At 41.9% G+C, this 109,446-nt stretch overlaps 4 protein-coding genes across 6 annotated transcripts; 1 reads left to right on the top strand and 3 right to left on the bottom strand.

The window, feature by feature from the left end:
* The first annotated feature begins 3,893 nt into the window (after window positions 1-3,893).
* Window positions 3,894-51,387, top strand: OGDHL (oxoglutarate dehydrogenase L). Of its 3 annotated transcripts, XM_063406003.1 has the most exons (24): window positions 3,894-4,019; window positions 7,611-7,808; window positions 8,332-8,566; window positions 15,048-15,224; window positions 18,367-18,469; window positions 21,697-21,812; window positions 23,335-23,489; window positions 25,965-26,111; window positions 26,700-26,790; window positions 27,284-27,463; window positions 27,845-27,973; window positions 28,340-28,519; window positions 28,787-28,939; window positions 30,300-30,402; window positions 30,992-31,120; window positions 33,125-33,275; window positions 35,341-35,468; window positions 41,716-41,894; window positions 45,541-45,612; window positions 46,423-46,548; window positions 47,161-47,233; window positions 49,596-49,759; window positions 50,301-50,455; window positions 51,141-51,387. In XM_063406003.1, exons 3-24 carry the CDS (start codon window positions 8,360-8,362, stop codon window positions 51,262-51,264), a joined length of 3,042 nt encoding a protein of 1,013 aa, XP_063262073.1. In that variant the 5' UTR covers window positions 3,894-4,019; window positions 7,611-7,808; window positions 8,332-8,359; the 3' UTR covers window positions 51,265-51,387. The 3 variants fall into 3 exon arrangements, with proteins under 3 accessions (XP_063262073.1, XP_063262071.1, XP_063262072.1); XM_063406001.1 differs by lacking the exon at window positions 7,611-7,808; XM_063406002.1 differs by lacking the exons at window positions 3,894-4,019; window positions 7,611-7,808 and adding an exon at window positions 4,059-4,398.
* An 11,825-nt stretch (window positions 51,388-63,212) lies between these two features.
* Window positions 63,213-65,084, bottom strand: C9H10orf53 (chromosome 9 C10orf53 homolog). The gene is made up of 3 exons (XM_063406507.1): window positions 65,057-65,084; window positions 63,750-63,872; window positions 63,213-63,271 (listed from the first exon to the last, which is right to left on the bottom strand). Exons 1-3 carry the CDS (start codon window positions 65,082-65,084, stop codon window positions 63,213-63,215), a joined length of 210 nt encoding a protein of 69 aa, XP_063262577.1.
* A 5,187-nt stretch (window positions 65,085-70,271) lies between these two features.
* On the bottom strand, window positions 70,272-96,917 carry CHAT (choline O-acetyltransferase). The gene is made up of 14 exons (XM_063406506.1): window positions 96,782-96,917; window positions 94,698-94,889; window positions 92,499-92,617; window positions 91,034-91,087; window positions 89,338-89,518; window positions 88,160-88,337; window positions 83,689-83,858; window positions 81,800-81,900; window positions 81,474-81,602; window positions 80,146-80,268; window positions 78,558-78,699; window positions 75,382-75,444; window positions 72,203-72,340; window positions 70,272-70,541 (listed from the first exon to the last, which is right to left on the bottom strand). The coding sequence occupies exons 1-14, from the start codon at window positions 96,842-96,844 to the stop codon at window positions 70,272-70,274; spliced, it is 1,923 nt and encodes a 640-aa protein (XP_063262576.1). The 5' UTR covers window positions 96,845-96,917.
* A 4,656-nt stretch (window positions 96,918-101,573) lies between these two features.
* On the bottom strand, window positions 101,574-103,684 carry SLC18A3 (solute carrier family 18 member A3). Its single transcript, XM_063406488.1, has one exon. It carries the CDS (start codon window positions 103,603-103,605, stop codon window positions 102,019-102,021), a length of 1,587 nt encoding a protein of 528 aa, XP_063262558.1. The 5' UTR covers window positions 103,606-103,684; the 3' UTR covers window positions 101,574-102,018.
* Window positions 103,685-109,446: the final 5,762 nt, after the last annotated feature.

Below are 109,446 nucleotides of genomic sequence, written 5' to 3'. Positions count from 1 at the left end.
GAAGTTTATTCAGGGATATTACAGAAGCTTATAGCACACAGAGCCAAGGTTTCAGAAAGCAAAGGGAACAGAAGTAACCCATGTGAAATTCCTCATGTGAACTTTTCTGCAGGAGGTGTCAGATGTAGTTAAAATACTTCTTTTATGTAGGGCTGGAGAGGGAGAAAAGCTTGATAAATTATTTGTTGACAAAAAAAGGGGATTTAAAAAAGGTTTTAGCATGTATTTGAAATGTCTACCTAGGAAAACCCGCAAAGCCACTCCTTTGAAACCTGACTGAATCATTTGTTGCAGCTGTTTGGTCTGGAATCTAAGGTTTTTAGGTCTCAAATTTAAATGTTAGACACACATAATGACCAGAGTCCTGTGTGACATCCATGTTAGGGTCAAAGTGGGAGCAGATTTTAGTTTTACAGTTTCCAAATTGCCTTGCTTTGAGAAGAGATAGTGCTTTAGATTTGAACCTCTGTTAGTTTGTAGTCTGTGTGTGTAATAAACACATTGGGAAATAAAGGCAAATGGAGTTTCTGCCTTGGCTTAAAGAGAACTTAGGTCAACATTGTCTCTAGTGGAATTACATTACCAACAATGAAGAGTTGCCTAAAATACATAAATGTATCTATCTCAGGAGGGGAAGCTATTAATGAGATTGTCCTCTATGAGTAATCCTGTACCCAGACCACCTCCTATGAGATTACCCTTTGAAAAAACAAGCCCACTGAGACGTCGTGCTGTGTTGCAGAGAGAGTTGTGTGGAGCAATTAACCGCGGGAGCTCACTGCTGATTGCAAGTGGCTCCTGATCCGCCAAGGAAAGCCCTCGTACCAGACCCAAGCAAAGACTGGGGCAAAGCATTAAAGGGGTGTGCAGCACCATACCCTGGAACAAGCACATTGTGCCCTCAGTGGGCAGCACACTGAGTTTCCAAAACCAGCTGGGGTCTAGTTTTGTTAAAACAATGCTTTGGATTGTTTAAACAGATTGGATCTAGTTTTGTTAACTCATGCCTGAGATAAGACAGAGATGAGGCAGAAATAAGTAAGCAAACCTTTTAGATTCACACTGGTCTGCTACAGGACATAAATATAAAAATAAATAATGGTGAGGCAGTGTGCCTTTCAGCACAGCAGGCAGTTTCACCTCTCACAGCACAGGGGTGCTGTTGTGACTATCCTGTGCTGCACATTTTATTCAGTACAAAACTTTTCTAACACATAATGCTTCCTCACTGTGGAGCTGGCACGAGAACCATGTGAAGCAAGCTGGCACACCTGACTCTGTGTGTGCTAGGAATTGCAGTTTTTTTCCAAGTTTCCATTCTGCTGATGGATTTCCATTCCAGCCAATTTCAAAGTATGATGGTTTCGCAGGAAGCAAAGCCGTGTGTGTATCTCCCTTTGGCTGGCCAGAGGGAGAGGTAAGTACACAAGTGGACACATAAATGGGCAGGTAAATGTGAGTTGTTATTGGAAATTGTAAGAATTGAAACAGGAATTGTGAGCAAATTGTCCATCATGGGCTCACTGGAGAGCAAATGGATGAGTGGCGAGCAGGTGCCGCTCAGGGGTGCAGACTGGTGACAAAGTGACACCAGAAGCCAGCAGCAGTAAGGCAATAGCTCAGTACACCAAAAGCTGCTGGGGCAGCCTGGTGGGACAATCAAGTCACAAAAAATATTGGAGAATTTGGGAGCTGCTCCAAATCCCAATAAACCACAATCTTGCTGTTTCGAGCACACAAATTCCCATTGTGTGAAGCATTGAAAAAAAAGAAAATAAATATAACACAAATGTGAAACTGGGCAAAGGCTTTTGGGAACACCATAAGCACTTGAAACATACTGTAATATCTTAGTATCTATCCAAGGATATTTAATTTATCCTGTTCACTGCAATGGTATTCACAGTCAGATTTGACGTGTGGGTTTCCCTCTAAAGTGGAGGGGAGGTCTGCTTGTCTTCACTATGATTTTTAATTGAATTTATGTTCAGTCAGCATAACACGATTGCTCTAAAGATGGCTTCTGTCTGCCTGTAATAAGGTTAAGACTCGATTAGTAGTTATAACATCTAACAATGTTTCACCACTTGCCAGAAGGCTCAAGCAGCATCTGGCCAGCTGCAGGTACCAGTTCAGCACCCATTTCCCTTTGCAGGGGTGCTGGGCCACCCTCCCCGGGAGCACTGAGCGAGGGATGGGCTGTCCTGGGGGCTCCCTGTGCCCCATCCCTGCTCCGTCTGTTCCCTGTGCTGAACACTGTAGCACAAAACCATGAACACATCATTCACACCCTGGCTCTGCAGTCCCCTGAAGGTGCACAGCTGCTAGGAAAACTGCTGAGATGATAATAAGGTTGTTTGATGTATTTATGTGAGGATTAAGGGGTTTTTCATCTTGAAGGAATTAATTTTACTCTAATCAACAATTGTATCAACCAGTAAGCCTCAAGAAAATCTGAGTGGCCGTTAGGTGACAAAACCCCAGATGAAGCCTGTTGTGCTCCTTCCTAAGGTTTTTCCATTTCTGCCCACCTGACTCTGATAAACTCTTTTTTGCACTATATCTTTAGCACAAAGCAGATTATAGTTCTTTCTCTCTTCTTCCCTTTTAAGGTGTGTCCATTTCCCCCATCAATCTTATCTTATTACTTACCCAGAAAGTTACCAAGCATTGGAATGTATGTGATGGTGTCAATAGTTATCTGAAATACCAATTTTACCATATATATATATAGCCATTTGATCTTGGTTATAACTTGATTGAGAGCAGGTGAATAAAAAATATTTAATTTCTGATTTGGGAGAGAAAATGAACAGACATGTAATTTGAAGGCAACCAGGAGAAAACACAAAAGATGTAAATAAGAATTCTACCAGCAAAGGAACACTTGAAATTGTATTGTCTTGCAATTTAGATTTGGTCATATAAGTCAGATACTACATTTTTTTAAGGTCTACTATGTGCAGTCTATGCACAAATTTTGGAGAGCAAACGTGTTTGCCCAATAGCATAGTTGTATTCCCATCCTCTTCCCGTCCAACTCGTGCACAGGAGCTGTGCTAGGAACTTGTCCATGGGATGGGCTTCCTTAGGGTTCCCTGTCGCAGGTGCTCTCTCCTGTATTTACACGATTGGTGAGAGCTGAGGGGCGGCAGCACCGAAACGCCTGCAGTGCTGCCCACCCGCCACGGCACCGGGCCGGGGCTGTGAGGGGCCGGGGTCGTGGGCATGTCCCGGGGCGTGTCCCGAGGGGCGGGGGCGTTCCCCAGGGCTGGGGACCTGTCCCGGGGTGTGTCCCGGGTGTGTCCTGTGTCCCGGGTGTGTCCTAGGGTGTGTCCCGTGTCCCCGGGCGGTGATGCCGGGTGTGTCCCGGGTGTGTCCCGGGTGTGTCCCGGGTGTGTCCCGGGTGTGTCTCATGTCCCCGGGCGGTGATGCCGGGTGTGTCCCGGGTGTGTCCCGTGTCCCCGGGCGGTGATGCCGGGTGTGTCCCGGGTGTGTCCCGGGTGTGTCCCGTGTCCCCGGGCGGTGATGCCGGGTGTGTCCCGGGTGTGTCCCGTGTCCCCGGGCGGTGATGCCGGGTGTGTCCCGGGTGTGTCCCGGGTGTGTCCCGTGGCCCCGGGCGGTGATGCCGGCTGTGTCCCGGGTGTGTCCCATGTCCCCGGGCGGTGATGCCGGGTGTGTCCCGGCTGTGTCCCGGGTGTGTCCCGTGTCCCCGGGCGGTGATGCCGGGTGTGTCCCGGGTGTGTCCCGGGTGTGTCCCGTGTCCCCGGGCGGTGATGCCGGGTGTGTCCCGGGTGTGTCCCGTGTCCCCGGGCAGTGATGCCGGTGCAGCGGCCCCGGCCCCGCCCCGCCGTGACCTCAGCGCGCGCGCCTCACGTGATGCAGGTGCGGCCCCCGCCCCGGCGCTCCCGGCGCTCCCTCCCTTGCCTCTCTCCCTTCCCTCCCTTGCCTCTCTCCCTTCCCTCCGCGCCCTCCCTGCCGCGCCCCGCGGATGCGCTGGAGCCTCCGCGCCCCCGCAGGTCTGTCCGCGCCGGTGAGGGGCGGGGGGCGGCGGAGCCAGGCCGGGCCCGGCCGCGGTGCAGGGCCCGTCCCCGCGCAGGCCCCCGGCGCGGCGGGGCCTCTCGCCGTGCGCCCCAGGGGGGTCGCGCCGCAGGCCGGGCCGGGCCCCGGAGCGCGGGGAGAGCGGGGCGGCCCGGCCCGGGCTCCGGTGATGCCTCAGCCCTGACAGCCCGGCAGGCTCCGGCCCCCGGTAGCCAGGGTGACCGGGACACCGCGTCCTGGCGTTACGGGGAGGGGCCGGAGAACAAACCCGACCCTCCCACATCCTCCCTCTGCTCTGCTGGTAGCTGGAGTCTGTGGTGGTGTTACCCCTCTGGTTCCCTCTGGTACCCGCTGAAGGTGGGTTTTTCCAGGGTAGGGCAGTAAACCCGTTAGGTTTTATTGCTCCGAGACGCCTCCATTGCCCAGGACTCGCACTGTGCACCTTGAGGTGAATGCGCCGCTGGGAAACCTCCTGTAGGTCAACTTCTGTGAGGAGAATCAGGATTCTCTGTACAGCATGGCATAGCTGTGCTGGGGGAAAAGAAACATCTAGTGCATGGAGGTATCCCTGAAGTAGCCTTATTTAATAAGGATATTCCCTATATCTCTAATTTAAATTATCTGTGATAATCTTTTGGAGAAACTTTATCATGTTCATCCATTTTTTTTTCACTGTCAGCCTTGTGTTATTTGAATTACTCAGTCTTAAAAAGAACTTTAAGTGTAAGCTGTGCGAATATTGGGGGAAATTACCATGATAGTGGATGAAAAACTATTTTTATGAAATATGGACCAGACTTTTTAACCACTTCTGCAGAGCATAAAGAACATTTGTGAACATTGGCAGCAGGGCCTCATATCTGTTAAGAAACGCAATAAGGTCACTGGCAATTCCAGGAGGATATTGATTCATATATGCCGTGTGTTTATACTGAAAGTGATCTTAAAAAGAGCTGCATAAAGACTTTGCTGTCAGAAGTGTCTGCTGTCTGTTTTCCACATGCTTCTGTGACCCTCTAGAAACCTGGGTAGAATAATTCCCAAGACTGCCTGTGACATTAGGGCACTTCTAGAGGTGGAAGTGGCCAGGTGAAAGCTAGGGTGTTGTTTGAGACAGAACAGCTGCAGGAATTTTCATCTGCTTAGGGCTTTCATTTACTTCCACCATTTTGAGGGTGCTGTGGTGCATTAAATATCAGGTTGTTCTTGTGGTTCACTGCTTCTTTCTTATTTTTGACCTCCGGTGGAGATTTAATTAATGCCATTCCTTAGGTTGCTCTTAGCTCAGCTTGATCCCTTTCCAATCACTGTTTCCATTTCAGGGTTGGTTTGGGAAGCATATTGAAGTGAAACAGTTCTAACTCTGCCTGACTCCTGTTTGCTGTCTTGGGTGCCGGTTTGTGACTGACAGTCTCAAGGCTGAGTGGGCTGGGATGCTCTGTGATCACGCTGGTGGTCTCTGGTTTGTTTAGCTGCTGACAGCTGACATCTGTGCTGAAGAGCAAGGTGTGCAGAGGGAAAAACTAGGAAGAAGTCGGGTTTTGAGTCATATTAATCTGTAACTGGAATCTGGCTGGAATGGCATAGCTCCTATATGCTTTTATAGATTGCATATTCAGTAGTTACTGCTTGAAGTATGGCTCTGACCCCATTTTGAAATTTAAATAGAACTGCAGGGAAGTGACTGGTACCACTTAAAAGCTCTTTGTTTCTGTTATATATTATATCATTTGCACCCATTTTCCAATCTCCCTGCCAATTTTTTCTTATTCTGTTATGTGTTCTTTACTAACTTCTAGAAGAAAGAGCTACACATTCTTCAGGCAGACATATTTTGAAGAAAAAGTGTAAAATTACCTGTGCTTAAGAATCTTGCTGCTGCAGTACGATAAACTGAGAAAAACGTTCCTCTCTTTCCCTTCTCTCTCAAGTCTTTACAAAGCACTTTAAGTGAGAGCAGGTGATCCCTTAGGAATGAGTGTGTGTGTGCAAAGGTTTTGTGGCAGAGGGTGAGATTTGCATGCAGTAAGGTAGGTGCAATAATGATTCCTGTGAGAATGGGCACAGACAAAGTTGTGCCATGGTGACCTCTCTGTTCTTACTGTTCTAACATGTTGAAGTCTCACCCAGTTTTGCAGAATGACATCATGTATACCTGCCGTTAAATCTTACAGAGAATTATGTATGTAGACAGTGTATGAGCTCTGTCATGCTCTTGGAGTCACTGAGCTCTTGCAGGACTTAATCTGCTCCCAAAATGGTGCTGATGGTGTTCATGTTCCTCCAGCTGCCTGGGAGCCCTGGTCAGAGATGGGTGTTGCCACAGGCATTCTAATAAACTTTGAATCTGTGAAGTGGGAAATGACAAGGGAGTATGAGCAGGTGGAAATAACACCCATGAGTAGGGGTTCAGCTTACCAGCAGCCCAACTGCTGCCAACTTACTGCAAATGCTGGGTGGAGAGACAAGAGTGTGTGGTTTTGAGGAGCTCACAGGTTTAAATGAGGACTGGGTGCGAATTTCAGTGATGCTGCCGTGGAAGAACACTTTCCACGTGTCTGGGCACTTGGAGAATGTGGACAAATGCTTGTTTAGAGCATCCAGCAAGTGGATGATGGCCTCTGCCCTTAGGAGCTCCAGCTCAGGTCTGCTGTAGATGAGAATGAAAAGGCTGCAGAAGTCTTGAAAGAGTAGACAAGGGGATCTGGTACCATCAAGGGCAGTTCACTGCTGGGATGATACAGTTAAAGGTAGTGACTCAGAAAAGAAGAAAAGGATCTAGTCATCAGGTTTTAAAATAGATATTGAGCTAAAAATGTGATGCCAGAGAAGATCAAGCAGTAACACTGTTTTATTTAGTAGGAGCCCTTTTTCTTTCTTTTTTTTAAGGATCAGTGTTAACTTTTAAATTGGGTGATGAAAAATATAACTATTCATATCCCTTAGAAAATTAGGCATTTTATAACCATGTATTTTGTTTTTCGAAAGGACACTGTAAGAGGAAAAATGGTGAGAAAATAATTTAATGGGATTTATATACAGAAAATGTTTATGAAATTTTAAATGGTATCTTTTAATGGTATTTTTGAATTAGAGAGAAAGGAATCTTAACATGTAATAGGTAACATTAATTTTTTTTCTATGATTCAAAGTAAAAGTGTCGTTTTTAAAAAAACCTTCAACATTCATTTGGTAACTCAGTACTTTTGTACTTTGTACTTTTGTACTTTGTACTTTTGTGCTTTTTACTTTTGTTGTTAGCAATTGTTCAGTCACACCAAGCAACAAAAGACCTTGGGTTTTACCTTGGGCCAAATAAATTATTTCTCCAGATGGACAGCTAAACAAATGAGAGGCGCTTTGGAGTTAAATCTGAATTATAATTCTTCTAAATTAATACTGTATTGTTCATGTTATTTTAGCTTTCTAAATACTTTTTAAATGAAAACAAAATGAATCATTTCTTTTGACATTATTGCTCTTTCTGTGCAGTTTTAGCAAATTCAGCATTAAGATTATATTATTTAGGGACTAATTCTAAGATGCACTTGTTCTTTTTTATTTTGAAGGTGAGCTCTGAGTCCCTTTGCTAGCACTGGAGCTGATGTTCAGCATTCAGAAGATTCAACCCATATTGGGGGAAATTGAATTGGAAAATTGAATTTCTCAATTCTAAATTTTATGGAATCTGCTATCCTTGTTAGAAAGCTCATAGGAGATCATTGGAAGCACAAGATCAATGTTGCCAGTTAGGAAAACAAATTAAAGTGAGCCTTTTCTCAGTGTTTCACTGTTTGGTTGAAGGCTAATGTCAATATGAACGCTTAGCTAACACTTGTAATTATTTAGTCAGCTCTGTTAGTGGCACAGATTTGCGGCAGCAGCGTTTTGTTTTCCACAGCACCTGTGGCTGACACTGTTTGCTGACCTCACCTCAGTGTGAGTGGGTAAAAGGCCGGGCCTTTCCAAACACACAGAGCGCAGCCGGGGTTGCCAGGAGCTCCAGGGAGGTCAGGGATTAGCAGCCCCATTTGTTGCAGGGCCCGGGGCAGGCGGCACAAGTGGTGATTGCTGCAGGGAGCAGGGTGGTTGCCATTGCAGGAGCTGCCTGATGGGGGATGGCCAGCAGCAGCCACTCCACTGCTGTGGCTGCAACTCTAAGGGAGCCTAGGCCTGAGCTTTGTCCTGGAGCACTGTAGCCAGAAACCTCAGTTTTTGCAGTGAGGCTGAAGTGTGTCTGCAATTAATTGGCTCTTCTTCTGATTGAGTTTGGTTTTATTTTATTAATAGACCTGGATCGTCTGGCTAATAAACAAACATGAGTCATCTGAAGTTGTTTGCAGCTGTGCTGAAGACGCATGGCTTTAAACTTCTGGAAAAGCAGGATATAGCCAGAAGGGCATTTGTACATGGCCAACGCTATGTTTCATCAGGAACCTCAGAGCCATTCCTGAGTGGGAGTAATTCCAATTACGTGGAGGAAATGTACTATGCGTGGCTTGAAAACCCTAAAAGCGTACATAAGGTAAGTCTAAAACTTGACTGTAATCTGGGTTAAGCGTGGAATAGGTTTTGCTTTTTCACTTGCTTCTTAATAAAAACTTCAGAAAAAGATCTTGTGTGAAATGAAAAACGTGAAATTAATTTCCCACCTATTGATTGGTGTAAGATGTGATATTGCAACTATGAAAGTACAGAGGAGGCACAGGCATGGTGAGCAGAGCAGAAAGAATGAGAAGTCCAGACCAGAAATAGAAAGCTGCTCTGAAACTTTATTCCTCTGTGGAAATGCTGGTCAAGCAGTCAGTTAAGTAATTCATTACATCTAGAAGAAGATTCAAAAATAAAGTATATTTAATTTTTTGGTTTATAGTAAGACTATCAGGGAATATGTTACATTTAAATATGTTATATTTAAATAATATGTGTTGAAGTTGCTGCTTCTAAACTGTCTGAAGAAGATGGATGTTCAGTTGCCTTTGGATTAAACTGTGGAAGTTGTAACCTTAAAACTGAATCTGAAATTGTCAGAATATTCTTCTGAAGTATCTTGAAAAGTATTTTGTTTTGTGTCTCTCCTTGTCTGTCCAGGCAATAGACATTTGTTTGCTTTTCTAAAAGCTCTATTACCCAAATCCTTTCTTGTGGACAAAATACATAGGCTTATTTTTTAACAAGCTTTCTGCTGCCAAAGAGGGCTCTGTTATGGTGATACATGTATAGTAACTTAAGAAGCCGATGAGAAGTCTGATCAATTCTCAGTCAGACAGGTCATTTTCCAGGAAGTAATGTGAATTGTGCCCAAAATGTTTACCAAATTGGTTGTCTGTTCCCTTCTTCTCGAGGCACGTATATCAAAATGTCACTTAGAAGTTGTTGTTCCAAGTCTGATAATCTGTCTAGAGCGTGAGGAAGTGACGCATGCCGAGGGCAGAAACAAAAAAGGAAACCAAGAAGGGTGGTCTTGTAGCTGTTTATTTTTTTCTTTGGATGTTGTGTATGAACTTAGCCTTGTTAAAAGGTGACATGTGCAGTGCCAGCTCTGAAGACTGACTGTTATTCACACAGCAGATTGATCCTAGCTCTTCTATGTTACACCTAAACTTGGGATGGAGAAACCTTCTCCAGGAGTGGCTCTTGCTCATCTGACTTTGAGCCATGTCCTGTAGCTGCCAGCTGAGCTCCACCACTGTGGGGTGGGGTAGCACATTATGTGGGTGCACTGAATTTCTGCCAAGTCCTCGTGATGTGTCGATATAGATCGATATCAACCCTTTTATACTGGGGTTGCTGAAGGGATGAACTCATGCATAAGGAGTGTGTGGTGACATCAAGGTGACAGCTTGTTTTTCATTGTATTTACATTATATTGGCTTCTGGCTAACTTCTTTTAGCGGAATGAAGTGCTGATTTGTCCCGTTGGCAGCGGAGTGCCTTTTGCAGCGGGAAGCGCTGCAGGGAGTCTGTGGGTGCGAGGTTCCCCTGGGTGCGGCTGGGAGTGCGGAGCCCGCGGCAGCGCGGGCCCGGAGCTGGCCAGGGTGCTGAACCACGGCTCCGCGAGATGCACTCCTGAGCCTTGCGGACTGGTGCTCCGGGCAGGCAGCAGTGCTAAAAATCCTGCCCAAAGGCCATTCAGATCATCGGGCACGTCAGGCGCAGTCTGGTCATGCATCCTGTTGAGGTGATGCAGGCTGTGGGTTGAACAGCAAGCAATAAATCGGCACAAGTGAGTTGACAGAGAAATGTAGGGTGTGGCCTAGGGAGTGGATCCCAGGTGATTCAAGATGCATTTTTGTCGTGGTTTAACCCCACCTGGCAACCACACAGCCACTTGTGCTTTCTCTCTCACGCACATGCATGAACGGGGGAAAGAATCAGCAGGGTAGAAGTGAGAACACTTGTGGATGGAGACAAAGGCAGTTTAATAGGGAAAGCAAAAGCTGCATGCACAAGCAAAGCGAAACAAAACAAGGAATTCATTCACCAATTCCCATGGGCAGACAGGTGTTCAGCCATCCCTAGGACAGCAGGGCTCCAGCATATTTAAAGGTGACTTGGGAAGACAAATGCTATCACTCTGAATGTCCCCCCTTCCTTCTGCTTTCCCCACGCTGAGCATGATGTGGTTTGGAATGTCCCTTTGGTCAGCTGGGCTCAGCTGTCCTGGCTCTGTCCCTCCCAACTCCTTGTGCACCCCCAGCCTGCTCACTGATGGGGTGAGGAGCAGAAAGGCCTTAACAGTGTGTAAGCTCTGCTCAGCAATAACAACAACATCTCTGTATTGCCAACCACCTTTTGAAATCCAAACCAGCTGCTGTGCAATTAACTACCCCAGACAAACCAGCACGATTATAAAACTGTGTGAATTTTTTTTCTGGGTTAACTGTGTTTAATAAATTTGCAACAGTAACAAACTGAAGTAAATTCTCCGTGTCCCTGATTTATGAGGCTTTAAAGAATATGATGAATGGAAATAATGGATTACAGCTATTCTTGCCTAAATTATTAGGTTTTTTTACAGCCTATGAAAAAACTGGAGGGAGAGAAGAATGCCAATTAATTCTACTTTGTTTCATCAACAAAATTAATTTTTGGTTTCTTGAAAACTATTTCATTTCATTGGCTGAAAGCTGCAAATACCATCCCAAGATTTTTGTTGGCAGAATTTATTCAATTTGAGCTTTCATAAAACAAATAAAAAATGTTAAGGGTTGAAATCACCCTGTTTTCTTAAAAATACAGAAAAAAATTGCGCTGTGATTTTGACTGTAAAGTTGTGCATTTGTCATTCAGGTATGGAAAGGAGAAGAATTGTTGGAAAATAATGTCAAGAGATACCACATGGTGTTGATCATGGTTTTGTTAATGGCTCTCTGCAGGCCACTCGTTTTCATTGTTCTATTCAGTATGTCCAGCATGGTTTAGAGAACCAGCTTGTGCATGTACACATTGCATTCTCTTTCCTCATTTTCCTTTTTATACTCTATTTCTCCCCATGTTTCTTAGATAACCCTTTTTCAGAGGGGTTGTGCCTCCTCATTGACTAGATGGAAAAGCTTGATTTTTCCTGGGCTTTAAAAGTCATACTCTATTCACTTGTACTTAGAATCTCCAATTAATCAGGGCTCCTGAACCGATTTCCCTCTCAGAAGATTTGACTGGACATGTCTTCCCACATATGCTTATTTACAGCTGTCTGAAATATGGCTGTCACATTCCAGTGAGCATATGTTGTGTTTCTAAGAATTTCTCCTTTCATATCAAGGAATATGCATGTGTATATATATTTATATATACAAGAGCTTTTGTCCTTTGTACAAATCCATTGTGGAGGATTTCCTGCTTTTCCTCGCCTTTTGAATTTCCTGTCATAGAGCAGCCAAAACAACAATCAGAATAAAATGACGTGGGCTCTGAAAAAGGCATCATTATTTCTCCTTGAAGCTTGGTGTCAGGGCCATAGATCATAAGAGAGAAGCTTGACAAGGCTCAGTTATTACTATCACAAGATTAATTACAAAACTACATGGTTGGCTGTGGAGTACATAATGCCTGCCATGTTATCCTGTGTGCAGCCGCTCTGCTGCGAGGGTGTAATCACCTCCTTGGTTTGTGGACTAGGAAACAAATGTGGGGGAGTGTTTTGCTTTGACTTCATTTTATTAATTTTCTTTTTTTAATGATATAGAGGTGCTCAGTGTGTGTCTTCTAAGGCTTCACTGTCCTCACTGCAATTGATGAATATCGTGATGGCACTGGGAAAAAACCCCAAACTATTAAGATAAAGCATATGTTACTTGTTATTATAATTGCAACAGTGATTGTTGCCACTGAATCACTTATTTGTGTTATATTACTTGAGAAAATAATGGTTAACTACAATATAGATTTGCTGGCAGAAGGAAAGAAAAGGTATCATCTATCACTACGGTGGTGTTTTTTTTTTTTTTTTTGGTGAATATATTTTTGTATTATAAATCTCCTCTACCATTTTCTTGAAGAACTTTATACTGATTTAGTTGAGAAGCTGAAGGTTTGCTATGGGATTAAGCTGGTCCTGTATCTGTTCAGTCACGTGGCAAATGCTGTTGCCCAAGACTGACATTGATACACAGAACTTGAAGACTATGATCTGGTATCAATCTTGAAAGACACTATAGAAATTTGTAAAGGCTTTGATGGATGTGTATCTAGTAAAAACTAATTTTCTGTAGCCAAATGATGTATTTTCCCTCCCCTCTGATTAAATGTCAAGCCTGTCCAACAAATCAATAAGTTCAAAAATGTGATAGGAAAAAACAACCTGGGTCTATTCTGTCTCAGCTGGCTGGATCTTCAGATGGAAACCTTTTCTTTATATTTGTGAGTTTGCATGAAGGAAGAGCCCTATACTGACTCTCCTTAACCAGATCACCTGTTGGGAAAGTCTGTTTGGAGTTTGTTAACAACTCTCTCAGCAGAGCACTTATCTAAAAACACATTCAGTTGTTTGTGGAACTGTGCTGTGATAACTTTTACATTTAAATGAAGGGTTTTACTCACCAAAGGAATAGTTATATTATTATCATTATTATATGTGTATCATGGCATTAGAAAAAGTAAGGAAAAAACCTTAACGTAAGCAAAGCAAATTCTTTATTAAAACTTAGAATGTGAGAGATGTCATGGATCCAAATGTGTGTTTGGAATTTCTTAATTTAATGCTTAATGAAAATTTATAACTGTGTATTGCCCAAATAATTTCTCCAGTCTAAGTACCTTTGGTAGGTAAAAGAGGGATTATGATTGTTTTTCACAGTCAGGGGTCTCCAGACTCTCAGACTGGGTGCTGTGCAGGCATGGAATAACAATTCTCCTCTTAACACAGACCAAGAAGGTGCATAGAGAGATTTCCAGCTGAAATACAGTCACACTAATAGGCACTTGTAGACCACTTATAGGATGTAAATTCAGACTTCTAATCTCAGTGTGGCTGCCAAGATGTCAAGGTAAGAAGAATAAAGGAAATGGGCATAAACAAGAGAAGAGAGGAGGAATGAATTCTTCATCAGTGTGTTTGGAACTGGCCACCACACATGATCTGTCTGCCTTAATTTGTCAGGCCATATAAAAGTCAGGCTATGTTTAGATAAGCCTGTGTAAGAGCAGGGTGATAAATTAGGTTTACTGTGTTTGTATCGATGCAGCTTTGTATGACTAAGGAAGTAAGAGGGGTGCATTAAAGCAGTGTTTCTGGGGCAGTGGCCTCATGCTAGTGATGAGAATCCTACCCACAGGTTCAGTGAATCCCCCCAGATTCTGTTTAGCTCCTTTATGCTGCCCCTCTCATGGTGTTTCTGAACACCTTAGAGCCTTTAGAAATTTCAGTATGAGGCCTTTTTGTTAATGGAAACAAAAAGGATTTTGTAAATACTTTTCTGTCACACCATGCTTGTATTACATGATTTTAATTATTTTGTGGGTTCTGTAATGCATATATTAAGTAATCTTTTAAAAAGAATTGCTTTGGATTACTTTTTCTTTTTTCTGGCACTCAGTTCTTTGACATGTAATGGAAATCTGCAAGGCTTGCATCCTTGCATTGATTTCTCCCTTGCAGTTCTTCTATTCCAGTCACAAAGATATGTAAATTTTTAAGTGGCTTCCTTTTTGTTTTCTGAAGTTAGTCGACTGAGGGAAGTGTTTTACACAGACCTCCTTCTTTGCTGGGTGTGTCTCACGTTTTGTCCCATTCTGCTGCTCTCTGTTAGCGTTCATACATCTGATACCATTCTCACTTGGCACAGTGACCACCTCATCAGAATGAAAATAGTTCAGGAAAACAAGATTTGGGCATATGTGAGTGAAGTAGCTTGTGTAAAAGAACAGAAGGAATAAAAGGATCTTTTGTTTGTTGTGATTCAGTTTCTAAAATTATGACTTGCACCTGAAACCAGGCCCATAATTTCTTTCATGGTAAGGTAATCTAAGCTGGTGAGGAAAAGATCTTAGAACACAAGTCTCATGGAAAAAGCTTTAATTGCTTTTCAAGTTTCTTCAAGAAAAGCTCTTAAGAACTGATTTTGATTTAACATAATCAGTGAGTGTCTTGAAGTACCATAAATTCTATAAGTATCATTAAAGGAATGGATTCATTTAGTTTATTAAGATTCTTTGTTTTATAGGCTTGATAGCTCTTTACCAGCAGCATGATATTGTATGCATTCTTGGCTACCTGAATAAACAGCACAATTCAAAAGAGCTGTGTGAATTGATAATATATGAAGATGCTCTACAGTCCTGTGTGCTGAGGAAGCTTGGTGTAAGAAATGAGAGAAGTGTTCTATGTAAATAAAGCACACAGTTGCTACTGAGACTGGGACATGTCAGTGCTCTTTTTTTTGTTGTCTGTAGTGGTGTTTAACACTGTAATGCAGTGAGCTTCCATTTGCAGCTTGAAAGAGCTGCTTTGGGTTAGACTTTTGTTTGAAATAATAAATATTTCTCTTCTGTGCCCACGTGTGCAGTCCTGGGATGTGTTTTTCCGGAGCGCTAACGCTGGCCAAGCAGCCCATCTGCCAGCTCAGGTGGAAGGCAAGGGCTCATTCCTGCAGAGCCACGGCCTGGCCCCAACACCACCGGGGAAGGCTGAGAAGGTTGTTGAAGACCACCTTGCTGTGCAGTCCTTGATAAGAGCGTACCAGGTAAGGGCATCTTGGGGCTCTTCTGTGCAAACAACCTCCTTCCTTTTTATGTTCTCATTTGTATACTGGTCTGAACTGTTGTCTTGCTTCTGATCCAAAATGCCTTGAACCAGACAGCTTTTCTTTCAGCTCAGTGTCTAAGCATGGAAGTGCTGGATTCAGACTGGGATGATCCTCTGGTTTAGCAAACTCATAATTCAGATTACCCACAGACCTGGTGTTGATCATCTGATTTGGCCTGGAAGGACTTTATGCAGATAGTGGTTTGTTAAAGTCTGCCTTCACCTCTTAGAATGTTTGTACTACAGTTCTAAGTGTTACTGCCATTCTTTAAGGAAAGATGGAATGTACTTGCCTGCTCATACCTCTAAGGTGAATCTCAACATTCCTGATTTGAGCAGGATTATAGGTAAAAAGAGAGGAGAAATAATGAATTAACCAGAAACTGAATTTGGGGAGGCTGATGTTACTGAGTTTGGGTTAACTTTGATGGATTCTTTTAGAGAGCTGTTCATCAAAATTGATTTTGTGTCACAGTTGGATTTTTAACCCTTTTCTTACGTTAAGAAATTAGGTCTAATTTCATTATTTTTTCCACTGAAAATAGGACAGTGGGTTTTGTTAGATGTTTTCCAAATGAAAAACAAGTTAAAATATTTTTGTTTAGACTTGTATTAGTATCTTAGTTTCAGTAAAAGGCTTAAAATGATGTAAAAAAAAAATCCCTCAAAACAACCAACCCATAAAACTGTTTTTAACAAAGTATTCCATAAGTATCTTTTAAATTAGTAACTTCCCAAGAAGTTTCCACAGTTTGATTTGAGGAATCTGTTCCTCCTTGCCCTAAGTATTTTAAATCCTGTTTGGTGTTGTGAGAAGAATAAAAGAGGAACTTCTTAAAAAGCCTTTTCTGGTACACATTGCATTGTCATTGAGTTGGAGATTTGTTGCAAAAGAGTAGAATTGTTTGAGAATATAAAGAATATGTGAAATTTTCTTAGAACTAGATATAGAAAATAACCAATTTTGCAGTAAAAATTTGGTGAAATATTAGAGAAAACTGGAGAATGTTGGGCTGCTTTGACACAGTTCAGGGATTGCCATTTTGCTCCCTGTATTTGTCAAGTGATGGAACAGAAATGTCTGTAGAAATGGCAGGCACCCATGTGTCTGCAACAAACAGTCACAGAGGATTGCCTAAGGCAACTGTCTGCTTTTTAAAAGCTATTTAGTACCCTCTAAATTCAGTGTTGAAGGGGTATGATAATTTGTGACCTTCCTTTGCCTGATAATGAAATGAAATGGAGAAGGATACAGAGTTTTCATTTCTCCAACCTGTCAGTGTTTTATGGTTTTTGTGGTAAACTGCCTTGTGCTCTGTTGAGCTGGACTTTGAGAAGGCAGTTAATCTACTGCTTGTTCTAACAGAGAGCACTGGGCACACTGAAAGAAGGATTTGCAGTAGAATGTGTGTGCTTAAGGAAAGGAGGCCAGAGAAATCAAGGTCCAGTTTCTGGTAGTCTGTGCATTTAGTCATACAGCATGTCAATATATATGTGAAAAGTTTCTATGTATGTATTTTCACAAGGTCGATCCCTGATTTTTGCAGATGTCACTATTTTCTGTATTCAGTGAAAGTAGTAGGACTTACTAAAAAATACCTTGATATTGAGGAAAACACTGTTTTTAGTTAAAGACCAAACTGCTCCTGGAATAATATGGCACAACATTTACTGATCTTTCTGGGTTTTGGCATTCCTGCTGATCTTCTTCCTCTTCCTATTAATACTGAAGAGCAGATGTAACTTAGGGAGCTGAATTCTTTCCTGTTGATAATGTTTGAGACAGAATTGTTTGCTTTGTTCCAGTCAGATAAACTTAGAGCTGCTATAAACAGTCAGATGGCACAGATGTTGCTGTGGGCATCATTTGGCCTGTCAGAGTTTCATTACTGGTGATTCATGAGATGCAAAGAATCACAGAAGTCAGGCTGAGTTTACAGGGCTGGTAGTTCCAAAAAAGATGCTGTATTTCTAGTTTCTTATGACTGGAAACCATTTTGTTATAAACTCTCCTACAAATATACAATAGCTGAACAGTGTTTTTACAGGTCACTTCTTGATGAACCAGACTGTAATCATATTCTATTACTGTGTGATGCACTTCACTGTTAAAATTGCACTTTATATATAAATTTTGATTTTTTTTTTCAGGGACAATTAAGATACTAGTAATGTAAATGAAATTCAACCAAGGGATGAAAATTGGTTCTTAAAAAGAAGAATTATAAGGAGAAATTGTTAATATATTTGTCTATACAAAGATTTTAATGGGTTAATTTTGTATATGAGAGTCACGCATAAGAAGCATATTAAAAATGTTTTATATTTGTGACTCTCTGGGATCAATTAGTTATTTCTTCTGTAGCAATGTTATATAAGAATTCACTAGTTTATAGCAACTTGTGGCATGCATTAACACCAGTCCCACTGATCATTGAAAGCTGGCTAAATTCCTCACTCAGTTTGTGTTCCTCAGCGTCTTGAATATCAGTTCTATCAGATCAAATTTCTGAAATTTCCTGTATGAAAATAAATGCTGTCAGATGCTATCTGATGTGGAGCAGAGCTCAGGAAGAGTGATCCCTTCACTGTCAATATAAACTACTTCAGCACCAATCTGTTTTAAGTCAGCAATTCTGTATTTTAATATATGGGAGATGCAGAAAGGAGGGTTCAGGCAAAAATACAAAATGAATGAATTGGCAAATGGTAAGATCTACAGGCTCATCATACTTTCTTAATTTTACCCAGAGACTGAGAGTATACTCTCTCTAGTAGCCTTCACTAAAACTCCAGTGTTATCCCAGTTAAATTGTGTGTCAGACATAATGAAGATTATGTTGTAATATGTAATTTTTGATAGAGGTATACTTATACCAGTGATATATCAGTGATATAATGCTTATTTTTTGTTCTTATAGGAAAACTTGGGGAATATGTAACCCTGTCATCACATTGGTGGTGTTTGCTTGTTCAGCTTAGTGGCTGATATACAAACTATGGAGAGATATCACTGACTTTTTCCCTTTGTCTGACTTTTAGTGGGATTTCATTTTGCTGTTACTTTCCTCCTTTTTCAGATCCGTGGCCATCATGTGGCTCAGCTGGACCCCCTTGGAATTCTGGATGCAGATTTGGATTCGTTTATTCCATCTGACCTTATCACCACAATTGATAAACTTGGTGTGTAATCCGAGTGCCTTCTTATTTGCAATGCTCATTTGTGTTTCACTGGACAGAGGTGATGTAATAACACATTGCACAAATTCATAGACAGGCTTGGGTTGGAAGAGACCTTAAAGATCACCTAGTTCCAACTCCCCTCTATTGGCAGGGATGCCACATTTCAGGGGTGCTTCTACCTTTTCTGCTTTCTGATATCATGATATAGAGCCTTTGAGCATCTGTAAAGAGGCTAAAATTTCAGGACAATGGAATTTCTGCCCTAGATCACAGGTGAGACTCCTGTGAATTTATCTTCTAATGAATGATTGTTATACTCTATAAACCCCCTAAATATTTTATTTTGAACCACACCAGAAATAAATACTAATCAATACATTCTGATAATCTAAATTACTCTTACAGCATTACAATTCATACTTGTTTGAACTGGGCACATCTGAAGGCTAGTCAATAAGGAAGTCAAGCAATAAAGAAAGCACTGGACAGAGGAATTTAGGATAAATTTCATACCAAATTTGGAATCTAATGTCTGATACTTATTCCTTGTATGTATCTTGAAAAAGTCTCTTTGAAGCTGTCAGAAGAAAACATGGAAGGCATAGAATTCTCTACCTGTGATTTAATCCAGTGGTGATTATATCTTCTGTTATAAACTTCAGATTACTGCTGAAAGAGTGTAGTGCACTAGGGTCTGCTTTTGCAAAAGTTGTTCTCATTGTTAGGAGGGTTTGTGTCTGAGAAATTGGCATGGATCAATGTCTTTGCCTCTCTCTACTTGAATAAAAAAACACCTGATTGATTTTTCTCTGCTCTTCAATCTACCTGGTTGGTTTAAAATGTGGTTTTCTACTCGATGAAGACACTGGATCAATTTTCCTTTGATGTGTAGGGAAGCTGTTTCGATCAGACACATAGTGCAGGAAGTAAATAAAACACTCTCTGCTTAATTTTACTGTAAGCATATCTGCTGCCTCTTTGCTGCTCTGCTTTCTATTTCTGGTGTAGGAAAGAACCAGTTCTGATTGTTTAAAGCAAGAGATGCCTAAGACTAAAGAGAGAGGTGCTTACACAAATTGTGTCTTCTCTATGAAGTTTGTCAGCTTTAATTAAAGAAAAGTACCTACTAGAAAACATATGAGACATTTACTGAGCAAATATAATTAATTTGGAGCATGGGTGACTACTAGCACGTCACTACACATTTCTTTAGACTTGACAGATAATTTAGTACAGGGTGTTGTGACTGGTCAGAAGGCATCCACTGAAAGCCTCATGCTCATAGGAAAAATATGCCAGACCTCTGAATGAGATGGGGGCGATGTGTTTGAGATTCCATTTTGTGAGGAGAAACAAAATTTCTAACCCAGTCTTGGCCCAGCAAAAATAAAGAAATATCTCAAATGCCTATCCTTGAATGTTCCGGGCAGGAAACTTATGAAAAGTCTTGGGCAGGACAGAAAATATTTTAATATTTGATTTTTCTCTGCATTTTCTTTATCCCATCTTCTGGTTTCTTTTTGAGAAACCTTGTGGTAGGAAATTTCTTCTGAGAGTTGCTTCTAAAATTGCAGGTAGTTACAGATGCACCTACTGCATAAGCACAGTATGGAATTGCTTTCAGGGTTTCAGTAAGGTTGTATCTCTTTAAACACGAGGTGATGCTTCAGTAAATACGTGGTGCTATGGTACAAAGCACAGATGTTCTGTGTGTGCCCAAATCACTCCTGTACGTGTTCTGGTTTATGCATGAGAGGACATCAAGAGCCTTTGAAGTCAGAGGGAAAGTCAGCAAAATCGAAGAAGTAAATGCTTTGTTTCAAACGACACTAAAGGCCCTGTCACCCCCCGTGTCACTCTCCCCTCCTGCTGGGAGAAAACCTCTTATGATACCAAAAAGAAGTAGTGTTACCTATGCTTTTTTTGGCTACTTCAGGTTTGAAAATGTAATATATTATTAAAATTTTTATTATAACCAAAATTAACATTTTAACATGTGTTATTTTTAAAGCAAAAAATGTGTTATTTACTGACAGTGCTGTATAGTAAAAGTGGTAGGAATGCAGTCCTATGGCCTATCTTTAACTCTTAAATGCTCTTATTATTTAATCCTTAATTTGCTGCTTTGCTTTTATTTTCAGAAATGTCACTTAACATTTATGCACCTTATTGATTCAAGAGTTATGTGCACGCTGTCAAATTGGTGTTAAAGTGGGTGTCTATAGCTTATCTGGAAGCATGATAAAGAGTTCAAAATTAAAAATGGAGAAAGCTATTTTTAATTTTTCAAACATTTTTACATGTGTAGGAACATATGTAGTTTTAATGTATAAATAAGGTTCTGTAACTGTGGTAATGTGCATTATAAGTGTTGTACCTTTGCTTCTTAAAATGATAAGAAACTGTTTTTCCTTTCTTCATTTAACAGTTAAACTTGTTTCATACAAGGCCTTTAACTTGCATTGATACCAGTCTTTCAGTCTTGTCTGTTGTGTACTTTGGCTTTTGAAACTGCATAATAGTTAGGTTAAATATTTTCTTAAATAATATTCTCAGCCAGAACAAGTTTAGATATGTCCAAATCAAGATAGGTCAATGTGGTTAAACAAAGTTTAGACTGAAGTGTGGAAATTTGTGTGTATTTTGTAAGGGGTCACTACCTGGGAACTAGAGCTTTACAGGTCATTACATGGCTATTCAAACCGATTTCCCTAAAAAGAGAAAGGGGATGAATAGAAATACCTTGAAAGTTCTCCAGAGTGCTTGCACAGCCTTTTATTGAACCTGTTGTGCATTCTCTTCGTCTATCTATTAATGTAAAATGCTTCCACCAACTGGTTCTTTTGGTGAGAAGGGATTCTTTTTGTGTGTGTTGCTCATGGTAGAGTTGGGTATTTTATTAAACAGTGAGCTGCACAAAGTAGTGTGGGAAATTGATGACATGTCTTAATATGGTAAAATATAAAAAAGGCTTGGATGATTCTAATTTCAGTTGTTTCATCTGAGCATTTAAGAAAGAATCAAATAATGACTGTTTAATTCAAACACTTTTTAAAGTCCATTTTATTAATGAATACCTTCAAAATAGTCACACTTTCAATTTTTAATCTGGTATCTTCTTTCTTAATACTGCATTATTAAATATAATTGCCATGGCTTGAAAAACAATGCTGGTTTCCTTTCTGTGTCCTGTTCTACTTTGCCAATCACTAACATACCTTTTGCAGGGTTTTATGGTTTGCATGAATCAGATTTGGACAAAGTCTTCCAGCTGCCAACAACCACCTTCATCGGAGGAAATGAGAACAGTCTTTCTCTGCGGGAGATCATCAAACGCCTGGAGGTCAGTGGGACGTGTTTCCATTCAGACCACAGTGAACTTTTTCCAGGTGTCAGTCACAAAACCCCCTTATCACTGGCCAGTTATTAGTAGAGCATGTAAAGGATTCCAACAACATTAAAAATAACCTTTGTACTATTTCTAGAGGTAGAAGCACCACTGGTGCAATTAGCTGGATATTGGAAATATGTAAATTAAGGATGAGTATAAAAGAGGTGAATAGGGTAGAATATTAATGCCAGCCCTTGTTCATGAAAGCTCAGCTGCAGCTTGTAGACTGTCTAGGTCCTTCTTTTCCATCCCCAGTCTTTTTCCTAGAGTTTCATTATCTGACAGGTGACATGGTTTATGGCACAGGAAGTCATCAAAGCTAAAATAATTCAAAGAAAAACCAATTTGAAGGAACAAATATCATTAGAGGTGAACTCCAAATAACAAAGCAGCAAGTAGGAGTGGTAATGAATTTGTAGACTGCCGAGTGAGTCATTGTTGGATATTCCCAGTTGCTTGACTTTTACACTGGCTTAGCTGAGGCATGGTAAATTGTTAAACCACATTATCTTTGTTGTGCATTTGAGCTCTATATTTGATTGGGGGGGTTGTTTGTTTTTGCATTTCTAGCTTATCTGTGTAGCAATAATCTTTAAAATCATAATCTGCAAATAAAAGGACAAAATCAATTGCAAAATCTAAAAGCCTTAAGGAACTGATTTGTGTTAATGAAAGATAACCCTCTGCTTTCCTCTTCTCTCTAGAACTTTGGATTTTTTTTTAATAGAGGTTAACATTCAACTCCGTAAAGGCAGTAGAGAGCACACACTATGTTGAGAGTAGTCTTGTCTCAAACTCTCAGCAGGTCTTACTTCTGTTGAATTGTGTTTTGGACATATTTTTTCTAATGAAATACTCTTTTTAAGGTAGGAAAAAGAAAATTTAAAAATGAACCAGGAGAGAAAATTTCTGCTGTGTCTTGGCATTTCTCCCTGTCCTTTCTTTGCTCTCAGCTGCTTGGATTTTCTTTTTTTTACATTTCCAGGTTTCTGAAACTTGACAGTTATCTGATAACTTGCATTAGACTTCATAGCTATCTTCTCACTGTTTTTATTTCTTGGTTTAAAATGACATTTAAAAAAGATGTGATAAAAGACACAAATTTTGATAAATTACTTGAAATCTTTGCTGGTGCATCAAAAGAGGAGTGTACTATGCCTGTAAGAACAGCACGGAGTTAGGTGACATGCAAGTCAGTGTAAGGCAGATTTGTTGCCTACCTTGAGTGTAGCACCAGATGAGAATCTTCCAGTTGAAAAATTTTGAAATGTTACATTGTAGAGAAAGCTTTGTGATACAAAACTAGATTCAGGAAAACAATTTATTCATTTATAGACTTACTTTGGGAGAGATATTGTGGAAGAGAAAGGCAAGATAGCTTTCAGGAGAGTAACAGAGAATATAATTTAAAAATTATATTAGTTTCTTTGTGGCCCACTAGCTCCTCAAGCTTCTCTGTGTTTTCACTTGCTAGCATACCTACTGCCAACACATTGGCCTGGAGTTTATGTTCATCAACGATGTGGAGCAGTGCCAGTGGATCCGTCAGAAGTTTGAGACGCCGGGAATTATGAAGTTCACGAACGAGGATAAAAGGACTTTGCTGGCGAGGCTGGTGCGCTCCATGAGGTACACTGGGCTGGGCTGGGCTGGGCCACTGCTCTGTGCCCGCTGCCCTGAGTGGCATGCCTGGGGGTGTTTTCATTGGCTTGAGGAAGTAAACCAGAAAAAAGTTGTTTCAGCACACTAGTGATACACATTTGTGTTGAAGATTGGTAGCCTGTTTCAGAAAGTACGTGTCAGAACAATGTTGGTGTGTGATTTCAAGTCCTGGTTCTGCCCTTTTCATTTCGAGATGTGCCAAGATGTGTTGTGCTGTTGCATGACCCAGCAGCAGCAGTTTTAGTATCTACAATAAAAGAAAGCACATTTGGAAATAGCTTATTGACTGCTCCCATTGTGGCTATCTGTGTGGAAATACTGTGATCGCAGAGATCGAATGACCCTCTTACCCCTGGAACAAGGCTTCTCAGACACAAGATTGGTTTCAGTCCCTACAATCTGAAACAGTGTCTATGTCCTTTGTTAAACACAAGAGTCAGAGATTTGTAAAGCCACACTTTTTGGTTAGGATTCTATGTTCAAAGACCTAAAAATGAAGTGCTCATTGGAGATGTCAAAAGATATTTTTGCCAGGTGTTTTGTTTGCCAATGGTATAATGTCTCATTAAAAGTTTCATTTAAACAGAAACAAAAAATGACACTTAATGGTCAAGTGAATATTACACTTGAGTAAATTTGTTTAACAGGCCCTCAGTATGAAGCATCTCCATTTATCCCAAGACAAGAATTTGTGCTTTATTCCTGCCTAAGCTGTGGAAAGATCTGGGGTTTCTAGTGGCATGAAGGAGCCTAATATTCATCTTCTGCCAAATGAATTGTCTGCTGAATGGGGAAGAAAAAAGTTTTACAAAAATTTCTATCCAGCTATCTTTAGAGTGCTTTTTATTTTATTGTTTGAAATAACCTAGGAAAAAAGTCTGGTTTTGTGGACAATTGGTTGTCCTCTTGAGATTTGTGGCTTTGTAAAGCAGGTTTTCATTGTTTCTCTCAAGACTGTTTAAAAAATGTTCATTCCAATAACTACAGAGTTCAGGTACTTGAAACTGAATTTTAAAGTTGGGTCTATCATCCCTTGTGGTTTTCACTGATAGGTTATTGAACAAAGGGTCATTTTAAATTCTTCCTTATGTAAAATACTCGTTGTATATTTCTGAGCTACTTTGTAATGCATTAGTAAACATGTTAGACCTCTATGTGGAGCCTGGGCAGAGTCAAGCATTTCCACATCAATCCCTTCTGAGAGCAACCAGCTTTCACCAGATGTTTTCCTCTCTAGGTGCAGAATGCATGCAGTGACAGAGGCGGGGGCTCTGTGTCTCCCAGTGGCCAGTGGGGGACTGGCAAGGTGTGACTGTGAAATCCTGTACCTCTGCACAGTTAGTGGCAGTTTGCCTCAAGTAATGAACTTGCTGCTTGTCCAGTATTGGCTTAACTTGCTGCTGCAAAGAGGAGGAAATCAGCTTGTGCACTGCTTTCCTTCGCCCTGTGGGACCTGCTATTCTCATGGCACACTGCTTTCCCTTTATATAAAAACTGGCATAGCCCCACAGACTTCCCTGAGGAATTCTGGAAGAATAGCTCAGTTGAGGGTCTGGTTTATGGCTTAGATGGCTGGATTGTAAGGTATTGATGGGTGAGCTAGGAGAGACTTTTGGCAACAATTCATATCACTGCCTTCAGGACTTCAGTCTAAAGAGGTAAATGTCAGGATTCTAAGTGAGGATTAAGTTGAGTATTAATGGATTATGGCAGTGTTATGAGCAAGGACTGCACAGATGATATAACCAATACAGTTACTTTCATGAAGATGTATTTTCTTAGCCTTTCCTATCTGCAAGCTTGACAATGTATAATCCTTTCAATGTTTGTTAAAAGGTGCTTTTTAACCACTCACATTGCCTCTGGCCCAAACGCATTAAAGAATGAAAGAACTTAGAGCTGTCAGGGATTGACATCATTCTGCTGCTGAATGAGATGAGGCAGAGATGCCAGTGTCCTGCTTCTTGGCCCATTCCTAAGTGTTACATCACACAGTCTGTGGAGCCCTGCTATTGAATGAGACCTATGGAATTGGTGTTTTCTACTCTGCTTTTTACAAGTATTAGAAAATACAGGTTGTTATATTTTCCTCAATTCACAGAAGAGACTTCTTTGCTGTCACTCTGCCTTCCCAGTGGTCAGATTTATGTACATGAAAACAGAGTGTAACTTGGGAAGTGAGTTTCGTCTGAGGTGGGGCCTCTTAATTGTTTCAAAGTCCTAGTAAATAGTTTTCAGATGGGGGAGGAAGAAGACTGAATTCTCTCCTGTGTTTCCCTCCCCATGTGTGACTTAATTCCAGAGGTGTATAACTTGTATTTACAGATGTTTTAAAACATTTAATGTAACTTTATTTGCTATAAGATGGTAAAAAATAAAGATTTGCTACATTACCTTAGTATAAATAATTTCTCTTGGTTTTTTTGTTTCTTTTTGGCACAGATTTGAAGATTTCCTTGCTCGCAAGTGGTCTTCTGAAAAGAGATTTGGTTTGGAAGGATGTGAAGTAATGATTCCAGCACTTAAGACCATTATTGATAAATCCAGTGAAATGGGAATTGAATACGTTATAATGGGAATGCCTCATAGGTAATGCCAATGGAAACACCTCAACAAATGGGCTTACTGTGTTGGGACAAGTTTTGGGTTCTAGAATTTTATTTAGAAAGTTGGTATTAGAGAAGCTGAGGCAGGAACAGTCAGTCATAACAAGTAATGGAAACACAGAACTGCAGTGAATGCCTGTCAGTAAGAGGCTACAGGCTTCAAAAGTAAATGGTAGAGAAACTCTCCTCAGTGGACTTCAAAGCTGCAAGCAAATGTGGCAGCAGCCATGGTGTCTCTGCCATTGCAGAGTCTCTAGAACGGGGAAAGCTTGGTGAGGTAGTTTTGAACATACTTTTGCAGTGTGCCTTAACTGATTTGTAATGTGATTATTTAAAGACTGCTAGATAGCTACAAAATTCACTTGGATAACAAGGTGTTCAAAAATGTCTGAGTGAATGCATTGGAGGAAGTTTGTAATGGGAAGAAGGGTTGAGTAAAGAGTTTCAGAGTCAAAAGTTAGAAGAGAACAGTTGCAAATTTCTGACAGTGGCTTGTAGATTTTGTAAGTTTTATACTGTTGACTCTGTTAGTACTATTTTTGAGATATAACTGTGTTTGGAATTTTCTTAGAGGTCGGCTGAATGTATTGGCTAATGTAATCCGAAAAGAGCTGGAGCAGATCTTCTGTCAGTTTGATCCCAAACTTGAAGCAGCTGATGAGGTAAGATGCTTTTTCTTTAGCTCTGTATAGAGAGGTTAACATTCAAGATAGTTGTTTTAGTTAGGGTTACTATGAAAACAGCATTATCAGCTGCAACTCTGTCTTTTCTAGTTTGAGGAACATGATTTGGTGAATTTTCTTAACAAATTTAAAAATTATATTATACTTGTAACATGCAGAAGGTCTCTCAGGAGTGACTGTAGATAAATAAGTTCCATCTGACAGACTTCATAACCTCTAAGCATCTCTTTTTTTTATATGAATGAACAGAGTATTGATATGCTGTAAGTATGTAACATTTGATGACAGTAGTAAGATAATAGAATAGGAACAGTGTCCCAGTCTGAAATTACTGTGTCAAACCCATAGTGCACACTGATGTTCAGGTAACCAGATGCATTTTTCAGGCTGAAGCACAAATTTTGGACCTAGTGAATCAGATGGAGCAGGTCTGAGTGACATTTCTGAATTGTGATTATGTTGTTCTTGTTAGGGATCTGGGGATGTAAAATACCACCTGGGAATGTACCATGAGAGGATCAACCGCAAAACAAACAAGAAAATCACTCTGTCCCTGATGGCTAACCCTTCTCACTTGGAAGCAGTTGATCCTGTTGTGCAAGGCAAAACAAAAGCTGAACAGTTTTATCGAGGGGATACAGCAGGGAAAAAGGTAAAGATTGTTTATTATAGTAACTTTTGATGGTAGTTTTTTGTGGTATTTCCAATAAAAATCATTTGCCAGTAATTTCATATCATAAAATCTTCCTCTTTTCCTTGTTCACAAAAGAGATATTTCACCTGTTGAACTAGGTAAGGTTTCTGACATGAGACCTCAAGGGTAACTTCAGGAAGTAGGCTTAAAGCTTTATTCCCTTTGCAAACTGAAAAAAGTCAGCAGAATGCTGAGAAATTTATGGTTTATTAAAAAATTACAGTTTAATTTTATAAGCACTACAGAAATGTGGAGCCATGAAATCCTGCTGAGAAGCTCAAATTGCAGTTTTCCTTTCTAATATATGTGTGGATATGTGTGTACAATTCTCCCTCTTAGGTTATGTCCATATTATTACATGGGGATGCTGCCTTTGCAGGACAAGGAGTGGTTTATGAGACGTTTCATCTTAGTGACCTCCCATCCTACACCACAAATGGCACTATTCATGTTGTGGTCAACAACCAGGTAACAAGTACAGACTTTTCCAATCAACTTCTCTGCTGAATATTTGCCCATCTGTCTCTTTATTGTTTGTTATTAACTGGGTTCCTTGCCCCCTGTGATTATTAGAATGGTTGAGATGTTTCTGAAGATGATGCTAGTATCAAGCAACTCTTGAGTGGATAATATTTTATCACCTAAGTGTATTCCATTCAATTTGTATTACTTAACTGAATTAGGCTTGCTTTGGTTTTTAAGGGAGCAAAAAGAAGCTAGCTAGCCAAAGTGAAAAGCTGATGCTGTTGCTGTGTGAATGGCTTAAATGCCAACTTCAAATCAGAGTAGAGGGAGGTGCCCAAATTATTTTAATAAATTTAATGTAATTTTTAGATTGGCTTCACCACAGACCCGCGTATGGCCCGTTCGTCTCCGTATCCCACGGATGTTGCTCGTGTGGTCAACGCTCCCATTTTCCACGTGAATGCTGATGACCCTGAAGCAGTGATGTACGTGTGCAACGTAGCTGCAGAGTGGAGAAACACTTTCAATAAGGATGTGGTCGTTGACTTGGTGAGTCTTGGTTTTCTTAACTTTTCATTCTGTGCATTATATACTACTCTTATTTTTTTGTGGCTTAGGAGGTCCAGTCAAGGAACATATTTGATTTTAAAGGCCTTTAGTTTCCTCATTTTAAAAAACCAAGCAACTAACAGGCCCACAAGAAGCCATGAATGCTTTTATACAATCAACCTCTTAAAAATCTCTGTAAAACTCTGAAATGGAAATATTTCATTTTACATTTTTCCTTATCAACAGAAGCAATCTTTCCCTTTGTAGGTTTGTTACCGCAGGAGAGGGCACAATGAAATGGATGAGCCCATGTTCACCCAGCCTCTGATGTACAAGCAGATCCACAAGCAGGTGCCAGTGCTGAAGAAATACGCTGACAAACTGATTGCAGATGGGACTGTGACACTGCAGGAGTTCGAGGTACACCAGCAGAGTGAGAGGGAATCTAGGGAGTTGTAAGGAGAAAGACCCAACTGTCACTGTATGCTGCCTGCTTGAAAACTCTGATAAGTCTTTACCCTTTGACAGTTTGTGGTTCCACTTGGCTTGGATTTTCATGTAAAATACTATTGTTGTAACAAAACAACTGGAAGTGCTCTGAAGTAATTAATATATATTGCACATAAAAATTGCTCCAGTTCTGAGGGAGAAGGTGATTAAATGAGAACATTGGAAAATAGATGCATTTGTCAGCTGTTCTTCATCTCTGGAACCTTGATTCAGCAGCCAGACAATATTTGAACACTCTTGTTGATAGCTTCATATTGATAAAGTTGGCAGGTTTGTGTCCAGCAATGATGAAATAGAATCAATTTAACCTTTTAGTTTTCCTGCAAGAATTCAACCAAGTTCAGAGATCATTTGATGTATTCCAGAAAGATGAAGTGTAGAGTCTGGTGTCTGTATTAAACTGGTGAGGTCTTTACCTTAATTTTTTTGAGAATGGGTATTTAGAATGCTGATGAAACCTTCTGAGGAGCCTTGAAACCTTCAAGGACCTTCTGAGAAGGTGTAGTGACATGATACTGCAGATCAAGAAATAAACAATATCAAGTTTGGATAGGTGCATTCTGTTATCTGTAAGAGGGATCGCAACTCATGCAGAAGTAGCTTTCCTGAATCATTTATTGAAAGAGTGTGCCAGTAGTGGGACCATGGGATTTGGTGACTGGATCTAGGATCCTGGATGGATGTTTGGCTGTACAGACTGAGCTCAACATTGCTGTTAATTCCTTTCAAGATTAGCTAGCGCAATAACTTGAGTGTAATTCTGGATTGAAACACAGATACTGCAGAAGCATTCTGGTGCTACGGAATACGGCATTCAATCTGTTGCCATTGAGAGGTGTGGCCAGCAGATTCTTTCCTAGACACTCCCAGACAAACTTTTTGGAAACTTCTTTTCCAGGCTTTAGTGGCTTTCGTAGCCTGAGTATAAGAGCTGGATGTTTTTGATCTTAGAAGTATGACTGTAAATTATATTTGGTATTTCAGTTTTGTCTCATTCTAGAGCAATGCTTGCATCTTCAGCTCTTGGTGCACTCCTCTGTAACACCTGTCCAATGAATGAAATGATTTATTTAGTGATGTGTGTAAGCATGTTTCTAGAAAGCAGTTTGATCTCAGATAAAACTAATGTTGTTTTATTTTATTTGCATTATTGTAACTAAATTTTTCTCATGGAGTTAAGCAGTTGGTTTTATCGTGCTGAATGAGAGGTGTCATCTGTAAGACATGAGGGTGTTATGTTTATCGATTTTAAAACCTTTTTGTTCTACAGGAAGAAATTGCAAAGTATGACAGAATATGTGAAGAAGCATATACTAGATCTAAGGATAAGAAGATCCTTCATATCAAGCACTGGCTGGATTCACCTTGGCCTGGTAAGGAGTGTCATTTCACTCATCCTAGTGTTACCTGAACATGCTTTTGAGTCCAAAATGTAGGATTTAAATAGATTTTATCAGACAGCATTCCTTTAAAATGGAATATGTGACCTTTGATTTGCCCCTCTTAATAGTAAATATAGCATTCTGCCAGATCAACTTGAAATAAATGCTTTTGTTAAAAAATGTGCAAAGTAAGCTGTGACTTTGAAAAAAGACAGTTTAGCAGAGAAGTGGTTTTCCCATACTGTTGGCTGTCAGAAAGAAGGAGTATGTCTCATGTTATTCATTCATTCATTTATTTATTTTTGAGGGATTGAGGTGCTATATGCCTTTTATTGGCTGCTTCTGCCCACATAGTTGGACTTCACAGGGAGTGAAGCAGGAGCAAAATAGATCATTGTGTGCCTGTAAGATCAGCTTCTGTTGTCATGGAGACAATCAAAAGTATTGTTTCCAAGCAGAAGGGGAAGAACTAGGCTTGGTCTGCTGCTTAGAATGACACTTGAGTTGTTGAATAAATTGCAGGTAATATAGATATCTCCTGAACAGTCCTTGAACATCTCACCAAATCCTCTCCTCCCAGGCTTCTTTAACGGGGATGGAGAGCCCAAGAGCATGTCTTGTCCTCCGACGGGCATTTCGGAGGAGATGCTGGCTCACATCGGCAATGTCGCTAGCTCAGTGCCAGTCGAAGACTTCAAAATACACTCAGGTCAGCTGAAGGCTTTGTGTCTCCTACCAGCTTGGTGTCTTGCTCCATCTCTCTATTTCTGCACAGAAGTTATTCTTGGGCCATTTCTCAAAGAGGAAAATGCCTGTGACTTCTTTTACTTTGACTTTTCCACTCTATGGGTGAGGACAACGTGACATTTAAGTTCCTCCTGCTTGTTCTCAGTGTAATATTCTTTCAGCATCGCATCACTCCTGTTTCATACCTCATTAAAATAGATTTTCCTCTGAGGGAGGTAAAAGTCTCTTTGCAGCCTTATGTTAATAACTCCTTTCATTCTTGCATTTTTTTTCCAAAAAGTCTTATCTTTTGTTCTGAAAAGATTCAGTCCTCACTTTGGCATCTATTACAGTAAGTGCTTGTCTCACTGGGGAGCACCAACACTGTGTCAGAGATCTGAGACAGTTTTATTTCCTGGGCAGGCTGAAATCTAGCAACGATTGGGAGGAATAAGCTGCTCATTCCATGGGAAAACATGGAGACCCTCTGTTTAGGGATCTTTTTTCTTGTCCATACTAAGGGTACATACTAAGGATAAGGAATAAGGAGCTTTTTTCCTCTTTAAAATCTCTAAAGAGAGAAAGCTAATCCTCTCTAGAGTCATCCATCAAGGAATAAAGTTTGTCTTCTGTAAATATTCTATGTGTTTGTGTTCCCTTGGGAAATGAAGCACAAGTAATGATGGGAGGACATTCCCAGTTACTAATTGCAGGCTTGTTGAACAGATACAATTAATGGATAAATTTAACACATTCTACACATTTGTGCACTTTGTTGTGACACTGATAAATTAAAAATCATAGTTGCCCAATAAAATGTAGTATTACACATTCTAATTAAGAAGGGAAATTGGTCTCTTGTTAGTAAGTTGATTAACCATTGACACTAGGGAACACTTGCCAGTATATAAGGCAGGTTTATGGTTCAAATCAATTAGGGTATGTTAGATTTTTTAAAGCAGTTTAAAAGGCTGTGAGAGAGAATTTGTGGAAAAATAGAAGGGGAGAGAAATAGAAATTTGAAGTACTTTGTCCTTTCACTAGAATGAAATAGCTTAATATAATATAGTCTTGCAACAAACAACAGGAAGATTTTTTTATCAAATGTTTACTATATTCTAAAGGGAAAATTGTCAAGATTTTTTTTTTTAATTTAAAATGAGGTAATTTCAATGACAGTGTTATGTGGAAAGAAAATGGGGTGTTTTTCTGTAAAATTGTGGAAAGTAAAGAAAGGGAAATATGGGAAAATAGCATATGGATTTATGTTATTTTATGGGACTCAGCTTACCAAAATCAACAGTGCAGGTGTGAAAATAAGATGCTGTCAGTTGACAGTGACTACACGAGACCTGTGGCCTCAAAGCGGAAAGCACCTGTGTGCAGCTGTGAAATTTTGTTCCCTTTGAAAGTTACAGTGTTGTAACTTGTGTTTCGGCTCACAGGTTTTTAAATCTTCACTGAAAAATCAGCTGCTGGTTACCAACTGAAAGTCCTTTGGCAGCTGCTAGTTTTTCTATTTATATGGTATTCATAGTATTGATCAATGCAGCCTGTTTTCACTGTATAACATCTGCAGAAGTGCAATAAGACAAATGCCAAGAGAAAATGAGAAAAGAAAGGAAGACAAAAATTCAGAAACCACATTGCTATTTTCAGTCTCTTATGAAACAGTACTTGGTGCTAGAGATGTGAAAATAAATCTTGAGGAAGAAGAACTTTGCCATGGATCATTTTAATTGTCCACAGTAGTTTCTGACACAGTCAGCCTTACTTGCTTTTTCAAAAACAAGGTATGAATATTGTTTGCTTGGGAAGCAAGTTGGTTTATTTTGCCAGCAGTTCAGTTCTAGAAGTTCTAGTTTGTAGGCTTGGTTTGATATCTGTGTTTAGCTTAGCCGCTGAGGAAGGAGAATGGTGAATGTAACGTGTACAGAGAATTTCTTTGAAACAGATCCATTCATTTCTGATCTTTGTTCCAATGTAGGACTCTCCCGGATTCTGAGAGCCCGCTCAGAAATGACCAAGAACAGGTTTGTTGACTGGGCCTTAGCAGAATACATGGCTTTTGGCTCTGTTCTCAAAGAGGGGATCCATGTCCGACTGAGTGGGCAGGATGTGGAGAGAGGCACCTTCAGGTCAGTACTGAGATAACTGTTAAATGTTGTTAAAACTGTTCAAGCACCACCCTTAAAGAAACAGCTTGGCATTTGTTTAAAAAAATACAGTCTTCTGCAGGGAGGGGGAAGATGGGGCTGTTTCTTCAGCATTAATCTAAATGTTACAAGTTCTAGCAGAAAGTAATAATCCAATTTCCTGTGTATCTGTAAGCAGCATTTTAAAGTATAATATTAAAGCCAGAACAACCGTTTTTAGACACTTTCTACCTTATCTTGCTGAAAAGGAGAAATGATATCCTTACCCCTGCTTTCTAACAAAAAATACAGTTGCATTCCATCTAATTACTGAGAAGAGAGGATACTTGCTGCAGGAGATCCTGAGTCTTTTAAATACCATGCCAGTGGTGGCTGCTTGGAGCTTGTGTACCCTGTGAACAAACATGTTGCCATTTGGTGAGGCTTTTAAAGTCAAATAAGATCCTTTGTACTGAGACTTTTAATGCCTATGGGGCATGTATGAAGGCAGGATTTCATCACTTGGTAAAACAGATACAATTTGCTGCCTTACCTGATTCTCTGTGGAGTAAAATGTTAATGATGTATTTAACTGAAACCTTTGATGTGATGCCAATTCCTGGGGTGGATGCTGCACTGTGCTCTATTGTGAATGCTTGCAGAAAAAAGAAATAAATTTTGCTGCCTGTCTTCTCTGGTACAGTATTGGCTAGAATTTGGGAAGAACTGAGTATACCATGTTGCCATAATAAAACAACACAATGGGGTGCTTTCACTATTTTGGAGCTTCTAAAGTGATGTGTAGAAAATAATTATTTCTTTCAATATTCCATGTGATGGTTTCTTTTCTTCCTGTTTCAGTCCTCCACACTGTCAATAGATATAAGCTGGATAAAACTGCAGACAGAAGCACCAGCCCCCTTCTCCTCTTGGAGATAAACTCTTGAGGACAGAGGGTATCAACAGCCTTAGTTCTGTACTGGTTTGATGTCAGTAAATCTGACAATTGCACACATGCAAATTATATGTCTGTATATTTCTGGCTGGCCATATATGCTCATCTTAATCACCTTTTACTAGAGAAACAGAAAAATTGGTACTCAAGAAGCTTAACACTTAGCTAGGTCTTCTGTCTTGGCTTAATGACACAATCAAAATTAGAGTGGCAAGAATGAGTTCTGCCAAACAGGTGTCTGGTGTGTGAATTTCCCCCTTTCTCTCTACTTCTCTCTCTGCTACTCTTCAAAGGATGGCTCTTTTTCTGGCTTTACATTGTTGAGTTCTAGATAAATTTCAGAGCTCTTCTGCTGGCGTTCATTATAGCAAAGAGAAGTGCACAAAGATTCAGACTTGAGTGCTGGCAGCTCTACAACACACAGTATTGTTACCAGTACAATAACTGGCCTTATGTTAGCAGTTGTAAAGCTGGACATATTGCTGTGATTCTCTCAGTCTGCTCAGACAGTTAATGGATTGCAGTAATTACTTCAGTCATCTCTGTTTTGGTAGTATTCCTTGGTGCCCCATTCTAATGCTGATTAATGGTGTTCTAGAGAACTGTAAATGGGGCATGTGAGTGGAAATAGCAGGAAAGAGGATACAACTCCTTCAGGTTTCAGTGCTGAAATCAGATTAGATTACATTTTTTTCCACTAAAGACAAATAATTGTTTCAAGGAAAATACTAGAATTTGTGAGGAAGGCAGAACAAAATGTTTTTAGTAACAATTTTGTTCTGCTGAATTTCTTTACTTTAATAATTCTATTTTATAGCAACAACTTCTCCATCCTTTTCTCTTTCTCCCCAGTTCTACTAGCAGTGAGGTATTTTCAGTTTCTGTGAATGCTTGAGAAGTCAGTGAAAGTCATTACAGGGTAGCAGTTGTATTTAGACATGTGGTTGTATTTCTCATGGTTTCAACCAGACCTGGGTGTTGTGTGTAGCAGAGATAACCATGGTGCTTGCTTGCTTTCCAGAACACAACTTTGATACTTTAGCTTTGAAAATAGCTCTATTAAAGCCCAAAATGATTCTTGGCTAATAAACCTCTTTCAACAACTCTTTGCAGCCATCGTCACCATGTGCTCCATGATCAAGAAGTTGACAAGAGGACCTGTGTTCCCATGAATCACCTCTGGGAGCAGCAGGCGCCCTACACCGTGTGCAACAGCTCCCTCTCCGAGTACGGGGTCCTGGGTACGTCTGATCTGCCAGGGTTTGGTGGGGCTGCTAGGCAAGCAGCAGAGCTCAGCAAGGAGAATAAAGCTGTAAAATGGTCATGTATGAAACAGGTATCAAAGCTCTTCCTCTCCGGTTCTGGCATCCCCACATTTTACAATTATGGGATTCAGTTAAAATCTGCTATTGTTGATCTTGGCAGTGCTGGAATGGGCACCTGATGCTTTCTTAAAAGGGGAAGAACTGACAAGAAAACCAGAGACAGTTTGTCATAGAGATGTAAAAAATACATCCTGGCCTTATCTGAACTGCTGTTCTGAATGAGCTATTTCAAGAAAACAAATTCTTTTTAGTGATAGCATTAATCATAGTGAATTATTTTACCTTCAGCCACAGAGAATGGATAACCTTACTCTGACATGATGAGGGTGGCAAGAGGAATGTGGAGCATGAAACAAATACATCTAATAATTTATCAAAAGCATTACTGATTCTATGGATAATAAAATATTGTGTGAAGGAAAAACTTGAAACATAGTACTAGATAAAGGTGGTGGTTGATAGCTGCTTGCTTCAAAGTTCCAGAAATATTTGGTTACTTAGTCATTTTTGCAATACTACGTATTACCTATTGCTCATAATACTAAAATTAAAGTGGTATAAAATTGTACAGTCGAAGAATGGGCTGAAAGCCAGATTTTTTAGGTATTTTTGTTAACTCTGTGCCAGAATTGGTGTGAACAGAATCATGTTTTTTGTATCGCTAACATATAAAGGTAAACTCTAAATAGGAGAGTGCAAGTAAAGATGTGTATAAACAGGAGAAAAATAATTGGCATAGATAAAAGTCAAGAATTTAATTTCATAGAGTGATTGTTTCCAATTTCCTGTTCTTTCTCCCAGTGTGTTCTGGGGTATCTTAATTTGAGCCCTTTTACAGTGTTGCTGCCAAACTTGTGCGTAAGTGAGTCATAGGTTTCTGACTTTGGCTTTTTGCATTCCAAAAGAAGCGAAAAATATCTGGATATGGTTGAAACCTGCTTTTGCTTCAAAAACAACAGGCCAGTAGGAGGCCTAGTGTTGATATGGCATGAAGGCAATTATAACTGTCACAATTCCATTCTTTAAAATACGAACCGAGTGGGGTCTCTTTCTTTCTCTTTCTTGATCTCATCCTGCTCACTATTGCCCTCCCACCTTACCCAGCAAAAGATAGATGAGAGTTGATTTAATAAAATTCATTGAATACAAGCAATAGGGTAAAATAGGGTTTTGTTTGTGTGCTGAAAACAAGAATACCATTTCTGTGCACTTGTGCTTCAGCAGATGGGATGACAGGTTCTTCAAAACTAATAATATTGATAATTTTACTTTTCAAGAACTTTAAATCCCTTATGTCTGAGATGTTTTCTAACAATAAAGGAGATTAAATTGATACAAATAGTTGATAAGTGATGTGGCTTTTTGTGTGTTTGTTGGGTTGGGTTTTTTTAAACAAAAAATGCCATGTTCTGTGTTGAAGTGATTTTATAATGTTTTCTCTTTCCTGTTGGCTTTTATATATTGACCTTTTCCAACATGTTTACTCTTGTGTATTGCCCCCATAGAGAGACAGTTTTGGGATAAGCAGCAGTTTGTAAACATGTCTCTCCTAGTTAAAGCTCTGAGTCAAAGAAGAGCTATCAGAATTGATATGTATTTGGCTGGTAACATCACTGGGTCTCCTTTTTAATACATGGAAGAATAAGTGAAGCCTTGCAGTTCATGGAGTTGGTTCTTCAGGAGAACCAAAACCCCCTGAACACTTTATTTTCTCTAACTGCTGTTTCTACTATCTATCTCTATTAAAACAAACAGTTTAGAATGAGCACACTGAAGTGTTTGGTGGTTGTAGGGAGAGTTGTGAGATAATGTTAAGGGGAAAAAAAAGGTGGGAAAGTGTTAGGAATTTATTTTATGACCATGTTAACGTGCAGTATCTCAGAAGCATTTTGGGAATTCCCTTAGTTTCTGTGAGGGAGAACTAAGTAAAAGTGGGTTAAACAGCCCAGCATGATATAACTACAGATGATTTCCTTGGCAGGTGCATAAGACAAGAGCTAGTATCTGTTCAGAGCTGTGAGCTTTGCACCAAGTTATAGTTCAGATAGTCAGGAACACCTGGGGAACCATTGCTCCAGTAAAATGATGCTCTGGCAGGATTAATTTCACTTAGAAAGAAAACAAAGGCAGTTTCATTCAATTGTAGTTCAGACAACTGCTTATGTTTTTTCTACAGGAAGCTCTGGAGTGGGTGTAACTTGGGCATTAAATCAGAGTACTTCACAATCTCTGATAATTTAGAGTATTTGACAACCTCTGATAAGTTTGTTTGACATCTTATGTCTGCTATTTTTAGTTATACCTAGATTATCATAACTTAGTTGTGCATCCACTTGCTTTGCTATAATTTCCTTGTACTGAACCCAAGCATCTGGAAGTTTAAGTGATGCCCATGAGAAGTTGTTTAAGCACAAGATGTTTATCTGAACTTATTTGCTGATTAGGATAGAAGAGAAAAACCAAAGTAACTTACAGATGCTCCATTCTGCCTCTTCAGTGTTTTTTAAATACTTGAAAGGATTTCCTGACTTCCTTTACAGCCTTCAGAGTGACTGGTGTAGAGTTGAGTCTCTATCCAAGAGGTGAGGGTCTTTGTCAGATTCAGTTACTGGGAGCTTTCAAGGAATATCAGGCAAGATAGACTTGGAACTAGTATGCAGTTCAGGAAGTTCCTGAACCATGAGACTTGGAGTGTAGTTTTTTCAAGGGGAAAAGTCAAGTTTAAAGCAAAAGATGAAAGGAAGAAGATGAGTATTAATGTAAAATTATTTCTTGCGATACACACCTAGAATGAAATACTGGAATGAAATTACTGCTCAGTCAGAACAATATATTTTTCATGTTGGGGGCAACAAATAGAAATACCTGTCAGAAACTGTATTAGGAACTAGGACAGACTGTAGTCATCAATTGCATCTGCATGGAGTTTTGAGAAGGCATCAGTCAGCCACCAGATGAGTATTAACTTCACTTTGTCCTGAGCTGTGTTTGGGTTTGTGAAAGGATGCATATCCCTCTGTAGTCACTGTGCTTAGAATTTCTGTTGAAGATAACAAAAATCTGTCTTTGAACCTTTCTTCATTCTGACAGAAGATCCTTGTACTGATAAGCCCTTTTAAGCATTAGTTAACATTCATGCCCTAAGTCACTTCAAAATCATATTGAATTAAGTTATGGCTGTAGCCTTACGTACATTAATTGAAAAACAGCTACTCTTATGACAATCATGAAAATGCTGTGGGGAAAACCACAGCACAGTATGCTGTGTAAGCTGCCACTTTGCTTGACAACACTTCTTTCTGTGCCAGAGTGACAGAAGAGCAGTGAGGGAGCACAGCAGGCACTGGACTAATGGAAACAAGCATTTCTGCTAGGTCTGTCATCTAGGGACCATAATGAACTCCAGCACTTGAAACATTAGTTTTGCAGCCTTAATCAAGTGCTGTGTGCTTTTCTTCCCTCTGTCTCCTCAGTTTGCCAAACTGCTGTGCTGGCTCCTGGTTCCTGTGCCCTGGTGTGCTCTGAGCCCTGAGCAGCTGCCTGCTGTTTGGAGTTGGCTGGTTGCTCTCCAACACCCTTTGGGTGTGCAGATTCCTTACCTGACGTTCTTTGAAAGTTGTCTTGCTGCCTGGTTGCCTTGGATTTCCTCAACCTGTTCTCTGTTTCGAGCTGTGTAAGAGTTAGTCCTGTAAATCCACAAAATTTGCACAGGATTTAAAAAAATGTTCAGTTCTTGTTTCTGCAGATGCAAACAATAAAGTTTGCAAGGTCTCTGCTGTAGGTTTTTTTTTCTTTTTCTTTCTTTTTTTTTTTTTTCCTTTTTCTTTTTCTTTTTTCTTTTTTTTCTTTTTTTTAAAATTATTTTTTCCGGTCTGAGGTTGAGCCCTCATGAGGGACCTGGATAGGAACCTGCTCCCCTGGAGTTCATGTCCCATCTCTAGAACGGTGGAGACTTTCTAGTTCAGGTCACCTTCCCTGATTTTGGCTCTGGTGCACCAACAGTTCCCTTTTTCAAGAGAACACCTCATCCTCTCCTGGGCTGTTTACCTTGTGTCTGTCTGGATCTCTCTCCACCAGGAGTTTTTGGGGTTTTTTTATTTAGCAGTTCAGATCTTGATCTTTAAGCGATTTTCTCCCGTGAAGGTAGTAGTAGTAATTCTTCATGGACTTTTTAGTCTGTCAAGAGTTAAAGCTATTCCACTGCTATAATCACAATTGGAATAGTTTTAATTTAGTAACTCTCACTGCCATTTCCCTGGTAGAAAATTGAGTTCTGGTATAGCAAAGGTGTGTACCACAGACACATGTGCCATGAATTAGAAGTCTCAGCAATATCATTCTCAAAATTCTAATCAGAATATATAAATGACATTAGGATATATTTTCCCAGACATTTATATAGTTGTCAGAAAGGTTGCAAATGGTATCTGTGTTAAGATCACATTTTTCTATGCAGCTTCACCTAGAGCATTGTTACCCTGTAGAGATTAGCATGACGCTGTCAACAAGATAGGAAATGAGAAATTAGACTCTTTTTTCCACATGAATTTTAGGGATGATCTTCCATATATGAAGCAGAATTATGTGTGTGCTGTGACCAGATGCTAAGTATGCACTGAGCTCCATACTCTTTAAAAAGCACTGTTTGATTATTGATAACTGTGAGTGGTCAAGACCTCAGTTTGTGCTTCTCTAAAGGCTAGATCACCCCACCCTTACAGAGAGCAGCATATGCACAAATAAGTCTTGAACATATTGCATATTTTCTCAACCATGTCACCCAATCAGCAGAAATGGTCTCTTAATGCTTGTGTAAAATTAGAATGGGATTCAAGCCTATCTAGGGAAATCTATTTTTCAGATACCTTTGGGAATATGATTGAAGGAGTTGTGTAAATTTTTCCACTGTTTTCATTGTGTTGAGAACAATGGAATTACACAAACAAGGAGGCCAGAGATGGAGGAAAGGCTGAAGGAAAGGCTGTTCAGGCAGTCAGGGCAAAGGCAAGGCCAGCAAAAGTCATCCTCTCTGGTAATGACCTCTCTTGGGGCTCACAGAGGAAGGGTTGCCTGTCTGACTTCACAGTCTTCTTTTGGCCTCTAATGTATCAGCTGTCTTTTGGTGGGACCATGAGCATCTGCTGGAGTCAGGGATGGACTGTTCAGGGATCAGTAGTCCAAAAGCCAAGTGACTCAAAGATTTCTTGCCATGGTGGATGGTAAGTGAAAAGCTGGGCTGGAATTACCAAGGAGTAGACTATGAGGACCCAAAGGTTAATTGGTCGGCTGGGGTAAGCATCAATGAGAATATTCCCATACTGAAGTTCTGTATTTGAAACCAGATCATTATACTCTGTGTAGAGATTCAAGATGAAATGTACCTATCAATTAAATATTTATTCTCTGTGTGTATTGAACCAGTTTTACATCAGCCAGAACCTCTGAGCACTGCTATACACCTCTGCTTTTTACTGACAGCTTTAACCTTTTTGGCTATAATCACTCCAAACTAGAGGTGGAGAATCTGAGTACAGGTATTCATTCAGCATTTCAGGCTCTGCTTTATGAAAGAGTCAAAGGAAAATATGAACAAATACTTTAACACTGAAGCAGAAACCCAAAGGGTCCTTAGCTCTGGCTGAGAAAGGTTGTTTATCCAAGTCCCAGATATGTTTGCCATGCAGCTGTTATATTCAAGTTTTTTGGAAGATCTGAAGACTAGCATCATGTCTGTAGACTGAAAATTGATGTCACCAGTAATCATCATCTGTGTATGAGAGGAGGAAAGAAATATGATGTTGTGAAGGGCTGTGGAAATATTAAAATGAATAAATAACTCTTTTACTGGGCTGTAAGGCCATTTTTACAGGAGAAGATAGTAGTGAGCTCTTACAGAAACATTTTACTAAAGTTGGAGAGAGTGAGGGAATTTAGTTTGTTTAAAAACTCCTATGATATTGAAGTGTTTGAGGAAAAGTTTGAAGGATTGAGGTGAGGCTTGGAAATGGTATTATTAAAAACTGCATGACTTACAACAAGGCTCCAAAAATCCAGTCCATGCTCTAATTTTGGGTTTGTTTTATTTTTAACTTTTAACAAGGAATGAACAGAATTTTCAGGAAATCTGTTTATTTTCTAACTCTCCTGCTTGTTCGCTTGTCAGGTTTTGAGCTTGGCTTTGCAATGGCGAGTCCCAACGCCCTGGTGTGCTGGGAAGCCCAGTTTGGGGACTTCCACAACACGGCTCAGTGTATAATAGACCAGTTCATCAGCTCCGGGCAGACCAAGTGGGTTCGGCACAACGGCATCGTCCTGCTGCTGCCCCACGGCATGGAAGGAATGGTGAGCGCTGCTGGCTGCCAATGTGGGAGGGGAGTGCTGCCTGCAGTGCCTTCTCTGCAGCTGGAAAAGACAGAGGGGTTTGGGGATCCAGTGGTGACAGGAACCCAGGGGAGGAAGGCACTTGTTAAACGTGTGGGGCTGCCTCAGTGTTAGAGAGAAGAATGTACATAGATCAGTGAAAACAAAAAAACTCTGAGAAATATGTCTGAGCTCTTAGCTTTGTGTCCTTCTTAGTGGCATGTACCACTTCCCCACAGTTTTTTCCCTTTTTTCCCCTCTCTTTTTTGATATCTTTCCCCAAGACCCTGTCTTGTTTCCCTAGAAAGCTGCATTCTCAGTGTACAATAAGAAATCATGTCTGAGTGCTTGTTTGGTTTGATTTTGCATAAAGTATGTCTGTGTAACTCTGCACTAAATTCTATTGCCATGAAATGATATAAAACAACTTTAAAACTTCTTCAAAAATCATTGAAGATTTTTGATATAATAAGAAATCTCCCTCTTTCTGGAAAGGAAAATGTTTCTACTAGCTGTTGACCATCTTTTCTTTCGTTGCTAGTAGGAGGAACTAGACAATGTCTTAGAGGGAAAGGGCATGGGCACACCCTATGTGTAAAGTTACATGAAGTTCACATCAGCAGTGGAATTGTTCTTCAAACATTTTAAATTCTTTTTAAGATTACATGAACATCATGTCAGGCAAGGTTAATTTTCTCCTTTTCAAATACATTCACCTTCATGAATTGTTGCATGTATGCTCCTAGTTTTCTATTTAAAAAAGCATAGTATGTGCCACAGTGGCAATCTCCTTCTGTATAAATGCCTTAGACCTTTTCACCACAAACCGTGTCATTTCTATTCTCACAAACAATTTAGTTTATTTCCATTCAATTATGATCCTGTCCTGATACGCTGGGGTGCATTCATATCTTATGAATGGCTTTCCACATCCATTGTGCTTAAATAAAGGGTCTGATGCTGTTCACAAGGGTTTTGATAAATTAATTTTTTTAACTGTATCCTGAGGGGACAGCCTGAATGAACCCTCAGCAGGAGGTGTGGTCCTCTGCAGGGAAGCACTTGGCTTAAGGGGCTGGTTCTCTGCAGTTACAATAATTTTAATCTTTCTTTTCCCATAGCCTTCACTTGGCAGCAAAGATTTGCACAGGTCTTCTGAAACATGCTTATTTTGCTACTAGTGTCAGCTGCTTTTGGAATATTTAAGAATCCCACCAGACTGTTGAAATCTTTTATCTTCCCAGAGGACCTTTTCATTACAGGAGGACTAGTCTTTCTCTAACTACAGTGCTGGGGACAAGATGATTTGGGGAAGGATTCTTAATGGCATATGGATCCCTTCACCTCTAGGTCATGCATTCAGCGGCAAGTTGGCTGTGATTGAAAGACTGCAACCTAATGGCTCCTTGGGGACTCATCGGAAAGTAGCAAATGGATTCAGTATAGGTCTCACTGGAGAGGTGGTCACAGTAGAAATAAGCCCTACCCCATCCCACGCAGCAGTTGCTGGCAGTCTGATTGGTGGTGTCAGCACAGAGACCGAAGATGGATGTGAACAGCCTCAATAGGCTCTGGACTGAGGTTGTTGCTGGGGCAGTGTGTGAGTGATGGGGAAGCCTCACCTGCCTGTCCTGTAATTGTTTGCTGGTAACATCTCTGTTCCCAGTGTGCTGACTGCAGTGTGCTTGTGAAGCACTGGGTTTGTGCTGTGTATGCCATGCTTAGAGCAGGATTTGATTTACAGCAAAGACATGTGAACAGCAGAGGTGCTACAATAAACTGGGCTGCTACTGTGCAGCTACTGTAGTTTTGTGCAGCTTTGCTCCTTGCTCTCAAGTCCTTACCTGTCAGTGACCAGATTGTTTGGCACCTCAAAAGTGGAGGCAGAATTCAAAGGAGCAGTGATACAAGGCACAGTTCTAGGCTGTTTTGTTACACCTTTGTTGCCAACAGAGTGTTTTTTTCCAGTGAATTCCCTTAGTCCACGAGGCAGACTGAATCACAGATTCATAGAATGTTTTTTGTTGAAAAGGACTGTAAAGACCGGCTAGTTCAAACCCACTCACCATGGCAGGGAGCCTTTCACTAGACCAGGGGCTGCTCAAAGCAGGAGTTTTGAGATGGCTGCTCCCATCCAGGAGTTTCAGGGACAGGGCATCTACAACTGCTCTGAGCAACCTGTGCCGGTGCCTCACCACCCTCACAGCAAAGATTTTCTTCCTTGTATCAAACCTATACTTGCTCTCATGCACCCTAAAGCCATTTCCCCTTGTCCTATTGCTACCTGACCTTTTAAAAAGTCACCCTGCAGCTTTCTTGCAGGTCCCCTTTAGCTACTAGAAGGTGCTGTGAAATATTTCCCTGGAATCATCTCTTCCCCAGGCTGAACCATCCTGACTCTCTCAGCCTGTCTTCATGGGAAAGCTGCTCCAGTCCTCTGATCATCTTTGTGTCCCTCCTATGGATCTGGAATCTGCACTTGGGAGTAGAAAGATGATGTATTCAATCAAGGTGGACTACTAGTTGTCAGAATAATGACTGATTTTGGAGATCATGTGTTAAGATTTCAACAGATGCAGCTACGATGAGAGATAGCCATATAAAGAAAAAATCTCTTTATGTTAGCTTTAGAGACATGCAGAGAGTTGAGAGGTGTAATAGTTTGTCTTTGGGTTAAAATACTTTATAGCTGTGTGGGAAATGAAAGTCCTTCCGAAGAGTACCTGTCACTTGAACAAGCCAGGGCTGTCAGCAATAGCAATACATAGAAAAGCACATTGCATTCTTACACTCCTCACAGTTTCCTCTGATCCTTTATAAACAGGGACATGAAAAGGAAAAATAACAAATTCTGCTACATTCCTTATTCCTGATAATTTCTGTGGCCAGCATGCATGTTTTGCTAATGTAAAATGGAGCTAAAGGCATTTGTGCAATTCAAGTAATTGCCATGGGTACTGCTAGTGAGACAGTGGATGGGAGTGTTCAGTAATGACAGAACATAAAATATCTCCTGAGGAGGCAGAAATTAATCATAGGTTACTCTGGCAGATAATGTGTGTGTGTATTTTGTTCCATTTTAGCTAAAGCATTTATCTAGGTATTTGGTCCTGTACTGAGCAGTGAAAAATAGTAGGAGAGATCCTGTGCCTGCATTTGTTGCTAATACAGCGAAAGCAGTCAGCAGTTAACTTTGTGTTTGCTCCTGTTCAGCATGCATGCAGTGTGAATCACTGCTGTACTCTGGGGCACCAGTGTTTCTCTTCCTGCCATTCCTCGTGCTCCTGGTTGCTGGGCATTAGCAAGGTTATTGTTGTGCCCACGTGGACACTGCCTTTCCACGGGTCTTCATTGTGCAGCTAGACTGAGGGTAGAAACCACTTCTAGCTAGTAGAAACATTGGAAATACATGTGAAACCCAGTCTCCTATGAAAACAGAAGATGAAGAATTCCTGTCCTGTGGTGTGTCCTCTCTCTCACTGCTGTTGTTGATGTCTTTGTCTGGCAGGGGGGCAGATGTGCAGCTGGTGCAGAGGGGACAGGATGTGCTCATGCAGTGAGTGATGTAGACTGATGTCTAATTGCTCATTTGGCTCTTTAACATTGTTTTAAACGATACCTTTACCAGGGTCCAGAGCATTCATCAGCCAGGCCTGAGAGGTTTCTGCAGATGAGCAATGATGATTCTGATGCCTATCCAGTAAGTAGTTTTGTCCTTTTCTTGTTTTTCACATCCCAGAGATTTTTTGCTAGTAGCATCCTTTTAGCTAGGTATAGCGGGTTAAGATTCAGCTTCAAGTCTTGGTGTAACATTAACTTGAACCCAGTAAAAGTAATGGAAGTATGCAGCTTTGCTGCTCATTACAAAACTGAGGTCACATACAATTAATCTCTGGCAGCATGATCTTTTAATGGCTATTCCTCAGGGCCAGTGATCCTGCTTGTTTATGTTGCTGTGTGTACTGCAAATAGGTGTCTCTAGCCAATTTCTAAAGGAGGTCAAGTGAGACTACCCTGGCTCTTTGCAGTGGGGCTAAATTGTACTGCTAGGAGCACAAAAATAAGCAACTTCTAATTTTGATTGGGCTAAGACTTTCATAGTTTGGTAATTCACTTCTACAGATAAAGTATATACGTCTACAGGATGGGAGAGAGAATGAAAGCTAACTGTACACTCAAAAATTAAAATAGTTTAATGTTCTTTCAGAGCAGTTCTATTTTGTTCTTTCCATCTGCTGATGTCCTAGTCCTCCTCAGTCTTCCTCGACTTCCCATCTTTTCTCAATTATGGACACCTTTTGTGTTTATTTGCATAAATTTTTAGAAAGAAGTAGAAACAGAAAGAAAAGATTTCTAGGAATGCTTCCCTAGCTAATAAAACGATCTCAGCTGAGAGCTGATAAATTTTTTGAGGAAGGGAGTTGCTGAGAGTGAGAAATAGAAGGATGGCTTTCAAGCTTTTTTCCTGATCTTGTAGACATTTTCCTAATGCCTTTAATGTTTCTCTCAGGAATTCACTGAGCAGTTTGAAGTTTCCCAGCTGTATGAATGTAACTGGATTGTGGTGAATTGTTCAACTCCAGCCAATTACTTCCATGTCCTCCGAAGGCAGATCTTGCTGCCATTCAGAAAGCCGGTAAGGTTACCTTAATGGACGTCATTATTCCAGGTAAAATAGCCCTCAAACCAGGAGTGGCCTTTGCATTGACACACTGCTGAAAAGAATAAGGATTGCTGGTGAAAAACCTCACCTGAACACAGGTTGAAGTTGCCAGTCTGATGGAAAGAAGCTCAGCTCTGATTTACTATGGCTCTAAAACTTGATTGTCAGCTTTGCTTCCATCTGGCTGTGCAGATCTTCAGATGAGCTTGTCAAGGTATTTGTGATGTAGGTAACAGGTTGCAGAACTGTCATCTGCATGTCTAATTGCTGGAATTTAGAAGACCCTAGAAACTATTGAATGTTTTACTGGTTCATAGCCTGTGATTTGATTTTGTTGTCAAAAAGAAGCATAAGCAGTGGGTTTTGAGAACCTGTAAAAGGAGTAGGCTACCTAAATCTTCTGAATAATTTTGAAATTTCGTGGCTTTCAAAACAGGAAAAAATAACTTATTGTGTTTGCTATTCATATTAATTTATTCTATATCATATTCAGTTTGTGGTCTTTGTGTGCACAGTGTTAAAAATGTTGCATTTGTAATGGAGATAAAGCAGCTCCCAACTGTTGGAAAAAATTCTGTCTTACAGCTGATTGTTTTGACACCCAAGTCACTGCTGAGGCATCCAGAAGCTAAATCCAGTTTTGATGAAATGGTGTCTGGTAGGTCACCTCAAAGTATTGTGGAGAAATAATTAGCTATACCAAGTTGCATGTCAGACTGTGAAGAACAGAATCTGCTCTGCAGAATTTGTCTTCTCTTTCAGCATAATTTCTGTGGAGCTGTCATAGTGAGATCTAGCAGGGACTTCTGCTGATAAATTTGCCTTCATGTGTAGATTCTTAATTTTTACAGGTTTATCTTGCAACCAGCCATTAATCTTAATGGAAAGTGCATTCCCATCTCTGCAAGGAGTTTCCCCTCTATGTCCCTCTGCTCTTTTTCTCTACATATAAAAATTTAGTTGTTCTTTGTACTGCCCATGCCTCCCGACTCCAAGACTGTGGGATAGGTTGTAATGACACTGGGCCCTTTTGGGAGAATAATGTGCCCAGTTCTTGTTACAGTGCTCGGTTTGGGGCTGCTGTGTCACACCAGCGATCTAAAGTGAGATCAGTGAGTTCAGGGTTGTTGTTGGCATGCCATCAGCACCAACACAGTGACTGCAAGGGGAACACCAAACACTGCAGTGGTTTTGTCCTGCCCTGCACTGCTCACACCATGTTGGAGTGGCATCAGGAAATGCAGTGATATGTAATGAGTGAGGGATTAAAGTCACTGTTCAGAGTGAGAATGTGGGCAGAGGTGTGCTGGTCTATCTCCAGTTCCAGTGAGGGTCTTGACTGCTGTCAGAAGAGAGTAACTGCTCAGTTTTTAAAAAGCAACTTACACTGTGTAAGTGTGCTTAAATATTGCATTATCTTATTTTTGTAAGCGTATAAAATCTGCTTCTGAAGCAAAGGCATTTGCTGTTTTTGTTACTGTTTAAAAGCTTTGTAGAATGGGTCAGATTAGAAATTCCGTAGGCTTTGTGATGTCACTATGCCTCCAGAGTCCCATCTACTTCAGGAGAATCTCAGTAGTGGCCAAACTCCAAAATCCCGCCCCCCACCGCTCCCCAGTATGCACCCCCTGCTCCTCCCTGAACCCCAGCCCCACCCCAATCCCCAAATCCCACCTACTGCTCCTCCCCAAACCCTGCCCCCAGCCATTCCCCCATCCCCAAATCCCACCCCATGCTCCTCCCTGAACCCTGCCCCTAACCCCGCCTCTGGCCCCTTCTCCAAACCCACCCCGAGCCCCTCCCCTAACCCCAACGGCACCCCAAGGTGACACCATCAGGGTGACACCATCAGGGTAGGGATTACCTCATTGGGGTTACACCGTTAGGGTTAGAGTTATCCTTAGGGTTGAATTTTGGCATTCCTTCATGTTTCTGCTGAAGAGGACAGCAGGTAATAAAGTGTTTCTGACTGTCAGCTAACCCTTTTTACTCTGCTTTTAACAGAAAGCTGAGAGAGAAGGACTGACTCCAGCTGACCCAATGAAGCACAGATTCAGTCTTTTTTAATGATGAATTCTGCTGTTCAGTGGGACAGGATAATTCTGACATAAATCAGTTCTTCTTTGATATGTTTGTGCTGTTGCTTTTCTTCCCCAAGATAAATGGTTCAAACAGGAGCTTATTCTTGTGTAAGTGGGTGTGCTGATTCAGAATAGGGGGTCGAGCTGCTGTCTGCTACCCTGCAGTTGTTTAATGTGGAAATAGTTCCACTCAATCATATATGAGAGCAAAGAAAAGGATCTGTTAGACCATCAAGTCCCTCTTCCAGTTTCATATATCCCAAAGGAAATTACAGTCCTGGGAGGTGGTAGTAGTGAAGATATGCATCTGAAATTGTACTTGTACATTAGCATTTATACATATGGCTCAGCTCTCTGCTAATTCTTGCTTTTTGACTATTGCTGTTTTAGCTCTCAAACAGAGGTTTAAATCAAATATACAGCAATAATGTGTGTGCTTGGGTAAATATTTCTGCAGTTGCCAGATACAGTTGCATTACAGATATGTGTTTTGTTTTTACAGAATATTCTGAAATTTGTAAAGCTCTATTAATGTTACCTGGTTGAGATAATCTTGGAAAGAGGAAAAAGTATTTCAGGTGATTCTCTGAAAAAAAACCCCCAAGCTAGAAGCAGAGTTAGCTATCCCATCAAATGAAAAGTAAAGATGTAATACACAACACAAAGCTGAAAAACAGTCTAGTATTTATATGATTCTGTCTATTAAGTGTGGTAAAAGACTGGATTATTGACAATCTTCTAACTTCTTCAAATGGAAGTGCTGAAAGTCACTTTAGCCAAGGTACGAGTCTGAAAAGTAGGATCAGAGAGGCAGGAGGACCCTTTGATCACTGCAACCTGCTGCTTGCTCAGTAAAGGACTAAAGGACTGTTTCTTGGGCTGCTTTATTGAAATGCCAGCTCCACTGAGAGCACTTTTTCTAATTTGTGCTCCACCTAGGTACCACTTTCCAGCGTGTGATTCCTGAGAATGGACCGGCAGCTCAGGCACCGCATGAGGTCAAGCGAGTGATTTTCTGCACAGGAAAAGTCTACTATGACCTTGTGAAGGAGAGAAAGAACCAGGACCTGGAGAAACAAGTAGCTATAACCAGACTTGAACAGGTGAGCTCCCTGATCTTCAGGAGACAGGGTCATGGGGGTTCCTGCACTTTTAAATAGACACCCCTCCTAAAATGGATGGTGATAGCGTTTTTCTAGCACTTAGCATCTTACAAGACATATTCTAATCCTTCATGGCCATACAGAGAAGGAACACATCAATAGCATACTGGACACTGAGATCCGGAAAGCTTGATGACTTTTTCGGAACAACATAACAAAGTGAAGATTACAATATGATAGCACTTTAAATTTGTATATGCAGTCTGCTGGTTTAAATGTTGTGAATAGTACACTTGGAAGCTGTATTGTCATTCACTGATTAAGGACATAGTACAGCTACTACACTAAAAAAGCTGTAGGAGTGCAGGTGATCTGGACTACGACCTGTTCATACTAATACAACTATAAAATACTTGTGTATTAATTTCTGAACTTTAAATCAATTAGAGAAACATGAGTCATTCTCCATGGAAAAGTAATGACTCACCATGGGCTAATATCACATAAGAGAGCCTTGACAATTATTACCCTCTTTTTCCAGATCTCACCATTCCCCTTTGACTTGCTTAAAGAAGAACTTGATAAGTATCCAACTGCTGATCTAGTCTGGTGTCAGGAGGAGCACAAAAACAGTGGATATTATGATTATGTCAGACCTCGTTTCCGCACGATTGTGAACCGCACTCGACCCATCTGGTATGAAACCTTAAACAATTGCTCTGTCTCCTGGGCTGATTTTAAATTTGGTTGGGGTTGTTTTCAGGTATTCATGGGTAAGTTGGGTTCTTCACAAATCAAAACCTCTGAGTCTGGCTTCTTGGGAGAAGGAGGGAAAAGTCTAGACTACTGTTTCTCAAATACAAGATGCACATATTGCTCCTCCTTGTAGATCTGAAAGAAAATCAGTAGCAACTAGGTCTGTATTTATTGCTACTTAGCACAGCACTTAGCTCTCTTGTCTAAGATTCTGTGATTTTAAGAATTTCATTCCAGATGTTAGGTTTCTGCAGGAAACAGCTGTTGTAAGAGCTCAGTCCATGCACCTTTGCATTTGTTTTAGATGATTGACTCTCAGATCTGCCCGTGCAGCTATTAAAGGAATGAGAGTCTTCATTGCCAAAAGCAAGTTATCTAATTATGAGAGGAATGGGGAGAAGACACAGCTTAACAATGATGGGAGGGGGGAAAGAGAGGGAAGCTGACCAGAAGGTATAACTTGGTACAACTTAAATTGATTTTTATTTAAGAAAGGTTGATGACTAAATATCCATATCTACCAAGCTGATTTGAATGCATTAAGCAGCATGTTCTCATGCTTGTTATTGTCAAAGTAGTGTCTCTTTTCACCTCGTTTGTCTGCCCAATTCTTTTTGTCATGAAGGTATGTTGGCCGAGAGCCTGCTGCTGCAGCTGCCACAGGCAACAAGAACATGCATCTGGTGTCACTCAGAAGGTTCTTGGATACAGCTTTCAACCTGGAGGCCTTTGAAGGAAAGACATTCTAACTGCAGGGCCCTGACCTGTTTCTGACTGGTAGTCTCTCAAAACACTGCATCCAAAAGGAAAGTGGGGACAATACTGGAAATGATGTATTTTTACTCTACTAAATAAAAGAATCCAGCAGCTGACTTCATAACTCTGTATCTTGCTCCCCAGTTCATAAGCAAAAACTATTCCAGCTTACCTTCCACCATTTTTTGTCACTTATCTATTTAAATTGGGACCTCTTTGACACAAGAAGCTTCTCCTATCCCAGGATGCAATGTGTGGCTCAGTGAGGCACATATCTCAGTCTGTGGGCACTGTCTAAGTACTGCAAGTAAGCAGAGCAGGCATGGGCAGCACCATAGTTATGCACACAAGAGGCATTACCACAAGGAAAAGAAATGTCTCTATATCAGAGAAGAGTAATGAAGCTGAAAAGCAGAGTTGGTAGATGACTGGTAGAGAAATGTGCCAGCTGTGTTTGTTGGAAGGAGATGGTGAGGTAACCTGGCAATGTGAGGAGGAGGCTGGAAATAGGGAGTCACATAACAGAGTTGTTCAGCTGGGGGATAACAGCAAGTAGTGTGAATCACTTAGATATGGGGTCAAGAAGGGCAGAAGTAAAAAGGACCAAGAAAAGATTGTTTAGGGATACTTGAAGAGGGAAGAAGTGTACATGAGATCACAGCTGACAGAGCAGTGGGTGATCACTAGGAGAATTCAGCATCAAATGACTTCAAAAGTAAGAGGTGCTCCCGCTGCCTGGGCTGCCTGCTTTGATGCTGTGTGGTATTAGGGAACTGTGGGGTCCTATAAACATCCTTGTTTTGGATGAACAGTCTTTCCCTCACCACACTACTAAGATCTGCTTTTCTTTGACCATTACAAGATTGTATTTGGATGAGAAATCTATTTTTGCAACAAGCAGCAGGTTTTCTCCTTTGCCCAGTGCTATTCCCTACCTCACATCACCTTGCTGATACTAATCAGCTCTGAAGTGGCTATTCCTGATTTACTCACTCTTTTTTGAGAGGAAGGTGGGCAAGCAACAGATGCTGATTTACCAAAGGCACATGCTGTGGTTTCGCACAAGTAGTAATTGATTTTTTTGGTCCCTTACGTTTATCTGTCAATTAGGATCTGAATTGCCATGGACTTTCAGTATGGACATAAAAGTGAACCATGTCAAGAGCTGCTCTGTGTCAGGGGACTGATGTACAGCAAGTACTGGAGGGGAGAGAGCAGCAGGGGCTGCTTCTCCTGCTGAGAAGTAGTGCTTGGCTTCTGGGGAGGCACTGCATGGCAGGGTGGCCTGAGAACCATTGCTTGTGCTTCCTCCACAGTGCTAGAAGGCAGATGAGCCCAGCTTTCCTCTCCCCTCTTGACACAAGGACTAGTACTGTCACAAGTCCTGTTCTGCCTGCCCCAGGAGAATTTGGCTCTGAGTGGACCTGGTGACTGCAGGTTTCTGCAGCACTCACCTGTGCAGTGGCAGGAGATGTTTTGCCCTCTTTGTGCTGGCTGGTGGAGGGAATGGTGAGCTGAGCAGTGTCAGAGGGGTGCAGAGGGATGGCCACGCCTGTGCTGGGGCAGGGAGCTGGAAGCAGCTGCACAAAGGCCCTGTGGCCCAGCAGTGCCCTGAGGGTCAGGCTGGATGTCCTGAGCAGCCCCCTGGAGACAGCATAACAAGTGACTGGAAAACACGGAGAGGAGGCTTCACCCCATCTCCCCTGTCCTGAGCATGCTCCTTGGACATGCTTTGCTCTGGAGTATGTTTTGCCCTGCTGCTGCTGTATGGACTGGCACATAATGAAGCATGGTGGTTTATGTCTGATTCAAAGAGCTGGGTGATGCTGGAAAGCTTCTTGTACCATCAAAGAAAAAGCTGCAACTAAAAACTTTAGCTATGATCAGGTACTACATGCCCAGGAGGGTTTCCAAAAAGGCTTGTGTGCCTTGTAGTGTCCTTTTATTTGGCTTGGATACACCATGATGGTGAAGAAGCAATCCTTCTGTCAGAGCACAGAATCGATGTGGTAAGGTCCTTACCATGGCATCCAGAACTGAACTTAGTGTAATGTTTGTGAAACTCTAACATCCTTTTAAATCAGGCTGGTTGCCCTGGGCTTTTTCTCTCACTGAAGCATTTAAACTAATTCAGTCTTTGAAAACCTGATGAACTTGGAAAGTACTGCAGCTGACAGCCACAAATATTGTCTCCTATCCCTTTCTATAGCTCAAAACATTAGGGTGATAGACAGTGACCATCACCCAAAGTATTTTAATGCTTTTATGAATGCTTCTTTCTGTAGCAAGAATTGAGTGCAGCTAAATATTCCTGGCTCTGTTTATTGTATTTTCAGTTTGCATAAGGCAGTCAGTGCTGCATGAAATATGATAAATGCACTTTTGCCACAGTATGTGCAGAGGTAGAAAACAAAATTAACATAGAAATGTAAATGGCAAATGACAGATTTTCACTCTCATTGTGTATCATAGATTGTGGCATAATACTTGAATAAAAATTCCATCAAAGATGTAAAAAAACCCAATAAAATAAAAGTACATAAGGAGAAAATTCTGTTATGGCTGTTCTTTTTGACAGTTTCTCCTTTGAGTGGGGACATTAGCATCCCATTTGTAAGAGTGCTAGGACATTTCATTTTTGTTTTCTGTTTGTTTCCTCAATGGTGGTTTATTTAAATATAGAAGCACTGAGGTAGACAGCATTTGGACTAGCCAAAGATAATTATTCAAAACCATTGAGTCAAAACTGACAATAACATTGAGGTTACATTAGAACATTTTGTTTTATTATTTGCTATTTTTTTGAAACATTTTTTTGAACACATTAATGCATTTTTTATTTCAAAGGGAGATTTTAAAATACTGGAACTAGACTGGAATTAACATCTCTAATTTCTAAACATTGTAAATCATGTCTCTAAACATGTTGTATCATCAGCTTTGAGGTGGTAAATGATTAAAAGACTCATCTTTGTTTGACAAGGACTGAAGTATTATATAGACCTCTTGTGAAAAAAGTTGGCACTGAAATTCAAATGACAGCTTTGCAATTTGGAAGAAACAGCGAATGTGAGAGTGAGTTGACTTCATCTACTTGGGGACACATCATGCTGTGCATGCCTGCAGCAGCAAGACTTGCTATGACAATCAGCTCTGTCACTGTTCTTGATTCCTGACAGACAGCAGGAGTGTGCATAATGGAAACTATTGCTCTGCCCATGGTACAGTCAGAGTCTGTGCTACAGCAGAGGAGTAACCTGTTCTCCAGAAAAGAAACCATTCTGGTTGTTCCAGGAGGTAAAAATTAATGTATGAGACTAGACAAGACTCAGGAATGTGTGTGCATTGTTTGAACTGAGTAGATGAAAGTGTGTGCCTTGGGGGGGTGTTGTCTGTTTCTTTGTTTTGTTTTAAATATCCCTTGCTAGACTCTGGCTGCTGTTCCAAGAGCTCTGGGTAGCTCTTACCTGGGTACAGAACCAGCAGATGTGCTGCCTCTGATACAGAGCTGGGAATACCCACTGCTAAAAACAATGAAATGAATGCTTGGGAACCTCTACTCTGTGCTTTCACACATGCATATAAATATATATATGTATGTATGTGTGTGTGTGTCTTCTTTTAATTGCTGTTGGCATAAATGATATTGAACATTGTTTAAAACATGAAACAAAGGCCCACTCAATACTCACATACAGCTAGAATGGCCATAAAAGCAGATAGAATTGTATATGTACATGAGATTTGTAAAGGTAACAAGTCTGGTCAAAGATGGAAGAAAGAGTCCACTGTTGTCTTTTCTATCGTTTCAGTGAATTCAAAATGTTTTGATTTTCCAGGCAGCTCCTCGGGTTGGTGCTGGGCTCTGGCATGTGATGAGGGGCGTCAGGGCCCCTGCTGGGCTAACGAGCAGCCGAGGCTGAGGGGATAATCACCTATGGCTGACAGGGCTGGCCTGTGTGCTGTGGGGTTCCAGCCCGGGCTCAGGGGATAATCACCTATGGCTGACAGGGCTGGCCCGTGTGCTGTGGGGTTACAGCCGAGGCTGAGGGGATAATCACCTATGGCTGATAGGGCTGGCCTGTGTGCTGTGGGGTTACAGCCCGGGCTGTGGGATAATCACCTATGGCTGACAGGGCTGGCCCGTGCGCTGTGGGGTTACAGCCCAGGCTGAGGGGATAATCACCTATGGCTGACAGGGCTGGCCCGTGTGCTGTGGGGTTCCAGCCCAGGCTGTGGGGATAATCACCTATGGCTGATAGGGTGTGTGTGTGTGCTGTGGGGTTACAGCCCAGGGCTGTGGGATAATCACCTATGGCTGACAGGGCTGGCCCGTGTGCTGTGGGGTTCCAGCCCAGGCTGTGGGGATAATCACCTATGGCTGATAGGGTGTGTGTGTGTGCTGTGGGGTTACAGCCCAGGGCTGTGGGATAATCACCTATGGCTGACAGGGCTGGCCCGTGTGCTGTGGGGTTCCAGCCCGGGCTGTGGGGATAATTGGGCACAGCTGGCCCCTCTCTCTCTGATTTGCTCTCCTCCCCTAAACACCTCAAGCACTTCACGCTGCTTTCCCAGAACGGAGGGCTGTGGCTGTGAGGGCCTGTGAGGCCCCGCTGCCATGGCCGCAGTAGGAAGGAGTTACGGCGCAGGGAACAAGGCCGCCATGGCTGCTGGGAAAGGCTCAGGAGGGAAAAGAGGCCTCTGGCTCCCAGATCCTTGGACTTTGTGTGCAGGTAAGAGACTGAGAACTGGGTGGGACATCTTGTCCTGCCCCTGCCACTGTTCTTCGAGTTACTGTCACAGCTGCTGAGGACTGTCACCCCAGAGCGAGGTACACGGCGCGGCTGTGCATTTGTGAGGTGAGCTGGTGGCGAAAGCTGCCCGGCTGTAAAATACTGCCACTTGCAGTGTGAGTGCAGTGAGGCTGCTTTGGGGAAAGTAAGGGGTCCTGCTAGTGGTAAAGAAAGGCATTTTGTTCTTTTAACAAAAAAAACCCAACAGAGTGAACACTTAAAATTAATTCTCCTTTCCCAGGGAGAGGTATAGAATAACCTGGATTGTTCCAGGCTGCAGCCATCATCCCCAGGTGAGACCTGCTGGCATGGACAGACACTCAACCTCTGCCCCCTCTTTCCATGTCCTGTGGAGAAAACTGCAGGTCTTGGAGGTTTTGCCAGTACCTGTCTGACAACCTTTCTGTGCTGATGAAAACACATCATTTTAGGCATAAAACATTTCTTGCAGATGTGGGTAATTTTGCATATATCGTTCTGCCCTTTTTCTTCAGTAGCACATGCTACTGGGTAGAGTAACCACATTATGGTGTTCAAGATTCCTGTTAGATCTGATAAAAAGTGGTTGGTTTGTTTTTTTTTTCTTTGTTCCTTTTGGCTGTTGAGTAGTTCTGCAAAGTCCAATTGTGTAGCAATAGGAGTCTTGATTTCATACACTCTACTGATTAAAAAGATTATTGAAATTTTTTCTTCCTGTTTATACAGAACGAGGACAGAGATTAGGTGAGTACATTTTCTTAATTTTTGGTGTAAATTATACAGGATCAGCATGCAGTCTAAAATAGAAATTCAGCATACTTGCTGGAAGGAAACAGATGAATATTTTTTTTCTTTTCTAATTTGTGCTTTTTAACATTGAAACCACTTCTGGTTTTAGATACCTCTTAACAGTTACTTCAGGTTTTTTTAATGCCGTTATTTAAAATGTCGCCTATTATCCAAAAGGAATAAAAGAACAAAAGGAGTAATTATTCAGGAAAAATAATATTTTAGAGAATTATTAGCTTTGATTGAAAATGTTTCATGGATTTCCTCAAAGTTTTCAATTATTAATAAGCGCACCAGGCAGTTCCTTTGTGATACTTAAGTGATTCAGTCATTAATGGCAAATGGAAATCTAATTTGTTTAGAAAGGAAAACAGTTATAGTCATCACTAAAGATGCTTTGTGAAACCCTGAATTTTAATTTCAGAAATCTCTACTTCCTGTTCAATAGCCCATAAATTCACTGATACTCTTATAAAAAGAGCACACAGACACTTTCTGCCTGTGTCATACACAGTCAATGGGAAATTCTCCTCCACTTCAGGAGAGCGTGCATTCAGCCTGCCACCAGAGGAGGGGTTCTGTGTGAAAAGCTCAGCTTGGGTCTCGATTCTTTTCCTTGGGTGGGTATTAGAGTATCCCTATGTTGGGTTTGTTTTAGTACTGGTTTAAGGGACTGCATTTCACTTGGAATTCCCCCTGCAGTGGAATAGCAGCTGTCTGCACACGGACTTGCTTGAAGGGCAGTGGTGTTTAGTGCTCTCACAGAATTCCCTGTGCACCTGTGATGCTACCTGGGCTGAAGGAGAAAGTGCAGATCAGTGCCAGAAATTGCCTGAAAACAGCCCTGGCACGCTGTGTCTGGGGCTTGGCTATGCCACAGAGGAGACCTGGTTCTTCTCTCTGCTGGCCCAAGGTGACCCTGCCCAGGCTGTGAGGTCAGGTCTGCAGCGATGCCCTGGGTAGCTGTGCTGGAGTTCCCACTAAGGCTCCCCTGGCTGGAGTGAGTCAGTTCCACAGCAGAGGCTGGGAAATAGATGTGAGCAGCCACTGTGTGCTGGGCAAGGCACTGCAAGGGTAAAGCTAATTAGTAAAAGCCAAAAGACATATGAAGGAAGAGTATGTTTCATACACATTAGAGGAAAGATTCTATTAAATTAGTGTACCTGCTGCTAGGGGTAAAATAAAGAGGATAAAATAAAGTTGTCTAATACAGAACATGACAAAATGACCGTACATAATTTCCCATGACTAGAAATAAATGTTTAACAAACTGCTCCCAGTAGGCTTGTTAAAGATGAAATATTTATTACTATATGTTAATTACAGGGTTTAAGCAGTACTTAAGTAATTTAAGGGGATTGACTTCATCTTGCTTTCAATAATTTTATGTGATTAAATCCTCCTTCATCAGTTGTTCTTTGTGCTACAGCAGTTTGCCCAAACGTATCCTTAATTAGTCCATGTTTGCAATGGTGGTTATTTTCTATAGGATGAATAGTGGACAGTTTTCTTTGTGAGTTTCACGGCCCAAGCAAAATCAAATTCCATCAACACTGATGTTTTTGCATGTGGATTGAAACACAATAACTTGTGAAGTCTAGAAATATCTTATTACTGTGGTAAAGTTGTATTTTACTCTCAAGATACTAGTCTCTGACACTACAAATCTGTTTTGAAGAAGTCCTTATATGCCTTTTTAGTCTGCAGTATGTGAGACAAATATATACTTAGCTTTCAAGTTTTCCTCTTTCCCCTGAACAGCATGAGGTATCTGTAAATATATTGCATTTTTACATCTTAAAATACTGTTTTGTGCCAACTCATTTTTCACAAAATTACACTGAGTAAAATTTTTGGCTTATCCTGACTACAAACTGGTGTTGACAAAACTGTCATCTAAGAGCTGATGAAGAGCTGAAGCTCTGTGTTGCTTAGGGACTCTTCATTGCAACAACCTACTGCCTATTCAGAAGGAAAGATAAACAGAAATAAAGCAACTTAATCTCCAGTGAATCTAAACGGTTCCTAGTTACACTCTTAGATAATTAACTTCTCCTGTGATGTGCTCATTTAATAGATACCTGGTCATATGTGACCATGTTTATTTAATGTGCTCTGCAATATTTATACCACAATACACCCTTCTCATTATAAACCAGACAGTCTTTCATTTATTTACACACACATATTCTGAAGCTTTTGCTTAGACAAAACTCTACAGGCTTTGGGAAAATATATCTGAGGGTGCATGTCAGTTTATGACTGCTCATAAATAGCTTCTGAAGGGACTGCCAGGGAAAAAAAAAAACAAACTAGTATTTTTCCTTCTTTTCAGCATTACTGTTCTGATACTTATGTACGTTAAAAAATTAGGGACATGCTACATGAAGTGTGATTATTTTTGTTACTTCTATTTTTATTTCATTAGGCCTTTATCACAACCCTGAAATCCCTCATTAGACTCATCAATAAAATAATATTTATCATAGTGAGCATAATATTGCACAGCTCAGGAGCTCAACAGATTTATGCAGATTTCAACTGTGTGGTACCTGTCTCTAACAAAGCCCAAAGGGAAGGAGATCTCCCTGGCCCCGTTCTGTTCCCCAGAATTAATTCCAAAGCCTACAGCCAAGACCCTTTGTTTGTGATGTTCCTGGCTATGCTTCGTACGGCCTCGGTGGGTCATTCCTGGCCACATTTGCATATACACCTGTATGCGAGAAAATATTTATGTGCCTGAAAAGTGCCTGTGTGTTGGTACAGAACAACCCCGTCTTTTCTTAAAACAACCTTGCTAAACTGATCAGAACTGAAAGTTGTAGCAAGCAATGGCTGTATTTCACATCAATTTTAAATTAGTGATGCATCTTGTCTCTCACTGGAAGAGCCTATACTGATGACATCTATTGTCATTTCCTTCCCATGCATCACTTCCATCTCCACAGAAGAGCTCTCAGACCTTTGCAGGTCTTTTTTTTTCTGCTTGATCAAACTGGTAACCATGAAAGTCTGTATGTCTTGCAGCAATAACTGTGCCACTTTTGCACTGGGCTTCTGAAAATCAGCTGCTTGGAAATTAAGTGCCTGCTGTCTTTACTATGATAATACATGGGATAATCACCTAGAGGCCTGCCCTGGGAAAGGGAACTGTTGCAGTGTATGGCTTGTGCAGCCACTGGCAGTGATGGCCAAAAGCAAAGTCCTCCTGTGTGCTGAGAATGAAGAGAGCCCATCTGTGGTGTCCTGCACAATGCCAGTTTGCTCCTTTTTAAATGTGCTCCTTACATGAGGAAGAAGCTTCATCTTTCATATAATTGTTTCAAACCAAACACCAACAAAGTACCTGGATTAGGAGCCTGGAAATGCTACAGTCTGTACTTCACAGAGATCTGAGCTGCTTTGTGGAGGGGCCTCTCCATCAGTTACAGAGGCAGCCCAGGGCAAGCCAGCTCCTAAACTAAGGCTCACTGAAGTAACTGAGCCAAAGCTGTCTCTGGAGGTGTGTTCTGCAAGGGGGAGTGGACTGGGTGTCCCACAGCCATGCTGCTGTGCAGCCCCTGCTTGCTGCAGTTGTTTTAATTTTTTTTTTTAATTTATCAAATGTTTTTAATTTGTTTCTTGATAGCTAATGAATTTTATATGTATTTCCCCTCTCCTTTTGAAGAAATTACTGGAAAAATTGTCAGATTTTTTTTAGCCATTCGCAAAACACAAGGAAACTCACATGATGGAGCTTAATCATGTTATAAGAGATTGTTACTGTGAAAGGCATAACTATTTTAGTTATATTGGGTTATTGTGCCATTAGCACCGTTTGACTGCCAGCTGTGCAGCAGTGGGGCTCCAATCAACAGGAGTCTGTGAGCCTTTTCCTTTGCAAAGTGTGCCAGGGATAGGAGGGAGAGAGGCTCTTAGCAGTACTGTTTTTTCAGTGATTAATAATACTTGAGATCCATTTCAGTGATCAGAAATGTGCCTTAATGAGACAATTAGTCAAACCATAAAAGCTGCATAGCAATTTAGTTGGTGTTGCTACTGGAATAATTTGCTGCGGCTGCTTTCCTCTCCTGATTTGTCTTTATCACAATGGTCTGGCTGAAAGTTGCTGTAGAGAGGGCTTGGTGGCTAAATCCAGTTTTGAATGGCCATGATTATCCACAGGGCAGATAATCCCCTTAAAAATGAAGAAAAAGGTGAGGGGGAAAAAAGTGGATATTTCATTATAGAAAAATTACATGCCTTTGTCCACGTGGCTTCTGTAGTGCCTTTCAATATCCAGCTGCCTGCTACTGCTGTGGCAACGAACTGCAGGTAGTGTTTGGGGGCAGGTACCAGGCTGGAAGGGCTACTGCAAATCTGTGTTTCTTTCTTCCTTCTGTAACAAAAACACAGTAACAGGGCCTGAGATCTCTGTGTGGAGCTATGAGATCTCTTTTAGGTGCAGCTGATCTTTTTTGTCTCACTCTCACAATTTGGTCATAATATTACTGTAAGGCAAAGTCAGAGTAGTTGTCCTCAACCCATGCTTGTCTCAAAAGCTTGCTGTCTCAAACCTGCAGCTTTGTGTTCCTTAAAGCTTGTTTGTATTTACTCCAGCTAAACATGTTGATTTATTGAGGCCTAATATCTCCCTACAAAACTGCTGTATTCTGACTTGAAGGTCTGTCAGAAGTGTCCCTAAAGTGATGTTAAAGACGGCATCAAATACAGCAAAATTAACCCACCCAACAAACAAAATAACAAACCAAAAAATGTCTAGGCCAAGACTAGTCACACTAGTGAGCTCATCTGCTTGCAGTGTTTCCAGTGATGTTCACAGCTTTCTATACTCAAGAGATCTGGGGAGTTTATTCTGCTATTTTTAGGAGTAAATCCTGCCCAGAACTAGCATTATTTAAACTAATTTAGTCTAATTAATTTGCACTTACCTAAGAGGCCAATAAAAAATTTACTGCCAGAGCAGAAAGCCATTTATTGGTGTCCCAGTGCTGACTGCAGTAGGTGTGCTGGAGAAAGCCCTGCCTCTGCTGAGAGCTGCACTGGAACTGGTTTATGGGCAGGACAATCTGCTCAGTGGTGGCAGCGAGGGTCAGGGTGACAGCGAGGTGTGGACAAACTCCCTCTGCCCAGGGCAGCTGCTGAAAACCCAGTTTGCTGTCTGTGTGAATGCTTCCTGCAAAAGGGTCCCTGGCCAGCTGTGCCAGGCTTAATTGTGTTGATCTTCTCAATCCAGCTCAGGCTGAATGTTCCCACTTTCTAATCTTGTTACAGCAGAGTGATAGAAAGCAAAAATGATTCAGTCTTCTAACGGGACAATAAAATTTCTGCTTTGCTCAGTTTTAACTATGAGTATTGCTTTCTTAACTAAAGAATATTGGTTTAATGCCTCTGTCACCTCTACCGAAGGGGACTGAATCTGGACATAGTGACAGCATTATTTGGACACACTTCTGTGTTGGATCAGTGTTACTGTAAATGTGGTTTGCTATGTCCCTGCAGATTTCAGCTGGTAGAAGATACTGAATAACAGGTTTCCTTTGGGTTTTAGCTCTGTGCTGGGCAGCCTGCTCTCCTGCAGCCCTGCTGGAAACTGCAGCTTTGCTGCTTGCTCTTTCTGAGCCTCAGCAAATCCTTGTGTCTCTTGGCTCAACCCCTCTGTTAGTATGCAAAGATTACCCACTTCCTTCTTTCATAGCTAGTTATAGACCAACTGAATATTGCTCAGGGTACCAGCATTCTGGCATATGATTATTCTCCAACTGCCGAATTACACCAAAGTGTAAATTGTTTTTAAAATAAAATTGAAGTTGGATGTATGTTGACAAAGGAGCAAAAAAGAAGCTTTGTAGTCTAGTTACTTCTGTGGTACATGGAATGTCAGCTGTGATAACACCCAGTCACTTTTAATCCTGTCCTTATGGCTATGCCAACTTCTTTCTCTCTACTTTTGGGCTCCCTAGTGATGCACAAATGTTCTGAGATATTTGTGGCCAAGAGAAGAGCTGAACTGTAAACTGGTGTAACTGTAAAAATAAGTATTATCAGCTATGAATGACTTTGAAAGTATCTTTGACATAAGAAAGTTTATAAAATTGAAAGAATGAAAGATATCCAGAGTTTCAGTCTTCTTTTAATTCAAATTATTAAAAAGCTATACAAGTCAGTTCTACTCAAATTTGCAATATTCAGGTTAGTAACATAAAAGTTGTTTTGGAAAAGGTACTCTATTCTTACTTGTCTGGCATGAGGGTGTAACAAGATTACCCTTTTCATTAAGAGACCTAGAAGTGTAAAGAACCAATTGGTAATATCTTTGTAATGCAAATAAACTGTCTGACATAAACCCAAGATTAAAGGGAAAGTGTCCCTGTAAATTGTTAAGCATTTAACACTGCTTTTCTAGCTTCTTCACAAGGTGGATCTAACTTGCCATCATAAAGGAGAAAACTACAACTTACAAAATATATGCAAGTAAATGTATTTACCTTTTACATTTCTACTTCTTACCCCAACACCTATAGTGCTTGGTGCTCTCACAGTACTTGGACCCAGTTTGGCTCTGCTGTGGTTAATTCTGTAATCTGAGATGGATTCAGCTCAAGCAAAAAATAAAAACTGCTATTTTGAAAGCAGAGGGAAGCCCTAATACCTCTGTGGACCAAAACCTAGCAGGTTTTCTTGTGGCTGTGCTGGTGCATGTGGGATGGCCCCAGACAGTGCTCTCCCAAGCATGGCCTTAACTCCCACGTCATTCTCTGTTCCAGACTGTGCCTTTCAAACTGCCCTGAATATAAAGCAGTACAGAGCTTAAAAGTGTAAATGTTGATAGAACCTGAACTGTTTATGCCTTAGGAAGCGCTCATTTCAAAATGCAAGTGCTTTTGGAGAAAATGCAAATAATAAAATTCAGGAATTACCAAAATCCAGGTCATAGATGTTGCAATGAAATACAATCTCCCTGTCGGCCACCAGGTCTACAGCATTCCAGGCTGTGACCACTTCCAGAATAGAGTGATGTCCATCTGCCTTCAGGCCAGCTGAGAAAGGGTAAAGAAGCAGTGGCCAGTACTGTATTTGCTTGGTTCCTCCCAGTGAATTTGAGTATATCTAAGTTTTAGCACTTATGAAGAGGAGAAAAACACAGTGTTAATGTAGTTAAGTGCTGTATAAAACTCCCCACAAAGCCTATCAGCTTTAATCTCCATCTTCACTATTATTACATTAATGGATCTCCTTTGAACGAAGCCTCCACCCTCTGTCATTGCTAGGTCTAGGGGTAAAATGCAAGAAATTAATTTTGTACTTGTATTTGCTATTAACTGGCAGAGCAGCTGTAAAAAACACAATGCATTTATTTGTAAGTACCACAGAATAAGACTAAATTCAAAAGAATTCTCCAATAAGCATTAAATTGGTGTTATAGAACAGCTGGAACCTTAAGTGAACAACCTTGATAACCCAATTGTTCATTGACGCATAATTCATCTTTCTTCTACTGAAAGAGTAATTTCTTAGAACATTAAAGACTTGAGATTTTTGTGAAGCTGAGAATCAAACCAGAATGAACAAAATAATCTCTCGATCCACATATTTTTTTAGATGCATTAGGTGCTTTTCAGATTTATTATGTTATACTGTATAATGTCAAATTAATCAGAACTGGGGAAATAAGAAAACTGGCTGATAATGCAGTTCCAGCAACACAGAAACGCCAAGTACTTGCCTGGGCACTGCCCAGATTTAAATTTGTTTTAATTCATCTCTTTCTGTTCAGTTGTTTTCCTAGGCAGAAGCAGATTCCTGTATAGTCAAAGCTTCAGGGTCTCCCCTTCCCAGGTCTCCATCAGCTGTGTTAAGGCTGCACTGACACCTCAGTTACTCTGGCAGGTGGAGGTATTTTCTCTGTCCCAGTTCCACTCTAGCTGTATGACTTGCAAGGGTCAGCATTTCTCAAACATTTAACCTAACTGTCCACCTGTGAGAGCTGCTTGCAGTATTTTAATTCAGCTTACTGAAAAAGTAGGAGAAGTGGCTGAGGCAGCAGTCTGTTTCATAAAGCAGCATGCTTTCAGCTTCAGCTGCTGTTTTACCATTCTCATCAGACAGCTCTCACTGCTTTCTAGGAATCTTTGATGGTAATCTCAGACAATTAATTCACACTTATAAAACGGGTGAGAGAGATGACATCTCTGTTCTGTGGGCTCTAAATTAAAAAGCCCACCTGATTCATTTCCCCAGGTTAGGGCCATGACGGGTACATTGCAATGATCTACCACCCCCAGTGAAAAAAATTGGAATGAGTGGCCAGTAGCCCACTTACTGCATTGATTCATGCACTTTGCAAATTTTCAGTGCCAAGCAAATAGGGATTTGTCTGATACCGAGTTTGGTTTCTTCTTTTATTTTTTGGGGTGCCTCTATGTTATCTAAAACAAAGCCTTCAAATTCACAAAATTGTGCTTATCTGAATACTTGAGATCACATGCATATAATTTGATTTGTCTTGCAACCTTGGATGAATTTTGATGGCAGAAATAGTTATTGTTACAGCTGGAGAGCATCCGAGCAGAGGAAAAGTGTTGCTCATTCCCTCATAAGCAGGAAATAGACTACACCAGTCCTTAATGAGATGAATGAGAAAAAAAATAGCTGCAACCCTCCTCTGAGGGCAATACATCACTGCAACTTTAGCTACGGATAGCGAAGTTCTGCAGCACCTGCAAACTCTGTGAAGGCCCGAGGCACTGCTCTTGTGTCAGAGCTGCCGGGAGCCGTTCCACACCCTGCAGCAGTGCCCCGAGCCGCGCAGCTGGCTCGGTCCCTCCCCTGCGGTGCGCGGGGTCGCAGCAGCTCTGCTCCAAAGCGGGGCGCAGCTGCCCCTGCCCTGCGGCACCTGCTGCCTACCTGGTGTTGGCAGGAAATAATAACTGAGCTGTGAGCAGCCAGTGTAGCTCTACTCCCAAGTACTTCACTTTACACCTACATCTGGGTTTAAATGTTTTCATTATTGGTTTATGTGTTTATTTCAGGCTGTGTTTTTAATGAGGTTTGTGTAACTGGAAAAGGACGGAGGTGTTTGTGGTTTCGGAGGCGTGTCTGAGGAGCAGCCCTTTCCCCTGTCTCTCCCGCGGCACAGCTGCTGCATCCCCCTTCGCAGCCTGCCGGCCTTGCAACACCGAGAGCCTCCGGTGCGCTGCGGCCGCAGGGAAGCCGAGCAGAAACCCGAGGGACTGCCCTGAACCTGCCTCAGGGGAGATTTAGACTGGGTATCAGGAAAAGGTTCTTCACCCGGAGGGTGGCTGGGCACTGGAAGTCTCCCCAAAGCCGCGGTCACAGCACCAGGCTGACAGAGCTGAACAAGCGTTTGGACAACGCTCTCCAGCTGGGATGGTTGGGACGGCCCTGAGCACGGCCAGGACTCGGGATCCTTGGGACTCCCTCCCGACCTGTCATATTGCATCCCCAGGAGCCTGGCGGGCAGGGTCCCGCCCAATCCGCCCGCGCCTCCTCCCCGGGGCACGGCAGGGCAGGGCAGTCCGCCCGCGCAGCGCGGGGCAGGCGGGGCAGCCCCGGCAGTCCCGGGCCGCGCCGGCCCCGCTGCGGCTCCCTCCCCTCCGGGCGGCCCCCCGGGTGGGCTCCAGAGACCGGGGACAAAAAGGCGACAAGGTCTTGCTTGTGATGGCTTTTATTTGCGGTGCGGAGCTCCGTCCGGGAAGGAGCTGAATGGGCGTTACCAGCGTACACTTGAGGGTATATATCGATATAGACAGTTAAATATATTTCAACAAAGACAAAACATAACAGGAACAACATGTGCTATAAATACACATTTACATTTGTCATAAATATATACTTTTTTATAAAAATAAAAGTATCACTAAAATATTTCTCTGTCTTCTGCAATTCACGCTGTGTTGTCACAGCCACGTCCTGCCAAATTACCCGTGGCACAGGGGCTTTGGCAGCACTCCTGTCAAAGGAGCGAGGCCGGGCTCTCAGACCCTTTGAACATCCCTGTTTTGAAGTCGAACGTCTTTTATTTCTGGTCACTGTTAACATGGAATTTCATTTAAAAATTTGCTCTTTAATTTCTGCACCCCAGCACTACGTGTATGATAGCGTACACCCACAGGGAGAGCAGAACAATTTCCTTCTGGAAGTTCTCTTGCAGGGGGTTTTATGTCCCGGGTCCCAACAAGAGTGCTCATTAAATCATTGCCACTTGTTAATGTAATTATACTTAGTTTGTCAATCAGAATTTTCTCTCTTTTTATCCTGAACAATCTATTCCACAGTATTCTGGTTAGAAACATTTTAAAAGCTTCATGTTTGGTTTCCATAAGTGCATAAAAGTGTGTATTTTTAAACTTCATAAAGTAACTTCATCTGGATCACACAAAAAATTTCAAATAAGAACCCAAATCCTTGATAGATACAGCATGGGATCACACCACATAGATGTAGGGAACTGTGTTAACTGAGAAGCAGTGCAGTCCCTTGTGAAGCTCCTGCTGTCAGAGAAGTTTGTAATGCCTGTGAATTTTTATCCATCTTTAATTTAACCAGAACCCTCCAATTTAAACAGATCCAAACTGGGTCTGAAGCTCCCTGCACAGTCAGGTACCTTGCAGATAGTGCCTTTAGTGGCAAAGGTAAGCCATGTATACAAAAGACTTCCTCTGCTCATCAAAGCTGCTCCTTTCAGATATTCATGCTGAACACTAAAACCAGATCACTGAGATACAAGGACAGAATGGTTAACTAAATAAATAGGAATGGTCACTGGTCCTAAAGTAAAAATATAGTGTCAGTATTTTCCACCACCTGTAGTTTCCAGAGCTGGAGAATGCAAAACACCTGTTACAGCAGCTGTAGACAACTAAGGGGCTCTTAATGATAAATTGGTATAAAATATCAGGTGTGGGTGTAGATGCATCCTGAGTTCTCAGTGACTGTGTTGAGCAGTGTCTGAGCTACTGCTAAGATTCCAGACAAAAAAGTAAAATGAGAAACAGGTAATATTTGCAAATAACTATCGGTACTTATGTAACTAGGATTACAGAATTAAAAGATATGTTTAATTAGAAGAAAATGAATAAATTATCAAATAACTATTCACAGTATTTTTATACACTTAAAATATGACTGCAGTTTTAAGCATATAATTCTGCAAAAAATATGTCGTGCTACATTTATGTTAGAAATGCATAATGCTTTTGTACTGAAATGAGACAAAGCAAAATTACTGGGAATATATCATAGTAATATTCATAATTATAGTATAGGAATAATTTAAAGATTTCTTTTGAATTGTGTATTCTTGAAGGAAACTTTTGGTCTGGCTAACAGTTTTTTGGGTTTTGCTTATGTATTTTTACATCTTAACTTTTAAATTAGGCTAGATGTTAGGAAGAAGCTCTTTACTGTGAGGGTGAGACACTGGAACAGGTTGCCCAGAGAAGTTGTGGATGCCCCATCCCTGGAAGTTTTCAAGGCCAGGTTGGATGGAGCTTGGAGAAGCCTGATCTAGTGGAAGGTGTCCCTGCCCAGGGAACAAGGTGATCTTTAAGATTCCTTCCAACCTAAACCATTCTATGATAACTTTGGGCAACTTTTACACTATAATACTATTTATGTAATCTAAAACCAGACTTCATCTTCGATTTGAACCACAGCTCATGGAGTAATAAAACATACATAGTTTTCAGTGAAATACAATAACTTAAAAAGAATGATCCCAGCTCTTAATGTCTTTAAATCATCAGAGTTGATTTACTTTAACATAGCTAATTGCTCTAAATGATTATCAGGGCCACTGTGCTTTCATGTATGGGGTTGTGAATATCCTTTATCCAGCAGACTGCTTAATTGCATGTATGCAACTCCAAAGAGGCAGTAAAATAATCGTGGACATATTGAATCTCCTGGAATTGTATCTAGAGTTCTTAAACAGAAACATATCTGCATCTCTAGGTTATTGCAATAAATTTATTCTGCTTTTAGGCTTCAGAGTGCTTAAACATTTGATTGTTCAGTCTACAAAGGAAGAGAGAACATCTCCACAGGCAAGGAAGCAATCCCTGGCCAGGCCTGAGAGTGTGTTCCAGCTTGTGCAGCACGGGATCTGCGCTGGAGTTTGAATGAAGTATCTTCAGTCAATGAGTAAGCTGTGTTCTAGCAATGACACTGAACACCTCTAAGTAAGGCAGCATATTTCACCTCACGAGAAAGTAACTGAAAATATCAGTGCCTGGAAGGATTTATAGGGAATGAAAGAGATAATGAGAAAAACCTCAGGATAACACTCACATAAAATGGGAACTACCAGACACTATGTATTACCACCTTCCTCGTTGAATTTACTGTATATTGCAGAATATGATACCCTACATCTGCTATTAACAAATATAAAATATAAATCCCTCCAAGTGGGATGATGCAAAGCTGATATGAGTACCAGTACTGGTATTTGTAACACTGGCTTGAAGACTTCCTTATATTGCAAATTTACCTCTTCATTCTAGTTATTGCTCTTTATTTTGTGTGGTTGCATTCACTCTTCTACCAGTGACAGTGATTAAATTAATTCCAATGCAAACAGAAAAGATCTTAAGTAGGATTGAATAGTACTTATGTTTTGTGCTTTGCCGCTCTGTCAGGCTGGATTTTGCTCACTGATAGAAAGAAATAATTAAGTCAATTCATTAGGGACAAAATTCTCCCAGTTCTCTGTGATGGATCATGTGTCCAATATGCTGCTTTCAGAACAGGACTGTGCTTGAGACCAGTGCAAACCAGAATAAAAGATAAATTAAATCTGCAGCATTTTCAAATTGGGGAAACATGCAAACACTCATGTTGTGTTCCTAAACTCTGTGGAAATGCACAGGGGCCACTCTTAAAAATAATAATTTTTTCTTATATAGTAAGTAGACTGGTGGTATTAAATACTCTTCATGCAAAAGTTCAAGATATAATTGCATCAGCCTATTATTTACAATGTTACTCTCAAAATTCCCAATAGGGAAAATTTCTTTTTCTCTTTACATGCAAATCTTGTAGTAATAGATGTGACTATTTTAGAACTACTTGCAGGGGATATTAATTAATTGGTGTGCCTTAGTATTTAATTTATGTCATATACAAACTTACTCAATTTTTAGGTGATAAAATGGCACAAATTAATTATGGTTAGAAATGGTAGTAAACACATACTTTTATGACTTCCTCCTTCATTTCAGCCACTGAGACCAAACCTTTTTTGCTAACTCGTAAGCAAGAAATGGTAGATTTAGTACACAGAGTTGTACATGTTGGCAGCAATGAGAAACAAATGACTTTGGTTCTACACTATGATATCACTAGTACTATCTTGCCTTTGGACAGCTATGTCACGTCTCTTCATAGAGTGATTTCAGAATAATTCCCACAGCCTCTTAGCGGTGGTGGTCACTCGGCAGCTGAGTGGCTGCATCTTGTTTAGCAGGTGGCTTTGCTGCAGGAGAACTGCATTTGTTGCACAGGTCTCTCATTGCTAGGAGACTGTCTTCCACAGCTTTTGCAAACATGTCTGAGGAGGTTTCCTTGCACCCTTTAAAGCTTGAGATGCAGAATAATATATGATCTGGCTGAGGGTTATAACACGCCCCGTATCCATTGGGCACCACAGGCCCATAGCAGCAGAACATTTCCATAGTGGTAGGAACCTGGTTGCAGGGAGAAGGGAAGGAGTGATCTCTGATTAATCAGGGCACCTAAAACCAGCTGCTTAGGAATGAGGAAAAAGAGGAAAAAAATGCTACAAACGCTGGTAATGTGGTGAATGCAGCCTTGTGGAGTATTACTGTCTTCAGAAGTCCTGGAGATGATTTTCCTTGGAAGGCAAAAGCTGATCTCAGTCTAGAATTTGGTTGCTCTGTTTGTTCACTATGCTTTAAAAACTGGTAGAATTTGAGGTGGCTGTAATGCATTTCTTTGCTCAACTTATATAGGTATTTGAAAGCTATAAGATTTGTTATTGATAGATAGGAATTTGATGTAATCCTTGTACATAAAATAGATATGTGAATCTTCTCTAAAGGTTTTAATTTCTTAAGGTTCTGTTAAATTTTTAATGTGAAGGCTGCATAAAATTAGAGAAATTAGCAGTGTCCATTTCTAATAATAGTTTATAATTGTGATCCTGTATAAAAATAATGCAACTAGGCACTCTATGACACCCCAGTTTAATCATGGCATAATATGGCAGTGAAACACTTTCTTCTGCAGAAAGTAAAAGGTGTTAGAAATCTATATGTTTCAGACTTTGTGTACATGGGCCTTCTCAAACAACATTTGCCTTCTTAATGGTGTAGAACAGGCCATTAGTCCTGCTAATAGAGCCATAGAATTGTCAGATGAATTTGCTGTGCAACAGCCAAAGGCCATAAAGCTATTCAGAAGCACTCTTTGCTCATGGATAGTTTCTTGGAGAATTTATGTAATAGCATGTTGGTTACATTCACTCATGTCTGAAAGCCTACAAACATTATGACAAGATCAAATTACTTATTAAGGTTTTATGCTGTAGCATGATATTGTAAGTCTCTTTTGCTGCATAGTCCCAATCTGTTGCAGTTGGGTTAGTGTTTCAGCTAATGAATTCCTACATAGATTTCTTTTTTCATTAGGACTGCTACTACATGCAATGAAACATTTAATTTTTAGGCTGTATACTATAAAGATGCTTCCTTATTCAGAACATTAAAAGTAGGAAGTATTGACTCGTAGAGTATCTTTGTATTTTCAAATAACTGTAAATCTGTAAATGTCTGTACCTGCCTAAAATGTCTGTAAATCTGAGTTGCATAATTGCATGGGTTGCTGTCTTACAGCAAATAACAGAAGGCTCTCAAAGATCTTAAATGTAGCAACTTTTAAGAGTAAAATTTCCTTGTGGCTTTTGGCTTTTTGTTTCTCAGAGTGGCAGCCCTTCTGGCTTGTGGCTACACTGTCACTGGAGAAAAGGCTGCTCACTGGAGCTGTCATCTTAGGGGAAGGAGGAAAAGAAGGGGAATGGGAATATATGTAGTTTGGAAATGAAGGAAACTGAACCCTTGTGAATTTTACTGATTTTGTTTGTGTGCATTTCCAGAATTTCTGTGCAGGACTTTGGAATGTTACCTATGAAGTGATAATTGCTGTCAGTATTTACTGTGCTGATGAACCAAACCAGGACTGAAAATATGAAGCAATTTGTAGATTCTTGATGATACTGCTTTTGTTTGCTTGCCTTTGTTACGTTGTTCTCACTGTGAGCTACAAGGTCTGGCAGAACACAAACGAATTATCCTTTGCTCGGCAACACCAGTGAACAGGAGAAACTCACCTGGCTGGTTGAGAGGATGAATCGATTGCTTGTCAGATAAGTCTCATCTGTAAATATCTCTGGCAGCTCCTTGAAGTGTTCCCGTGCCACCTCTCTGAGCCCTAGCAGGTGATTGTCTATTGCCATTCCAGTAACAGCCTGTGATAAGATGTGATAAGACAACAGCATTTAACTGAGTTTGGAGGCATTTTGACTATTACTATCTGGTGCTCTGGTCAGAGCTGACGAGCTTGGTTTGAGTGATGTAAAGCCTGTAATGTACAGATACTACTCTGAGTATGTACTTTGCTGAAGATCAGTAACTAGAAATTCATATGGGGCTCTAAATATTCACAGATTAGGAAGGTGACAGGTCTGTTATGTGCTGATGTCATCTATGTTTTCATTGTCTCTCAGAGCTGAATATTGTGGGCTGGGCTTCTAAAGATGCTGAGGGGAGCTTAGGGGACAGCAGAAATTTCTAAGCATATTTTGGAATTTTCTGTGCATCATGTGGATATGTTTCAAGGTGGAAGGCTCCAAAACACCTCCAAATTGAAACAAGTCTTCCTTCTCCTTGCTGCATGCATCTCCCCCTGGCAGTTAAAGCATATGTTATTCCATAGAATTTAGATCCAAAGATCTGGTAGGTGTCTGCAGCAGACTGAACAGAATAATGGATAGATTTGCCAGTGATCTATCACAGATCTATGAGCAAACCACACCGCTTGAGAAAGCTGGGGTTAAGGATACAAAGCAGCAGTGGCAGCTCTCAGGAGCTGCTGCTGAGCCTGCAGCAAGTCCCTGCCATCAGCTGCCTATGCTCAGGTCTCTGCTCTGTCCGCTGCCAAATGCTCTAGACTTAAGGCATTTATTAGCTTTGAGAGCTTTGCCCTACTAGTAAATGTGAGTGAAGATGGCTAATGGGATCAAAAGTCAGCACTGGGGGCTTGGCAGACAGGATAGTTACAGAGTTTTTTTTCTTTAGGAAACCAACCCAAAATTTGGTCCAACCAGGCAGGAATTGCCCAAGATGAATGTGTTCAAAACCCTTCAGTTCAGGCTTGCTCTTGCTGGTGAAAGCACTGATTTTGTGGGCTGAGCTGTAGCTCTTCCGTGGCCCAGGCTGAAGTCATGTAGGAAGACAATGCTGAACTAGGGACACTGTACTGCCCTGAGAGCAGAGCTGACATCTCTGGGGCACAGGACCCTTGTAACATGGGTAACAATCAGCCTGAGAGAAGGCAGGATTTAAAAAAGCATCAGCTTGGTTTTCCTCTTAAGGATTACCAAAAAAGAAAACCAAAAACAACAAACCCAAAAACCACACACACACACACACACACACAAACCCCAAAAAAACCAAAAAAAACCCCAAAAAACAAAAAAAAACAACAACAAAAAAAATCAAACCAAAAAAACCCTGCAAGTTTACTTCTTCTCTTATGAGAAGAATAATTTTAACCACTGATTAGTGCCTGAAGCAGGGGGTTGGGAGTGCATAGCCTGCTTTGGCTTATTAAGAACTAGGCACCCATTGGTGAAGGAGCTATTTGTTCATGAGCCTGGATAGAGGAAGGATGCTTGCAAAAAGGTAGCATACATCAGCCCTGTGCTTATGTTCTTTTTCCCATACAGGGAAACTGCCTTGATAATCAAAGGAAATATTTTGCTATCACACAAGATTTATAAGGCTGTTAGCAATGACATTTTTGCAACATAGATCAATGTCATGTCTGAGGAGAGGCCGAGACAGGCTAACGAAATAAACTGTGAGTCAACGCATAGGAAAAAACTGGGCTAAATTAAATTTTAGAGCTCCACTTTTAAGATAGCAATGCTACTAGTAAGCCTTAACAAGGGGAAATAAAATCATTAAATTGCTTTTTGTTTTATGAAGTAGATTTTTTTGTTGTTGTTTTCCTTAGGAGCTATTACATTTCAGTCTGTTATGCACAATTTAGTCAGACTATCTAAGTCTTACCCAGAGTTTAAAGCCCCATTGATTACATTCTGCTATTCTGAGAAAGGAGGGGGAGCTTAGTAGGTAGAAATACCTGGAGAGCTTTTTAAATATAAAGATAAGTTATTTTTTCCAATGGCAGTTCTAATATTTTCCCATGAGCTACACTGGAGGCTGAATTTTATAACATTTTCTGGATCTGAAATAACCTGTAGGGCAGAATTAATGGGCATTTTTCTTTTTTTCTCTCTCTTTATTTTTAAGAGCTGTCGTAGATAAATTCCATTGGTTGTAACCCAGTAGACCTACAGTGTGTTGTGTTTATTGTGAGGTTACTCTGAGATGTTCAGGTGAGGTAGTTGCCCTGAAGAAAGATTTGACTTTGCTTTACAGAACAGGTGAAGTCTCAGCTTCTAAGATGTGGGTTCTCAGCAGAGGCTTGAAACACAGAATTGGTTTTTTCCCTGCTTTTGTTTCACAGTCCTGCCTGAAAGCAACACTTTGCCTCTTCAGTGCTCAGATTATACCTTTAAAACCACCTCTCAAAGTGAATGATTTCTTGAATATTATGAATATCCAAAGAGTAATCAACAACATGAGTTTATAGGCAATGGTCTGAGGCAAAACCATAGGCAGCAAATTCACTTATCATAGCTGGTTATTAATATTTATTAATTTCATGAGTGGTATGACTAAGTTGTTTATAGAACAAGTCTGTGCTTTGTCTTGGCACAGTGGGACATAGAGCATTACCCAGACTGAATTGTCTCATTTTTAATCAACAGAAAATGAGTTGTATTTGATATTAAACTGATTTCTTCACTGGAGGGCATCTCTCCCTTTTATTAGACATGGCATTCAGGTCTTTAAAAGAAAACTTACTGTAATCACTCCCTAATTGTTCATGACCTTTATTAAAAATGGCAATTTGGAATACCAGAATACATGTTCCAGAATACCAGTCCATCTAGGTTCCACATAGGGACCTCTAGTCTCTAGTGAAGAGAAATATAAGAAAATGCATAGTTAGCTTTAGGCTTAGGGGTTTTTTAATTTGAGGTTAATTGAATATGGCTATTTGGGCCATTAGAATTGTTCCTAAGTGTGACATAGCAGATACTTTCCTGTTTGGAGATGCCTACATTTTTCTAGTATTTAAATAACAAATGACTCTATCTTCATACTTTTCTTGAAAAACCTGACTAGTTCTTATAGAGACAGGCAGTGTTTTACTCACCAGAACAGAGTAATTAGTCTGAGCTGCAATTGCATCCTTAAATTTCTGCATCTTCTCAGAATCCTGTTGGGATAATCAGAATGTATGGATTATTGAATCAACTCTCAAAGACATAGCATCTTCCATCAACTAACTGAGAGCCAAATAGCAAGAACTTCAAATGTCCTTTGCTTGTGGCTCACGTGTAAGTACTGTGATCAATGTCCTGATCAGCACCAGCACCTGGTCGTGCAAGGGGTGAACAAACAGGTCTCTTGGTGGTGTTTGTTTGAAGTCAGGAAAAGGCTTGCACTTCCTTTTGTGTGTTCCTTCCATGGATCTTGGGGGTGTAGGTTATTACCAATAGAATCTCTATGTTTGAAGTAGGGGAAATAATTGCCTAGTGTAATTCTGTATTTTCAAAACAGATAGGCAGTGTACCTTCTCCAGGATGGTTTATGTAGACAATGACAGGGATATTAATGAAAGCCATTACTGATATTTTACTAGCCAGTCAAAAAATCACTCCCATGTGTGAAAGGGCATCTAGAATTTTCCAAGGCTGCTTTACCCTCCACAGATGCCTCACATTTCAGATAACAAACTAGTAAATTTTAACCCCTGTCAAATGGCAGCCTTTTATATTAGGGGAGTGATCTTAAGAAGTGCTGCCTTGCTGTACATCAAGTCCAACACTGCAGCTTTGGGAGACCCTGAAACCGCCAGAAATGAGTGGGTCTCCAGATGAACAGGGACCTTCAGCTCCTATGGACGATGAATGATCTTTTTTGAACAAGGAATTCATTTTAGAAGCAAGTCAAGGTCACCATCAGGGACCTTCAAAATACAAAGTCTGATATTTTTTCACAAGGCTAGAGCTAGGCCTTAGTTCCCTTGTACAGATTAAATTACCGAATGCGGTCTTTAAATCTGATTAATTTACAGCTATTCAAGCAATCTCTAGTGCCAGTAGCTGCTGCTTTTACAGCAAGTGTCAAATGCATGAGATATTTCTCCTGCTGAAGAATCAATCTGACTCAATCAATCTTTGGTGACTGTTCAAGCTATCGTTTGAGGATAATTTTTATTTGTGTCAGAAGAAAAATGGTTTTTAATTGGATTTGAATTAATAGCTATTAACAAACAATATTTTGGAGAGTTCAAGGCTACTTACACCAAGTGGTACATCTCTTTATCCAGAAAAAAGAATTAACCCCTTCACATTCAGAGCAGTGCTTAGGTCTAAAGAAGTCACCTTGGAATAGAGTTGTATTAAATTAATTTTCTAATGTTTCTGTGATACTGATATGTATATGTAGTTTTGCATGGAAAGATGGAGATGTTTACATCACAACAAAGATTTATTAATGTCTGTTAGAAAGAACAATCACAGACCGGAATGAATGTCCTTTGTATCTCTTGGTGGAGAAGAGGCCAGGAAAATTATCAGTGGGATGGTATGCATTATGGTTACAGGTTTTCCAGGGAAAGTGAAACCATTATCCCAAATATTCTGTACGACCAAGGCATGCAGTAGAAAGATCTGGGGTTGAGACTGAGCTCTGTCTAGACACACGTGGCATTCTTCGGCTTGCTGGTGTGAAACAGGGCAGTTTGGGGTGCTGTGAAAGGGGAGCACCATCTCAGATTTGGGTGGGAAAAAGGTGAGAAAAGCTGGAGCTCTGGGAGAGCTGCAGAAGTCAGTAAGTGTTGGAAGAAGGAAGGAAGAGATAATTGCAAGGAGCTAGAAAGAGCTGTTGAAACAACGTGGTGGGAGCACGCTGGCTCCTGCCAGGAGCAGTCAGTGTGCCACAGCATGGACTGGGACTATGCTGAGTGCCCAGGTGTGGAGAGAAGGTGCACAGAAAACAGGAACTTCTAATGAAATGTGATTGAGAACCATCTTGTCAGACAGGACACTGACAGCAAATAAAAACAGCCTCTTCTAGCCTACCGTGTGGTAATTACTATTATATACAAGAATATGGTCATAATCTACCGTGAATTACCCACCCAGCAGATGGAGTTACTTCAGGTTTTTTGAGTTATTTTACCATGGGACTTATTTGAGCTTTGTTCATCAGAAGCTAAGTTCTGGGCATGATAACCTTGAGGAGACTGAAGAAGCAGTGGATGAAGAGAGAACTTACCTGGGGAAATTTTCATAATCCTCTGGGATGTTGGATCTTGGTTTATAATATTTCGTTAATTTACACCTAATCTACAGCACTGCCAGAAGCAATGCTTCTAGCATGCTATACTAAATTCTAAAGAACAGCCACGTGGGCTGTTGCCACTGGAGTGGGCTTATTGTGAAAAATAGACGGTATTGTGGCAGCATTTTGCATCTAAACAGCCACCTGGAAATTCCCTGTACAGCAGCGCAGTGCAGTGGGTGGAAGTGGCGCAGAGACATTGAGGGAGGCTCTCCAGGGATGGTGGGCAGGACAGTGCACAGGCTGTTTGTGCAGCTCTGCTCTCAGCTGTACCTCTTTGCATCCCCATCTACTCTGTGCAGTGCTCATGCTTCTGGCAAACAGATGGTGGTGTCTCAAAGAACGGCAATTTTAATTTTTCTTTTTGCAGTGTGATATCAGGACAGTTTGGAGAGTTGTTTGATTAGCTTGATGAAGCTTTTCCTCATTAAGGCTCAGCTCCCTTGAGGATCCTATAAGATTTAGTCTATTTGGTAGAAACATCTTTCTAAAACAAAAAAGATCAGAACATATCCACATATCCAGAAATGAAAGCATGGGAATTACATCACATATTGCAGGCTGCAGCAGAACTAACCACTGCAGGAGACCTGCCAGGCAATTCCCCTGGTGTGGCAGCTTAATGATCCTGAACTTTGCATGTTCAGCCTAGATCTCTCCAGGGAGCTGAATTTGGACCTGATGATAGAACACTCATAAGACAGTATTAAATCTAAAATTAGATATTATCTTTCTTATTATGTCACGTTTAGGCACCTCTGAATATTTTGGATGCTTAAATAAAAACAAGGGAATATTTATATTTAGCTTAATGGTTGGTGTGTACAGAAAGGAAAATCCTGTAATGCTTGCTACCCTGCCCTATGCCTATAAAGAACATAAGTTCTCAGTTAAGAGTTAAAAAGTGAGAGGCTTGAGACCCTGATGCATTATTTAGCTAGTGTTTTGGCAAAGAAGACAGAGGGACCCAGCCCAACCTACCGACACAGCTGTCTTGTCACCTGCCATTGCTTTGACAAAAGCAAATGCTTCTGAGGTAGCAGCCCTAATATTCTCAACCCGGCCCTCATCAAATCGGCGCAGGGAAGCACTTTCATAGGTTGGCACAATCTTCCTGTGACACCTGAGAGAGTGAAGGAAGAAAAACAAAGAGTGATTATTTTCAAAGAGTCATAAAGACTGAGAGAAATATAGGCTTGGTGCATTTTGTTGCTACAGCCACACTTTTATTTCTTGCACAGTATTCATCTTAATGTTGATAGAATTCTGTAAGAAACTTAAAAAAGATGGATGCTCACTCCTCTCTAATATGAAGCGCTGCATACAGCTATATATGTTTTAGTTATGCATTGCTAGTAAAAAATGACTTGTTGTGTAAAAACAAAGCTAGTAAAACAAAAATTTACTGAAAGATCTCAAGGAATGTTTTATTTGCACTGCATCATAAAATAATTGTGTAATTAATCATTTACTTTTGGGCTTGAAATATGGTTTATTTAAAACAAGAGAAAAGGGACTGAGTGTGCTAATGAAAACAAGAAAACTAAAAGGGGAGTAGGGTCTTATTTGTGAGCTGAAATGAAAACCCTCATAGCAATTAGAACAGATTATAAAGATGGTGGTTTAATTTGGGTCCAGGTATTCAGATACTACTCCTTGGCCTCAGGAGACATACTGTGTCTTTCAGTTGAAGCAGGTGGTCTCAGAAGACAACTGTTCCCTAAGGTTTTTATTGCAAACATGGGATCTATATCATGGCTGGGATCCAGATGAAAATCTTGGCCTAAGTCATTGCTGAAGTTTTATTAATGGAATATGCAAAACGGATGTTCAACAGATGTTAAAGGAGTACGTGAAATGTGTTAAGCATCTCTGCAGGTAAAGACCACTCTGGGATTTAATCTGATGTGATAAAGAATTATTTCTGTAATAGGCTGATCTGCAGGAAACCATACAACCTATCTCTACCCTGGAGTTCTGGCAATGTAGAAAGGAGCTTTTAACATAAGACCATGGAAATTAGGGGATCTTATCAAATCTTGGGATGGCTGTGAAGAAGGGAACAGCAGTAGTTACTGTTCTGTGTAGGAACTCTAGTCTGAGATGCTGTGCTGTAGTGGATGCTCTTCAGCCTGTGGTGCCAGAGTTGCAGGTGTGGTTACTGCCACGGTTCCTCCCAAGCTGCCCATGAGGCAAGGCTGTGGTGTTTCTGCCCCAGGCACCTGAGCTCCCCAGTTACTGTCTGCTACTACAGACATCCCTGCCATATTCCCTCACCCTCTCTGTGCTAAGCACAGGGACAGCTGTCAGGAGGGTACTCGCTGGGAATGGCATGTGTGGCACACAGGGATGGGAAGGCAGAGCAAGAGGAGAGAAAGGGAGCAAACAAAAGGAGTACTCTCTCCAAGAAGCAGGTATCAGTTTCTATCTTGTCCACCCTACAGTCATTAGGCAAGATCACTCATTTCCATGCAGGAGGCATTTGTTTGAATGTTGAGAAAAAATGGACCCTCTGTATAAAACCCCACTGCCTTGTGTACCTTGTTCCTATGAATTGAACTAACCTTACCTGTAGAATGCCAACTGAAGTGCTACTTGAATGTAGGCATCTGGGCTAATCTTTTGTTTCTTAACAAATTCCTTTCCATAGTGCACAAACTTGTAGGCAATAAAATCCAGATTTTCCACTGCCCTGGAAAACAAGCAGAAGGCAGTTACTGCGGGGATAGATGTAAGAATCTCACAGAATTGTTAAAGTTGGAAAAGAACTCTTAGATCATCAAGTCCAACCATTAACCTACCCTCCCTTATTCACCACTAAACCGTGTTCTGTCCCACTTCTGTTTGCAAGTAAAACCCAGGGATCTTTTCCTGCCAGTATCCTCTTAGGGGTGAGTGGCCTCCTGCTCTCCTGCTCTGCAGGCAGTCCTGGCCTTTGGTAACTTGTTCCTAGTCAGTAACTTCTATTCATACGGATTCTGCACCAGGCTTGTTATCTGCAGCCTCAACTGTGTCACTCAAGGCTGTTCATTTGAGTAAGACACCTTGGTTTTTTGGTTTTTTTTTTTAATAATAATCAAAAATTCAGCAGCCTCCCCTCAACCTTACTGTTTCCACCCCTGAAGGTAAGGCAAGGGTCTCCTTTGTTCTTGACAAATTTCTGAGAGATTTACTGGTGTGAGAATTGGGTGCATTTAGGATCTGATGAAGGCCTTAAGCTCCTCACAAGATTCAGTTTAGAGAACTACTACCTTTAATTAAAAACACCAAGGAGTAATTCTGCATCCTGAATGTTCTCACTCTTATGTATCTTTCTAGGCACTTTGAGGTCTTATCTAATGCAACCACACTGGACATGCTTACAGCTGATCATGCAGACAATGTGTTCTCTAGAAAGAGATCACAGGCTTGAATGTTGAAAAAAAATTCTTATTGCTGCCCCCACCCCCAAAGATCATGCAAATCTTTGACAGCCTGGAAACAGAGTCAGAAAAACTAGACTTTGTAGGAGCAATATGAATGTAAACAAATTACGTTCCTGAATTCAAATTATTTATTCAAACCAGTTCTCTATACATACCCCTATTGCCCTGGCTTCAGATTGAGACAGCTCAACCCATAAGAGACATCCATAAAAACAGAGGACCTGCATTGTTTGCATCCTGTGCAAATATGGGGAAGCTGTTTTTCCAGTGGTTTTTAGAGTTCCTAATATTTACATGAAAGGAAAACAATGGTAATGCAATTCCTGAATACAGACAAGTAGCTCCAGCCTGTAAGAGTCCTATCCAGAGGAGGAGCAGGAAATCAGGAGGTCCCCTAGGAGGGAGCCTGTGCAATTGCTAGGTAGTTCCCAGCTTGCAGTCACGGCTGAGAAAAATGAGGCATCTGTTCTACCTTTGGAGTTTTTCTGCTGCTGATGCCAAATGTGTCTGAATATCAGGGGAACACTTCCATCTTAGTCTCCGTGGAGCAGGAAGCTCGCTCACTGAATCAGCTCGGACTAATTTCTTGGAACTTTCTTTCCTGTTGGTATGTGAGACAGAAGTTATTAAGGTCACAGGAATAATCCATTTATTAAACACTGCTCTTTTAGAAGGTGAATCACTGCTGTTCAACCATTTTATGTATCTTAGTGCCCCTGTGCATCAGGGGAAATTTGCCACTGGCAGAGGCTTCCCAGGGGCTGGAATGGGTACAGAATGTACAGAAAGGGAACTCACATGTGCCTGAGCAGGTATTCCGTGCACTGCACCATTACAATGCCATCGAAAGGGGAATGTTCGCACACGGTCCCGCAGATTCCGTCTCTTCCTACCACAAACTAAACAAGGAGAAGAATAGATGCAACATATACAGGGAATAAATTGTGTTCTGGGTAAGTTATCCATGATGGAAACCTGACAAAGGTGTTGTCGTTCCCTGTGGTTTTGGACTCAATCCTGTGAAAATGTAAACTTTAGAAATTCCCAATGGAATTGCAAAATTTGATTTAGCATCTGCTTTAGGGTACAAAAACCCCATCAATACAAAGACAGGCCAGGGTTTTCCTTCCACTTTTGAGGACAATAAAACATCTGTATCTGGAAAATCCTTAGGATCCCATTTTATTACAAAGCTCATCCTTATTTGCTAGCTTTCTCATAGCTTATTTTGAGTCTTTTATTTTTGGATGCTTTCTTCATTTCATTTCCCTCTTATTTGTTCTCATTCTTAATTTCATTGTGTACACATGGCACCACTGGTGACAACCTGCTGCACTCCAGTTGTGTGATACACCCATGCAATTTGGAACTTCTGCATCTCCTGCAAAAGCAGATGTCTAGACCATTACTGTAGCTTTCCTGTCCTTTTTCTGGGCTTTTCCCCACACTTATTTTGAAGTGCATTTGGCTGGACTTCACCCACTTAGCTCTCTCTTGCACGTTTGTATCACATACACATCCTGCCTCCCAGTTTTCCATGAGGTTTTCAGAGAGTGGGCCTGTTGTAAAAAGTTCACCTGGACATTTTCTGAAGCCTTACTGCAAAGGTGAGAAAGATTTTGGAGAGAGTGAACAAATTCTACTGTGAGAATACTCTTATGCAAACACACATTATGTAGGAAGCCAAATATGGGATCTTATTTCCCTAAGAATTTCTCTTCACCTTTGAACTTCTTCGGCCTGAATACATCTGGACAGATTAAGCTCTCTCACACTGTACACAATTTTATTTGCTTTCTGCTGCCTTATGATAGACAAAAAGAAAATGTTGTTTATTCTCATCTGCTTGAAATATCTCACCACTTGACCCTGCAAATAACAGAGTTCTAACTGTTCTAAAGACAAATGGTTTATTCTTCAAAGGAGTCTTCTAATAATGTCATTTGCAGTGGCATTAATCAGGAATGATTACTGAAATGTATTTGCTCTTGTGTAAATTGGTGCAAGTGAAATTATTTTTATTTCTCTTTTCATGTTGCTGTTCTTAGATATGGCAAGAGCAACAAGCATTATGCAAGCCATGTATCAGTCAGGGTTTTTTCAATTTTTCATAAGGTGTCAACATTGTTGACAGTTGGAGATTAATACATCACTTCACTCTGGGTCTATTGCAAAGTGTGGAAATAACAGTGCAACGCTTTAAAATATGACAATCAAAAATCTGATGGGGAAAAAGGCTGGAGAAGTCAATACTTAAAGAAACTCTCAACAAGAATATCATTAAATGAGTAAACAGCCTATTAAGTGAGGACTTAAACACATGCCAAATTATACGCAGTAGCATTTTTAGGATGTCAGGAAAATGTATAAGAAGAGGAAACAAAGAAAAATATTGTGCTTTTTTTGTTATTCTGGGGTACTAAGCCAGCATTTTCATCCCATTTGACTCAGTGTAGAAAAATGCATATTTTTTTATATCCCATGTCTACCTACTCATACATCTGCGTGTCTGTGTTATCTCAAGAGCAAAGGGCAGCTTTGGAAAAGGTGGAAGTGTCCCTGCTTCCACAGCCTTGCTCACACCAAACCTGCCCAGAGAGATGCTGAAACCACCTTCCCGTGTTTCACCCACCTGACCCTAAGTGGTCTCCACATAAAGCAATGTTCAAGCAATGCCAGGTTTTTACCTGCATGGGTTTGTCGTACCAGCGGTTGGCCCCGTTTCTGTGGTAGCCTCCTCCGTGCAGCATCTGCAGTGCCCTGTTGGTGTCGTTGGGTTCCACCGCGCCGGGGCTGTCCAGGCACACCAGGCATATGCACCGCTCAATCATGTCCAGAGAGTCGCGGTTGGTGGAGTCTGGGGAGAAAGAGGGAAATGTTCACCTCCTCTTACCTCTAACACTGCCTGGGGAACCCTCTGCCTTGGAGAGCACTGGAGATCTGCCCCTGGCTCTGCAGTGAGCTGGTGTCTGCAGAGCTGCTCTCAGCAGGAGCTCATCTCAGGGCAAGGGAACATTATACCAAGGCATTAATTCCTGTGTTAACTTTTGTGACTCTATGTATATGTCACATGATTCAATAATAACCACTGTCTTTTTCTGCCTTTCATTTCCTTGAAATAATTATATTACAAAATAGATCTATTTTACTCTTAAAGCCAGTATTGCTTACTTATTTTATATATAACAGTTACAAAGGACAGGTGGAAAATAGAAAATTTCAGAGCTCACGCTATTGCTGCAGTATTCTGCTCTGGAACAGCAGAGCTTAGAGTGTTTTTGTGTTGTTCTCCCATGAAAACCCTTTTCAGAATAAGGAACAGCAGGGTCTATGTTAGTTTTGTCTTATTGTGTTCAAACCCTCTTGTGTCTCCTGTCTCTGATCATTAGCTTATATTGTCTACATCACATGAGGAAACATCTGTGGGTGAGGTTTTGAGGTTTACTTTTTGAACATGGCTTTGCCACAGCCATGGGTTGCCACATTATGCTGCTCTCATATCACTACTGTACTGCTGAATAAAATGACCTTTTCTGGATCTCCTGGTTTTTTTCCCTATCCTGACACTCTTCTTATGTGGTTGGACTACTGGGGACTACTTTTTACCTTGTCCTCAGTGCTTCCCTCCTTATTTATGGTGTATTTATGTGCTTCTCAGTTTCTTTGTCTAACTCAGAAATATTACAAAGGTTAAGGCTTGTTTGCATCTGAGGACCACTTTGAAGCATAGGAAATATTTAATTGTTAGCACTTTTTACAGTTCCTCATTGAAAAGATAGAACCTATAAGAAGAACTTGTTGCATTTAAAAATATATAACGTTGTTAATGGCTGCTGTATGGTTGTTAACGAGATCACAGGAAAAAGAGCTTTTAAGCATCAATATAAAATTCCTTTTGTTCTTAGCAGATCAGCTTTCATCCACTGGTTTTGATAGATTTTGGTGTAAATGTAAATTTGTTTCAGAATGTTCTCAACAAAAGATATGAATTCAGACTGATCAAAACTTTCCAGTCTAGGCTAAGTTCAACAAATATGTGCTTAATTCAGAAAATTATTTTAACTCAAAGAATGAAAAAATATTTAAAATTAAACAATTCTGATTTGCATTTGAAATATGGGGAAATTTCAATATGTGCTTGTTTTCAGGGTTTGCAAGTATGTAAGATAGCTTGATTGTCTGAAAGAACAGCATTTTTCATAGTAAGAAATAATGCACCTTTCCAGAAGGAGTAACACAGATTAGTCAAGAGCTAGAAAAAACCCAGACACTTGTTACCATCCAGGTTCCTTCTCTAGAAGCTATGTAGTGAGAAAGAGACCAAATATATAAGAAATTAAAAATATGTCAAGAGAAGGAGAGGCAAATGATGGCAGTGGCTGAGAAGGAAGAGGGGGCAGTGCGGCCTTGCAGGTTATGGTAAGGTACTGCCTATTGCTGCTCGGTGGGTCCTGCAGGGCAGCGTTAGCAGCCAGGAGCCCAAGGGACAGAGATGGTCAGCCTGACTTCTTGCAGGCTCCCTGGGGACCTGGTGGAGTGCAGAGTGTGCTGTGTCCCCTTGCCAACAGAAGAGGAGTCCTAGGGAAAGCAGCTGGAGCACCTGCCAGCTCCTGCAGAGGCTGGAGCCTAGAGATTGTGTTTGATGGGGCGCGCAGAGAGGTTGCTGCCCTGGAAATGCGAACACCAGCGTCCCTTCGGAGTGTCTTCAAAAGCATTCAGAGCTTTATAAGAGAGAAGACACATCCCTGTCCACTTGGCTGTAAAGCTTTTCCTCACACTTGCAGGGCTGACTGTAATAGTGGTATTTTTTTCATTGATGGTCTGTGTGCGTTGGTGCAAAGGCTGAAAAGATCTTTGTGAATGGAACTTGCCCTGTATGAATCCACTTCTGATGTTTGCAGACAGGCATCTTTGAGGAAAAACAGCTTGGATAGTGATTTACAAACTGCTCACAGCTTGCTCAGCATTCTGCTTTACGCTGTTTGATAGCTTTATATATATTTCATTGTGGCTGCTACCCACACATCTTTGACAGATATGAAGCCCTTATTCTGACATATGGCTTCAGGGTATCTGGAGTCTAGGTATTAGAGTGAATAAAATTAAGCTGTGGCAGAAACAGAGAAGTAGGGGAAAGATGCCTTTACAGAAAGAAACAGACATATCCAGAGGGCTGATCAAACACTGAAAAATTATCATGTAAAGCAGGCAATAAATCACACAAGATCTCATGAACCATGACTTGGGATTGAAAGTATCTGCAGGAAGAGCTAAAACAGAGGAGAGTAAGACCAGTCCTAAAGCCCTGTAAGGCTTCCTTTCTAATGCACAGTTGCATTGAATTGGCCAGCCAACTGTTGATTAGTTGGGGGTTTTTTAAATTTAGTTTTAGAAAGGAAAATATGAGAAGACAGTTTTGAATCAAATTCAGATGTAGTATGCATGGGACTGTAGCCAGTCACTTCATAGAGAATTCACTGTCTGCACTTAGGAATAGCAAGAGGGTTGTGCGGTTGCAATGCTGAGTGTGTTTATAAATCAGTGATGGATGGGTTTATTATCATATCTTGGACATTTTCTCACCTAGCAGACCTATGCTCTACTCGCAGGTCTGAAGCATTCTCTCCTGCCCTGTCCAGCACAGACCAGCTGTGGAGTGACCTTTTCACCCACACTGCTTCCCAGGTTCTCTCTTCCTCTCTTATTTAATGTTCCATAAACACTTCACCATTACAGATAAGAAAGAAAAAGGGCTGTTAATGATCATATATCCATGTGTAACAGCAATGTATTCACCTATATAGAAGAGCTGTGCTAACATGAATGGTCTGGGATGGGATTCTTGCCTAGAAAGGCTCACATCATGGTGCTATGAGATTTACTAGTGCAGAATCTGTTTTTTTCAGCTGCATAACTGAGTTGGTTTGCCTTCTGATTAAAATGAATGTTTTGGTAAATGCCAGGCAATCTAAAAACTCTATGGAGAGGGGTTTGCTAGTTTTTGTTGATTTTTCTTTTTTTTTTTTCTTTTGGATCATGTAAGTTAACAAAGATAATTTTGCTGTAAGTTTCAAGGCATTGACTGTTTTACTTAGTATGGCATGAAAACAAATGATTAGGTGTTCACCTCAATTTTCATTAAAATAAATTAATTTTTGTCTCCTCCTTCAAAAAGAAATGAAGAGAAGAGGAGGAGAAAGCTTAAAGATGAGACTGATGCTATATAATATTGCTGAAATAATGGCCAGGACTCTGTGTGTATATCTGTACTAAGGTTTTATAAGCACAGATAAACTTGAATAAGAGAAGGGCAATCTTCCTTAGGATGATAAACTTATTTGAGACTATTGGCAGCTCTTGTATATTCCAGGGCATTAGTAAAACAGCAATATTTTCTGTGGCATTGCTGAACTGGATATAAAGATATGAGTTAATGTTTTCTTCAGGATGAAAAAGTAAATACTTCAGGCATGTAAAATGGCAAAAAGAGGGCATTTATATCACTTAGCCTCAGGGTAGAACACATAAGGTGTGATGTGATAGAGATCACTAACCCCACCCTTTATTTTCTTCTGTTTCCAAGTTTGATATTCAAGTCCAGAATCTGAGACAGCCAAATGCTGCCTGTTGGGAGAGAGAGAGAGCAGTCCCCAGATAATAACTGGTGCCATCTTTGCTAGATACTTACTTAAGAATTGGTTGAATCAGCCCTGGTACCTTCTCTATTGACTAGAGAGAGTACACAACTAGATTCATTAGGTATTTAACTTGGAGATGCTTTTGCTGGATAAGATCAATGATATCAAATAGTTGCCAAAAGCTAAGAGGATACATCATTCCTATGGGTACTAAATGGATATGAAGAAAGAGACAAATCACAAAATTTGATGTAATGTAATTTATGTGATGAAAAACAAAGAATGGAGTGAGAGTTATTACATGTCATAACACTTAAACATACAGAGCCAAAGGGACAAGTCATTTCTGCTGCTCCCCTAGCAACACACATCTTACATGAACTGAGTTTCCTACTGGAAAAATTGAGCAGTGGGGTTGCACATTCAGTCCTGTGTTTGCTGTGATGTTTGCTCTCAGCAAAGAAAGGCAGTGATGTGAGGAGGAAGATGATGAAGAGAAAGCTGGGGTGCTGCTGCTAACCTTTCATAAGGATCATCCTGGCCTCTGCCCACTCTGTTCTTCCATCTGTTGTCAGCAGGCCAATTGGAGGCAGCATTTCCTCTTCATTCTCTGCCATTTTTGCTATCTTTTGTAACTGAGTGAAAAGATCTCCCTCACTGAGGCGACGGAAATTAATGACAACATCCAAAACAAAAAACTGCAAAAAAAAAAAAAGACAGAAGTCAGAAGATCAGTCAGAGGTGGGCTGGACCCTTTGTGGTCCAACATTTTGCTGTCACCTGGGTAGGTGCTGAGATGCTGAAGTCCTGCCTGGAGAGCCAGGACTGCATGCAATGGAACACAAAACCTCTGGGGAATGGCCCGGGGCTCATCCCTCCTGTGTTTTAACAGCAATGTAATGCCAGTTGCCACAGGGGACTTACATTGTGTGTTGGACTCAAATAAAATACACGCTATTTGAACAAGCTTAAAGAGACCTTGGAGAGATAAAATCAGGCAGGATATAAGTAATTTTCATGGTATTATTTATTTAAACATAACCCAGAGAATCTAGAAAATTTCCTGCACTTCCTGGAAAAGCAGAAAGCACTTCCTCCTCATTCCAAGAGTGCCTGCAGGCCTGCCTCCAGTACTGCAAATAGTCAGGCTGGGCCATAGGGTCCTATGCCAAGGAAACAGACTCTGCTGCACCCTGGTAATTCCTGGTTGGGGAAATTCACTCTAACACTTCAGGATTTCTGTCTACACCTGTGCTAACTTCTTCAGGCATAGCTTAGGGCCCCTACATGGTGTCTATGCCATGCATAGGTGTGATGGTGGTATAGTTGCCATGAACTGAGTGGCAATACTTGGCTGTCAAGAGGAGAGCATTTCCAGCAAATGCACTCTAATAGGATTCTTTTTTCTCCGTGGTTTCATCTCTGTTTATTAAACATTTTTGTTTGAAAGAGAAAGCAAATGAATTCTGCTACATTCTTCATTTCTGCATCACTGTACTTGGAACATAATGTGGGCCAAGGACAAAAATGCTGCAGAAGCATCTTTTGGAAATATCGACTGCAAACGCTTGGTAAGGAGTGAGCGCATAGGTAGCACACTAATTGCATTTCTGAACAGAGATTAGATTAGGCCCTTCTGGAGTGAATTTAAGCAAATTAAGAAATATAGAAAGGTATGAAAAAAGAAAACTAATTTACCTGATTGTTACAAGCAACAATGATGTGCTCTGGTTCTGGCATTACATTGCTTTTCTGGGCCACGAGGGTATCTTTGGTACGTCCTGGAAGACGATAGGAAGAAAAGAGTCCATAGTATTGCTTCATACAGAGAGGATGGCCAGACAGCTGTCCACGAGAAAAATCAGGAGGTAAAGCATGGCTGCAGAGAAGGAGAAAAACAAAGCCAGAGGAAAAGAGGGGAGAGAGACAGAAAGGAAAAGAAATCTAATCTGTCCTTTGTTCTGTTACAATTAGATCAGGTATAACACAAATTGAATAATAAAATGAGATTACAGTATAAGGGAAATAGATGAATTCCCATACCAAAGTTAAATACATCATTTCTGGCAGCTTCATGCATATTCATTAAGCAATTGCATTATCATCTAGTGGAAATGGAAATAGCAGGTCACAAGCAGGGCCTAGATGGGTTCCCATCCGTGGGATCTAGATCCCATCTGTGGGATCTAGAAACTTGGCAGGACAGAAGTCAGCAGAACAGCTGGGAAAGACCAGCACCTCGAAGAAAGGAACTGATGCAATTCCCTGCAAATCACAGCAGCCCTGTACTGTGCTGACTGGTGTGAGTGTGTGAGAAGGCCTTGCCTGACAAACAGGAATGTCTTGGGCAATACAGTGGGAATTTCTGTTTTGCACAGGTCCTTGCTCTTGTGCTAATTTTTACCTAGACTTATGGAGTAATATGTGCTGAAAACCTACTCATTTTTTGATTGGAAGGTAGGTGAAACCAGCATCTCTTAAAAGATCTCTTCTTCAGTGGCCAGGAAAAAAAAAAAGGAAATATCACAGTGCCAATTATGGCTGTGCATGGTAAAATACCCCACTGACACTGCAGCAGGAAATAATGATGTTGCTGGTCAGGAGAGGCTGCAGAGACCAGAGGAGGAAGATCTTACAGTGCAGAGATTTTCTTTCTACAAAAGAGGACTAAGCTTACAACTTGTCTGATGGGGCAGGGGTGAAGAGGCAGGCAAGGAGGTTTATTCTTATACAGCTTATGAGGGTAAAGTTTTATACTAGTTGATCCTGGGTTACCGTGTCTGTAGAACTGTCGCAGTTCAAACCAGGGATATTCACTTTAGGTCCCAACTCTTATTTCCTTGTACAGGTGCATAATACATACATGACTTGAAGAATCGTGTATTTCCCCTGTGTTTTTATTCAGAAAGTAACAAGAGCATAAGCGGCTTATTTTTATTAGATACAGAGCCAGCCTTTTAGTGGTGCGACTTCCCTCCCCTGCTGGGATGTGTTGTTTCTCTGGGGGGAGAGAGGTGGGACAGTGTTGTTGTAAGTGGAGAGTGCCAGGAAGGTGTGCAGGCTGTGTAACCACAGTGCTGCTGCCCTTTGGGTGTGGGGAGCACGAGCTTCCTCTTGTGTTCTTGGTAACTCTGTTAGGCAAATTGTGTGTGTCCTTTTGGGCTGCGCCTTGCCTGCCAGAGTGATGACTGCCAGCCATCAAAAAGGATCCTTCTTCAATCTGTTACACAACAGAAAGGGCATAAAAAAAAAGCTGAAGCACTTGCCCTGCAGCATGCTGGAGCCCCAGCCCTTCCTCATGGTGGAGAGGTGCAACACAGCCCAGCTTTGTACTGAGAGCAGCCTGGAATCAGAAGCCCTGTGGATACTGAAGCTCTCCTTCCAAGTTACTTACGTGTCCAGTAAAGCTTTGTAGTCTTGCACTCCTGAAATGAGATTGGCAGCAAACCTGCAAGTAGCAGAGAGAAGTGACATCAGTCTTCTGTCATTTGGCAACACTGGGCTGTTTCTGGGAGACAGAGGAAAGCCTGAATGATTGATGACACAGCATAAGGAGAGAAAATCTCCTGTCTTGGCAAGAAGAGCTCCCTGCCCCCACCCAAAACCTAAATTAATTCATGTCAAAAGAAATACAAAATCCTAGAGACCAATTCCTACAAATGGTTAAACAGACTACCACAGGAAGAAGCCTGAAAGTGCTTATTTAGAGAATGGGAGCAAAGACTGAATATTTAATAGACTCCTCACATGGGTTTCAATATCAATGCTCATAACCTGTCCAGTATTAGAGTACTTCCTGTCCTAAGCAGATATTCTTTTTGCAGAGCTTGGGACAGGTGTATTTTTTCCTGACATTATCCGTTTGCACTGTGTCAGAATGGGAGGCACTGAGAATAACATTTCCTTGTTAAAGCACGTGCATTAGAAAATGCCAAGGAGAGGTTTTTTTGAAAGCTGTGTGCACAATAAATTTAGTCAGTAATGAATGGGAGCATTTATAGTTATGTTTAAAACACAGTAAAAAGATGCATTAGCTGTCTATGCAAAATGTTAAAATAATGCATATTGGTTTCAAGGTTCTGGCTGTTTTATAATAGCATATAAATTCATATGCAGTTAATTATTTCAGTAATGAGCAGCTAGAGAGTGCTAAAAGCAAAGAGGAAAATTACACTCTATGAAGGTAGATTTTTTTACTGTTTTAAAAGGAAGAATGTAATCCTGTTTCAAGGGTGTCTGGAGAGGTATATTCTGTGGTTGGCTATGTGCTTACCTCCTTACTTTTTAAATGGTAGTAATAGCCCACTACACTCAAAGCAGAAAGATCAGTTCAGCCTGGGACTGATGGGCCTGAAGGAAGCACTATTCTTGGGGAAGAATGATTTCTGAATTCTTATTCTTAGATCCCCTGTGTTTCTGGTGCCCTTTTGTGCATCTGAGAGGGAGAATTTAATGCCAGCGTGGCCTTTCCAGTTTGCAGGGTGGCTACAAGTCATAGTGAAGCCATGTTAAAGATTATTTTCCTTGAAAATGTGTGTCAGAAATTAGTATTTATTCTTTTTCATCACAAAGTGATTTACTAGAATTACGTACAGTAAAAAGCTTTGTAAATATTCCTTTAAAATATAAATCCCATGGCTTTTTTTTGTACAATAAATGTAATAGTAATGACATCTTTCTTTCTGAATATCAGTATGAGTTACCCCAGAAACACTGCCCTCAGTCAGCAGGCCTCGTAGGGAATCGTTTTAGTGGCCACAGCCCTTATTTTTTAATGAAAGTTGATTGTCTTTTTGCAAAAGCCGTACATTTAAAATATCCTTTCATTTAGCAAAAGCCACAAAGTCGAGATACATTACCTCAGCTGGTCATTTACGTCCTTGAAATGCTGACGAGCAAAGATAATTGCGGGGCTGGAATTGATTGGGAGAGCCAGGCGGTTGTTGAGGTACATGTCCTCCAGCCAGTAGTTAAACACCTGAGGGAAGGGGACACGACATCTTAGAGCTGCCAGCAGCACACAGAAAAGCAGCCTGGAGGTGAGGGGACAGTGCCTGCTGTCCTGGTGTCAGCCACAGGCTCTGATTAATGGAGCTGCTGGGCATTTTCAGTCTGGGCTCTGCGACCTCAGCTCAGCAAAATCAGCTGCAATTCCATAATCCTGTTTCTCAGTCAATGGCAATTTACAGTGCGTTCCATTAAAAACTAAACAAGCTCCAGACTGGGATGCTTTGGGTATTTTGTTGTTTGCTTCTCTCTAGAAACAGAAAATGTTTGAATACAACATGTTAACTTACACAGCAATTAGAATATGTTTAAGAGAGGGCCAGGGTTTTACTAGTGATGCCTTTTCTCAAGGGGCTTCAAATATTTGTCAGTGATGCCAAGATGCTCCATTGCTAGCCATCAGTTATTGTCCTGTAGCAAGACAGAGTGGGAGAAAAATTTCCCAAGCCTAATGGTTCAGTCCTGCAGAGAGTGGCATGTGGATAGGGCCCCTGGAGAATTCCCTTTGTGTCCACTGACACAAATGCAGATTGCTGATTCTTGACCCAGACAGACACAAATTACATTTCTAACAATTTTTATTGAAAACACAGATGAACAGTAACTGCATTCCTTTATGTCTGAGCAGAGATTGAAGAATCATTACTTGGAAAACGGAGGCTTTCATAAAAAGATCAAATGGTCTTTCTGAGAGGGCAGGCTTTGCATATGGTAACTATAAACAACAACAAAATTATGAAAAAATAATTACAAATGCATGCATCAGTTGAAAAAGTTTTCCTCCGAGATATTTCATTGCTGTTAGAACAGATGCTTCCTCCACAGTCTCTGGAGTCTTCAGGGGAACATGCTAGAGATATAGTCCTGGCAAGTTAAATTCCAAATAAAACCATTTCTAATTTACCTTAAGAATTGGGTATTTATTTTAATAACCAGAATTTAAAACTGTCACAACTTCAGAAAATGCTTAAGCATCCTTCCTCTGTAATTTTCATTATATAAGTGTTCAGATGAGCAGTTGTCTTCTGGAATATTATTTCCTATCAGGAACACTGTTTAAATGCTGGTTAGTTTAGCCACCATGAATCACAATATAAAAACATTGGGCAGCATTTTGTCCAGAAATTAAGCACTGCTTTGAAAATGAAAGCACTGACAGCACTGCAGCCTTTTGCCCCTGACTGTAGCAGGAATTCGATGAAGGTTTTTTGTGTGTCACACAAAAGGGAGAACCACAATTCACTGACATCAGTAACAAGCCTGCAGGATTTCACTGAATCCATAAAATCATTTTCCTTGTTGGAATGGAAGGACTTCAATAAAACTCTAATTTTCACCTGCCATATTCTAACATGGTTAATGAGGGCAGGATGAACTGTGACTTTGTGGAATGGTAAAATCTACTTTAGCTATGGCTTACCTAATTTGCCTGCCTTGGGAAGCAGAAAGCTGAACTTTTATAAAGGCAGAGGTCTCTGCATGGTCTGTGTGATAGATGTATATACATGTATGTGCATATTTGGCAAAGTAACTACTTCAGGGTAACTACACTAGGATAGCATGACAATGAATGGCAAATAATAGTTCAATTTTAAAAGACTAATTCATATTATGAAGCATTCCATTCCAGAATAATTGGAGTGGATTAGAACTTTGGGTAGATGGCTGTGCAAGGCATTTTGAAAGCCCTATCAGAAAGTACTTTTCATTCTACTAAGAATTGTAAATCCTGTTTTTTAAGGCAAAGGTAGAAATTACATCCAAAAGGTGTGTTTTGTACAGGTGTTGTGGCACTTCTGTGCATGAACCTGAGTTGAATGACTGTCCTTATTAATGTCAATAACCTGTTGATCTGAAAACACCATAATGACATGGATTTTGACATAATTTTAAAAATCTAGCCTATTATGTCTGGAATGTTCCTGTGTCAAAATGATCCGTTTGCATTGGCCTGCTAAAAGAAAACAGTGATTGCATGGAGAACATCAGAAAGAACTTGTAAATAAGCATCATCCAACACAGCTATTATTTTTTCCACTGCATTTTCTTACCCAGTTTGTTGTCTTTTCACTTCTTTCCTCAAGCATTTGCTGCAAGGATTCCCCCAGGCCTCCTGGAATTCCAAATTTCTCCACGATGGCCTTGGTCTTTTTAAATTGTTCCTCTGGCACCAAGTGTTTCATGCTCTGTAGGTACATGCGTAAGGTCTGTTGCAGTGGTGGGACTGGAAGTTTTGGCACTTCCTAGTCATTAAAAAAAGAAATATATATTAGTGAGTAATTCTAATTGTTTCCAGTCTGACCTCTTTTGTTTTCTTATTTTTTCTTTTGTTGTTTATTAATATGTTACATCCTTTTAAAAATTAATTTATTCTGTTTTAGCAGTTGAGAGGCCTGATTAATACAAATAAACTGTTTGTAGGCTTTAAAATGGATAGAGCAGTGGACTAGGGAAAATTATCGAGGACACTCTTCATTGGTAAAAATTCTAGAAATCCTGGGACAAAGAGGCATGATGCAAGCAAATACCCTGAGCTAAACTCTAGGAAATCTGCAAACAAAATAATAGAAGAATATCTTAAGGTATTTCATTAGTAAAGAAGTGCATTTAGCTTGTGATTAGTAAAACCATGGGTTAATACTTGTCTGATTGGTAGTATGAATCGGTATAAAATAATAGAAGTAGAAAACATGCAGGTCTACCAGTTTATTAGTACTGACTACGTACAGTCCTCAACAAGCTTGTGCTTTATCCTGCCAAACCTCTGCTGTCAGCCACTCTGGAACCCCCCCAGAAGGCTTGATAAAACATTTCTGTTCATACTTCCTTTATCATTACCCTCCTTGGAGCAATAGTATCTGGGAAGAAAAGGGTTCCATGCTGCCCATGCAATTAAGTTTCCTTTGTTTTTTAATGTAGAATTAACCAAGTGAAGTGTAATTAGTCATTTAAAAGCCAGAGCAATTATGGGGGTAGTGGGAAAATCAAGGAAAGAGGTAATTCATGAAAGCCTGGGAAATTGCAGGAGGCTGTGCTGCTCTAAGCGTGGTTCCTCAGGGAGGGAGCTGTGTCTCTTAGTTGAGAATTGGTCATCTAATGCAGCTGTGCTTGTCCATTAGTGATTAGTGTAGGCCATAAACTTTTGGAGGCTTTATTTTTCTAATTTGATTTTTTGCTCATCTCCTAAAGTAGGCAACATTCAGATTTTTTTGCTAGCTGTTGCTGTAATGGACATTTATTTTAGTAGGATTGCAGGCCCCAATGTGATTTTGGGTGGAAGAAAGGATTAGCAGTTACCTGTCCCATCTGCTGCCCAGAGTTAGCCCAGTGCATGCAGCGAGGGAGGGTGTGGAGGAAGTGCTATGAACAGTAGGCAGGGACTGGCTGCCCTCTGAGCTCAAGTGCCAGCTCTGCCTTTTGACATCCACAGAAAAGTCAGTGCTGCATTATGTTTCCTATCTGGAAACCAAAGATTTTAGATACTCACAAGAAGTGTCATAGGATTACCTGTTATTAATGGAAATGCAACTCCAGTTAAGCCTGTAATACACTCAGAAATAAAAGAATGGTAATTCTACAGTTTCAAGCTATGTTTAGTCAAGACATATTTCTTCTCTCATTGATTTCTTGGTCATTGGAAACAGAAGTGCTAACTAGTGTTTCTTTTTGATACCTGGCTTTGGCCTTATCTTTCTGGGTAAGGTTCCTGTGCAGTTCATGACTGCTTAGGAAAAAAACCCTGGAGGATGACTATTGACAGACATATACATCCAGCACCTTCTAAAGCAGCTTGAAAATGAATCATATGTGATAGTTTGATAGCGCTGTACTAGAATGAATAATTTCATGCTATCTCTGACTTTGTAGTATAAAAAAATTTGTTGCATAATACTATTTAATTTACTGTAGTTCTTCAGAGGATGTTGGGAGAAAAAGTTTGTTTGGATATGAGAAGCACTAGTATTAGATCAAAGTTTCTGGCTACAAACTGTTGCAGGTTAACTGGTGTTCCCTGAAATGAAGAAATAGGCTCTAGAACAGAGCTTGGGTTACAGTTATGATATTAATTTACAGAAATAAAAGTTGTTATCTTGGGTTTTTTTTCATTTTTGTTTTCCCAGAAAGAGTTACTTACTCTTTCATCTTTACTGCATGTATCTTTCTCGTTCTTCTGCATGTTTTTTTCTAGGTCAGGCATTCCTGCATTTCTTTTGGTATCTTTTGTTGAGGACAGAAATTGAAGTCACTTGGGGGCACTTATGGAGCCTGATGTCTCAGTTCTGGAAACAGAAAAGATTTAAAGTCCAGTCAGTACCCATTATTTATAACCAAAATGTATGAGGGGAGTATTCCCTGCACAAACACACACAGAAGCTTCAAAATGCAAACCTGAAGAGAAATAGAAGTACAACATTCAAAGTAGCTGAACTGAGCCCTGTGGAGATTGCTCTGACATTCTGTTTGTCTCATTTTGCTATAAATTTATTTATTCAGAACTATCTGATGCTCATAAAAGGTCCCTTCTCAGCATGGTTTGTCACAGTAATTTACTTTGCAATTTATTGTGGCATAATCTGTGTGCTTTGTATTACTGTTATATGTCAGCTGGAGGAAAGAGGGGACTTTTCTTTGAATGTACTTATGTTGACACAGGTAATAGCAACGTTGCAGTTTTCTATATTAGGATCTTATATTTCCTCCCCTTATCATTTTATATGAGAGCACCACAGCCTTTAAATGTATTTTTCATGGCACTGCTCCATGGGGCACAGTGAGGTGCCGTGCTAGAAGATGTAAAAAGGAGCTTGATGGAGATGTGCCTTTGCCCTCTGCAGCCTAGAATCTGACAGGGTACCAGTGCTTTGGGGGCATAGGTCTGGCTGGGGGACCCTGTGAGCCTGCCTGTGAAGGCTGTGGGAGGACTGGCAGGGGTGCTGTACCCTGAGTTTGAGCTGCTTCGTACAGCAGTCTTTCCAAATTGCATATACTTATCTAGGGAGACATCTTAACCTGCCAAAAGTCACAAAAGTGATCTGTGACAGAGCAAATACTTCCCACTTGTGTCTCTCTGGTATTGTGCTTATCCTGGTTTTCACTTCTAAAGGTGTCTCTCAACTCCTTTTCTGTGCAGGAATAAGCTGACATATTTCTTCTGATGTACTAGGGACCACACCAAGCAACTGTCTTTCAATTAGGATAGTACATGAGTACAGCTGAAGCAGAGGGAATTTTTTGTGTTCAGTCAGGTCTTGATGGATTAGAGGTTTTTTGGTTTTCTTTTGATTACTTTGCACTGTGTGTATGCAAAATGTTGACTATGTAGAAAATAATTTTTTTCTGTTATCTTTGGAATTATTTTATTCAGGGCACTTGAATTACTTCTACAACAGTTTTTAAAAACCATTTGGATTAAACTCTACAGTGTATGCAAGTGAGTTTAAGAGTTTTGTTTAGCAATAGGCAGAGATGGCTGTGGATTATTCCTCTCCTGAGGAATTAGCTTGGCTATTCCAGCCTTGCAGCTTCAGCATGCAATGTGTATGTGGTCACTGACACCTTGTGTTGATCCTGTCCTCTCCCTGTCCTGCACTGGCTGTCAGTGAGGGCCATGTGCTGTGAAATAGGTTGTATAAGGTTGAGAGATGTCTCTGGGGCCCTGCAATGAGCCACACAGCAAACTCGTGTTGATCTGTCATCTGCTCACAATTTCAACCCAGGTGAGAGATGATTTCCCTCATGGAAAGGACACATTAACCCACCGCACTGCTCCGCTCCCTCTCGTGTGCTGCAGGGCTCATCACTTAGCCATGCACTCTAGTCCTAAAGCACACGTTCAGACCGCAAATAATGCACGTCCTGTAACTCTTGGAAAACTGCTGGCTTGGCCAATTGTTTATGGGCTGGCCTCAGCCCCCACTGGCATTCAAATACAGAGCAACCATTTTGTCTTTAGAGCCCCTCAAACTGTACTCCCTTAAAGGAAAAATCCTGCTGGCATTCTTTTTGCTGGGACTTTTGTTCTTTCTTTCCTTATGGTGCTTTTGTTTGTTTGTTTGGGGTTTTGTTTGTTTGTTTTGTCAAACTGCAGTACGGTGTCACACCGACTAAAAGTCTATATTGGCTCAGTGTCTCTGTGAAGTGCTACTACTAACAGCCCTGCATATCTGCAAAAACAGTGTGATAAAGAGTTTGGAGGTGGTCGCCTGAACTGTGCTTTTCTCTGCTGCGGGGATGAACGGAGGCTTTGTCTCTGGTTCAAGTGCTGACAGCTTAGCATCACACCCAATCCTGTATTTGCTTAATAAAGGGCAAGAAAACTGACACAGGAGAAAATCCTGCAGAAATTCAAGATGACTTCAAAGTTGCTCACTAGAAAGCTGTGGGGTACATTGTCAAAGTTATTAGGCAAAAAAAGGAAAAAAAATAATCCTAGCTGTTTTTATTTACAGCTGGCTTAGCTGGAGCGCCAGGGTGAGCAGCTTAGCACGGTGGCTGCGAGTCACAGCAGGCTGGGGAAGCCGGGTGGCCTTCCCCACAGCTCAAAGCAGCAACTCAAATCCACAACAAAAGGCACTGATCTCTCCTAGCAGATAGCAGAGAAGGACTAAAATAAGCCCAAGTGCTTATACTTGAGTTCTGACAGGGTGGACCTGGGAGGCAGCTTGCAGTATATGATGTTGGGACAATACGTTCAGTCCCCATCCATTCATCCTCACTCTCAGTGTTATCAGGAGGATAAGCTTAAAGTTCTCATGAATCCACGCTTGAAGTTAAGAGGAATGTATGCGTTGTCAGGAATACACGTGTGAAGCGCGCACTGCCGTGGCCGTGGGCATTGCGAGCGGAGCCGGGAGCCGCCCTGTCGCCGGGCGTGAGCTCCCTGCGGGCCACGGGAGCGCCGGACCCGTCGGGGAGCGCTCACGCTCCGCCGGAGGCTGCCGGCACGTCCCGAGCCCTTCCCAAGCCTCAGCCCCGAAGGAGCCCTTTCCCTCCCGAACGGCCCATCGCGGCGGGACACTCGGGCGGCGGCAAAACGGGCAGCCCTGCGGGTTCCGCCTAACCCGCCGAGTTTGGCGAAAGGGAGCTCGCTCGGCTCCGCTCCGCTCTACGGGACCCGCCGCCCCCGCTCCCCTCTCCCCGCCCCAGGCTCTCCCGCAGCCGCGCCGTCGGGGCAGCGGCAGGCGCGGGGCGCGCACCCCGCCCGTCCGTACCTGCTCGTCGGGGAGCTCCGGGGCGGCTGCCGGCGGACTCTGCGAGTCGCAGCGGCTCTGTCCAAGGTACCGCCGCCTCCTCCGCGGCCAGGTCCCCTCTGGGTGGGGGCGTGCGGAGGGCGGCTCAACTCCGCCGCCGCTGGCTCCTCCCCGCCCCGTACCGCCCGGCCCTGCCCTGCCCTGCCCCGCCGCCCCTCCCGCTGCGCGCAACAGGCGCTGCTGCCCGCGCTGCTCCCGCCCGCTGCGCTGTGCGGCTGCTGCGCCCGGCAGCGGCGCCGGCTCGCCCCGTGCCGGCCGTGTCCCCTGAGGGCGGGCGGGGGCAGCCGGGCTCGCCGGCGCTCTCATGGCCGTCGAGGTCAGCCTCGGCAGCGACAAGGGCAGCCCCAAGTGGCTACTGTGCTCGCAGACTCGTGTTGCCACGGGGGTTGTCGCCAGTGTCGGGAAGTGTCGCCGTAGGCATTTGCGGCTCCTGAAAGCTCGGTGGCAGGACGGGCGGGCGGCGCCGCCGGTGGCTGCCGGCACCACGGCCGGGAGGGGTGGAAGTCGCCACGGGACGGCAGCGGTCCCGGGAGGTGCCCGGGCCCTGCAGGAGCTGCCATGGGCCGGGTCGGCAGCGCCCTGGAGGAGGCTCCGCTTTTGTCTCTTACCACAAAGAAGCGGCTGCGGTTTAGGGAAGCGGGTCTTACCTCCCACCGCGGCGGCCATCGCTCCTTCGCCGAGCATCCGTGCCAAAGTGCCATCCCCCTGTCTTCATGAGTTTTGCGCCTCCCGAGCAGCGGCTGGACCGCCCCGGCGGGCGCTGCGGAGCCGCGCGTCCCGCGGGGCTCCGCGGAACCGACCGGCCGCTGCTCCGCGGCGCCCACAGCCCCGGGCACGGGTGGGAGCCCTTGAGGGGGCTTGTAAAGGTCTTTTCCCCCTCTTGCGATTACAAATAATTAATTTTGTTTCGTAATGGATTAAGAATTAAAAGAAACGATTTTGTTTTATATTAAGAGAAATTTTCAGGGAAAACTATGCAGTCTGGTTCTCTTGTGAGTGGATCGAAGGTTTCCACTGTTTGCAAATGTCTGAATGAAGCGTTTCACACATCTTTTGTTTTTCTTTAATCCCTGTCGAGTCACTGAGGTGGGTGCCTTTTAATTGGGGCAGCGTTTAGCAGTGAGAAAGGCACCTTCCAGTACTGTATCTCTAACTGCTGATGATGTAATTTTTGAAATATTAGAAAATTGAAATTCATGATTGTGGGGAATTAAAACTGAATTTGCATTAGAATTCAAGGAGCTGTTTTTAAGCAAGCAGAAGCACAGTTGCAGTACGATGTTTGCTCAGACCCATTATGTTGAGAAGAACGAATGAGAACATTTTGTACTGGGGTTTTATCCTGTGCCATTTTGGTAGCTAGTGAGAATTGTGCTCTGGGGAATTGTTACTTTAGGGGTTACACTGAGCACAGCCAGCTCCCTTCCCCAAGCAGCCCTCAAAACAAAACAAAAGACAATCGATCCCCTTCAATTCTGTTTATTCAGATCGTATTATTCTTGTAACTTGGACTTCAACATAATACAGCATATTGCACTTACCGGAGAGCAGCACAAGAGAGAAAAAAAAAAGGTACAATACTTCAGTTTATTTCCAAGGAAGAATAAAATGAGACAGTTGTTGCTCTTCTTAAATATATGAAACCAACTGAAAGTCTGAGTATATGTACACAAGATTTACTAAGTCCCTGAATACACCGTTTGAAATTTTACGCATACTTTTTTGCTTTTCTTGTTATTTTTACAGAGATATACAATATGTCACACACAGTTTCAGTTTGAGAACACTCTGCACAATTATACCCCAGCTACAAGGCTGATGGGTTTTTTGTTTTCTTTTTGGTGTTTTTTTTGAAAGATCCCCTCAGATTTCTGCTAATGATTACTCCAATATTTTTTTTCAGTATTGTCTCCCATTTCCCACCCCCTCCACCTTGCCAGAATGCTGAGGGAAATACGGATTAAAAGTAAGTCTAGAAGAAAGCCATTACATCATGACAAAGGTTAAACTGTAAATATTGCACGTCAGTACAGAAACATAATGCAGTAACATTTTCATGCCCCGCTTTGTCTCTCTCCCACATGTCTCTCCTTGCTCCTGGGTCTGGGCCACGAGGGGGAACCTAACTGTACTCGTAGTCTGATGAGTCCTCCTCTGACACCCCTTTCAGGTCTCTGTGGTAAGAGCCCATGCCATTCTCATCCATCTCGCCCGCTGGCTGGAGGCTTTTGCCCATGCCTTTGCGCTCCTCCATTTTGATGGTGTCGTAGAGTCCCTTAGGTCCCTCTTCAAGGAGGATGTTCCTCTCTGAGTGAGAGGGTTTCATTTGGCAGACGTTTTTGAGAAAGAGAAGGACAGGGGCATATAGCACGTTGGCAAGCCCCATGCCCAGGTTGAGCTGCGCAAAGCCCATGGTGTGCACAATCTGGCCAGCCACGATGGGCCCCAGCGCATACGCCACACAGTAGGAGATGTCTGCAATGGCGTAGACGCTGCCATAGACAGAGACGTGGCGCACGTCCACCAGGAAAGCCAGCGTGGGCAGCAGGGCTGTGTCCACCAGGGCGATGCCAAAGCAGATGCCACAAAGGGGAATGATGACCTGCCCGAAATTCCTGCAGGCTGGCACCAAGCAGGAGCTGGCACCGATGATGGCCATGCCCAGGGCCCCGTAAAACCACTGCAGGTGTGGGTACGCAGCAGCCAGTCGGACGGTGACGTAGACGCCCAGCACGTGGGGGAAGAAGGCGGGCAGCCAGGTGAGGCCCACCTCCCACTCGCTGGCCCCCATGGAATCCTTCATCCAGTTGGCGATGGTGGGCTCCAGGAAGGCCAGGGGGATGTTGCAGGTGGCCAGAGCCCCTGCCACCACGGCAATGTAGGGGTCAATCATGAGGCGGTGTATGGGGGTGCCGACCGGCATGTTGGCCCGTGCCCCGGTGCCGCCGGGCGGTGCCAGGACGAAGAGCAGCAGCCCGTCGAGGACGCAGACGCAGGCCAGCACCAGGAAGGGCACCCGCTTGCCCGCGAACTCGTACAGGACGCCGCCGAAGGGGGGGGCGGCCAGGCTACCGAAGGAGATGCAGGCCAGCGCCGTGCCCAGGGCGCGGCTCCGCGCCGGCTCCTCGGCGTAGCGGTCGGCGATGAGGGCGATGCCGGCGGTGTCGGCAAAGGCAGAGCCCAGCCCCTGCAGGCTGCGCGCCGCGAACAGCGTCGCGTAGTTCTCGGCGAAGGCGAAGGTGGCGGTGGAAAGGAACATGACGGCCAGCCCGGCCAGGAGCGGCGCCTCGTAGCCCACGCGGTCGATGAGGGTGCCGCTGAGGGGGTTCACCAGCAGCTGCAGTATGGCTTTGGAGGCGAACAGCACTCCGATCTGCACGTCCTCGTTGCCCCCCGAGGCCGGCGGGTACCGCGCAGGCAGAAGGCTCCGGTTCCCGCCGCCGCTCCCGTTGCCCCCCGCGGGCGCGGACGGGCCGGCGGTGCCCCCGCCGCCGCGCATGGCCGCGATGTAGTCGGGGATGATGGGCACGATGACCATGTAGAGCATGTTGTCCAGCAGCAGCGCCACGCACACCACCACCAGCAGCAGCCGCCGCTGCCGCCGTGCCTCCCCCATGGCGGTGCCCAGCTGCCGCCGCCGCTCGCCCACCGCCTCCGAGAGCCGCTCCACGGCGGCCCGCGCCCGGCCCGCGCCCCCCGCCTCCGACATCGCCCTCAGCGCCGCCGCCGCCCCGCCGCCCGCATGGGGCACGGCGGGGGCGGCCCCGCCGCCTCGGCCGCCCGAGCCGCCGCCGCTCACCTCCGGGCGGCTGCCGTCAGCCCGCGCCGCCGCTGCGAGGCGGCTCCGAGGGGCCGGTCCTCCATCACCACACTAATAAGCGCCGCGCACGGAAACCCCACCCGCCCCCGCCGCCGCGCCGGCCCCGCCGCTCGCCCGCCCTCCGTGCCCCGCCCCGCCGCACCGCGCCGGGGACGGCGGCCCTGCCCGCCGCGGTAAGGGGGCTGCGGGGCGGGGGTGCCGCCGGGGCTCCCCGCCCCGGAGGTGTGCCTGGGGGGGCGGTGAGGACTCGGCACCGCCCCCGGGGCGGGGGCCCGACGGCAACTCTCGCCGGCCCGACGGCGCGGCTGGCCGCGGACGCCCGTGCAGCGCTGGAAGCGAGCCCGGCTCCCCGGCAGCCTCCAGGAGCTCTCCGTTGCTTCCCCCTGGGCCGGGGGACGTGCGCCCGCCGGTGCTGCGGGCAGCGGTCCCGTGTCCTCTCCGCCCCGCGTCGCCGCTGCCTCAGCGGAGCCCGGCTCGCCTGCGGAGGTCGGCGGGTACGGGCTCTGCCGCTGCGCTGCCGCCGTCTAAGCCGAGAGCTGCTCGGGGCTGCCCGCGACGGCGCAGCCGGCCAGGGCAGGGTGTGGAAGCGCTCGGGGGGACCTGGGTTAATCGGGAATGGGGCTGGCAGGGCTGGGCTGAGCCTTGCCCCACCTCATGGGGGGCGTGAGACCATGGAAGCTTCACTGGAAATCAGAGAGCAGCACTGACAGTAACTGTCGTCCTGCATGCGAGCGTGTTGCTAACACTCAGACAAACGCCAGGGAGATAATCCTCAAGTGCGGTTGTGTTCCACACTGCCCGCATTTGCCGGGCCAGTGCGGCAGCTGCAAGAGCTGCGGAGCAAGGTGCCTCACTCGGTGCAGAGGCTTTGGTATTGAGAAGTACTCCTCAGCACAAAGCAGCATATCATTACTCCTGTAGCAGAAATGACATGTGGGCTGATCCAAGGAGGATCTCTGCAGAAGGCTGTATGAAATAATCCCATCTCTCAGCCGAGCGGTTCCTGAGTGGATGTGGAGTTCGGGTGACTTCATTTGCTTGCGTAGCCGGGCTTCCACAGCTGAAAGGCAGATGATTTATCTGTCAGTTGCTGTATCTTGCTCTGTTGCAAGAAAACATTCTAGATGGCCAGAAAGACTTTAGGATGGATCCCTGCATGGAGTAGCATACAGATCTGATTGTACTTATACAGAAGTAGAACCTTAGAGCATATTTAAAATAACAATACCCCTAGACATCCATATCGTCATTGTTACCGTAGTTATTAATTTACTAAATCTACTGTAAAACTGCAGAAATGCACCACTGACAATTGGGATAAAGCTTTTGACCTGGGACTCTAAATAAGCTATTATCCTAAATGCTTCAGAAGAATTTCAGGGTGTAGAAGGGAAGTGTCTGAAGGAACAGAAGAGTCTAACTGGAAGGGTACTGAGCTAAAAGCCGAGGCTGCTGCACTTGCCTGCACAGTGTCAAGATACTTGTCACCTGTGAGACTGGTTTAGATGGGGAAAAAATCAAACAAAACACCACAAAGTCCATCCTCCTCTGATTCCTCAAACGGATCCTGGGGTATCTTCTTGAGAACGCGTTTCTGCACAGGACTGTGAGCATGGGAGGAGCAGCTACCCAGATGATGAGGAAATGGCTGAAGGATGCACCTCCTGTTTGGGATGGATATCACGTTTGCAGTAGGCAGTAATGGGTTGGGGGCAGATATGACTTTGGATCATTGCTGTGCTGCAGTCAGGAGTATTGGAATCTTGGCTCTCACTTGATGAGGCACTTTATTTGATTAAAGTTTCCCTTTTAATCAGACATATGGTCATTTCCCGTCTCTAAAATGGAATCTGGCTCTGGGGGTCATGTCTGGATAATAAAAGGACTGGTTCTCTTGTCTCATGGGAATTGATATCGAATTTATTACCATCAAGAGAAAGCAGAATTATACTTGTAAAATGTTGCATAATAAATTTAGCTTCCTTAGTAAATCAAATCAGCGGATACCCTTATCTGCAAGAGATGCGTCATCGCTACGTGAGCTTCTTTGACTAGACAGAACTAATGGGGAGAAAATGTACCTTCAAGTGTGGTCAAAGTTGATGGACCCACAGTAAATTAAAGTTTAAAAAAGTCTCCCTGGTGGTTGGCTTAGAAATTTATAATTATATTTGGGAGGGGACTTTAAGGTGAAATGAGATGACTTTTAAAATGTTGTACTTTTATCCCAAAGCCCAGAGATGTGACAATTATTTAGTTTGAGAGGAGGAATGCAGAGGAGGTGATGTACTTCGTTTGTCCTCCAGTGCAGAACATGCGGATTTGGAAAAACACTGTTAATGTCAAGGACATAGAGAAGATCTTGGATCTCTGTAAAGAACAGAGATGACTGCACCAGGACTTTTACCACTTTCTTTGTTCTAGAGGCTGTAGATGAAGGAAAAGTAGCTCAGGATGACTGTTTGGCAACAAAAAGGAATTTATTATTGAAGCCAAAAAAGCCCATGGTCCAGAAAGAGAAATTATACTTAGGATCGTCAAGATTTCAGAAAAAAAAATCCTAGAAAATACATAACATGTATGAGCATACAAACCTTCATGTCTGATGATGGTATCAGTTCAAGTTGAATATAAGGGTAAAATGAGGTTTAGTATGACCAGTTGATCACATTTCTAACACTCAGTTTAAAAAGGAAGACCTACCTACATTGGGAATTTTGGGAAAATGAGAGAGGTTTCTCTCCAGACATCAAAATAAATATATAAGTATTTAAACAGGTAAAATTACTTGTGTACAGTCTGCTCTTGCTTGTCCTGCTACCTACTGAATTGATAGTTCTTGTGCTTTGAAATGACAGTTCTTTTTGATGCTGTATCAGGGTGATTTTACAGAGAGAGAGAGAGGGAGAGAAGCAACAATTGCTGTGATGCACTCTGCTGTCAGGAATGGAACTGAGTTAATTGTGCATCCTTAGGAGCCTTTCTTTCACAGGAGAAAAAGTTTTGCTATGAGCTGTCCAAACACAATGAGTCAGAGAGTTAAGAGTCCTACAGGTCTGCGAAATATCAATACTCTTAATAGCCTGAATACCTAATGTCTGCAATAGAGAGCTTGCCCTCTTCAGGATATGGCAATACCTTCTAGCACTTAAGTCTAAACTGTGTATGTGTTTCTTTTTTGATTAAAAGACCTGCTAATCTGATTCTGCCAAATGGGAGAGGCTCATCTAGTTTGAGAAGTATGTTACAATCTTTACCATTGTGGTAGAGGAGAAGGGAAGAGATACAAGGTAAGATCCATTTTCAGCAACTTAATTTCGAACGCGTTTTTGTACGGAAAATGGTCAGGCTGTCAAATGGCAATCAATAAATTATTGTTGTGAATGTAATTATCGAGAAGACAACAGGTATTTTGCATTATCCATTAACATACTCCTGTATGTCAGTAGTAGCTGAGGTTCCTGCTCTTCCTGTTGGGCAGGCAGATGGACACACAGTACAGACAGAAGCACATGAAGCACACAGAGGAGCTTTGTAGAGCAGAGGCAAGAGGGAGTCCTGCCGGTGGCTGGTGGTGCCATGAGGTGGCACTGGGCAGGGACATGCCAGGCAGGCATATCTTTATATCTTATCTTTATATCTTTATATCTTTATATCATTCAAACATTTGCTGAGTTAGTCCCAGACTACACGAGAATAACAAGTGGTGTCCATCTTTGAGATGCAAGAAGCAGCTATAGAATCTGGGAAGATGCTCTTCCTCCCAATGGCTGCTTCTCTTTTCCTAGTCTTTGAACACCACTTTTGTCCTGTCATGTTTTTCTCTGCTCTTTTGTGGAAACCTGTCAAAATATTCTCCAATCAACCACAAAAGTTTAGTTTTTCCCCAAAGTTATCCTGGTTTTCATCTTTTCAGTTGCAAAAATACAGAATCTATCCTTGCTGCAAGACTCCTCAGGTGAATTTCTGATCCAGTTTTGCAGAGAACAGGAGCTGAATGTTTGGATGCTCTTGATTCTTAGCATCCTTCTTCACTAGCTACTCATCTCTGCTCACTTTTGGGGGCTTTGGTGCAGTCTAAATCAAATTCCTCATTGCTTAACAACCTTTCAGAACTGTGATAGCAGGAAACACATCTTCCCCATGCTCACAAATAGTTTCTGGGGCTTTAAAAGTGGTGTTATATTGGCAATTTGGTTTGCTGACTGTTCAAATGTGCATTTCCATCATGCTGGACATTCTCCTCATGCTGACTACAAAAGAAAGATATATCAAAAAACTGCCAGATATTTTGGATTGGTAATCTGCAAAGACATTAATTTGTCTAAAGCAGAATGAATTGAATATGAATGGTTTACTTAAATGGAGAGGCAAATATCTTGGCAAATAATTAAATATGTCTTTGCAAGACATATTGTAAGTGACATATCCCAATGACAGGATACAAGTCAGCTTGTATCTTCTAACTATTTAAGTAAAATTTCACTGTCAGGAAAAGCTCAGGCATCTGGCAATTTGTAATGCCTTTCAATGCAATACAAAATCATTCCCAAGGAGAAATTTCTAGGTATGAACTAGGCATTGGTGTCTGGACACAAACAACATAAATTTGTAGTGGATCCTACTTTTCCATGTGACCTAAGGAAATCAGAAAAGATAAACCTAGATAATTACTCATGTACACCTAAAGCATCTAAATATCTAAACCTTAGATATTTACTTGTGTGCATGTATTATGTTAGGTTTGGCTGTGGCAGCATTTGCCACCAGACTTGCCCATCTCTTCCCAGTGCACTGTTTAGTTCATAAGAAGTTATGTTTCAGTAGCTTTTGTCCTCTGCCTTAACATTTTGAGTAGCTGTGGCATTTGAAAACATTGAAAACTGCTGTAAAGGAGTAGAGAAAATGCTCCTTTCTACAGAATAGATAAAGCCAGTGGAGACTGAAGCCACTTGAGGGTCCTTACAGGTGTGTGGGATTAGTATTCACACTAATTTAGGAAGGGAAATCAGGGGTGCATCATGCTTCCTACCCCAGGAAGTTACAAGAGTGATTCTCAGCCTGCTAGCCTGATGCTGGTGTTGGGATGGCATGAGCTGGGGTCACTGTGAAGCTGCTGTTGGAGTGAAGGCTTGGAGCTGGTTGTCAGTAGAGGCAGAAGAGTGAAGTTAGTGATTTTGTGCTGCTTTTTGTCACTGGGAGGATCTGCTGAAGTCTCTGTTGCCACTGCAGCTTCAGAGCAGTATATGGTCCATATGTGGCCTTTGTCAGCTGGGGGCTCTTCTTTGCAAGGTGCAAAGGGCAGTGACTGCTGCTGGTGCTTTCACATCTATCAAAACAGCCTTTGGTATATTTGAATAAAGTTGAATAATAGTCTGTACTTAATAATACATTAGACTTTTTTTTTTTTTTGCTTTCTGTTCATGAACCATCTGAAGGTACTTGTACAATTGTCTCTTGTTCGAAAATATTGTAAATTGCTGTTAGCATGAAGGTTGTTCTCAGAGAAATTGCTGCAAGAATAGAAATTAGAAATTAGAAATCTGGACTGCAGTGACTGGCTGTCAGGGGTGGAGCACCTCCTGTGGCTTCCCTGCTTGGGCTGGAAGCACATGGAATTAGTGTCTCAGCCTGTCCATGTCTATGCTCCCCAAACTGAGAGGAGTAGATCATAAGTGGAATAAACTGCATAAGTAGTAGTGAGATTTGACAGCACATCTAGTAAGTTTG

The sequence above is a fragment of the Prinia subflava genome, chromosome 9 (assembly GCF_021018805.1).
Source record: "Prinia subflava isolate CZ2003 ecotype Zambia chromosome 9, Cam_Psub_1.2, whole genome shotgun sequence".
In the NCBI taxonomy this organism is placed as follows: Eukaryota; Metazoa; Chordata; class Aves; order Passeriformes; family Cisticolidae; genus Prinia; species Prinia subflava.
This window is presented reverse-complemented; position numbering and strand designations above follow the sequence as displayed.

Coding starts and splice junctions, on each gene's coding strand:
- OGDHL (XM_063406001.1), top strand. CDS start 8,360: ATGAGTCATCTGAAGTTGTTTGCAGCTGTGCTGAAGACGCATGGCTTT. Junction 35,469..41,715: donor CTCCGAGTACGGGGTCCTGG/GTACGTCTGATC, acceptor TTCGCTTGTCAG/GTTTTGAGCTTGGCTTTGCA. Junction 46,549..47,160: donor TGCTGCCATTCAGAAAGCCG/GTAAGGTTACCT, acceptor TCTGTCTTACAG/CTGATTGTTTTGACACCCAA.
- C9H10orf53 (XM_063406507.1), bottom strand. CDS start 65,084: ATGGCCCTAACCTGGGGAAATGAATCAG. Junction 63,873..65,056: donor AACCTGGGGAAATGAATCAG/GTGGGCTTTTTA, acceptor ACCCTTTCTCAG/CTGGCCTGAAGGCAGATGGA. Junction 63,272..63,749: donor CTATGACCTGGATTTTGGTA/ATTCCTGAATTT, acceptor GTTTTCTCCTTT/ATGATGGCAAGTTAGATCCA.
- CHAT (XM_063406506.1), bottom strand. CDS start 96,844: ATGCCTGACCTAGAAAAAAACATGCAGAAGAACGAGAAAGATACATGC. Junction 91,088..92,498: donor GACGTAAATGACCAGCTGAG/GTAATGTATCTC, acceptor TGCTACTTGCAG/GTTTGCTGCCAATCTCATTT. Junction 75,445..78,557: donor GTGACAAGACAGCTGTGTCG/GTAGGTTGGGCT, acceptor TTATCCCAACAG/GATTCTGAGAAGATGCAGAA.
- SLC18A3 (XM_063406488.1), bottom strand. CDS start 103,605: ATGTCGGAGGCGGGGGGCGCGGGCCGGGCGCGGGCCGCCGTGGAGCGG.